Raw genomic sequence first — 128,042 nt, forward strand, 5'->3', positions numbered from 1 at the left:
TGCTGAACAATACAATATTTTGGTGAAATCAACTCACAAAATAAAATAAAAAATAGAAAATGAACGGTTGCAAAAATCTGTAATTCTTTGACCTGTTACACAGGCACTGCTGTTGCAGATGCAGCTATTTTCAAGGGTCTACTTGCAATAACGTTTATTTTCCTTTGAAACTTGGCGTTCAACTAAGTCGCTCTGGATAAGCACATCTAAATGACAATGTCATGTAAATGTATAATTACACAGGCTCACGCATCTAATATCAAGACAAGTATAGGACTTATAATGACAATTTGGGCAATTCAAACAGCTAAGAGACTTCATGCTTGTTTGAAAATGTGGTCGTAGGCGCCGTATGGATGGTGTGACGCAATTGCGGAGCCTCGGGATACGCAGAGGCCAAATTGAGCTCATTTGTAACGATGTGGAGGGCTCCGTATTGACATGATTGGTTTACGGGAGGTTCTGTATAAACGCACGCACTCCTTTACAACTTCCTTCACAACAGCGCTGCTCAGCGACGCGCAAGAAGTATGAATGCCCTGACTTCTGCAGAGGCCATATCACCCTTAATACTGCACAGCCAATGTAGACCTCAGATTGACCATGTAGAGCCTTTAAGACTTTTTAGTAACGCTTGGTCCCCAACCAAGTAAAAGGCGCTACATGGTCAATTCCACGTCTGAAGTGGGCGGACTGCATTTACTGCATGCAGCCTCTACATACATCAGAGCTTTCAAACTTGCGTTTAGCAGAGCTATTGTGACAGAAGACGTCAAGGAAGTGAGTTTGTGTTTATACAGGACTTACTGCCCCCAAATATCAACCAATCATGTCAATGCGGAGCTATAAGGCGCCCTCCACATTGTTACAAAATTTGAGGCGCACGGTGACGCTGGATTTGGCCTCAGCGTTCCTGCGGAGGCGCAGCAATTGCGTCACACCTTCCATAGGAAGCCTCCGACCACATTTTCAGATCAAACTTAAGTTGCCTTTAACTCTATGGAAAGATGTGGCAACATTGTTTCAGCTGCTGCACACTTTCACCACCTTTGTCAAAGAGTAGGAGGGTCTTAGTTATGTGTACAATGAAAGCAAGTATGGGCAGACATAATTTTTAGGTGATGGGAAACTCCTTTGGAATCTTATTAGCGCCCATTGTGCATGTTGCCAATGCTACGTAAATGGGCCTCGGGGTGCGTTCTGGGACTAGGAGAGCGCTCCTTCAACGAGTGAATGGGAGTCAATTGGGTGCTAGCTCAAAAACCCAACATTTGCATGAATTTCGTCAAGAAGTACAACATTACAAATATTTTCCAAGATGTGAGAGAATGAACTTGCTATTTGTAATATTGTATAGCTTTGGAATCGTGACATTACATACTTTCGAGAAAAATAGGCACAGTATGAAAAATGTATGCACTCACTAACTGTAAATCACTCTGGATAAGAGCGTCTGCTAAATTACTAAAATGTAAAAGTTAAAATCTGACTGAGAAGAGATTCCGTGACGATGAGTTAGGGACCAGATGACGCAGAGGACGTGAACGCGATTGGTCGACAGTCTGCTGGGTGGGGCGTTAAACGTTCCTCCATTCATTGCCCAATGGGATTCCTATCTCCCTTTTCTCTAATATCTCTGGTATGGGTAGCTGCAACCCAATATGGCGACCTGGGTCTGGGCGAGTGGGTGTGTCGAAAGGATACTGGGATGTTGCCACCCCCTTCTCAATGAAAGAGCGAGAGGGCCGGGGGGTTGGCTGTGGAGATTGGGACCCTCAAGGCTCAATAGTACATTGAAACTGGCTGGGAAACATCCGACTGGGAGGTGGGATCATGGAGACAGTGGAACACGTTCTATTTCAGTGCCAGAAAATGGGAGGGAAAGGGAGCGATTGTTATTGGATTTGAAGAGCAATGGGGTTGAAGAGCCAAGATTAAGTGAACAGCTGGGTAAATCTTCAGGGGATGTATTGGGTAGGATTTAGACCTTCCCTGTCTCTGGTCCACACTACAGTCCAGTTGGTAGCTGTAATGCACATGAAAATTGGTTGCCAACCGCCATAAAAAGAAATCCGCAGAAGTAGTGGTTGTGGGAGTGACGCACATTTGAGTGATAGCCAATTGGACCAATCTTTGTTCTCGGAAGGCTGGCTTTCCGGAAAATGTCAGCGGCAGCCGAGTGAGGTTCCTGTGCACGGTTTAGAGCGATAACCTAGCAAATTCATACTATCCAGTTGCACCAGTAGGTAAGTGATTGAGTGGCATTGAGTTACAGTCTGTTGGCATTGTTTTCGTGTAAAGTTTTAATCGTCGCATTGCACGAATCAGTTAATATTGAAGGGTGCACGCATCAAAATAAATTGGCTAGCTAATGCTAACTAGCTAACAAACCATATTCGTTCACGTTAGCTAGCAAGCTAACTATACCAGCAAGTTACACCTGTGTGGTTATTTTGCAGGTCTCTCTCTGCAGAGCTGCGGGTGTACCGGGACGCTGCCGTGAGCATGGCGGACAGGGAGGAGAGGCGCTACGCTGAAGTCCCCAGAGAGTCTGTCAAACTCATGGCCGAGAGTGCAGGAGTGGAACTCAGCGACGATGTGGCTGCTTTGTTGGCTGAAGATGTCTGCTACCGGCTTAGGGAAGCCACACAGGTAAACACTGTCGTGAGTGGGGCCAGGAGTTTTCCCTCACCATTTCATCTGACCAGGACAAACTCTGAGCCCCATTCATAGGTAAAGTATGTAAAGTTGGCTATTTGTAGAGATTTGTTTTTCTGATGTGACTTTGACCAACACAGAGCAGCTCTCAGTTCATGAGACATGCCAAGAGGAGGAAGCTGACAGTAGAGGACTTCAACAGAGCACTGCGCTGGAGCAATGTGGAGGTGCAAAAATACTCTGTTTTATTGAATGTATACATGCATTGAGTGTACAAAACATTAGGAACACCTTCCTACTATTGAGTTGCACCACCTTTTGCCCTCAGAACAGCCTCATTTCGTCGGGGCATGGACTCTACAAGGTGTCGAAAGCATTCCACAGGGATGCTGGCCCATGTTGACTCCAATGCTTCCCACAGTTGTGTCAAGTTGGCTGGATGTCCTTTGGGTGGTGGACCATTCTTGATACACACAGGAAACTGTTGATTGTGGAAAAGCCCAGCAGTGTTGCAGTTCTTGACACAAACCGGTGCTCCTGGCACCTACTACCATACCCAGTTCAAAGGCACTACAATCTTTTGTCTTGCCCACCCTCTGAATGGCACACATACACAGTCCATGTCTCAGTTGTCTCAAGGCTTAAAAATCCTTCTTTAACCTGTCTCCTCCCCTTCATCTACACAGATTGAAGTCAATTTAACAAGTGACATCAAGAAGGGATCATAGCGTTCAGCTAGTCAGTCTGTCATTGAAAGAGCAGGTGTTCCTAATGTTTTTTACACCGTGTATACATAATGTGAGCCTGTTTCAACTGAATCCTTCTTGCTGGGTGATGTCAATCTTTATTATTGTGTTACTGTAACTGAACTCCTATCTGTACTGTTCTCTTTTTGCCAGGCCATAGCTGGCTACGGTGCGCAAGATGCCCTACCTTTCCGACCGATCAAGGAGGGCGACCTATTCTTCGTGGAGGACCGTGATATCAACCTGGTTGAACTTGCCCTTGCCACCAACATACCCAAGGGCTGTGCAGAGACCATGGTGCGAGGTATGACCGCCGATGCCTGTTATAGAAATGCGTCTCACTGACTTACTAGTTACTAAGCCACCACCTGCAAATCAATAGTCGAATCAATACTAATTCTACTTTAAGAGATATAGTACAATATATGGTGACTATGATTTGTTCTCCTACTAGTGAATGTGTCTTATCTGGATGGGAAAGGCAACCTGGAGCCTCAAGGTACAGGTAAGGGCTCAGAGTAAATTTGAACATTGAGTGATATTTACACCCATGGCTTTTTGCAGAGTTGTCGAGCCCTCCTTTTACCCTCCTTCACAGTTCCCAGTGCTGTACAAACTCTCTCTGAGGATCTGCTCAAGTACTACCAACAGATCACCCGGGCCATACTAGGAGAGGACCCACACCTTATGAAGGTACAGTTTTCTCCTGGCATCAACATGTGATATAACTCTATTGATTGGAGAAACTGTTGAAATCGATCTAACTATTTCTTCATCAGGTGGCTTTGCTGGATCTCCAGTCCAACTCCAAGATTGCTGCCCTCCTGCCATATTTTGTATATGTCATCAGTGGGGTATGTTATACTTACTTGAAACATAACAAATCAAATGTTATGGATGTCACTTCATGCATTCAATTGTCCAGTCGTTTAGTGCCTATAGGGCACTGAGTTTTTCCTGACCAGGAGAAACTCTAGAAGACCCTAGTCATACAGTAGCCTATAACTAGGGCCTGGATTTGATCCTCGTCAGGAAAAAGACCTGACCCTGTCTTTACGAAATGTAGCTAGTACTGTACTTTATATGTACCCCTCTCTCCGCTCTGCCCACCAGGTGAAGTCTGTGAGCCACGACCTGGAGCAGCTGAACCGTCTGCTGCACATGGTGAAGAGTCTTGTGCAGAATCCCTACCTGTACCTTGGCTCCTATGTGCGCAGCCTGGTGTCCAGCGTCATGTACTGCATCCTGGAGCCGCTGGCCGCCTCCATCAACCCCCTCAATGACCACTGGACCTTAAGGGACTACGCAGCGCTGCTGCTCAGCCACATCTTCTGGTATGACTGACCACCCATAAAGATACACTATATATACAGTACATATATCTACAGTATAATGACTAGACTGTGGACAAAGCCCCTCAGACCATGGCAGTTTGACTGATACACTTATAGGTTCATGAAAAAACCAAAGGCCTGCACACTGTAATGCTCCTAATACCACCTTTGAATAATGTTTTGGTCCAAAGTGGACCATCTTAGTCTCTGTATGTGACACTGTCAACAACAGAATCATAGCCATCTTCGATCTATTGTCTGTTGACGTAATTCTCTCCTAAAACTGTGTCTTTGTCAGGACCCATGGAGACCTGGTCAGTGGTCTGTACCACCAGATTCTGCTGTCTCTGCAGAAGGTTCTGTCAGACCCGGTCCGCCCGCTGTGTTCTCACTATGGAGCTGTAGTGGGGCTACACGCACTCGGATGGAAGGTAACTACATTTCCTCTACCTTGATCATCTTTGAATGAGAGTATATTTTCTTTAATTTATCTGTTGGTTCATTTTAGGATCCTTGCCTTTGCTGATCACTGTCTGTGTGTGTCTGTCTTTGTAGGCTGTTGAGCGAGTGTTATATCCCCACCTGCCAGCTTACTGGGCTAACCTGCAAGCTGTCCTGGATGATTACTCAGTCTCCAATGCCCAGGTGAAAGCAGATGGACACAAGGTCTACGGAGCCATCCTGGTAAGTGCAGCAGACCAGTCACTGAGTGAAATGTTTTATGTTTTCTGTGATGCGAACTAGAGAACGACCGATAATCGGCCAGGCTGATATATCGGGCCGATATTGGCCTTTTCTAGTCTTTCGGCTATCGGCCCTTCTCTATTGGCTTTGTCGACAATCCCTCTACATAGTAAAGCTGCTGCTCTGCCAGCCGCCACTCACTGCCTGAGCCACGAGTACTGCACAATGCTGATGAATGTCTAGCTGGGTAAATCTGCAGCAAGCTAGCGCATTCTCCAACAGAAAGGTGCAGTATTGATGAATTGACACAATTGACACAGTGACTCCTCTTGCAAATATTAGTTGAGTTAATTAACTTCTAATAAGGCTCATGTCGAAGTGCCCGGACATGCATGCAATAAGCAAGCTATCTAAGCAGATAGCTATGTGATCAGTTAGCAAAAATTACTATAACAAACCTTTAATCTGTGGTGTTAGCTAGGTAGCTAGCTATATTAGCTACTATGACATTTGACTCATTTAGCAGACCCTCTTATCCTGAGCGACTTACATTAGTGAGCGCATACTTTTTCCTTACTAGTCCCCCATGGGAATCGAACCCATAACACTGGCATTGCAAGAACCATGCTCTACCAACTGTGCTACACAGGACTGTACTATGCTGGCTAGATAAACATGGTGCTAAGATATCAGATTGGAGCTAATAGCCAACATAACTAGCTAATGTTAGCTGGTTCTCATTTTTAACATGCACCATTTTCGGCATTGCGGTGTAACGTTAGCTATTTACTGGTGTGCTGATCTGACCAGCAGCTATCGTGTCTGTAAATTGACAGTTGATAGTCGGATTAGATTATTATCATAATGGGGAAAGAAGGAAGTGTATTTAAAATGCCTAAATAAAGGTTGTCAATAGGTTTAGCTACCTAAGAATCTTCCTACATGTTTATGGACCAAGAAAGCTGTAGATCTCTGCCCGTGTGTGCGTTCTCACTTCTCAAATGATGGTTTCTAGTTTCATAAGCCCCCGTGATCACAAATCATGACATTATGTTGGACCCATTTGCATTGAATAAATGTTATTTTATATTCTCAAACTAACAGCAGTGCCTATGTCCTTCCATACAGGCGTGACACACTTGAGTGATGCTTTTATGCAAATGTTGTTGATCAGTATGCTAATATAGTCCCAAATGGAAGGCAAACAGATTGTCATCTGTAGCACCATAGACTCCATCTATCAGTCAAAACAAGCTCAATAACTCAATGCTTGCACACACTCCTATTGAATATGCATTCACCTGTATTTTGAGTAGGCCTATGCCATCTTAATTAACCCAGTTTATCAAGAGATTTACCATTCAAATACAATTATTATTAACATTGTTGTTAATGTAATGTACAAAGTCAAATGTATTGTTTGATTAAAAAAAATATCGGCCTAAAATATCGGCCTCCTTGACCCAAATCGGTATCGGCCCTAAAAAATCCATATCGGCCGTTCTCTAATGAAAACAAAGCTTTCCAATGTAATACAAGATATTCCCAATAATGTATTGTTACGAATTGCATTTATGTTGCGCCTTTCACCCGATCTCAAAGCGCTTTAAATGTATATATTGGTAACGCTACCTATCAACCACCACTGCACCCACAAAGTACCAATCCCCTCTCTGTCCTGCAGGTGGCGGTGGAGCGCCTTCTGAAGATGAAAGCTCTGTCTCTGTCCCAGCCAAGGGAGGGGAGCGGCAGCACCCAGCCGGGCTCTGGGGGCGTGATGGGTTTCAGGGTGAGTTCCCCCGGGCTCAGCCCCCCTCCAGAGCCCCTCTCCGAGGCCGCCCTGGGCATCGCCAGCCACCTGCAGGGACCTGGGGGGGCCGGCACCCCCTGGGATGACTGGACCCCCGTCCCCTTGCCCGCCATGTACTGTGAGCTCTACTCCTTCTTCGGCGACAGCCTGGCGGTGCGCTTCAGCACGGGCCCCAGCTTGGGAGGTTTCCCCCCTTCAGCCCCCTCCCAGCCCCCTGATACGAGGAAGGAGCCCCCTGGTCCCGCTGCCAACCCAGACACCACGCGCAAGATGCCCCAGCTCACTGCTAACCTCAACATCAGCCCCCGGCAAGACGGGAGCCCTCGCACCGAGCCCGCCCCACCCAGTCTAGCTGCCACTGCTCCAGGAAGGTAATGTAGCATCTGTGTGACTAGTTAAAACTCTCACTCTTAAAGTAAAAAATTAACTTTATTTATTTAGATTGTGTACATAACTGTACAATTTACAATGCAAATAAATAATAATATCTATCTCATCTTACCCATTGTCCACATTGCTTAGTAGTCAAAAAATGCTAATGTTAAGTGATAATGAGTGATGTGATCAGAGCGGGTGTCTCGCAGACCATAGATATCCTGTTTAAACCACACCATAGAGAAACGGGAGAAAGAAAGACAACCAGACAGACACCAGCTTTCTGTCTGGACCAGCTAACACTCCACACACCTTTAGGATTTAAAAACAAATTAAATCAGGAACCACACCTGTGTGGAAGCACCTGTTTTCAATATACTTTTTATCCCTCATTTACTCAAGTGTTTCTTTTATTTTGGCAGTTACCTGTACCTCTTGAAGGCTGAAGTTATTTAGCTGCTATAACTAACATGTTCCTTTTACCTCCTCTCTATTTCCTTGTCTCAGGTCCCTGGCTCGCTCTTCCTCCTCATCCTCCATCCAGCGCAGAAACTCCTCCTCCCGGCCGGGACAGCGCTCAGCGGGTCCATCCCGCGACGTGTTCACCAAGGCCCGTTTCCCCCCTCCTCATCCCGGACCCCCCACCTTCTCCTTCCTCATCGGGGGGCGTCAGATGGGCCGGCGCTGCCAGGGGCGCCGCTTCCAGACCAGCTTCAGCCCTCCCCCACCCCTGTCCACCGTACCGCCCCGTGCCTACGCTCACAAGCTGCCCGTCATCGGGAGGGTGGGCAAGCCAGTGCGCCGCTGGACCTGCTCTCACTACTCCCTGCACCTGCCCCTCTGAGAGAAAAGAGAGACTATGGTTGAGGGTCAAGGGTCAAGGCCTTGGAACATGCTGAGGCTACCTCACTGCTCAGTAGTGCAGGTGGAGTTCCCTATATCCTCCCTCCCTATACAGCCTGTGACATAAGAGGTAGACTATGCCTAGAGGATAAGCACATTAGGCGGGAGGGACCCTACTAGAGCCACATAAGAGAGACTGACTCACATACCACTCCAAGCCCTAATGCTGCTTTCAAAACAACTGGGAACTTGGAAATCTCCCACTTCAGTGCGTCCAAGACAGCTGGGAACTCCATTTTTTTTGTCCAAGACAACTGGGAACTCCTTTTTTTTGTTGTTGATCCGACTGTGAAAACTCGTTTTTAATGGTCATCAACTCGGAATTCCAATTCAGAAACTCGGGCATCGTTCTAGAGCTCAGATTTTCCAACCTGAAAATCACTAAAGTCATGATTTGACCTTGTTTTTTCCTGAGTTCCCAGTTGTCTTGAAAGCACCATAAGGACACAGGATAGAATACTAGTTTGACAACTTCAGACTGTCTTGCCTGCAGGGGCTGGCCTGGGGTGTGTTGAATAGTGGAATCCATGGACATGGAAGGAGCATTCATACCGAGCTGAGATCTTGACACCATGTGAGATAACATCTTAAAACACGGACAATGTATTTTCTACTATGTACCTGAGAGTAATTTTGCCATCTTGTACATGTATATAGACGATAGCCAATATCCTAAAATAAATATTCTTACAATATTACATATTTTCCACTTCCATTCCTTATGTGTTTTCGACAGCTTTTTCCTATCTAATTAGAATTTCAATTCATTTCCAGAATTGACATAATTCCATTGAGTTTCTATTGAGTTGTCTCAATGTGTGGAGCGGTGTTTTGAATCGTGTTTTAAATATTTAAAACTAGTGGCTCACCTGCGTCTGAGTGTTTGGTTACCTACTCTAGTGACACGCAGCAAAGTCAGCCTGACAAACAACCATGGTCTGTTGGGTCGACTGCTTCCAGAGGTTCTGTCAGAGCCATGCCTTCTGGTTCCTGCTCCTCAGCTATGTCCTCTTCACACTCTTTGGGGGTCTGGTGCTCATGGCCATTGAGCAGCCCCAGGAAAACAAGCTCAGAGCACAGGTCCTTGAGCTCCGAGAGCACTTTCTGAGGGACAACCACTGCGTGCCGGAGAGCAGGCTGGATACAATTATCGGGAAAGTGTACTTTTCTGCTAATCGGAACATTGCTGTCTTACACACACACAGAAATGATAGGAGCTGGGATTTGATATCGTCCATGTTTTTTGTGATCAACTTTTTGACTGTCAGAGGTAAGAAGAAAAAATCCATAGAATAAATTTAAGCTTGTTGATTCAACAGTTAGATTGAAATGATGTAGGTTTTATTATTTATTGTAGGTCCAAATAATCACAGATTGAGCCACTTGAATAGTAGGATTTTGTTTGTAATGCTTCAAGTTCTCTCATGCGCAAGGTAGTTTGTTATTGAGGCTAGTATAGCTACATCCTGTTGCCGCGGGCCAAAGTCAGGTGCAAAAATTAAAAGCTGGCTTTAGGGCCTATGTAGATGTGTACACACGTCTCACAACTACCCTAGTAAAACATGCTTTAGGTTACTTGTTCCACATTGAAGTCAAAATCCCTCTTTTGCTGAAATCCCCTTTTTATGCCGACTGTTTCTTCCCAGGTTATGGCAACTCTAGTCCCCTATCGGATGACGCCAAGCTTTTCTGCATCTTCTACAGCCTGCTGGGCATCCCCCTCACCCTTTTCGTCCTCTCCTGCCTGTCTGACCTCTTGCTGCCCATCCTTACCCATGTTCCTGTGCGCCACCTCCAGACCTACTGGGGCCTGCCTTACAGCCAGGCAGTGCTGCTCCATGCCAGCCTCTTCTCCCTGGTCCTGGCGGTACTCCTGTTCCTGCTGCCCGCCACCAGCCTCTGCTACCTGGAGCCAGAGTGGAGCTTCCTGGACGCCCTGTTCTTCTGCGTGGTTACCCTCAGCACCATTGGCCAGGGGGACTACCTACTGGGGAAAAGGCGCACCGAGGCGACCAAGGAGTGCATGGAATTCCTCACCTCATGTGAGAGTAGCCATGGCAGAGTTGGGATCAATTCCATTTGGACTTTTTTGCAGTTGATTTCAGAATTGGCAGGGATCAAGATGGAAATGGAATTGACCCTAATCCTGACTAGTCCTCCACACAGGCTTCCGCTTCCCCTCTTGTCCTCACAGCTTTGTGATAATTGGATTTATCTGTCTCATATGTCTGCCGTTTTTCTCCACAGGTTATTTAATGGCTGGCATTGTGGCGATTCTGACTTTCCAGGAGACTGCCACGGAGGTGCCACAGGTCCAAGCAGTGCTCCAGCTGTTCTGTGGACCACAGGACAGAGAAGTGAAGGGAACAGACCTGGATGAGATGGTGCTCAGTGCAGAGGACTCTGGAACCCCTCTGGACGTCTCCCCCTGTCCTCTGGAGCAGCCTGCACCCCTGTCCCCTGACCAGCCGAATCCCCAAGAGCCTGACCCCCAACCTATTCTGAGGTAGCCAGAACACTGTTCCCAACTCCCACCATTAGCATTCAAAAACATTGAAATATATGGGTGAGTGATTTGAGACTGTGTGCTGCTATAATCAGGTTATGTTGCTAAAATACTTTGTCTTGTGGACTGATACATTTATTTATTTGTTTGTAAAAGAACAATTATTTGAATTTGACCACTAAATGCAATCTAGTCTACATGTTAACTGCTTAAAGGGATACTACGGGATTTTGGCAATGAGGCCCTTTATTTACTTCGCTAGTCTGATGAACTAGCACAATTGCTAACTAGCGCTAGCGCAATGACTGGAAGTCTATGGGTATCTGCTAGCATGCTAGCAGGAGGTCTATGGGTACCTAGCATGCTAGCAGATGCCCATAGACTTCCAGTCATTGCACTAATGCTAGTTAGCATTGGCTTGCGAAACTACCTCCAACTTCCTTCATACTGGACACGGAGACATAAAAATGGTATCTACGAGTTCATCTGACTCTGGGGAAGTAGATAAAGGGCCTCATTGCCAAAATCCCAAAGTATCCCTTTAAATTTGAGGTCATTGATTGTAAATAAAATACTATATCATATTGCATAGATAATATTGATTTAGACTTACTATAATGATGTCAATCAGGTGATGAGGTAACTTTCTCTATGATTGTAAACCCCTGAGAGAAGGGTTGAGTTTGTGTATTCTGGTTGTGTTTGAATTATACAAAACTGTTTAGTGACAAGACATCCTCTCCCAGTGTGTTTTGCGAAGATAAAAAGTGATCGAATATCTGAGAAGCCAGACAGTCTAATCAAGTACTAATAACAGACATCTGCATTTGCAGTGCCAGTTGTGCTATCTTTGTCATATAGGCCCATGAGTTAAGGTGTGTCTTGAGAAACAAAGCATTCCCATTTCTCCCACTCCATACTATGACTTAAAATGAACAGATTTGTATGACGTATTCCAAAAAAATTGTTAGTATCGAAGTCCTACACTTTCCTATTACAAGTGGTAGTCATCTAAATGATTTGCAACACGGTCAGTCCCTGATGAATGTAATGGCTTAGGACTGTCCTGATCATGAATGCACTAAACAGGTGTGGTATATATATTTTTTGTCTGTCGTTTTTACGCATTTTTATACTGAGCATGCTCTGTACATGTTTTGTTGTAATGTCATAATGCCCCTTTCTTTCACTGAATAAAATGGGAAATGTACCATATCTTGTGAGTGGAGCTCTCTGAAGCTTTGCCATTGACAGCAGCCCAGTTAGTCAGTTCTGCCCTGCTATGACTCTGTATGAAAGAGAGGGGGCCCATGGGACATGAATCAGAGCCCTGTGCCAGGTACTGGCAGCCCTGGCACCCTACCAGTCAGCCTCATAGTCAGCCTCATAGTCAGCCTCATAGTCAGCCTCTCAGGTAGCCTCTCAGGCAGCCTCTCAGGCAGCCTTTCAGGCAGCCTCTCAGGCAGCCTCTCTGCCTCTATAAACACATCATCCATGGTAGTGCTTATTGGGTCATTTTTTTAGGTCCTTGAACTGGATGTGGGTATGAATTGAGGTGGAGGGTGGTGTCTTCCTGGTTGTCAATCTCACTGTTGCTAAGATTTGTAGCAACTGGTCATGTTAGCTTAGTAGCTGATCACCGACTGAGCAGACTGACTGATCTACAAATCATAATTAGTAGTTATTTAAGGATGTGAGGTGATTTGTAGATCAGCCAGTCACAGACTGATCAGAATTGATGCCCTCAAACACAGCCACTCTTATTCCTGGTTCATGGATTAACCGTCCCGTCATGTGCTGCCCTTTGGCTGAGTCACAGGCTGAGGCTGGTATGCACTGGTCAGAGGAACAACGGCGGAGGGATCAGAGGTGATATGACAGTCGTGATACCCTGTCATAAGTGTTGTGTTGATGACCCCCCCCCCCCCCCCCCCCCCCCCACGCATGCCCCTGACTGGTCACTCTTATTTATGAGTACTGAGCAACTGTGGGTCACATAGGATCCCCAGGACCAGGTGGAGAATCTGTCACTCCCTTTGACACACACACACACATACAGACACACGTACGCACACAGAGAAGGGGGATTCCCAACCAGGTGGTCGCATGATCTAACTCATTGCCTCATGGGACACAGACTGGTGTCTTGTGATTGCTGTAGGCATATACCGTAACTATCGACATACAGCATATCTGTCATAGTGCAGTCTCAAAGACCATAGGTAGTTTTTAGTGCTAAATTTAGAGGGGAATACAGTGATCTGACTGTGCAAAATCTGATCTGGTACAAGGAATATATAGCTGCTCTTTTAATCCAAGAACACGTGATTGTATACATTACAAAAGCCCTATATGAACTCTTAAATCCTAAAGGCCTCAATTAGTGTTACGATGTTCAGTGACCTTGTTAACATTTTTCCAGTGTGTGTCTCTGGGTTCTTGCTGTCACCCTCCCCTTGATTTTGATGGACAGTCAGCAGGTGTTTGGCCCTGTGCATCTATATTTATCAAGGTCGGGACTATGGGACGTAACTGCATGCTGCAGTGGCTATGATCTCTCTCCATGACTCATATAACCACCATGTTATTTTCCACTCCTAGAAAGAGAGGAACATTATGGCCTCGTCCCTTTACTTAGTCAAATATTTAGTTGTCAATATTCCTCTAAATTCTAATGTGAACTGCAGTTTCAACTTTGTCACATAGAAAACATTTGTGACAGGTAATCAACTTGGCCACTAGCCTTAACGATTGCTCTGGCGACCTCTTGTGGCTGAGACTTCCCGCCTATCCATCCTCTACCAATTATGTCAACTAACCTGGACAACATCCTTATTTTAAAGGGAGCTCAGTCAATCTCGTTAGAGACATGACATGTTGTACCCCATTTTAGCTCTAAATCCTCAGTTTGAAGTCCGCTGTCTGCATACAGTTTCCCTGAAGTGCCATTTCTCCCAGCACATCCTGTGGACCCAGATGGCACTGAATGACACAAGTGGGGCCCTGCAGCTGGAAAACAGGAAGTGCAGCGACCAATAGAAAAATTAGGAAAATTATTGTTGTGGAAACATTACCTCTAAATAACGCCGTAAAACCTGTCTAGATTAGTTAATAATGGAGGGGGTGGGTGGTAACAGCACTGAGCCTTTTTCTAAAATGTTTTATGAGATTGGAGAACACTTTGGCAGGGAATTTAGACCGTTTCTCCGTACAGAATCTTTCCAGATTCTTGATATCCTTCGTATGTGCTTATGGACTGCCCAGGTTTTCAATGGGCTTCAGAGACTGAAATGGCCATTGTAAAATGTAGATTTTTGTGGTCAATTAACAATTTCTTTGTGGATTTTGATGTGCGCTTGGGGTTATTGTCTTGCTGGAAGATCCACTTCCGGCAAAGTTTCAGCCTCCTGGCAGAGGCAACCAGGTTTTTGGCTAGAATATTCTGGTACTGGGTAAACTTCATGATGCCATTGACAAGCGCCCCAGGACCAGAGGAAGCAAAATAGCCCCATAACATCAAATTTCCACCACCATATTTTACAGTAGGGTATGGGGTTATTTTCTGCTTATGCATCCTTATTTCGACACCAAACCCACCACTGGTGTGTGAGGCCAAAAATCTCAATTTTCATGTAATCTGACCATAGTGCCAGTTCCAATCCAAATGCCAATGCTGTTTAACAAACTCCAGGCGTTTACATTTGTTGGATGACATGAAAATAGAGCTCTTCCCTTCCACTTTTCTTCTCAGAGCCAGCAATAAACTCCACAGCTGCCTGTGTCTGTCAGCATTGCACCACTGCTTATAAATAAACCCCAGAGTAAACTGAAAAAGACCCTGCTATTAGATACAGTGTACTGTAGCCTATGGTTTGCTGTATGAAGGGACTAAGCAAGAGCATATTGCCCTGAGATGTTTCCTGGCCCTCCAAATATCCAGGTCTCACATGTCCCCCAGTTATTTTTTGTAGGCTACTGGTACCTGTTGAATACCTCTTACCACACCTCAGCAAAACCAGGAACATAGTGGGTTTATTACCATGAGATTACATTGGCATGTCTCCTTCCCCAACCCCCAAACACAGTGCACCTTTTGACTCAAAAAAAGATAAATTGCTTCCCATACTCATCTCAAACAATGGACTAGTTACAGTTGCAAAAACAAGGAGATGCTTTCCTATTTTTCAGACTTGTATTATTTTTTATACCAGTAGAATATTATTTAAATAACATACTTGTTAAATGTACATTTCGTTTTTTTTAAGTCATAGGGTACAAGTGAAAATGCGATCACTATTGATGTTTACTAAAGTGTTATTGAATGAGAAATTGTTTAATGTTCATATCAAGTTTTTGCTTGGGGTGTCGTCTCACTGCTCGGATCTGTCGCGGCGTGCGTTTGTTTTGCCTCAATTCTGTGTGACATTCGGGACATGTGAACACCAGTCAGACTGTTGAACAGTGAGTGAACATCGACGGTCTTTCTTTCGCAGCAAACGCAAGTGCTGCGGCAACAGACTGGTGTCTCCCCAAGCAGTGCGCAAGGAGGACAGAGGGGGACTGTGGCGAGGATTTTTACCAATGTCTCTAGAGAAAACAACATTATAGTCTCTAAACATGACTTCAGTTTGGAAGAGACTTCAGCGTGTCGGCAAGAAAGCCTCGAAATTCCAGTTTGCGGCGACTTTTCAAGAACTGACGGTAGAATGCACGAAGAAATGGTAAGTGAACATAATTTACATTTGAGTCATTTAGCAGACGCTCTTAGTCTTATCCACAGCAAATTAAAGGAGCAAATAGGGTTAAGTACCTTGCTCAAGGGCACATCGACAGATTTTTCACCTAGTCAGCTCGAGGATTCGAACCAGCGACCTTTCGGTTACTGTCCCAACGCTCTTAACAGCTAGGCTACCTGCCACCCTTTACTGGATTTAGCCTTGATAAAGTTGTCACGTCTGAACCGATAAAATACAACCTGGTGGGGTTTGAAACTTTTGACACCTTGTCCTTCATTTCCTTGTCCCCTGCTTGAGATGGCATTTAATAAGGTCATACTTTCATATTTAGTTCGTGTGCAATGCGCATTGATGTTTGTTGTCAGTTGCTTACTCTATCACATTGACTCCCCCATTTTTATTGATTGTACAAGTTTATTGCACAGTGCACCATGCTTGATTCTACTGTAAACTACAGCTTTCTTTAACAGTCAAGGCACTTCCGCATTTGTCCTCATGCTGTTTCCCTATTCTAATCGTCATGCGACAAGCATCCAAATTAACATTAAGTTACTCATAGGGAAATCATTAAAACCGGTTGTTTTGAGCGTAAGCAAACCATTTTTTGTCCAAATTCAAATATTAAAATGTGTAGCCGTAGGTTTGAAGTGTCACAGGTGTATAACAGGTGTAAATAGATGATGATGTCATACATATAACAGGTGTAAATAGATTATTATGATGTCATTATAATTATCATATTCTATTTACACCTGTATGTATATCATCGTCGTCGTCATCCTACAGCACCTGTAGTGAATTGTTTTCCCTGTTCCAAGCAAAGCTGTCATCAAGGCGAAGGGTGGCTATTTGAAGAATCTCAAATATAAAATATTTTGATTTGTTTAGCACTTTTGGTTACTAAATGATTCCATATGTGTTGTTTCATAGTTTGGATGTCTTCACTATTATTATACAATGTAAAACATAGTACAAATTAAGAAAAACCCTTGAATGAGTAGGTGTGTCCAAACTTTTGACTGGTAGTGTATGTAATACAGTTGAAGTCGGAAGTTTACATACACCTTAGCCAAATACATTTAAACTCAGTTTTTCACAATTAGTATTTGGTAGCATTGCCTTTAAATTGTTTAACTTGGGTCAAAGTTTTTGGGTAACCTTCCACAACCTTCCCACAATAAGTTGGGTGAATTTTGCCCCATTCCTCCTGACAGAGCTGGTGTAACTGAGTCAGGTTTGTAGGCCTCCTTGCTCGCACACACATTTTCAGTTCTTCCCACACATTTTCTATTGGATTGAGGTCAGGGCTTTGTGATGGCCACTCCAATACCTTGACTTTGTTGTCCTTAAGCCATTTTGCCATAACTTTGGAAGTATGCTTGGGGTCATTGTCCATTTGGAAGACCCATTTGCAACCAAGCTTTAACTTCATGCTTCAATATATCCACATCATTTTCCTTCCTCATGATGCCAGATATTTTGTGAAGTGCACCAGTCCCTCCTGCAGCAAAGCACCCCCACAGCATGATGCTTCCACCCCCGTGCTTCACGGTTGGGATGGTGTTTTTCGGCTTGCAAGCATCCCCCTTTTTCCTCCAAACATAACGATGGTCATTATGGCCAAACGGTTCTATTTTTGTTTCATCAGACCAGAGGACATTTCTCCAAAAAGTACAATCTTTGCCCCCATGTGCAGTTGCAAACCGTAGTCTGGCTTTTTTATGGCGGTTTTGGAGCAGTGGCTTCTTCCTTGCTGAGCGGCCTTTCAGTTTATATCGATATAGGACTCGTTTTACTGTGGATATAGATACTTTTGTACCTGTTTCCTCCAGCATCTTCACAAGGTCCTTTGCTGTTGTTCTGGGATTGATTTTCACTTTTCGCACCAAAGTACGTTCATCTCTAGGAGACAGAACGCGTCTCCTTCCTGAGCGGTACGATGGCTGCGTGGTCCCATGGTGTTTATACTTGCATACTATTATTTGTACAGATGAACGTGGTACCTTCAAGCATTTGGAAATTGCTCCCAAGGATCAACCAGACTTGTGGTCTATAATTTATTTTCTGAGGTCTTGGCTGATTTCTTTTCAGTTTCCCATGATGTCAAGCAAAGAGGCACTGAGTTTGAAGGTAGGCCTTGAAATACATCCACAGGTGCATCTCCAATTGACTCAAATTATGTCAATTAGCCTATCAGAAACTTCTAAAGCCATGACATAATTTTCTGGAATTTTCAAAGCTGTTTAAAGGCACAGTCAATTTAGTGTACGTAAACTTCTGACCCACTGGAATTGTGATACAGTGAATTATAAGTGAAATAATCTGTCTGTAAACAATTGTTGGAAAAATTACTTGTCATGCACAAAGTAGATGTCCTAAAACTATAGTTTAACAAGAAATGTGTGGAGTGGTTGAAAAATGAGTTTTAATGATTCCAACCCAAGTGTATGTAAACTTCCGACTTCAACTGTATGTAGGCTGCAGTGCTGAAAGACCTTGCGCCTCTCAATGGTCAGGTGTGTGTGTGTGTGAGTGTGCACATTCTTGTTCCATGCAGTATAGAGTTAATATGGGTGTCCATTTCCCCAAAGGTCACATTATACAACAGCAGCTGGGCTGTGTTTCTTTTACACTATTTGACTTCATCCCACTTTGGCTATCTGTGTGTATTCTCTGTTTTAACTGGGCCAGTTGTCCAAATTCGGAGGAGTTTTATTATTGAACAGTTACCTTCATCTCCATTTCTTATTTAAGTCATTTTACCTTTATATAGGCCTATTCATTTTACATTACATTTACATTTTAGTCATTTAGCAGACGCTCTTATCCAGAGCGACTTACAGGAGCAATTAGGGTTAAGTGCCTTGCTCAAGGGCACATTTACGTCATTTAGCAGACGCTCTTATCCAGAGCGACTCACAAATTGGTGCATTCACCCTATAGCCAGTGGGATAACCACTTTACAATTCTATTGACACAAGACCAGTATCTTGCCTTGGCTCCAGGAGTTCTCATCATCAGAGATGTTATAGTCTGTGTGTACAACTGTACGGTACAGTATTTCAGGGGCGCAACTTTCACTGGGGACAGGGGGGACGTTTTTTGGCAGCGCAATGTGAGTTTTTATTAGAGTCAATATAGCAATTTAACGTTATTGATCTGTCAGTTTCCCTAGGTAATTCCCTACTTTTCACACTGACATGGTATACACAGCTCTACAGGCTTCACTGTCATGGTGCACATCACTATGCTCATCATGTCTTAGCAGGATCAGATGTTAACAGGGTCAGACAGCAAGTGAAGACCAGTCTATGGCGCTCAAGTGAATTTTGCAGTATATTATAACAATCAGTGAATGGATACAAAGTTCCATCTTGAGTTGATGGGTAGGCTACAGTCTGGGATCTGGGAATAATGGGCATTTCAATTATTGAACCATTGATTCTGTTCTTGGATAATATAATGTATAACTGTACACCAAGGTAATTCTTTGTCATGCCTCATCTGAGCAGCATCAGAGGGTGACAGCAGGGTCAGGCAACCAGGATGACCAGTCTACGACGACACTGAGGTGAACTTTTGCAGATTCAACTCTTTATTCTCTCTGTGCAGCAAAAACTGGACAAGCCAGAAGCTTCAAAGATTGAAACTATTTTAAGGCAGTCTGACAAATCTCTAAAGTTGATTTCCAAACTGTATCAAGGGTTGATAGCGGCTTTTCCCAATGACACAAAACATGCCAAACAAAAATGTGAGGAAGACCTGGGAGGCACTGTTGATGATGATGATGATGATGAATGGATACAGATATGTTTAAATACCCAGTCATGTTCATATTTTTATTTGTTTATCCAGAGCGACTTACAATTAGTGAGTGCATACATTTTCATACTGGTCCCATATAATCTCAGACAAAAATTACTGCAGTTTAAGACCATCCATAGAACTTCCTATTATGCCAGTGAAACTGAATATCATGAACTCAGAAATTTAATTCATCTGCTGGAGGTGTAAAACACAAAAGGGGACATATTTGCAGATGTTATGCTCTTGTGAAGGCTGGCTGAATTCTGGCAAAGAGTATGTTCTTACTGGAGACTGTCATCAGAAGAAACTCTGTAACCTAGCATTTATAGCAGCTAGGAAATGCATTGCCGTTAATTGGAAGGTTGGTTATCCTCCCAAAATGTCACAATGGATGGCAGAAATGTCAAGTTATGTATCACTAGATTTGATTTATTACAAGATTAAGGGTATACTGTGCAACTTTCATAAGGTCTGGATGCCTTATATGGAATACTGTACAACAAAAGGAGTCTGTATTGAAAACATGCCCACGTCAGGGGAGATACCTATTTAGGGAATCCCTAGCTGCTGGGCTGCTCAGTCCTGGCCCTGGGATTCTGCCGTACTGTTGGTTGTTACTCCGGCCTTGGCCTAACACACCTGAAATCAATAATGAATGTTTCACTAAGATCCTAAAGCTGAGTGGGGTGTGTTGGGTTGGGGTGCTGCAGGGCGGTGGACCCCTAGGGGTAGGACGATCCAGCTATGTTGTGTGCAAGTAAAAAGAGCTCTACAGCCCTATTAGGCCTATAACATGAATTACTGTGCCCTCTGTAATTATTGGGACAGTGAAGCATTTTTTCTTCTTTTGGCTCTATACTCCAAAAGTTTGGTTTGGAAATCAAACAAGGACTTTGAAGTTTAAGTACAGACAGTCTGCTTTAATTTGAGGGTATTTTCGTCCATGTCAGTTGAACCATTTAGAAATACCTGCGCTTTTTGTACATAGTGCCCCCATTTTAGGGGAGCAAAAGTATTGGGACAAATTCACTTTTATGTATATAAAAGTAGTAAAAAGTTAAGTATTTGGTCCCACATTCATAGCACGCAATGTCTACACATTTGTTGGATGCATTTGCTGTTTGTTTTCGTTGTGTTTCAGATTATTTTGTGCCCAATAGAAATTAATGGTAAATAATGTATTGTGGCATTTTGGAGTCACTTTTATTGTAAATAAGAATAGAATATGTTTCTAAGCACTTCTACATTAGTGAGGATGCTACCATGATTACGGATAATCCTGAATGAATTGTGAATAATGATGAGTGAGAGAGTTACAGATGCACAAATATCATACCACAAAGACATGCTAACCTCTCACCATTACAATAACAGGGGAGGTTAGCATTTCTTTGGGGTATGATATTTGTGAATCTGTAACTTTCTCACTCATTTTTATTCACGATTCATTCAAGATGATATGTAATCATGGGAGCATCCATATGAATGTAGAAGTGTTTAGAAACATATTCCATTCTTATTTACAATAAAAGTGACTCCAAAATGAACCCAAAAGGGTCATATTAGATTGTGTAGAAATGCAGCAAATGAGCTTTAGATGCCCCCCAAAATTCTGAGGTAGGACCCCCAGACCCCCCGCCAGGTTAAGTCCCCCCCTCTTCTAAAACCAAAGTTGCGCTCCTGCAGTATTTCAGAATTTTAAGCAGTTACTTACTGTATCTCTTAGTGTAACCTAATCGTAATCTACTCATGTAATCGTTTTCTCATGTAGAATAAAGACTGTCAGGCTGGCGAGGCTGCGTTCTTTACAGCCCCACTGATGGCATGATGCACTCTGCTGATTCAATCAGTGAATCGGATGAAATGCTGCATATGACTGCTCTGCTGACTCACAGTAGGTGCATTCATGAGGATGCACGTACGTACGCACGCACACTCATTCGCAGACAACCCGACGGCAGGGCTTTAACTTAAGTCAGCTCCTATGCATGCATGGTATGTGCATACAGCCAGTGGTGCTGTGGTTCTTGTCTGTCACTGTAAGAGTTCCGTTCGCATTACTCACACCTAGCAAGTAGCCTACTTCCTCTAACTCTAAGACTAGACTACTTCTGTCTGTCTGTCTCATTGTTGTAGTATACAACTACTTCGCTAGTATCAGCATGTTAGGCCTATGTTCTTGGGATGGCAGTCTATCGAACCATCCTACACCTATTCAGTTTGATGATAACGTCATTCATTACAGTCTAATTCTAATGTGATAATAATCAAGCCTGGCGAGTTTAATATCCTCTTATTCATAGAAGATGACATTACATTTATATAAATACATTGATATATGGAATGAACACAAGAAGTGTTATGTCTACCAGTGATGTAGTCCGTATGTTTTGTTGATCTGACTCAGCATACTGTGGTTCTGCATGGGCCTGCTTGTTTCGCAGTTCAGCAATACTACCGTGATGCTATGAAACCACAGACCACACATCACATTAGTCTCTCACAACGAGCCTCAGCAGCCCAAGTGTGTTAGAAGGGTAGGTCATGTGCAGAGACTATGTTTAGGCCTACTGTGTTCATCAAAGTTCTATAAAAGTTTAGAGTGTTTTTGTGATGTTGTAATCAGACATGTTAAACCTGTTACATTATGGTTTTGGTGTCTGTCCACATACAGAGAATAGCAATAACCACATACAGTGTTTGGGTGTTCTGGTTTAGGTTACCATGTTTCCAGTTGGCAAGAAGAATGTGTAAAATGTGGATCAGCTAGACAGGCCGCCCTGCTTAACTGATTAGCAAAATGGCTGATCACTAATGTTCAGTTTGCAGAAATATAGTTTGTTTGTGTGTTCTCTGTTCTGGTTCATTCTACATGCGCTCTCCAAATACAGCACATCAGTCTGTCAAATGTTTTTCGTCAAGAATGCATGCTGGGAGTGGGAACAAAAACATACACTTGTGACATGATGGAATATGGGAGTACAGTATAGTACATCCCTTCTATAACACTGTAACCTATAAGAAGACATCCCGTCGCTTCGAGGCAAGCAACACTGAAGCATGCATGAGAGCACCAGCTGTTCCGGATGACTATGTGATCACGCTCTCCGCAGCCGATGTGAGTAAGACTTTTAAGCAGGTCAACATTCACAAGGCCAGACGGATTACCAGGACGTGTACACCGAGCATGTGCTGACCAACTGGCAAGTGTCTTCACTGACATTTTCAACATGTCCCTGACTGAGTCTGTAATACCAACATGTTTCAAGCAGACCACCATAGTCCCCGTGCCCAAGGACACTAAGATAACCTGCCTAAATGACTACCGACCCGTAGCACTAACGTCTGTAGCCATGAAGTGCTTTAAAAGGCTGGTCATGGCTCACATAAACACCATGATCCCAGAAACCCTAGACCCACTCCAATTTGCATACCGCCCCAACATATCCACAGATGACGCAATCTCTATTGCACTCCACACTGCCCTTTCCCACCTGGACAAGAGGAACACCTACGTGAGAATGCTATTCATTGACTACAGCTCAGCATTCAACACCATAGTGCCCTCAAAGCTCATCACTAAGCTAAGGATCCTGGGACTAAACACCTCCCTCTGCAACTGGATCCTGGACTTCCTGACGGGCCGCCCCCAGGTGGTAAGGGTAGGTAACAACACAGGGGCCCCTCAGGGGTGCGTGCTCAGTCCCCTCCTGTACTCCCTGTTCACCCATGACTGCATGGCCAGGCACGACTCCAACACCATCATTAAGTTTGCTGACGACACAACAGTGGTAGGCCTGATCACCGACAACGATGAGACAGCCTATAGGGAGGAGGTCAGAGACCTGGCCGTGTGGTGCCAGGATAACAACCTCTCCCTCAACGTGACCAAGACAAAGGAGATGATTGTGGACTACAGGAAAAAAAAAGAGGACTGAGCACGCCCCCATTCTCATCGACGGGGCTGTAGTGGAACAGGTTGAGAGCTTCAAGTTCCTTGGTGTCCACATCACCAACGAACTATCATGGTCCAAACACACCAAGACAGTCGTGAAGAGGGCACGACAAAGCCTATTCCCCCTCAGGAGACTGAAAAGATTTGGCATGGGTCCTCAGATCCTCAAAAAATTATACAGCTGCACCATTGAGAGCATCCTGACTGGTTGCATCACCGCCTGGTATGGCAACTGCTTGGCCTCCGACCGCAAGGCACTACAGAGGGTAGTGCGTACGGCCCAGTACATCACTGGGGCCAAGCTTCCTGCCATCCAGAACCTCTATACCAGGCGGTGTCAGAGGAAGGCCCTCAAAATTGTCAGACTCCAGCCACCCTAGTCACAGACTGTTCTCTCTGCTACCGCACGGCAAGCGGTACCGGAGTGCCAAGTCTAGGTCCAAAAGACTTCTCAACAGCTTCTACCTCCAAGCCATAAGACTCCTGAACAGCTAATCATGGCTACCTGGACTATTTGCACTGCCCCCCACCCCCACACCCCACCCCATCTTTTTACACTGCTGCTACTCTGTTAATTAATTATGCATAGTCACTTTAACTCTACCCACATGTACATATTACTTAAACTACCTCAACTAGCCGGTGCCCCCGCACATTGACTCTGCACCGGTACTCCCCTGTATATATAGCCTTCATACTGTTATTTTATTTTACTTCTGCTCTTTTTTTCTCAACACTTTTTTGTTGTTGTTTTATTTTACTTTTTTTATTAAAAATAAATGCACTTTTGGTTAAGGGCTGTAAGTAAGCATTTCACTGTAATGTCTGCACCTGTTGTATTCGGCGCATGTGGCCAATAAGATTTGATTTGATTTGATGATGTTGTCCCATTCACACAACTAAGGTTATTTCCCTTTGGCTACTTATTGGTATAGCTACCCTTGTAAACACAGTTTCAGTTTCATCAGCATGTTGAGTGACCCAATTAGGTGACAGGTCAGTGGCAAGCTCTGGTTACTTTTCGACCGTTACGTCTCATGTTTTTCACAAATAGGTACCTTTGCTGTGCAACACATCTGTGCTTGAGTTGGGCCGGGTGCTCAGCGGCACCTCAAATGTTCCACTGCGTGAGTACTGGCACCTCTTATAGAATATTCTACAGATCTATTTCTGTGGCTCCCCACCTTTCCCCCAGCCCTTTCCCTTCCACTGTGCCCTTCAATCAACCCATCTTCTATAACTGGCCTGCAACATGAGACAGAGGCCCTGTCAGACAGTTCATACTCTGCCCTTACTCCATCTCTCACCCTCTCTATACGTCTTCTCTTCTCTTTCCCTCTGCCAACAGAAGTACAGTACTGTGAAAAAGTATATGTTCCCTTTCAGGTTTTCTAAATGTTTTCATTTTTCTTTACGCTGAATGTTGTCAGATCTTCAACCAAACCCTAATATTAGATAAAGGCAACCTGAGTGAACAAATTACACTAAATGCTGATACTCATTTCTTTTATTTAATAAAGTCAATTATGCAACACCCAATGCACCTGTGTGAAAAAGTAATTTCCCCCTTACACTCAATGACTGGTTGCAACCAAATGCTTCCTGTAGTTGTTGATCATTCTCTCACATCGCTGTGGAGGAATTTTGGCCCACTCTTCCATGCAGAACTGCTTTAACTCGGTGACATTTGTGGGTTTTCGAGCATGTACTGCTCGTTTCACATCCTGCCACAACTTCTCAATCGGGTTTAGGTCTAGACTTTTACTATGCCATTCCAAAACTTTTAACAGTGTTTGCCTTTCAGCCATTCTGATGTAGACTTGCTTGTGTGTTTTTGGATCATTGTCTTGGTGCATGACCCAGCTGCGCTTCCGCTTCAGCTCAGATGGATGGCCTGACATTTTCCTTTAGAATTCTCTGATACAGAGCTGAATTCATTGTTCCTTCAATGAGGGCAAGTCATCCAGGTCCTGAGACAGCAAAGCATCCCCAACCCATCACACTACATTTACATTACATTTACATTTTAGTCATTTAGCAGATGCTCTTATCCAGAACGACTTACAGTTAGTGCATACATAATTTTTTTTCATACCCTCTGTGGGAATCGAACCCACAACCCTGGCGTTGCAAACGCCATGCTCTATCAACTGAGCTACATCCCTGCCGGCCATTCCCTTCCCTACCCTGGACGACGCTGGGCCAATTGCGCGCCGCCCCATGGGTCTCCCAGTCGCGGCCGGCTACGACAGAGCCATGCTTGACCATTGATATGAGGTTATTACTGTGGAATGCAGTGTTTTGTTTTTGGAAGACATAACGGGACCCATGTTGTCCAAAAAGTTCCACTTTTGACTCGTCTGTCCATAGAACATTCTTCCAGGATTCTTGATAATCATCCAGGTGCTTCCAGGTGCTTTTTGACAAACTTGAGTCAACTTTTTGGACGACATAGGTCCCGTTATGTCTGGTGAAAACCAAACGCTGCATTCCACAGTAAGGACCTCACACAATGGTCAAGCGTGGTGGTAGTTTGATGGTCAGAAAGGGGGCAAATACTTTTTCATGGCACTGTATAGTTTACTCATGGGCAGCTAGAGTACCTGCACTACCAGTCAAAAGTTTGGACACACCTACTCATTCAAGGGTTTTTTAAATTTTTTAAATTGTAGAATAATAGCTTTGCCAACAGTGTGCAAAGCTGTCATCAAGGCAAAGGGTAGCTATTTGAAGAATCTCAAATATAAAAAATATTTTGATTTTGTTTAACACTTTTTTGGTTACTACATGATTCCATATGTGTTATTTCATAGTTTTGAAGTCTTCACTATTATTCTACAATGTAGAAAATAGTAAAAATAATGAAAAACCATTGAATGAGTAGGTGTGTCCAAACTTTTGACTGGTAGTGTATGTTCATTCTAGCATACTTCAAGACGTAACAGTGCATTCTGTTACATGTCAACTTGCAATTAGCCTGTTGCATGTTTACCTTTCGGAGTTGCCGAACTGACTGTATACAAACAGCAATATCTTGCTGACTCACTATTGGTTCTTGTTGTTGGGAGTTGACAAAGGTAAACAATATAACGCTATTTCTCGTCCCTGCAAACGATATCTTCTTGGATTACATAGTTACTGCTCTAGTCTAGACCAGATCTGTTGAGTGACAACCCTCTTTGTGTGACGTACATGTATGAGGTAGCTGGCTGGGGCTGGAGACAAACTGAAGTATTGTGCTCTGGTTGTTGCTAGGGCCACTCCCTCCATTGATAGGGCCCTGAGGACTGTAAACACAGAAGAATAAAGAAAATGCCCCAGCTGGGTCATGTTCAGTAGGAGTAAACATTTTGAAATGGGGATGTACAACCTGAACTTGTCCAATAAGAAATGTTGTAAAACGTTTTGCTACGATATGCCCTACAGAACATGCCCCAGCTGATGTCTCCCATACCAGATGAACCAAAGGATGCTGCCACTCAGGCCGTAGCAGGGAAGTTAGTTTGTTGATGTTGATCCGATTAGGGAGCTCATTCTCTTCCTCTGGGATGTCTGTTAGTCAGAGCACTGAACAGAGTCAGAAGATGTAGGTTTTTGTCCAGGCTGAAGCCTTTTCCCCCTTCTCTGTTTTTTTCACAGCTGACATATGTTTGTGTGTGTGTGTGTGCTTTTTTGTATTTGAGAGAAGGCCAACTCCTCATGTCTTGAGCTTTTATCTTAGTGCCTCTTAAATTCCAAACACTATGGTGGGGGGTATGTATTTTCGATGGCTTTGAAATATAGGTATGTTCCAGACAGCCTAGCCTATGGACTAAAAGCATTTATCAGTATTAGTATGTGCATTGATACTGTTCATAGTATGTGCTTACATTCAACATGACTGTGCCATGTTATAGCCTGAAGGAACAGGATACAATGAGAGCTCAGTCCTGTAAATTATCTTATGTACAGAATACCTCAGACTCCAGTTGCGGCCTATTTAGGTCCTATTATATGGGTTATGTAACCAAATACTGCATTATCAATGGAAACACTGATCTACACTGAAATCCCTACTTATGTAAGTGTATAGTGTTTATATATAGTATGTATATACAGTATTAAGGTATGCTTACAGTATACAGTGTTTTGTGCTTTCTCTACTCACAGGCAGCCAGACAAACTGAGAGTAGTATGGACCAGGAGAAACAGACGAAACTGCACCAAGGTAATATGGGGAACGCTACTTCATTCAACAAGTAGAGGAGTGGCATGTGTAGGCCTATTTGTCTAACACTTGTCATCATGATAAAGTGTGAGAAGGCACCTACGGTATGTAGCCTACCTGAGGGTGTGTAGCCTATAAGGTGAAAGGTCAGATTTGCTTGTGTTTGAGGAAGTGGAACCATCTATATACAGACGTGTATAGGTATGAGATTTGAGTTAAGCCATAAATACATCTGCCTTTATTCATCACAGTAATTGCTTTATTAATCACATCCCATTAACTTTTAGTCACATTCGACACTCTTTAAGCTGCACGTGGCTTATTCAATATAAAATGCATATGGTCAGCACATGCTCTGGTCCTTTCCCTGACCTGGCCTTTCCAATTCTCAGCTGCATGGATGGCAGCCGGGCATCAAGAACCCCTACAGGGGCACGGTAGTGTGGCAGGTGCCTGAAAACCTGGACATCAATGTCACACTTTTCAAGGTATGGCATCTCAACCCTAGGAAGATGTGTGTGAATGATTGGGAAATCATTTAGATGAATCTGCATTTGAATTGTCAAAACATGTTTCCTTATTCTCAAAATCTCTCTTCTTTAGGACCCAACTGCAGACGAATTTGAAGACAAGGACTGGACGTTCATCATTGAGAATGTGAGTGAATTAATATTTCCATCAATTCTGAATTCCATTTTTAGTCAAGGCGGATTCACAGAGCTGTCAAGGATGACATAGTACATGCTACCCAAAAATGTCCATAGTTAAAGCCTCTTAGATTCTGTGAAGTGAAATACATTGGATTCAAAACAGCATTACTTTGAAAACATACGATTTGCTAATGACCCCTGTCTTTTGTCCTTCTAGGAGACTAACAAGGGCCACAGGAAGGTGCTGGCATCGGTGGACATCAACATGAAGAAGTTTGCCAGCCCCACGCCTGCCCAGTATGACCTGACGCTGAAGCTCAAGCCTCTGTCGGTGAAGGTGGTAGAGGCCACGCTCAAACTGACCTTGACCTGCGTCTTCCTCAAAGAGGGCAAGGCCACGTGAGTCATAATTTATGTAATTAGTGAAGTTTATCATAGGTTTACCATATTATGTTGAGTAGATAATGCTATTTAAAGGTTTACCGTATTACAGTGGGGGAAAAAAGTATTTAATCAGCCACCAATTGTGCAAGTTCTCCCACTTAAAAAGATGAGAGAGGCCTGTAATTTTCATCGTAGGTACACGTCAACTATGACAGACAAATTGAGAATTTTTTTTCCAGAAAATCACATTGTAGGATTTTTTATAAATGTATTTGCAAATTATGGTGGAAAATAAGTATTTGGTCACCTACAAACAAGCAAGATTTCTGGCTCTCACAGACCTGTAACAACTTCTTTAAGAGGCTCCTCTGTCCTCCACTCGTTACCTGTATTAATGGCACCTGTTTGAACTTGTTATCAGTATAAAAGACACCTGTCCACAACCTCAAACAGTCACACTCCAAACTCCACTATGGCCAAGACCAAAGAGCTGTCAAAGGACACCAGAAACAACATTGTAGACCTGCACCAGGCTGGGAAGACTGAATCTGCAATAGGTAAGCAGCTTGGTTTGAAGAAATCAACTGTGGGAGCAATTATTAGGAAATGGAAGACATACAAGACCACTGATAATCTCCCTCACCCCGTGGGGTCAAAATGATCACAAGAACGGTGAGCAAAAATCCCAGAACCACACGGGGGGACCTAGTGAATGACCTGCAGAGAGCTGGGACCAAAGTAACAAAGCCTACCATCAGTAACACACTACGCCACCAGGGACTCAAATCCTGCAGTGCCAGACGTGTCCCCCTGCTTAAGCCAGTACATGTCCAGGCCCATCTGAAGTTTGCTAGAGTGCATTTGGATGATCCAGAAGAGGATTGGGAGAATGTCATATGGTCAGATGAAACCAAAATAGAACTTTTTGGTAAAAACTCAACTCGTCGTGTTTGGAGGACAAAGAATGCTGAGTTGCATCCAAAGAACACCATACCTACTGTGAAGCATGGGGGTGGAAACATCATGCTTTGGGGCTGTTTTTCTGCAAAGGGACCAGGACGACTGATCCGTGTAAAGGAAAGAATGAATGGGGCCATGTATCGTGAGATTTTGAGTGAAAACCTCCTTCCATCAGCAAGGGCATTGAAGATGAAACGTGGCTGGGTCTTTCAGCATGACAATGATCCCAAACACACCGCCCGGGCAACGAAGGAGTGGCTTCGTAAGAAGCATTTCAAGGTCCTGGAGTGGCCTAGCCAGTCTCCAGATCTCAACCCCATAGAAAATCTTTGGAGGGAGTTGAAAGTCCGTGTTGCCCAGCGACAGCCCCAAAACATCACTGCTCTAGAGGAGATCTGCATGGAGGAATGGGCCAAAATACCAGCAACAGTGTGTGAAAACCTTGTGAAGACTTACAGAAAACGTTTGACCTGTGTCATTGCCAACAAAGGGTATATAACAAAGTATTGAGAAACTTTTGTTATTGACCAAATACTTATTTTCCACCATAATTTGCAAATAAATTCATTAAAAATCCTACAATGTGATTTTCTGGATTTTTTTCTTCTAATTTTGTCTGTCATAGTTGACGTGTACCTATGATGAAAATTACAGGCCTCTCTCATCTTTTTAAGTGGGAGAACTTGCACAATTGGTGGCTGACTAAATACTTTTTTCCCCCACTGTATGTCAAGAAGAGAGAGGTTGAGGTACTAAACCAGGGGTGTCGAACTCATTTTGCCCCAGGGGGCGCATTTGGTCTTCAACGACGAGGTCCAGAGCGCCTCACTGATTATTTTTTTTTATTTCCTTTCCGTCAAAATTTGCTAACAATAGACCTCTATCCATCGTTTTTGGAATTTTCAATGCTCCCTTAATGTCTAGTGATTATTAGTGAGCTGGACAGTCAAGAAACTATGAATATAGGTCCATTATAATTTCTACACAGTTTCGATTTGGTTTTAGTCATTTTCTAATTTTGTAATGTTTTAATTTCACCTTTATTTAACCAGGTAAGCCAGTTGAGAACAAGTTCTCATTTACAACTGCGACCTGGCCAAGATAAAGCAAAGCAGTGCGATAAAAACAACAACACAGAGTTACATATGGGGTAAAACAAAACATAAAGTCAAAAATACAACAGAAAATATATATACAGTGTGTGCAAATGTAGCAAGTTATGGAGGTAAGGAAATACATTTTAAAGTATATTGAGTATTTTTTTGATCTCCAAAATATATACTGTAAATACAGTGGGGGAAAAAAGTATTTAGTCAGCCACCAATTGTGCAAGTTCTCCCACTTAAAAAGATGAGAGAGGCCTGTAATTTTCATCATAGGTACACGTCAACTATGACAGACAAATTGAGAAAAAAAATCCTGAAAATCACATTGTAGGATTTTTTATGAATTTATTTGCAAATTATGGTGGAAAATAAGTATTTGGTCACCTACAAACAAGCAAGATTTCTGGCTCTCACAGACCTGTAACTTCTTCTTTAAGAGGCTCCTCTGTCCTCCACTCGTTACCTGTATTAATGGCACCTGTTTGAACTTGTTATCAGTATAAAAGACACCTGTCCACAACCTCAAACAGTCACACTCCAAACTCCACTATGGCCAAGACCAAAGAGCTGTCTAAGGACACCAGAAACAAAATTGTAGACCTGCACCAGGCTGGGAAGACTGAATCTGCAATAGGTAAGCAGCTTGGTTTGAATAAATCAACTGTGGGAGCAATTATTAGGAAATGGAAGACATACAAGATCACTGATAATCTCCCTCGATCTGGGGCTCCACGCAAGATCTCACCCCGTGGGGTCAAAATGATCACAAGAACAGTGAGCAAAAATCCCAGAACCACACGGGGGGACCTAGTGAATGACCTGCAGAGAGCTGGGATCAAAGTAACAAAGCCTACCATCAGTTACACACTACGCCGCCAGGGACTCAAATCCTGCAGTGCCAGACGTGTCCCCCTGCTTAAGCCAGTACATGTCCAGGCCCGTCTGAAGTTTGCTAGAGTGCATTTGGATGATCCAGAAGAGGATTGGGAGAATGTCATATGGTCAGATGAAACCAAAATATAACTTTTTGGTAAAAACTCAACTCGTCGTGTTTGGAGGACAAAGAATGCTGAGTTGCATCCAAAGAACACCATACCTACTGTGAAGCATGGGGGTGGAAACATTATGCTTTGGGGCTGTTTTTCTGCAAAGGGACCAGGACGACTGATCCGTGTAAAGGAAAGAATGAAAGGGGCCATGTATCGTGAGATTTTGAGTGAAAACCTCCTTCCATCAGCAAGGGCATTGAATATGAAACGTGGGTGGGTCTTTCAGCATGACAATGATCCCAAACACACCGCCCGGGCAACGAAGGAGTGGCTTCGTAAGAAGCATTTCAAGGTCCTGGAGTGATCTAGCCAGTCTCCAGATCTCAACCCCATAGAAAATCTTTGGAGGGAGTTGAAAGTCCGTGTTGCCCAGCGACAGCCCCAAAACATCACTGCTCTAGAGGAGATCTGCATGGAGGAATGGGCCAAAATACCAGCAACAGTGTGTGAAAACCTTGTGAAGACTTACAGAAAACGTTTGACCTGTGTCATTGCCAACAAAGGGTATATAACAAAGTATTGAGAAACTTTTGTTATTGACCAAATACTTATTTTCCACCATAATTTGCAAATAAATTCATTAAAAATCCTACAATGTGATTTTCTGGATTTTTTTTCTTCTAATTTTGTCTGTCATAGTTGACGTGTACCTATGATGAAAATTACAGGCCTCTCTCATCTTTTTAAGTGGGAGAACTTGCACAATTGGTGGCTGACTAAATACTTTCTTGCCCCACTGTATATATATTCACTACCGTTCAAAAGTTTGGGGTCACTTAGAAATGTCCTTGTTTTTGAAAGAAAAGTAATTGTTTTGTCCATTAAAATAACATCAAATTAATCAGAAATACAGTGTAGACATTGTTAATGTTGTAAATGGCTATTGTAGCTGGAAACGGCTGATTTTTTATGGAATATCTACATAGGCGTACAGAGGCCCATTATCAGCAACCATCAGTCCTGTGTTCCAATGGCACGTTGTGTTTGCTAATCCAAGTTTATCATTTTAAAAGGCTAATTGATCATTAGAAAACCCTTTTGCAATTATGTTAGCACAGATGAAAACTGTTGTGCGGATTTAAAGAAGCAATAAAACTGGCCTTCTCGAGACTAGTTGAGTATCTGGAGCATCAGCAATTGTGGGTTCAATTGCAGGCTCAAAATGGCCAGAAACAAATAACTTTCTTCTGAAACTCGTCAGTCTATTCTTGTTCTGAGAAATGAAGGCTATTCCATGCGAGAAATTGCCAAGAAACTGAAGATCTCGTACAACGCTGTGTACTACTCCCTTCACAGAACAGCGCAAACTGGCTCTAACCAGAATAGAAAGAGGGGTGGGAGGCCCCGGTGCACTACTGAGCAAGAGGAGAAATAGTTTGAGAAACAGACACCTCACACGTCCTCAACTGGCAGTTTCATTAAATAGTACCCGCAAAACACCAGTCTCAACATCAACAGTGAAGAGGCGACTCCGGGATGCTGACCAAGGCAGCAAAGCTGTCATCAAGGCAAAGGGTGGCTATTTGAAGAATCTCAAATATAAAATATATTTTGATTTGTTTAACACTTGTTTGGTTACTACATGATTCCATATGTGTTATTTCATAGTTTTGATGTTTTCACTATTATTCTACAATGTAGAAAAAATAAAAAATAATAAAGAAAAACCCTTGAATGAGTAGGTGTGTCCAAACTCTTGACTTGTATTGTATATATATACTACCGGTCAAAAGTTGTAGAACACCTACTCATTCAAAGGTTTGAAAAAGCTTTGAGCCAAGTGTCTCTCAACTAAGCTTACAGTTAAATAACAAACAGTGCAATACAAGTAGGTATGTAGTGGGTAGGTACAGTATATAACCTTTTGAGTTGGCCATTACTGACCTGTATAGTGAGTTGATGATGTTCAATGATTAGTCATAAACGGTCATTTAGACAATATTACTGTTTTGGGATGAGTCATAAGGCTTGTTGTTTTCATTCTCCTCTATAGAGATGAGGACATGCAGAGTCTGGCCAGTCTGATGAGTCTGAAACAGAGTGACATCGGCAACCTGGATGACTTCAACGATAGTGACGAGGAAGAGGGCGGAAGAAGAGCCAGCATCGGAGCCAGCATGGGAGCCGCAACTCCCGTCACAGGTAGTGGTGTCAGCAGACATTACATAAGTCATCAGTGTTTTCCTGTTCCGAGATCTAGTCAAGGCTTAGAGAAAATGTGTCAGAGACACTCAAAATGCTCTGGTCTGGAATACTACCACGCTGATAAATACAGTAGCTATATACTAATCTGGCATACACAATGGAAAAACATAAGTCTACTTTTCTACTTCATCTGACAGTGATGCATATAGTAACAGGTAAACAAAACTGTCATAGGAGAGGTTTACTTTGCACATATGATTGCTAGCCATATGAGGTGTGACAAGTCTATTTTAAGGGTTTATGTTTGAAAACATTGCTCAATACACCGGCATAGCATATTGCTCCCCTCTCCAGCCTCACACCTGTCTCAACTACGGTGGCCCAGCAGGATTTCACATTTTCTCTTTCAAATGTATGAATGCCAAGAAACTCTCTTTCCACACCAAGCTTCCCTTTCCATAATATATCAATTTCCTTTACTTCCTTTTCCTTTAATTTAATATGTTCCTCTCCCCCTTCCTTCCTTCCTTCCTTCCTTCCTTCCTTCCTTCCTTCCTTCCTTCCTTCCTTCCTTCCTTCCTTCCTTCCTTCCTTCCTTCCTTCCTTCCTTCCTTCCTTCCTTCCTTCCTTCCTTCCTTCCTTCCTTCCTTCCTTCTACTTTGAAAGCTCCCACGAGAAGAATACGTGATCAGGCATGGAGACCTGTGATTGACCCAGAGGCCACAGGTAACTTCCTGTTTCCTCCCATGCTCCCGCCTCTGAATCCTGATTGGACTTTTTCCTCTATCCCCTCTCCTCCTATATAACATCCCATTCCTCATTTGAAATTATGATATTCATGTGTTATAAGCGTTTATCTAAATATTGATCATCAACCTATACACATAATTTGTATGGTTTGATTAATCATATTTATTAAACCAAATGGATATTAGCCAATGAGGTTTCAAATGAAGTTGTATACCTCATTACATTCTCATATTAAATCCGATACTCTCTGCAAGGCTAAATTAAGCAAACAAATTACCAGTCGTTTCAATCACTGTTTGAAGTGATGGAATCTGATACATGTTAAATGTATGATTACACAATATGGAGTCCTAAGGTATCCCCAACACCCATGGGAGCTGAGCTTTTTCTTTTCAATTCCTCTCTTAATTAATTAAACTGTGGGACTGAATGCTGGGGCCTGACCAAGAATTCAGGTCCCTGACTCGTAGAAATGGGACTAGGGTTTAGTAATTGATAATGAAGTGTTACAGTGAGAAAAAACTGTAATTTGAGCAACTGTACAGTTTGACTGTATGGGATGAGTATCCGAGTACTATCACTCTCCATTGCTTATATTCTTTCAATCTTCCCCCTTCCCTTTTCTCACTTCCTCTTCCCTTCTGTTCTCACTACTGTTTCCCCTCCTCTCTCTTCTCTGGAACTCTCTTCCTCAACTGCATTTCACTTATCTTTTCATCTCTTTGATACATTTTGTCTGTCTCTACACCACTTTCTTTCACTACTTTCCCTGCCATTCTCTTCTGTTCTCTCCTGCATCTGTCCTCCTCTTTATCCTTTGCTCCTACTCTCCTATCTTCCTCCTCTTTCTGCCCATCGCCTCGCCTCCCCTCCCACCCCGTCCTCATCTCTGTCACCCAGCTGCCAGTAAGATGGATTGGAGTAGCTCATCTGGCACTGTGTCTACCATCTCACTTCTGTCACGTCCCCCTCTGCCTGTACCCCTCGACCCCTCCGCCCCGCCTCCTGCCCCTGCCGCCCGCTCCCGACTCACCACCGGCCCTGCGGGCACCGCTCACCCGGCACGACCCTCCCCCTATGCCTACCAAGTGCCAGCCTTTCTCCGCGCCCACCCACCTGCACTACCCAAAATCTTCCAGCCCGCTGCTGGCTCAGGTACTGGCAGACTCATGGGGATATTTAAAGCTGAAATCCGCACAAGGTGAAACAGCGCCTGCAATGATGTCAGAGGGAAAAAAACTGTCTGTTGTTTTGAAGTTACTTCTTTGTTGTTGTAATATCACAAACGGACGTGGCAGTTTCACCAAGTACGGATTCCAGCTTTAATCATAGACTACACCTATTTTAATAAGTAAAAGGTGAAATAGCAGCTTTTATTCAAGGTAAGGATACCTCCGAGGGATACCCACATGTTTGATTCTGTGCATAACGTGTGACAGTTCATCAGTTAGTCTATTTGTTTGGTATTTGAGAAGTTATTGACGTCAATTGCTTTAAAGAGAAGAGAGAGGCTAATTCCGAGAAATTGAGAGAGGCTTTTGTTGTTTGGGTATTCTGACTCATGTGAACACAGTAAAGGGGTCATTACCATGTTATGCAATGTACAGTCAGGTCCAAAATTATTGGCACCCTTGATAAAGATGGGCAAAAAAGACTATAAAATAAATAATACAAATACTGAGCTATATTGTATTCTCAATTTTTTGGAAATGATATTATTTTATACTAATACAATTGCTCAGAGAAAGAGATTTTGTTGAACAAGTAATCTTATTTTTCTAAAAAAGATAGGGGTCAAAATTATTTGCACCCCTGTTTTCAATACCTTTCAATACCTCACCTTGCGAGGATAACGGCACTGAGTCTTTTTCTAAAATGTTTTATGAGATGGGAGAACACATTGGGAGGGATCTTAGACCATTCCTCCATACAAAATCTTTCCAGAACCTTGATATCCTTCATCTGTGTTTATGGACTGCCCTCTTCAATTCAAACCACAGGTTTTCAATGGTTTTCAAGTCCGGAGACCTAGATGGGCCATTGCAAAATGCCATTTCTTTGTTTATTTTGATGTGTGCTTGGGGTTATTGTCTTGCTGGAACTTCCACTTGCAGCCAAGTTTCAGCTTCCTTGTAGAGGCAACTAAGTTTTTGGCTAAAATGGCCTGGTACTGGGTAAAGTTCATGATGCCGTTGACCTTAACAAGGGCCTCAGGACCAGTGGAAGCAAAATAGCCCCATAACATCGAAGAGCCACCACCGTATGGGTTTCTTTTCTGCATATGCAGAACTCCGCAAACTCTAGACGTTTACATTTGTTGGATGACTTGAAAATAGAGCTCTTTGAATTGAAGATGGCAGTCCATAAGCACAGACAAAGGGTATCAAGGATCTGGAAAGATTCTGCATGGAGGAATGGTCTAAGATCCCTCCCAATGTATTCTTCAATCTCATAATTTTTTGGGGGGGATGATAACGTCACGGAAATGTTGCCTTGCATTGATGTGGCCGGAAGGCGTGCGTTGTTATGATTCTGAACGGTCAGATAGCTAGCAACAATGATAAGAAGCTGCCATATGGGGAATCGTAGGTGACTCGTTTCAGGTCGTTGTATCTTGTTAGTGATACCCATACACAAAAATGTATGCACGCATGACTGTAAGTCGCTTTGGATAAAAGCGTCTGCTAAATGGCATATTATTATTATTATACCTTGTTTTGAGGTGTTTTGACTGATGTCATGTCTAAACTAATATGGCAAAAAAATTAGCTAGCTAGCTAACCAACAACTGTAACAATGTATTTGATAGACAACAAGTGCTCGTTGTGCAGATGTATTTGTTTTCAATAAACATTTGAAGATGAAATATAGTTTGTATATTGTCAAGAGTCTAAACCAACCCCATCTGTTTTGCCCCAGAGTTGCGCACGCGTCGCTTTTGACCAACAATTCTATAGAAATGTATTGAAAACAGGGCTGCCAATAATATTGATCCTTATCTTTTTTATAAAAAAAATAGTAAATTACTTGTTAAACTAAATCTCTTTCTCTGAGCAATTGTATTAGTATAAAATAACATAATTGTCCCATTGTTTTGAGCATATATGTAGCTCAGTATTTGTATTATTTATTATTTACAATCTTCTTTGCTCATCTTTATCAAGGGTGCCAATAATGTTGGACCTGACTGTATCTTTCTATGGTCTGAGGCACCCCCTGCTGTTTAAATCAGTATAGCTATAGCAAGATTGAGAAAAACATGTCGACACATTCCTGGAGGAATGAATTGAATGTCCTGAATTACCTTGAGTCTCTAGAGACACACAGGGGTCTAGAATCATTATTTTCTCCACTGACTGAAATGTCAGGCGTTGAATGTTTATTGCCGAGATTGCCAGAGGCAATTGCTTCATTTCCATAGCAACTGCCTTAGCTCACAGTGAATTTATTCATCAAAGCGGTGACATACTGTATTTATGGTTTCTGACATTGGTCCATAACTGTTGCTAGGGAAGTGAGGTCACAGTTAATGGGGCTGTTTAGTTGTGGAGTAGTTTAGATTATTCAGGCAAGTTTCAAGAGAAAGCATGTCCTTTTTTAAATTTATTTTTTACATTAAGCCATGCTGAATGACAAAATGTTTCTACTGCTCTCTGTACTGGTCAGGCTTGATTCTAATTTCTCAACCCTTCTTTACTATCCATTCTCTTTCTCACTCTGCCCCCTTCCTTTTCCTTCACTCCTCTCTTTCTTCCTCCTCTACTCTCTCCTCTACCATTTTCTCTCAGTACCCATATCTGTAGCCCGGAGGCCCTGTGGCTTCCAGAGTGATCCGGCCCTTGACCCTGCCAGTCTTGCTGAGGGCCATGTGGCCCCTGGTCTCCCCACCTTCTCTCCATCAAGACCCCTCTCAGCATCCTTCACTGGGCCTTCCACCTCTCCTCTTTCCTCTTCACCCTCTGCCCAATCCATCCTTCCACCTCCCTCTTTCTCTGATATTCCACAGACAGGTACTGCATGTACAGAAATTGATGGGATAGTTTCAAGGCATTTGTCCTTAATTTCAATTTACTGCATGGATGCGATTTGTCTTTGATTCTGTAAGTTATCTCTTTTGTCTGTAGTAGCTGTTCATCACCATCCTCTTTCCTTTCCTTTCCTTTCCTTTCCTTTCCTTTCCTTTCCTTTCCTTTCCTTTCCTTTCCTTTCCTTTCCTTTCCTTTCCTTTCCTTTCCTTTCCTTTCCTTTCCTTTCCTTTCCTTTCCTTTCCTTTCCTTTCCTTTCCTTTCCTCTTCTCTACCCCCCACATTCTTCTTTTCATCCTCCTCTTTTCTCTCAGCCACCTACGCTGCGGCTCGCACCAGTGCTTGGAGACCCCAGAGCGTCCCTTCCTCCTCTTTCTCCTCCTCCTTCTCCTCCACCACTTTCGGCACCTCCCCTCCTGCGTCCCAGCCCCTCCCTGTCCCCCGTCGGCCCAAAGCATACATCACCTCCCTGGCAGAGCCGGGCTCCGCCCTCACTAGGCCTACCAGCCTGCCCTCGGCCCCCGAGACAGGTACGACACAGGCACAAGGCAAAGCATATGGAGCAATTTCAGTGCCAACAGAAATTTTATTTGAATTCCAACATTTTGAATTTGTATTAGGATATTGAATTTCAATTTAAGATTTTTGAATTTGTAATGCACAAATTGAATCATTGAATTAATAAATGGAACTTTGAAACTGAATTGAATTAATATTTCATTCAGTTTTAATATGGAAGATATTGCCTTCGTTGTCTGTGTATAAAGTTTAAAAACTATAATTTCAAGTTTATCAAAGTTTCATATATTCAACTTCTCCAGATGCATTCAGATTCAGTTTTCAAATTCAGTTCAGATTCAAAACCAGAGACAACATCCTTGTACTTTGACAGCCAGGAACGGTGTAGGAGCACACATAGAATCAAACGCTCTCTGTGGTAAACAGAAGCTTTTGGCAGTTTCTGAAGCCAATGCGGAATGTTGAATTTGTTTTCTTCCTATGAATTTGGCTCTAGCTATAAGCTATTATGACCTAATTCCTGAAAGCTTATACTCTCTGGAACATGGACCTGCCTTCTGTTCCCATCTATGATGATCACAGGCCATACAGGACACGTCAGAAGGGAGTGTCACAAAAACTGCAATTTGGCTGAATAGTTGAATTGCCTTTTCATAGCCATTCTAAGGATAGCCTTTCCACTCCCTATTTAATCTTGCTTTTGTGACAGACTGGGTTCGAACCAGGGGCTAACACAGTCTTATGACAGGTAGGAGACCTGGTTCGAATCCAGTCAGTCACAAGAGCAAGATTAAATAGGGACTGGAAAGGCTATCCTTAGAAGGGCTATGTCAGGGCTATTCAACTATTCTTAAAGGGGCCAAATTGCGTCTTTAAGGCATAAAAAAAGCTCTTTACCTAACTCACTTTTCAAAGATGGCTAGAAATGCACACAATTTGTGCTCTTGTAGGAAGCAACCACTCGCCCATTGTTGACTAGAAATTTGCTATAACTGGGCTAACAACTCACTAACTAACAAAGAATATAAACAAAATGTGCACAGGTGGCTACATGCAGCTCTTGCTTTGATCTCAAATCAATCTCATCTACTCGCGACCGCTCATACTGTAAACACAGTCCTGTTCAACGTGAATGGCACAGATCTATATATGGCATTAGTTATTTGCATATAGGCCTACTGCAGCTCTGATTGGTTATGGTGCACCGGTCTGTGTAGAGTACGGGCCTGAGTCGTGCCTGTCAATGCGATAGAATCCTACTCCAATGCGCTCTGCCTACAACAAAATCTCTTGCACAGTTAGTTTTGCATACTAAGTCTTGCATCGTTTTTGTTTGTTTGTTACATTGAAAGTGGCTAATATTGCGTTGATTCAATTCCCACAGTAGAGCGAAATGTTGATATTGTTAACTAAAGGGGAAAACTCTAGAAAGTTGAGTGAAGTTCAATCTCGTCCTTCTCTGCGCAGGCTGATTTTTCTTCTGGGCTGCAGTCCGAGGGGAGCTGCGCGCCAGCGCACAACTTAGAGGGAACATTGCATGTAGCCTATATCATGTGCAGTAGGGTTTCCACATCAATACTTATGTTACTACTGTATATCAGACAACGTAGGGACTGTTCTGTTGACTGTTTTCTCTCCCTTTCTCTCTCCCTTTCTTTATTCCAATCTGAATACCCTTTCTACTCCAATATCTTTTCTAACCACCCATCCCTCTATTTCTCCCTCATGCCTTATTTTAATCTCTCATTCTACCCCTTCTCATCCCTCCCTCACAGTACCCTGGCAGAGTGAATGGAGACCGCCCAAATCCCAGGCCCCTCTGGCCCAGCCGGACCTCTCCCCCAAATTTCTGCACCCCTCTCCCCCTGACCCAGTGGAGCCTGTGCCCCTGGAGAAGACAAAGCAGAGCATGGAGACACCATGTAATCCTGCTTGCTCTCAGCCTGATCCCTCCATGTCATTCTCCCTTGATGTGTCCCATTCTTCCATGTTGCAGTCTCCTCTCCCCTTCCCTCCCCCTGTGCTAGCCTCATCTCCTGCATCCTCCTCTCTCCCCACCCCTGATTACGCATCTGACCCAATGGAAGCACCTTGCTGCACTCTTGTGTCCTCATCACCCCCTCTCGTAACCACCTCTGGCTCTGATGCTCCTGTCCTCACCCCTGCTGATGCGCCTGCCATCGTCTCTGATTCTTCCTCATCCACTCCCATTGATGTTAACCCTACTCCTGCATCATCCATGCCTCCCATTACCTCTGATGACCCAGCCCTTTCCCCAACCTCCACCCCTGACCCTTCCCTATCCTCTACCCCTGGTCTTTCCCCTGATCCCACTGTTCCCACCCCTGGTCTTCCTACTGCTTCTGACCCTACTGCTGCCCAATGTTGTGACCCCGCTCCTGGTTCCTCCCCTCATGCTATCGGCGCTTCTCCTGCCGCTGTCTCCCAGTCAGGTACAGATCTCAAAGAGAGATTCAGCCCAAAGCATTGACATTGGACAAATGCTTGTCTAACCAGTCTACAAAATTGTACTTTGATCCCAACTGGTTGAAACGTTTATGAATCAAATTCTTCCCTCATCCACTCCCTCTTTCTTCCTTTCTCCTTTTCCCCCCTTTCTTTCCTTCCTTGTCTTCCCTGTGTCCTATCTTTTCTCTTTATTTCTCTCCGTCTACCTCAGTCCCCCCTGCTGTGCCCCAGACTGCAGAATGGATGCACCAGGGGGTTCCCACATTGGTCCACCCCAATTTGAAGAGGCTGGTCTCCCCTCCTCTGGAGCTCCCACATTCATCCTCTCCTCTCTCACTCACCCCCTATCCTGTACCTACTCCTGTGTTCTTTGCTGGCTCTCAGACTCAAGTCCCCACTGCCCCCCTCCCAGCACCAGTCACTGCTCCCCAAGAGACAGGTATACAACCTGAGGCGACAAACAGAAAGGTGTTCACTGAAAAGTCCTCATGTTAAATAATGGGGAAATTCATGATAGAATGCTATGATGATAATGTATTCCCTTCTCAATCTTCACATGAGAACACTTGGCACCTAGCTAGTTGTTTTGGTTGTAACGGTCTCTTGCTAATTGTTGTTGGTTGTACAAATTTTATGTTAGCATTAAATGTGTTTCCTTCATTAATTGTTGGTTATTGGCTAACTCTCCCGCTAAGATAATCAGGTCTAACCAGGTCCTGTCTTTTCCCTTCTAGAGTTTCAGAGGCAGTTGAGCACTCTGACAGAGGAGGAATACACCACTGCCACAACTCCCAGTGAGTAGGACCTAATGCAACCACAATGCCTTTTAGGAACATCCCTAAATCTATACACAGGGCCAAATCCTAACTTGAGATCTGTGTTCTTAACTTTTCTCAAAACTTAAACTTATAGGGCACAGATCTTCAAGTCAGGTTTTGGCCCACAGTCAAGACAGTATATACTGATGGCTTCAGATTCATCTTCATGATGTTCTCATCTGTCATCCCCTCTAGCCCGCACTGCTGGAATGATCAGTATTGCCAATCAGAGGCCAGACCCATCAACATCCTCACTTGACCCATTGGCTAAGCCCTTTGAGACAAGAGCCTATGAGAGAAGATTGGGGGCAGACTCAATGTTTGGAATGGAGGTTGTCCAGGCAACGGCAGGGTGAGTGAATTCAAAGGTTATACAGCTATTGGTGGTGGTGCTCATTATTTATGCTTGGAATGGCTGGTTTGGTTTTAACCTGAACATCTCCATTCAATGTCGATGGCGAGCATGGTCAGTTTTTCTTTTTTTGTTCTTTTTTTTTGCATGATGGAGTTTGTAAGACAAAGATGTAAGATGACACAGTAAAGGCCACTTTGAAAGACAAAAGTGTGGTAATTTGACCTTATTAATAACTATGACGAGTGAATGTCACATTCATACTAACTAAACAATTTAGTGGTATGTCAGGAATAAAGTAACCATCCGACTTCAAGGAAATGTCTTGTGTAACAATTCTTCTTGTCAATGCTGTGGTTTTCCTAGTGTTGCTGTAGTCTGTGTACTCTTCTTATTAGTTATAATGGTGACATAGATATACTGTCATGGATAACTTTCTGAAGGAGTTGTGTTTGAGTCTGTAAGGCAGATGTCGTGTTATTGCACAAAAATCTTGTGCTGTCTGGGATCAACATTGCATTGCTATTTTATTTGTCATAAATTGTTGGAAGCATGGCAGAGTTCTTAAAAGTTGTAATTATAATAATTTGTTCGCTTTGGCCCTGCAAACATAGAACTACATATTTTGTCACACTCAGGATGCATGGCCACTGTAGCAATGTATCCATTTGAAATCTTGTGAATCATTGGAAACTACCAGATTGTCAATAGTGAAACCAAAACGATTGTATCAGTTTCTGGTAGGCAGATTTATAGTGTATCAAGTTTCCTCAAGCTGCAATGTTGTTTCAATACATAGAGAGATCTCTGCTCGTCTTGGCCCAGTGATTGTCGTACATTATATGCTTTTTTTGACTGAGCGCTTGCTGGTAGTCTACTTTGTGTGCAATCTAGTAGTATGCTAACTCTAGAGGTATGCCAAAGAATTCATGTAAGATCCTTAGCAAAGCTTGTGCTTGTGCCCTTACAGTAGCACCTCTTTAAATTACCTCTGACCGTGCTTGAGATGGGGAACCTTGCCTGTTTTTCACTGCATTGTTGCTATGGAGATACAATCCCCCCCTCCCTTGACCTCTGAACTCTGACCTTGATTTGTTTGTCCCTCAGACCTGAGATCATGACCCCTCTCCTGCCTTTTAGCCCCCGAGCACCCTCTGTTCCGGGGCTCCAATATTTTGAGATGCCAAAACCGATTGCAAAGAGTCAGGTAGAGGAGAGGTCAATCAGGGCACTCCCAGTTCCAACACCCCAGCAACCTCTCCCTTTTGCACCCATGCAAAGGCCTGGCTTACCTGAGCCCACAGTCACATCCATGAAGTCACTTGACAGAACGAGGAGTCACTTGAACAAGATGTCCATGCAGATAGGGACACCGTTAGCCAAACCAGAGCCTGAACAGATTGTGACAGTAGCCAGTGGGCAGCAGAGGATGATGGCCCCGCCGCCCCCCCATCTCACTGAGTTGCAGACCACACGGCCGTACAGAGTGTCGCAGAGCGGTCTGCCAAAGGAGAAAGACCCAAAGAAAGAGCAGGGGCGGACACTGGTCCCTAAGAAAGATGCTCCTAAATATTCAAGAGGTTCAAAAGAACGAGTGGTACCCATGGATTGGGGGTAAGTGTGGCATGGTGCACAATCACTACACACCCCTGTTCCTCAATGTGTCACTCATTCAACTAGTTCTAAAACATGTTAGCATGTCCTGAAGACTAATGTACCTCACAGGTTTACATTTCAATAAATATTACGGGCTGGTCCCACTAGTTTTTAAACACAAGAACATGTTTTGTTGTTCCCCCTTTGGCACCTTTCCTCTGACATATATACTTGGTGTCCCCTGTCCATTTAGAACTAAAAGTATGGCTGCCTCGCTGCCATCTTGTCCAAAAGTGTCCAGTTACCCTGGTTTCCCATCCACATTGATTAGGAACAGATTTAAGGCCCGACCCGAAGAATGGCCCATTGATAAAAGCCCATTATGGGAGAAGCCACTGAAAGGAACACCAATTATCACCCCTGCACCTGAAACGTTGGATGAGGACCAGAAAGTAATGGAAAGAATGGCTGCCCTGTTGCCAAGTTGTCCAAGGGTAGCCAGTGTTCCTGGGTTTCCCTCAGCACCACCACCCAAAACAGAAAGACCAGCACCACCACCCAAAACACAAATGGAACCAAGTATGGTGAATCTAGCGCCAACTTGCACAAGCATATCCAGTGCATCTGGTTTGGCCTCCAGGAAACCAAAGGAGACTGAAGGGGCTGAGGCTGTAGGTTTGACTGTGGATAAGCAGCTGAAATGGGAGAGACCACATGATGAGAAGACGGTTATTGGGCTTTCTTCGTCAGTTGCTTTAGACCAAGTGTATGGAGACAAAGAAATGTTGAAACGTAAGGTAGTACTTGTCCCATCTTGTCCAAGTGAGAGTACTATTCCTGGTTTTCAATCAGTTCCAAGGCCCAAAGCCCAGGTTGTGCCAAACATGATTAACATAATGCCATCTTGCCCAAGGGTATCTAGAGTTCCTGGATTGCCAACCATAGACCCGACAAAGGCAGTACACTGGCCAGTAGATGCAAAGGCTCTGTTTAAGAAGTTACCTAAAGAGGTAGAATTATTGATGGTCCATTTAGAGGATGTTGACACAGTTTATAATGATAGTGAAAAGGTCAAGACAATGGTTGCTCTTAAACCATCCTGCCCCAAAACAGCCAGTATTCCTGGCTTCCCATCTGAACCAATGCAAGAGCCAACCAAATTGCCCAACGTTGGGACAATAAAGCTTTCTGAATCTGAACTGAATATGGTTAACCTTCTGCTTACATGCCCTTTAATGGCCAGAGTTTCTGGTTTACCCTCTAAACTGCCAATTAAGTTAGATAATGTTGATTGGCATGCTAACAGTAGGCCAATTCTAGAGAGACCATTGAAGAAAAGAGCACTTTCTGTAGTGCAGGAAATGCGACAAAAGGACAAAGAACTTACCAAAAATATGGCAGATATGTTACCATCTTGCCCGAATAAGGCCAGGATTCCAGGTTTCCCCTCTGCATCTAGGCAGAAGCTAGTAGAAACACCAGGTATGATCAGTCAGAAGCTAGTAGACACACCAAGTATGACCAGTCTTCTGCCTACATGCCCTAGACTTTCTACGGTTTCTGGTTTACCCTCCAGACAGCCAATCAGTTCTAGAGATGAAGATTGGCTTGTGGACAGAGTTCCACTGTGGGCGAAGCCATTGAAGGAAAGAGAGGGGCTTATTTTACATATTTCCCAAGATCATGAAAAAACATTCAAAGATACTAAAATGATGGAAAACATGACAGCCATGTTACCATCTTGCCCAAAAAAGGCTAGTGTGCCTGGCTTCCCTTCTGCACCAAGGCAAGTGCCGAATATGGTGAGTCTTCTTCCAACTTGTCTAAGGGTATCTATAGTTCCTGGATGGCCAGCTTTAAATCAGAAACCAAAACAGGCAGTAGTTTGGCCAGTAGATAAAGAGACATTGTTTACAAATTTACCAAGAGAGAGGCCAGGATTATTATTGGATGTTAACACAGTCTATCATGATAGTGAAATTACCAGGAATATGTTTGCTATGACACCATCCTGCCCTCGATTCACTAGCATTCCTGGCATCACCTCTGCCCAAAGGAAAGAACCCCCATCCTGCCTCAAAGCAGCCAGTATTGCTGGCCTCCCTTCTGAACCAAGGCAAGAGCCAAATGTGGTTAGCATTCTGTCTACTTGCCCTAGACTTTCTAGGGTTTCTGGTTTACCCTCGACACAGACAATCAGTTCTAGAGATGAAGATTGGCTTGTGGACAGAAAGCCACTGTGGGAAAAGCCATTGAGGAAAATGGATGTGATGATTCAACCAATTTCTCCAGCTCTTGGCATAGCATATAAAGACAAAATGATGTTGAAATATATGGTAGCCATGTTACCATCATGCCCTAGGAAGGCCAGTATTCCTGGCTTTCCTTCAAAACTGAAGCAGAGGTTAGGATCCCCAAGAATGATCATGAAGTATGATCTTCTTCCTACTTGCCCTAAACTTTCCATAGTTTCTGGTTTACCCTCTAGACATCCAACTGAGTCAGAGCCTGACTACTGGCATGCTATCAGGGGGCCAATAATAGAAAAGCCATTGAGGAAAACAGTTGAGCTGATCCCATCACTTTCTGTAGCACATGCAATGTCAAATGAGCACAAAGAACTTATGAAAAATATGGTTGCTATGTTACCATCTTGCCTGGAAAAGGTTGGTGTAGCTGTTGTAGCATCTGCGCCATGGCAAGAGTCAAATAGGCATCCTACTTGCCCTAAACTTCCCAGAGTACCTGGTTTACCCTCTAGACTTCCAAACAATTCTGATGATATTGACTGGAATGTGGACTGCAGTCCACTGTGGGAGAAGCCATTGAAGAAAAGAGAGGGACTTATTTTACAAGATCAGGAAATGGCATTCAAAGACACTGAAATGATGAAAGACATAGTAGCCATGTTGACAACTTGCCCAAGGAAGGCAACTATCCCTGGCTTTCCATCTGCACCCATGCAAGAGCCCAGTATGGTAAACCTTATGCCTACATGTCCTAGACTGGCTAGAGTTTCTGGCTTGCCTTCCAAACAGCCAACCACGTCTAGAGATGAAGATTGGTTTGTGGACAGAATACCACCGTGGGAGAAGCCATTGAGGAAAAGGGATGTGCTTATCCTACCAATTTCTTTAGCTCATTATAAAAATAAAGACATTGTGGAAAATATGGCAGGTATGGTACCATCTTGCCCAAGGAAGGCCAGTGTACCTGGTTTCCCCTCTGCACCAAGGCAAGAGCCAGATATGGTTAACCTTCTGCCTACTTGCCCTAGACTCTCTAGGCTTTCTGGTTTACCCTCTAGAGAGACAATCAGGTCTAGAGATAAAGATTTGCTTGTGGACAGAGTTCCACTGTGGGAGAGGCCATTGAAGAAAAGAGAGGGAGTTATTTCACAAGATCAGGAAAAGCCATTCAAAGACACTGAAATTATGAAAAATATGGTAGCCATGTTGCCATCTTGCACCAGGAAGGCCAGTATTCCTGGCTTCCCTTCTGCACCAACGCAAGAGCTGAATATGGTTAACCTTCTGCCTACTTGCCCTAGACTGGCTAGAGTTTCTGGTTTACCCTCCAAACAGCCAATTATGTCTGAAAATGTTGAGTGGCATGCTAACAGCAGGCCACTCTTGGAGAGACCATTGAGGAAAAGAACAGCATGTCTAATGCAGGAAATACCACACAAGGACAATGAGCTTATGAAAAATATGGTGGTCATGTTACCATCTTGCCCAAGGAAGGCTAGTGTCCCTGGCTTTCCATCTGCACCAAGGCAAGAGCCAAGTATGGTTGACATAATGCCAAATTGTCCAAGGGAATCTAGAGTTCCTGGATTGGCAGCTATCGAACAGACACAAACAGTAGAGTGGCCAGTTGATAAAGAGTCACTGTTGACACCTAGAGAAAGGCCAGAAGAATCAATGTTCCATTTGGAGGATGTTGGCAGAGTCTATCATGATACTGAACTTGTGAAGAATATGGTAGCTTTGTCACCATCCTGCCCCTGGAAGGCCAGTACACCTGCTCCAAGGCAAGAGCCAAGTATGGTTAATCATCTGCCTACTTATCCTAGACTTTCCAGAGTTTTTGGTTTACCTTCTAGACATCTGCATAAGTCTGAGGGGGGTAAAACAGAGTGGTTTGTTGACCCCAGGCCACTTTTGGAGAGGCCATTGAAGAAAAGTACAGTTTACTTGCAGGAAATGCCACACAAGGATAAAGAACTTACAAAAAATATGGTAGAGATGTTACCATCTTGTCCGAATAAGGCCAGGATTCCAGGCTTCCCCTCTGCACTGCAGTCGAAGCTAGAAGACCCACCAAGTATGAGCAGTCTTCTGCCTACTTGCCCTAAACTTTCTAAGGTTTCTGGTTTACCCTCTAGAGAGCGAATCAAGTCTAGAGATGAAGATTGGCTTGTGGACAGAGTGCCACTCTGGGAGAAGCCATTGAGGGAAAGGGGTGAGCCAATTCTAGACATTTCTCCAGCTCATGATAAAGACAAAGATCTGAAACATATGGTAGCTATGGTACCGTCTTGCCCCAGGAAAGCCAGTGTACCTGGCTTCCCTTCTGCACCAAGGCAGAGATCAGTAGAAACCCTAAGTATGGTGAATCTTGTGCCTACTTGCCCAAAGGTATCGACCGTTTCTGGATTGCCAGCTTTGGATCAGAATCAGGCACCAGATTGGCCAGTAGATAAAGATTCTTTGAAGATGTCACCAAGAGAAAGGTCAGGATTATTAGATAATTTTGGCCCAGTCTGTAATGATAGTGAAATGGTCAGCACCATGGTTGCTCTTACACCATCCTGCCCAAGAGCAGCCAGTATTCCTGGCTTCCCCTCTGCACCAAGGCAAGAGCCAATTATGATTAACCTTCTGCCTACTTGTCCTAGACTTTCCAGAGTTTTTGGTTTACCTTCTAGACATCTGCATAAGTCTGAAAATGTTGTCTGGCATGCTAACAGGAGGCCTCTTTTGGAGAGGCCATTTATGAAAATAACAGTTTCTTTGGTACAAGCAATGCCACACGAGAACAAAGAATTTACAAATAACATGGTAGATATGTTACCATCTTGCCCGAAGAAGGCCAGGATTCCTGGTTTTCCCTCTGCACCACATCCCAAAGCTGAGATAGATCTTAGTATGTTGAGTTTTGTTCCTGCTTGCCCTAAAGTTTCCAGTCTCCCGGGTTTCGCATCCATTGAAGGGCCTACAACATTAGAGTGGCTTGTTGACCCGAAGCCTATGTTTGAACACTTGCAAAAGAAGGAGGAGGAAGAATATGTTTTTCCAAAAGACCAATCAAAAGAAGACAGTGACAAAATGAAAGCAATGGTTGCTTTGGTGCCATGTTGCCCAGTAGCATCCATGATTCCTGGTTTCCCTTCTGCACCATATAAAAAGGCTGAGGAGGCACCAAGTATGATGCGTCTTGTTCCCTCCTGCCCTAAAATGTCTAGTCTCCCTGGTTTTCCATCCATTGTGGGGAATAGGGAAACAGGGCGGGTAGTTTACGAGAGGCCATTGTTCAAGAGACTTCCAAAGGAGAGGAAAGTCATTATTGACAGCTTAAAGGTAGACAAAGAGGAAATGAAAACCAACGTTCCTTTGAGGCCATCATGCCCTCATGCTGCACGGATCCCTGGCTTCCCATCTGCACCACAACCCAATATGTTGAGTCTTGTTCCCACTTTCCCTAAAGTTTCCAGCCTCCCGGGTCTCGCATCCACTGAGGGGGGTAAAACAGAGTGGTTTGTTGACCCCAATCCTATGTTTGACCACTTGCAGAAGAAGAAGAAGGAAGACGTTTTTCCAAAAGACGGCTCAAAGGAAGACATTGACAAAATTAAAGCAATGTTTGCTTTGATGCCATCTTGTCCTGAATCATCTGTGATTCCAGGCTTCCCCTCTGTACCTGGGAATAAATTTGCAGACACACCAAGCATGATCAGTCTTCTGCAGACTTGCCCTGAACTTTCTAAAGTTTCTGGCTTACCTTCTAGACTTCCTAACAATTCAGATAAAGATGGCTGGTGTGTGGACAAGAGGCCTCTGTGGGAGAGGCCATTAAATAACAGAGACACACTAGCCCTTTGTCCAGTGCAAAGACTATCATTCAAAGAGAGAGCAATGATTAGAATTATGGTGTCTATGTTACCACCTTGCCCAATAAAAGCCACCATTCCAGGCTTTCCCTCATCGTCACGGCACAAGTTGGATAGGGCTCATGTTAGGGTGATCCCAAGCATGGTACATCTATGGCCTACCTGCCCGAAACATGCAAGGGCTTCAGGTTTTGTCTCAAGACGTCCATCCAAGGCAGGACATGATGTCTGGCATGTTGACAGGGAGCCATTTTGGGTTAAATCATTGAGGAAAGGAGAGGGGCTTAATCTCCAGCTTTCTCCAGTTGAGGATATGTCATTCAGAGACAGAGAAATAATGACAAGTATGGTCCATTCATGCCCAGCAAAAGCCACCCTTCCTGGCTTCCCATCGGCTCCACGAGCCCAAACTGCTCATGTTGAAGTAGAAAAAGAGCCATGCATGATTTCCCTTTTCCCATCTTGCCCGGAAGTGTCTAGTATCATTGGTTTTCCTTCAAGACAATTGATCATGTCGGATGATGGTTATGTAGAGGGCTGGCCGATGGTCAAAAGTGTAGTCTGGGAGAAATCACCAACGAGGGTTGCTAATACTCTGGAGACTCTGGATTGCTCTCCATTTGAGGGAGACTGTTGTTACAGAGACAAAGTCATGATAAAGGCAATGTTATCTCTTATACCATCCTGTCCAAGTGTTGCTTTGAGTCCAGGTTTCCCATCTCTTCAGCTTTGTCCATCTGAGGAAATGTCATTTAAAGACAGAGAAATATTGACAAGTATGGTGCTGTCATGCCCAGCAAAAGCCACCCTTACTAACTTCCCATCGGTTCCACAAGCAAAAGATGCTCATGTTGAAGTAGAGAAAAAGCCATGCATGACTTATCTTTCCCGATCTTGCCCGGAAGTTTCTAGTATAATTGGTTTTCCTTCAAGACAGTCAGTCATGTCTGATTATGCTTATGTAGAGGGCTGGCCGACAGTCAAGAGTGTACTATGGGAGACACCACCAACGAGGGTTGCTAATACTCTGGAGACTCTGGAATGCTCTCCATTTGAGGGAGACTGTTGTTACAGAGACACACTCATGATAAAGGCAATGTTATCTCTTATACCATCCTGTCCAAGTGTTGCTCTATGTCCGGGCTTTCCATCTGTGCCACAGCTCAAAATAGAGAAGCTTCCGAGTATGGTGAATATTGTGCTATCTTGCCCCAACATTTCTAATGTTATTGGGCTCCCATCCATAAAAATAGAACTAGCAGAGCAGGATCCAGTTAAGGGTTGGCCAGCTGACCAAAAGCCATTGTTAGAGAAGCCAGTGAAGGCGAGGCTCTCTGTGACTGTACTTTCATCCCCAGTTATGAGTAGATCAAAAGACGACAAAGAGTTTGATAGACATATGATGGCCCTGGAGCCAACGTGCCCAGAAGAAGCCAAAATACCTGGTTTTCCCTCTGCCCCAAGACCCAAGGCAGAGCAATATATTACTTCCACAGTTAAATCGTCATGCTCCAATGTTGCCAAAGTGTCTGGCTTTCCCTCTTTACAACTAGAGAAAGTAGATAAGGTTTTAGTACAGTACTGGGCTGTGGAGCATGGACCATTATGGCAGAAAACACAGAAAGAGATTCCAGCTATTGGAGTCAGTGGATCAGATGATGCCAACGGAATGGCAGCTATGTTATTATCTTGCCCAAAAGAAGCTAGTATACCTGGCTTTCCATCAGCACCATGGCCTAAAGAAGAACAAGAGCCAAACATGCCCAGTCTTTTGCCAACTTGCCAAATGGTTACACATGTCCAAGGGATTTCATCCACAAAGACGCAAAATCAAGAGGATGCTCCAATTCATCAGTGGCCCGTGGAGGAGAGGCCATTTTGGGAAAAGTCACTGAAAGAGAAAACAGTGCAGTCTCTGGCTCCCACTCATGATGAATTAGAGAAGGGAATGGTGTCTATGTTGCCATCTTGCCCAAGTGAGGCCATTGCACCTGGCTTTCCATCGACACATTGTCAAACGCCTCTCCACAGTGATTCGTCTCTCAATCAACAGTCAAGTCGAGGTAAAAGGCCTGAGTGGGCGGAGGAGATATATGACTGCAAGGAGGGCCAAACAGAGCTTAGCCACAAACCCAAACTAATCAAAGCAGTGGTGAATGAGAACAAACAAGAATTTAAACATGGCTCAGTTTTGGAGAGGCTCAAGGAAGAGGGGGTCATTCAGACCAGATATGAGGCGCAAGAAGTGGGCGTTCTAGAAAGAGGGTGAGTGAATAGGAGTAGGAGAGGAGACGATTCTAAATCTGCATTATGGCACTTTTATGAGACTTTAAAGCACATTTCTCTGCCTGTCAGTTGCCTGTCAGATAGAGTATGAAACACTTGCATTTCAACTCTGTTTTCAGACACTTGCACTGCCGAATGTGGCACTCCATTCCTACAGACATGCCATTATTCTTGACTGTCAGAGAGAGGTGGGTTGTGTTGGTTTGCTGCAGGAGTGCAGCTGTTCTTGTTTGACTGCTTACAATAATGCTTTTGCACCATCTGCTCCACATCTGTCTGACACTACTGTGTTTTTTGCACTATTCTTGCAAGGTGCATGCCCTGTGCTTTTCACTGTGTAATTCTTCCCATTTATTTGGTCTCTCACTTCCTGTCACGCTCTTTCAGCCGTTCGCGTCAGCCTCCCATCCAAGGGGGACAGCCATTGCCGTATGGGATGGGAGCAACTGTTGACAATGAGATTGTGGCACTAGCAGAGTATCAAGTTGTAGAGGACTTGGACATGATATGTGAGGAAGAAGCGGTAAAGGAAGACTTAGAGTCAGTCTCTGGAATGGAGCATTCTGGGAAGGAAGAGGTTACTGTGGCTAGGCAGGTGAAAGTGTATGAGATGCGGTAAGTGTGAAAGGGCCACAGCGCTCAACCTCACTACCTGCCAGCATGGTGCTGGTTTAGTAGTGTTGATCTGCATGGTGTTGCATTCCTATTGCTGTTTTTGGAGTTTGGATTTAACATTACTTAAACAGAGCATTAGCCAAATGCAGGAATGGTATGAAATCGAATTGTAGGATTTGTGCTTCTAGACTTAATTTAATTTCCCAATATGTTGCATTATTAGTTACAATTTTAATGAATATATACACTGAACAATAATATAAACGCAACATGTAAAGTGTTGGTTCCATGTTTCATGAGCTGAAATAAAAGATCCCAGAAATGTTCCATATGCACAAAAAGCTTATTTTTCTAAAATGTTGTGCACAAATTTGTTTACATCCATTAGTGTGCATGTATCCTTTGCCAAGATAATCCATCCACCTGACAGGTGTGGCATATCAAGAAGCTGATTAAACAGCATGATCATTACACAGGTGCACCTTGTGCTGGGGGAAATAAAAGGCCACTCTAAAATGTGCAGTTTTGTCACACAACACAATGCCACAGATGTCTCAAGTTTGGAGGGAGCGTACAATTGGCATGCTGACTGCAGGAATGTCCACCAGAGCTGTTGCCAGATAATGTCATGTTAATTTCTCTACCATATGCCGTCTCCAACTTAATTATTGAGAATTTGTCAGTACGTCCAACCGGCTTCACAACCGCAGACCACGTGTAACCACGCCAGCCCAGGACCTCCACATCCGGCTTCTTCACTTGCGGGATCTTCTGAGACCAGCCACCCGGACAGCTGATGAAACTGTGGGTTTGCACAACTAAATAATTTCTGCACAAACTGTCAGAAACCGTCTCAAGGAAGCTCATCTGCGTGCTCGTTGTCCTCACCAGGGTCTTGACCTGACTGCAGTTCGGCATCGTAACCGATTTCAGTGGGCAAATGCTCACCTTTGATGACCACTGGCACGCTGGAGAAGTGTACTCTTCACGGATGAATCCCGGTTTCAACTGTACCGGGTAGAATTCCTGGAAGCTGAACATTTCCCAGTTTTTCCATGGCCTTAATACTCATCAGAGATGTCACCCATTGAGCGTGTTTGTGATACTGTGGATTGACGTGTACGACAGCGTTTTCCAGTTCGCACAGCCATTGAAGAGGAGTGGGACAACATTCCACAGATCACAATCAACAGCCTGATCAACTCTATGTGAAGTAGATGTGTCGAGCTGCATGAGGCAAATGGTGGTCACACTAGATACTGACTGGTTTTCTGATCCGCGCCCCTACCTTTTTTTAAGGTATCTGTGACCAACAGATGCATATCTGTATTCCCAGTCATGTGAAATCCATAGATTAGGGCCTAATGCATTTATTTAAATTGACTGATTTCCTAATATGAACTGTAACTCAGTAAAATCTTTGAAATTGTTGCATGTTATATTTTTGTTCAGTATACATTTTTGCAAGCATGGTTTTGAAAAAACCCTTACATTTGATTGTGTGGTATTTATGCACATAGATTGGCTCTTATCTTGATTTAAATGTTTGCATTATTAATTGTAATTTTTGTGAATAGTCAGATCATGTTTGAGCATGAGTTTTGGTTTGTGTGTGATCGTTTTAGATGGTCATTTCCAATTGATTGCTTTGTTCTTAGTTGAAAACTCTGCTTTCATGGTTGTTATAGTCACCTCTGACCGTGGTTTACCCTCTCCTCAGACCGCAAAACATGGTTTCATCATGCCCAAGAGTTGCCAGTGCACCAGGGTTTCCATCCACCCAAACATCCTGTTCAGAGGCTCAATTAGAAGACTGCCCAGTGGACACGAGCGTATTATTGGAGAAGCCAACAAAGGACGCTCCACAGCTGGCCATGGATAGATCAAAAGAGGAGAGAGACATGGTGAGAGTTATGGCAGATATGGTCCCATCTTGCCCAAGAACTGCCAGCATTCCAGGCTTTCCGTCTACACATCTGTCCAAGGAAGTCAAGGTAGAGAGGGAATCTAACATGGCAGATCTAATGCCATCCTGTCCAAGAGTGGCTGGCACACTCAGATTCCCTTCTCTTGAAAGTCAGGTAGAGGAGTGTACAATCAACACTGAGGCAATTTGGGAGAAGACAGTGAAGGGGAAAGAAGGGGTGACCATTAGGTCCAGTCCACATTTGGACAGATTACAAGAAGAGCTAATGAAACACACGGTGACTATGGAGCCATCGTGCCCTACTGCAGCAAGTATTCCCGGCTTCCCCTCTGCACCACATCCCAAAGCTGAGGTAGATCTAAGTATGTTGAGTCTTGTGCCCGCTTGCCCTAAAGTTTCCAGTCTCCCGGGTTTCGCATCCACTGAGGGAGCTACAACATTAGAGTGGCTTGTTGACCCTAAGCCTATGTTTGAGCACTTGCAGAAAAAGAAGAAGAAAGAAGAAGAAAATGTGTTTCCAAAAGACAGATCAAAAGAAGACAGTGAAAAAATGAAAGCAATGGTTGCTTTGATGCCATGTTTCCCAAAAGCATCCCTGATTCCTGGCTTCCCCTCTGCACCACATCCAGAAGCTGAAGTGGGGATAAGTAGTGTGAATCTTGTTCCCTCCTGCCTTAAAGTTTCTAGTCTCCCTGGTTTTCCATCCATTGAGAGGAATAGGGAAGCAGGGTGGGTTTTTGATCAGAGCTCATTGTTCAAGAGACCGTTAAAGGATAGGAAAGTCATTATTGACAGCTTAAAGGTAGACAAAGAGGAAATGAAAACCAACGTTCCTTTGAGACCTTCATGTCCTGATGCTGCAAGGATCCCTGGCTTCCCATCTGCACCACAACCCAATATGTTGAGTCTTGTTCCCACTTTCCCTGAAGTTTCCTGTCTCCCTGGCTTCACATCCACTGAGGGGTTTACAACATTAGAGTGGCTTGTTGAGCCCAAGCCTATGTTTGAGCACTTGCAGAAGAAGAAGAAAGAAGAAGACATTTTTCCAAAAGACACATTTAGGAAGGAAGACATTGAAAAAATGAAAGCAATGATTGCTTTGGTGCCATGTTGCCCAGAAGCACCCATGATTTCTGGCTTCCACTCTGTACCGCAACCCCAAGATGTCTATTTTGAGCCAACTATACTCAACCTTCTTCCATTGTGTCCAAAAGTCTCCAGTATTGCAGGTTTCCCATCCCGTCAGCAAACTGACAGAAAAGATTGCCACACAGATCTGCCCGAGGATCATCAGCCATTATGGGAGAAGAAAATTAAGGTGAACCCAGTTTTGATAATGGAAAGATCAGAAAAAGACAAAGCCAAGATGAAAGGAATGGTGGCTTTGGTTCCATCTTGTCCCAAAGTGGCTCATATCCCTGGTTTCCCATCTGTATCACATCCCAAAGTAGTATTTTATGGGCCAAGTATGATCAGTCTATCATGCCCAAAAGTATCCAGTATTGCAGGTTTCCCATCCCATCAGCAAACTGACAGAAAAGATTGGCACACAGATCTGCCCGAGGATCATCAACCATTATGGGAGAAGAAAATGAAGGTGAAGCCTGTTGTTATAATGGAAAGATCAGAAAAAGACAAAGAAAGTATGAAAGGGATGGTGGCTCTGGTTCCATCCTGTCCAAAAATGTCTCTGGTGTCTGGTTTCCCATCTGTACCACAACCCAAAGAGGTCTATTATGGGCCAAGGATGATCAGTCTATCATGTCCAAAAGTCTCCAGTATTGCAGGTTTCCCATCCCGTCAGCAAACTGACAGAAAAGATTGGCACACAGATCAGCCTGAGGATCATCAGCCAATATGGGAGAAGCAATTGAAGAAGAAGCTCATGTTATTGATGGAAATATCACAAAAACACAAACAAGAAATTAAAGGAATGTTGGCTCTGGTACCATCTTGTCCGAAAGTGGCTCGTACCCCTGGTTTCCCATCTGTACCACAACCCAAAGTAGTATATTATGGGCCAAGTATTGTCAACCTTCTTCCATTGTGTCCAAAAGTCTCCAGTATTGCAGGTTTCCCATCCCGTCAGGAAACTGAAAGAAAAGATTGGCACACAGATCAGCCCGAGGATCATCAACCATTATGGGAGAAGAAAATGAAGGTGAAGCCTGTTGTTATAATGGAAAGATCAGAAAAAGACAAAGAAAGTATGAAAGGAATGGTGGCTCTGGTTCCATCCTGTCCAAAAATGTCTCTGGTGTCTGGTTTCCCATCTGTACCACAACCCAAAGAGGTCTATTATGGGCCAAGGATGATCAGTCTATCATGTCCAAAAGTCTCCAGTATTGCAGGGTTCCCATCCCGTCAGCAAACTGACAGAAAAGATTGGCACACAGATCAGGCCGAGGATTATCAGCCATTATGGGAGAAGAAAATGAAGAAAAATCCAGTTGTGATATTGGAAAGATCAGAAAAAGACAAAGCCAATATGAAAGGAATAGTGGCTCTGGTACCATCTTGTCCTAAAGTGGCTCATACCCCTGGTTTCCCATCTGTACCACAACCCAAAGAGGTATATTATGGACCAAGTATTATTTGTCTTTCATGTTCAAAAGTCTCCAGTATTGCAGGTTTCCCATCCTGTCAGCAAACTGAAAGAAAAGATTGGCACACAGATCAGCCCGAGGATCATCAGCCATTATGGGAGAAGAAAATGAAGGTGAAGCCTGTTGTTATAATGGAAAGATCAGAAAAAGACAAAGAAAGTATGAAAGGAATGGTGGCTCTGGTTCCATCCTGTCCAAAAATGTCTCTGGTGTCTGGTTTCCCATCTGTACCACAACCCAAAGAGGTCTATTTTGGGCCAAGGATGATCAGTCTATCATGTCCAAAAGTCTCCAGTATTGCAGGTTTCCCATCCCGTCAGCAAACTGAAAGAAAAGATTGGCACACAGATCAGCCCGAGGAACATCAGCCATTATGGGAGAAGAAAATGAAGGTGAAGCCTGTTGTTATAATGGAAAGATCAGAAAAAGACAAAGAAAGTATGAAAGGAATGGTGGCTCTGGTTCCATCCTGTCCAAAAATGTCTCTGGTGTCTGGTTTCCCATCTGTACCACAACCCAAAGAGGTCTATTATGGGCCAAGGATGATCAGTCTATCATGTCCAAAAGTCTCCAGTATTGCAGGTTTCCCATCCCGTCAGCAAACTGACAGAAAAGATTGGCACACAGATCAGCCCGAGGATCATCAGCCATTATGGGAGAAGGAAATGAAGAAAAAGCCAGTTGTGATATTGGAAAGATCAGAAGAAGACGAAGACCATATGAAAGGGATGTTGGCTCTGGTTCCATCCTGTCCAAATATGTCTTTGGTGCCTGGTTTCCCTTCTGTACCACAACCCAAAGTAGTATATTATGGGCCAAATATGATCAACCTTCTTACATTGTGTCCAAAAGTCTCCAGTATTGCAGGTTTCCCATCCAATCAGCAAACTGAAAGAAAAGATTGTCACACAGACCCACCCAAGGAGCATCAACCATTATGGGAGAAGCAAATGAAGAAGAATCTGATTTTATTGATGGAAATATCAGAAAAAGACAAACAAGAAATGAAAGGAATGGTGGATCTGGTACCATCATGCCCTATTGCAGCAAGTATTCTTGGCTTCCCCTCTGCACCACATTCCAAAGCTGAGGTAGATCTAAGTATGTTGAGTCTTGTGCCCGCTTGCTCTAAAGTTTCCAGTCTCCCTGGTTTTGCATCCACTGAGGGGGCTACACATTTAGAATGGCTAGTTGACCCCAAGCCTATGTTTGAGCACTTGCAGAAGAAGAAGAAAGAAGAAAACATTCTCCCAAAAGGAGGATCAAAAGAAGACATTGACAAAACAAGAGCAATGGTTGCTTTGGTGCCATGTTGCCCAGAAGCAGCCGGGATTCCTAGCTTCCCCTCTGCACCACAACCTAAGAAGAAAGTAGATAGTGTGGATTTCACACAATCTTGCCTCAAAATCTCCAGTCTACCAGGTTTGCCATCTACGGCCAAAGTCCAGACAGGAAATTGGCACGTTGAACAGAAGCCTCTGTTTGAGAAGACACTGAAAGATAAGACCATAATAATCAAAGATAGGTCAGCAGACAAAGAAAATATGAAAAATATAGTGGCATGTGAAAGTCTCACTCCTGGATTCCTGTCCTTACTACAACCTAAAGCAATGGAAGAACAAACCATGTCTGCTTTACTCCTATCTTGTCCAAATGAATCTACAGTACCTGGATTACCTTCTAGACAGCCAATTGAATTGGCTCTGGCCCAGGGAGAAGAATCTGTGAGTTCTATGCAGCCATTGTATGAAAAACCATTGAAGGATAGGTCAGAAGATACCGTGCTTTCCAAGCCTGACCTAGGCAGTGCAGTTGGAGATGAAGGCCTTAAAACTATGGTTGCACTGGCACCATCTTGCCCCGAGGCAGCAAGCATTCCTGGTTTTCCGTCTGCGCCCCCTCACGGTGCAGAGTCTGTAGAGGCACATGGTAAGATATGTGTGGTTAAGCATGTAATATCCTATTTCCAGTGACTCGCATAGCAAGTGGAATGCAACATTATATTTGCTTTTGGTTTTTAAGAGACAAGTATGCAGACAGAGGAGAAAGAGGTTGCTGGGGAACCAGCAGAGTATGTTCTAGATAAGGGGTAAGTGTTTGAGCATATGGCTCTCTGCATGGATTGCAGTGGTACTGATATGTTGTTGTTTGTCTTATTTGGCCTGCCATTGCTACTGGAAAGCCAGATATTTGAGCTCTGGCAAACCTCTGAAGTAACTGTCCAGTGAAAATCTCACTTTTAAAAGTTAATATCCTGTTAACTCATATTTGTGGCCGAAGCATACATTGGAGAAAAAACACTTAAAAACCCGCCAACAGACTGTTTCAAAAGTGCTTGCTATTTCCTGATAGAGGATGATGTCATTATGAGCTGGCCAATCAGCGGTCTACTTGCATGAATATTTTGACCAGTATACGCCCACACCATTCTGTTGTTGGAGTACGCCCACACCATTCCAAAAGAGAAAAGCTGCTTTTTAACATACTTAATTAAAATGTTTGGAAGGAAAACTATTTCACTCATATTGCAATTAATTATAGGTCTCTGGAAACACTAAACAGTTAGTTTTAAAGACTGCATGGCATTTGGTCGTTTTCAAGATGTTCTGCATCTGAGATGTGTTTTAGGTCTGTGAGCCTCTTAAATGACGATCATATATTATGGATTGATATTCTTACTGAATTTGTGACGGATGAGTCGTTGTGGTGCATACCAACAACTTAGTGTGTTTTTCTGTGCGTGGCATGGATTCTGTGGGGATGTTCTTTTCAATGTTCACCTCTCATGTTAGTGTCCTCAGCAGCCCACAAATAGAGAAGGTCACATCTGAGGAGATCCAAAAGCCCTCAGCAGTGTCAGAACCAGAGCAAGTCTTGGGGTGGGAGGTGCTGGAGGCTGAGGGTTCTGTGGCAGAGAAGCTGGAGGAGGCCTCTGGCCTTCTACAGACTATTGTTGGTGTCTTCTCCAGAGGGTAAGTGGGAGATTGGTGTGAGGCAAAATGTGTAGTGTGCTTACTTTTTAGAAAGTAGTAGCATTCTGACTCACGAGTCCACTTAAGGTCATTATATTCACCAGTGTCACCCTCATGTTCACTAGTTGTTTAGATTTCTGTTTGCATGTGATGGCATTTTCTATTTTCATCATGGATTGACAATTTGATCAAATGTAGAACTTTGAGCATCTTTCGTATGCGATTAATAAAATACATTTCTTGATGATTGAAGTTTGAACGATCTGTGTTTATTCACCTTGATTTCTGAGAAGACTTGAGACTTTGTATATGGTTGGCATGCTCCCAATGTGTATCACTCTTGTTTTAGGGCTCAATCCCTCACTTACAGTTAGTATCCTTCTCTCACAGTTATGAAACAGTAGCAGCCATTTTGGGTCCGTCTGGTTCCCCTCCAACAGAAGATGCAGACAGTAGCATTGTGGACCCAGAGGACAGTGCAGTCCCATCTGAGAGCTCCTCTGAACCTGTCCCAGATATATCTACCCTCATTCAGGAAGCAGTGTCTGGAGAGGCACTGCATGTTGAGGGTGAAACCAAACCAACTATAGAGCTCCCAACCACTACTGAGTCATCCTTGTTTACTCTGGAAGACAAGCAATCCAACTCTCCATCGGCAGTGAGACAAGACAGTGAGGATGGGTTTGTTGGAGTCGAAGGCCGAAGCAGTATGAGAAAATGGCCGCCGTTGACGGAGGCTGACCTTACTGAGATCTCCAGAGGAGAGTTTGTGGTAACTGGGGAAGAAGAGGTTACCCTTGACTCATGGGCGCAAGTAGGGGAGAAGTCAACATTCAAAGTGCAGGATTCTGGACAGATAACAGGTTATGTTGAAGTTTTTTCAGCAGGGTCACCTATCAAGACAGAATTATCACCTTCATTACACCTGGACAAGGGGTGAGTGTCCTGGCAGCAAACCCGTCTCGGAACTATTTGCCTGCACGGCTTGAGAATACAAATATGTTTAGTTGCAGTTATAACATTGTCTCTTGTTTGCATAATGTTTTGCTCAGCAATGCTTGCTACTCAGTGAACTGTGATGGACAAGTCTACAGTACAGAATGTTGGATGTGTTTAAGCGGCTTCTTGATGTTTAAAGCACTTGTTTGTGGATCCATGTCATCAGTGTCTTTGTACTGTTTATGCTGCTATGTCAGACGTGTGACAAATATGTGTGTGTGCGCATGCTTGTAATTTAAGGAAAAAAACATGGACGATTTGTATGAGTTATAACTGTTCACTGTGTTGCGTTGTTCCCTTGTAACACTTCTTCAGTATCTCCTCAGTGGACTTGGGTATGCAACTGTCTCTATTTAGTCATTTGCTAGCTTATGGAATGTGGCTTTTGTGAAAAATCATTGTTGTAAGGTTGCTTTTTTGATAATATAATTAAACAAAAAAACGTTGTTTAAAGTGAGAAGTTAGGCCTTTAATGGAATCTAATTCTATAGCAAGACCTGAGACATAACTTTTTTTTTCTTTAAGCCCCCAACACGCAAGCACAGAGGAAGCCTCTGTGTCTACCTCACAACCTACTGCAGACAAGTTGCTGGTAGAGGACAAGTCTGAAGAACATATAGTACCCATCCCAGATAAACCCTCTGAAGATCAGACTGTCACCCCAGTCACCTCAGTTGAAACACAATCAGAAGTTGTCCCCCCTCAGAGAGGCAGAAAGAAAAAGCGATCCCTTCCACAAGAGTCTCAACAAAAAGCAGATGACCAAGGAAGTGTGGCTACCCAGGCTGTCCCTGCACAGGTAACGACTAAACTGGTCGCTCCTCATCGTGTGAAGAAAAGAGAGGGAAGTCTTCCACCAGAAACTCAACAGCAAGCTGATGCTCAAGGGATTGTATTTAATGTAGTTGCTTCACAGCCTCTAAGGAGAAATGACAGCCTCACTCCAGAGCGCAAACAGAAATCTGAGAATGTATCTGTACAGAAGCCCATTGAAGTAGTCGCTTCCTGCTGTCCGAAGAGAAAAGACAATAGTCTTTCAACAGAACCTCTAAAGAAAGCTGATGGTCAGAAGGGTTTCACTTCCCAGGCAGCTGCTGAGGTGGTCCCATCACGGCCTGGTAGTAAAAGAGACTGTAGTCTTTCAACAGAGCCCCAACAGAAAGCTGATGCCCCTGTCCAGGCGCACATAGACGTGGTCCCTCCTCGCCGTACTAAGAAAAGAGACAGTAGTCTTCCTGCAGAGTCTCCACACCGACCTTTGAGGAGAAAGGAAAGCTTCACTAAAGACACATCAACACAGGCAACTGGCCTGGTCCCACCTCCGCGGCCAAGTAGAACCTCTAGAGCCTCCAGTGCAGAACCTTCAGAGAAACTTGGCCAGGTAGCCACTGAACTGATTCTACCACAGCCAACTCCGAAAGCTGATGAGCCAGAGAATCTGATTGCCCAGGCGGTTACTAAGCTGATTCCACCTCAGCGCACAAGGAAAGCATCTCCCTCTCCCGAACCTCGTCAGAAAGCTGATAATTTAGAGAGTGCTACTGGTCAGGTCACAACTGTTCCCCTAACACCAGATCATGTACCGACAGAGTCGTACCCGGACTTTGGTGTGAGAGAGACTGCCCCCCTCTTGATCATCAGAAAAATAGCCCCGCCAAGGCGCAGCAAGAAAACAAATTCTCCCCCAGTGGAATCAGGCAAAGCAGAAGATGAGGCTGTGGTTGTAGAGGCCCTGAATGCTGCCAACCAGGGGTCTACAGCACCAGGCCATATAGAGGATCTGATGATAGACTCGTTTGAAAAGGTTGAGGCTGAGATGCAGTCTCAGGAAGTCACAGAAATGTCCACTGAGCCAGTTGAAGATAAGCCAGTAATTTATAGGCCGCTCATTGGCAAGTAAGTTCCTGTATTTCATATTGCAGTACGCCTACTGTAATCTTAAAACGGTATCATAGCAAGTACTGTACAATGACATACCGTAGAATTGACTGTATTATACTGTAAAAAAGTCAATGCTACTGTAATCTAATGAATGAATGGATGAATTAAATTCATTGAGGGGATTGGGGTTTGTATTTCACATTATTTTACTGTAATTACATGGGATTGGTGCAAGCAGGTTGGCTGCTAGGTAATGTGTTTACATATCACAGCATATCAATTGATATTTGGTGTTTTATATCACTTCCACTTCTAGAGGCCTTAACAAAGGCTTCTTAACAGGCTGCGACTACAGGGCAAAACAGACCAAAAGGACATGGCAAAATGCTCAACCATTGAAGGTTTAAGACTTGTTGCAACTCCAATCCTGTCCCCTATATATTTTAGTTTGATGGGTCACTACTACCACAGACCAGTTAAATTGGTACAGCTTTCTCTAACAGGTGCAACAAATATAGCCTCTTACAAGACATGCCTCAAAATATGTTAATGAGCCAGAAACAACAATACCATGCACCCACTAGTGGTCAAAAGGTTTTTGGCGCTCCAAATATACGGTACGGTACTGTATTCAGTGGGATGGAATTACAGTACCATTCAAAATATCCAAATTATTTCCCCACCCACAACAATTTCCCACAATGCACCATAATTTACAGTATGCTGCAGTAAAATGCTTTCACAGTATTTTACTGTTGATAATACCCCAAATTAGCGCATAAATTACAGTTTTCCTTTACAGTGCAGCTCAGAAGGCATTGACAGAGGACACTGCGCCAGAAGTAAAGACTGAGGACAAGCAGGAGTACTTACCAGTCCCAAAGCCTCGTGGGAAACGAGACCCGACCCCTCCTGTCCATTTAGATGCTACCAGACCAAAGACCCGGCATGCCTCTAGTGGGGATGACAACGATTCTACCAGAGAGAGAGGACGTTCACATGAGGCCTCAGCCTCTGTGCTTGAACCACCTCGACGCAGCAAGAGGAGCAGTAGTCTTCCTCCCGTACCCCCTGGGTGCCAGCCTGCAGCATCTAGTGAAGTGGTGGTTGCTCCTCTGCGTAGGAGGAGGAGTAGACTAAACATAGAACAATCAAGCATGCCTGTTCCAGTTCCCCGCTCGAAAAAACGCCTCAGTTCCACTTTCTCAGATGGAACTCCTTCAATGGACTCCTCATTCACCAGGCAGACAGACTCCCTTGAGGGCTTGCTGTCTCTCTCTCAGGAAGACAATCAAGCCACCAGTCAGGAAGCCACAGAGGGTTCAATATCATTAACCTCAAGCATGGTCTCCGAAGGGAGCTTTGTCACAATTCTTCACTCAAAGGAGATATCACCAGAAGTTATAGTCTGTGAGAAGGGACTGGAGGAGAGTGGGGAGAGCTGGACCTTCACAGATACCACTATGGTCACTGAGGCCTTCACAGATACTGTAAGCGAGGACATTGAGAGGGGTTCAGAGGCAGAGACTGTCTTTGAGAAGGGACTGGAGGAGAGCATGGAGAGCATGACCTTTACAGAAACTGCCATTGTCATGGAGTCCTTCACAGAAACCCCTAAGTTCTTCGCAGACACTGTTAGCGAGGACATTGAGAGGGGTTCAGAGGCAGAAGTGCTTGACAAGACCTCTCCAACCACTGCTACACCAGCTGAGGACGACTGGTTACATGTTAAGGGAGCCAACAAGACAGAGAAGATGGAGGTAGAGAGAAAAGACATGGGGGTTGAAGAGGTGGACTTTGGCTTTGAGTCAGTAGACGTAGCTGCCGGAGGCTTAGACGAGGAGAGGTACTGTATGTTATGTTGGACACGCATGTGCAAAAGAGTGGTTGTGTGACGTGTTTACATTTTTGAGTGCATTTACATGTAGGGGATTGTGGGGTAAGTTGAGAACTTTTTTACATTCAGCATCTCTCCATCAAGGGAAATATAGTATTATCTCTAACAAAGATATTTACATTTACATTTACATTTTAGTCATTTAGCAGACGCTCTTATCCAGAGCGACTTACAGTTAGTAATACACTACCAGTCAAAAGTTTGGACAGACCTACTCATTCAAGGGTTTTTCTTTATTTTTTACAGTTTTCTACATTGTAGAATAATAGTGAAGACATCAAAACTATGAAATAACACATATGGAACAAATCAAAATATATTTTATATTTGAGATTCTTCAAATAGCCACCCTTTGCCTTGATGACAGCTTTGCACACTCTTGGAATACTTTCAACCAGCTTCATGAGGTAGTCACCTGGAATGCATTTCAATTAACAGGTGTGCCTTCTTAAAAGTTAATTTGTGGAATTTCTTTCCTTCTTAAAGCGTTTGTTAAAAGACCAAGTCCATATTATGGCAAGAACAGCTCAAATAAGCAAAGAAGAAATGACAGTCCATCATTACTTTAAGTCAGTCAATACGGAAACTTTCAAGAACTTTGAAAGTTTCTTCAAGTGCAGTCGCAAAAACGATCAAGTGCTATGATGAAACTGGCGCTCATGAGGACCGCCACAGGAATGGAAGACCCAGTTACCCCTGCTGCAGAGGATAATTTCATTAGAGTTACCAGCCTCAGAAATTGCAGCCCAAATAAATGCTTCACAGAGTTCAAGTCACAGACACATCTCAACATCAACTGTTCAGAGGGATCTGTGTGAATCAGGCCTTCATGGTCGAATTGCTGCAAAGAAACCACTACTAAAGGACACCAATAACAAGAAGAGACCTGCTTGGGCTAAGAAACATGAGCAATGGACGTTTGTCCTTTGGTCTGGAGTCCAAATTTGAGATTTTTGGGTCCAACCGCTGTGTCTTTGTGAGATGCGGTGTGGGTGAACGGATGATCTCCGCAGGTGTAGTTCCCTCCGTAAAGCATGGAGGAGGAGGTGTTATGGTGTGGGGGTGCTTTGCTGGTGACACTGTCTGTGATTTATTTAGAATTCAAGGCAGACTTAACCAACATGGCTACCACAGCATTCTGCAGCAATATGCCATCCCATCTGGTTTGGGTTTAGTGGGACTATAATTTGTTTTTCAACAGGACAATGACCCAACACACCTCCAGGCTGTGTAAGGGCTATTTTACCAAGAAGGAGAGTGATGGAGTGCTGCATCAGATGACCTGGCCTCCAGAATTGAGATGGTTTGGAATGAGTTGGACCGTAGAGTGAAGGAAAAACAGCCAACAAGTTCTCAGAATATGTGGGAACTGCTTCAAGACTGTTGGAAAACCATTCCAGGTGAAGCTGGTTGAGAGAATGCCAAGAGTGTGCAAAGCTGTCATCAAGTCAAAGGGTGATTTTCTGGATTTTTGTTTTAGATTACGTCTCTCACAGTTGAAGTGTACCTATGATAAAAATTACAGACCTCTACATGCTTTGTAAGTAGGAAAACCTGCAAAATCGGCAGTGTATCAAATACTTGTTCTCCCCACTGTATGGGGTAAATTGAGCCGTGGGACATGCTAAGCTAAACCGCCTACAAATGTACATTCTGAATTAAATATTACCGCTGCCTTTTTAAAATCATGTCTATCTTTATTTCCCAAACACAATTCAACACAATCACAATCACTTTTTGTCTTTTATTCATTTTATGCATCTTTTAACACAGGCTTAACACCTAACAAACACTTTGTACTTAAACACGTTTAACATTAAGCCAGGCCCTGTTGCCTCATATCCCAGCGATAATGCCTTGCAGGAAAACACTTCAATTTGCTCCACTTGCCAATGCCTCAACCATTGGCTCAACATACCCCAAGGCAAACATTTTGCCTATATTTGAGCACAAAACTTAAAGGATGCACTTTAATGATAGGTTAAGGACCGCATGTTGAAGCTTATAGAGACCTCAACTGATGTATAGAACAATCTTAAAATTAAAATTATCTACTTTGGTTTAGATACAAGCAACATGAAACCTCGAACGCAATAAATTAATTTGTCTTAGTGAGAATCCGTTTTTTGGACTTAACTTGCTTAGCCCTTTCCCATGTGGTTTCTTCCTTCACATACAGTTGAAGTCGGAAGTTTACATGCACTTAGGTTGGGGTCATTAAAACTCGTTTTTCAACCACTCCACAAATTTCTTGTTAACAAACTATCGTTTTGGCAAGTTGGCTAGGACATCTACTATGTGCATGACACAAGTTTTCCAACAATTGTTTACAGACAATTTATTTCACTTATAATTCACTGTATCACAATTCCAGTGTGTCAGAAGTTTACATACACTAAGTTGACTGTGCCTTTAAACAGCATGGACAATTCCAGAAAATGATGTCATGGCTTTAGAAGCTTCTGATAGGCTAACTGACATCATTTGAGTCAATTGGAGGTGTACCTGTGGATGTATTTCAAGGCCTGCCTTCAAACTCAGTGCCTCTTTGCTTGACAACATGGGAAAATCTAAAAAATCAGCCAAGACCTCAGAAAAAACAGTCTGGTTCATCCTTGGGAGCAATTTCCAAACGCCTGAAGGTTCCATGTTAATCTGTACAAACAATAGTACGCAAGTATAAACACCATGGGACCACGCAGCCGTCATACTGCTCAGGAAGGAGACGCGTTCTGTCTCCTAGAGATGAACGTACTTTGGTGCGAAAAGTGCAAATCAATCCCAGAACAACAGCAAAGGACCTTTTGAAGATGCTGGAGGAAACAGGTACAAAAGTATCTATATCCACAGTAAAACGAGTCCTATATCAACATAACCTGAAAGGCCGCTCAGCAAGGAAGAAGCCACTGCTCCAAAACCGCCATAAAAAAGCCAGACTACGGTTTGCAACTGCACATGGGGACAAAGATCATACTTTTTGGAGAAATGTCCTCTGGTCTGATGAAACAAAAGTAGAACTGTTTGGCCATAATGACCATTGTTATGTTTGGAGGAAAAAGGGGGTTACTTGCAAGCCGAAGAACACCATTCCAACCGTGAAGCACGGGGGTGGCAGCATCATGCTGTGGGGGTGCTTTGCTGCAGGAGGGACTGGTGCACTTCACAAAATAGATGGCATCATGAGGAAGGAAAATTGTGGATATATTGAAGCAACATCTCAAGACATCAGTCAGGAAGTTAAATCTTGGTCGCAAATGGGTCTTCCAAATGGACAATGACCCCAAGCATACTTTCAAAGTTGTGGCAAAATGGCTTAAGGACAACAAAGTCAAGGTATTGGAGGCCATCACAAAGCCCTGACCTCAAACCTATAGAAGATCTGTGGGCAGAACTGAGAAGGCGTGTGCAAGCAAGGAGGCCTACAAACCTGACTCAGTTACACCAGCTCTGTCAGGAGGAATGGGTCAAAATTCACCCAACTTATTGTGGGAAGCTTGTGGAAGGCTACCCGAAACGTTTGACCAAAGTTAAACAATTTAAAGGCAATGCTACCAAATACTAATATAGTGTATGTAAACTTCTGACCCACTGGGAATGTGATGAAATAAATAAAAGCTTAAATAAATCATTCTCTCTACTATTATTCTGACATTTCACATTCTTAAAATAAAGTGGTGATCCTAACTGACCTAAAACAGGGAATTTTTACTAGGATTAAATGTCAGGAATTGTGAAAAACTGAGTTTAAATGTATTTGGCAAAGGTGTATGTAAACTTCCGACTTCAACTGTACATGACCTCTTCCTAAATATTTGGTCAAATGATTAGAAACCAGGGTGAGTCAACTTACCCCTTTAGCTCAACTTACCACACCCTCCCCTGGTTGTTGATAATTCTACTACTACTACTACACTTGTATGAAAATTAACTGATTGAGAAAATGCCATATATTTAATCCATTACCATTGTTTTAAATGTGTTGCTAATAAACTGTTTGAACAAAAAATCCAGAGTATAACATTCAGTTGCTGTGTAGTCAGGTCATATTAAATCCCTGTCTTTATCTTTTTAGTCAGCAGGAGGCAGCAGAGGAGCCAACAACGCCTAAACGCAGACCTGCAAACTCTCAGGAAATGGGTCAAGACAGTGCTGCTTCTCCAGAAGTACGCTATTTATAGTCTTATCAGTTGACCAATCCTTCAACATCCATTTTGTGTCATCATTGACTTATGAAATGTTGACTCCTAACCACCATCATAACTGTCAATTTTGTAACGACAAAACAACACTTGTTTTTAGGTTATCACTGTGTGAAACCTGGTCATTTCTATACCATAAAATGAAGTGCCACTTCGATTTAACTCTGAATTGACCAATTATATCTGATGCCATTTGTTGTTTTAGGGCCTCATGGCCAGTCCTGGCCTGGTCACTTCCAGCCAGTCACTACTGGAGTGGTGTCAGGAGGCCACCAAAGAACACAAGGGGGTCAAGATCACTAACTTCAGCACATCCTGGAGGAACGGCCTGGCCTTCTGTGCCCTTCTACACCACTTCCACCCGGACAGGATGTAGGTACCCTCTGTGGAGCACTTAGACAAAAACATGAGCAGGCATTATGTTATGGTTTCTTTAACCTTTGAAAATGACATCATCATAATTTTTGTGTTAACTTGTTTCCTGTTCTTGTGTATCGATTTTCTCTCTCTTCGCTGCTTAGAAACTTTGAGATGCTGGACCCTTATGACATCAAGCGCAACAACAAGAAGGTGATTTCCCTCATGTTTTTTCGTCATGTGATAATCAGTCAGAGTATAATGTGCTAACCCATCATTTGCTACCCCTTTAATTTTATCATGAAGTGTTTAGCACCTGAACATTTTACCAGTGGTGGAAAAAGTACCCAATTGTCATACTTGAGTAAAAATAAAGATACTTTAATAGAAAATGACTCAAGTAAAAGGGAAAGTCACCCAGTAAAATAGTACTTGAGTAAAAGTATTTGGTTTTAAATATACAGTACTTACATTTTTGAGTGCATTTACTGTAGGGGCGAGTCGGATAAGTTGAGCCATTTTTTACATTCAGCATCACTCCGTCAAGGGAAATATAGTATTATTTCTAACAAAGATATTTACATGTATTTCAGGATATTGTGTATTCCTGGAAATAATCAGAATTCACGTATACATGACAGTTTAAGTCTCAAAAGTAAAAGTATAAATAATTTCTTATATTAAGCAAACCAGACGGCATGATTTTTTTGTTTTATTATTTTATATAGCCAGGGGCACACTCCAACACTCAGACATAATTTACAAACGAAGCATATGTGTTTAGTGAGTCCGCCAGATCAGAGGCAGTAGGGATGACCAGGGATGTTCTCTTGATAAGTGTGTGAATTGGTAAATGTTTCTGTCCTGCTAAGCTAAATGTAACGAGTACTTTTGGGTGTCAGAGAAAATGTATGGAGTAAAATGTACATTATTTTCTTTAGGAATGTAGTGGAGAAAAAGTTAAAGTTGTCAAAAATATAAATAGTAAAGTACAGATACCCCCCAAAAAGTACTTAAGTAGTACCTTAAAGTATTTTTACTTAAGTACTACTGCAATTTACCCATCCACCCCATCTCCTCTTTAACCCCCAGGCTTTCGACGGCTTTGCTGCGCTGGGCATCTCTCGGCTGATGGAGCCCTCAGACATGGTCCTCCTGGCCGTGCCTGACCGCCTCATCGTCATGACCTACCTCAACCAGATCCGCACCTACTTCTTGGGCCAGGAGCTGAGTGTGCTGCACATCGAGGCGGACAGCAGCGAGTCCAGCTACGGTGTGGCCGGGGAGAGCAGGGAGGGCCCCGACCCGGAGGCCGCTGCACGCTACTGTCAACGGATCCAAGATGAGGCCCTCACAATGGAGACCAATGGGGGCGCTGCGGAGAAGGAGGCCTATAGTGACACTAAGGGGGGCACCAATGGGGATGTGGTCCCGCCCCCTAGAACCAAGCGGCCGCAGGCTGCAGGGGCAGCAGGAGGGGCCCAGGCCCCCGTCGCACCCCCCAGGACACACTTCTTATCTGCCAAGTCTGGGTTCTCCCACCTAAAAGATGCAGATCTGGTTAAGAAGCGGCGGTCGCAACGCAGGTCAATAGACGAGGCCGACTCAACCGAGGTAAGCGGCCTATGATCTTTCTCTCTCTCTCTCTCTCTCTCCACTTTCTGCTATCTCTCGTTCTCCATCTCTGTGAGTGATTCCTTTGTTGTATTTACAGGTTGCTACAGGTCAGGAAGAGGATGGAGCTGCCCGAAGGAAATCAGAAACCGGTACATACAGTCGTGGTCAAAAGTTTTGAGAATGACACAAATACTAATTTTCACAAAGTCTGCTGCCTCAGTTTTGATGATGGCAATTTGCATATACTCCAGAATGTCATGAAGAGTGATCAGATTAATTGCAATTAATTGCAAAGTCCCTCTTTGCCATGAAAATGAACTTAATCCCCCAAAAAACATTTCCACTGCATTTCAGCCCTGCCACAAAAGGACCAGCTGCCATTATGTCAGTGATTCTCTCATTAACACAGGTGAGAGTGTTGACGAGGACAAAGCTGGAGATCACTCTCTCATGCTGATTGAGTTAGAATAACAGACTGGAAGCTTTAAAAGGAGGGTGGTGCTTGAAATCATTGTTCTTCCACTGTTAACCATGGTTACCTGCAAGGAAACACGTGCCGTCATCATTGCTTTGCACAAAAAGGGATTCACAGGCAAGGATATTGCTGCTAGTAAGATTGCACCTAAATCAACCATTTATCGGATCATCAAGAACTTCAAGGAGAGAGGTTCAATTGTTGTGAAGAATGCATCAGGGCGCCCAAGAAAGTCCAGCAAGCGCCAGGACCGTCTCCTAAAGTTGATTCAGCTGCGGGATCAGGGCACCACCAGTGCAGAGCTTGCTCAGGAATGGCAGCAGGCAGGTGTGAGTGAATCTGCACGCACAGTGAGGCGAAGATTTTTGGAGGATGGCCTGGTGTCAAGAAGGGCAGCAAAGAAGCCACTTCTCTCCAGGAAAAACAGACTGATATTCTGCAAAAGGTACAGGGATTGGACTGCTGAGGACTGGGGTAAAGTCATTTTCTCTGATGAATCGCCTTTCCGATTGTTTGGGGCATCCGGAAAACACCTTGTCCGGAGAAGACAAGGTGAGCGCTACCATCAGTCCTGTATCATGCCAACAGTAAAGCATCCTGAGACCATTCATGTGTGGGGTTGCTTCTCAGCCAAGGGAGTGGGCTTAGTCACAATTTTGCCTAAGAACACAGCCATGAATAAAGAATGGTACCAACACATCCTCCGAGAGCAACTTCTCCCAACCATCCAAGAACAGTTTGGTGACGACCAATGGCCTTTTCCAGCATGATGGAGCACCTTGCCATAAGGCAAAAGTGATAACTAAGTGGCTTGGGGAACAAAACATCGAAATTTTGGGTCCATGGCCAGGAAACTCCCCAGACCTTAATCCCATTGAGAACTTGTGGTCGATCCTCAAGAGGCAGGTGGACAAACAAAAACCCACAAATTCTGACAAACTCCAAGCATTGATTATGCAAGAATGGGCTGCCATCAGTCAGGATGTGGCCCAGAAGTTAATTGACAGCATGCCAGGGCGGATTGCAGAGGTCTTGAAAAAGAAGGGTCAACACTGAAAATATTGACTCTTTGCATAAACTTAATGTAATTGTCAATAAAAGCCTTTGACACTTATGGAATGCTTGTAATTATACTTCAGTATACCATAGTAACATCTGACAAAAATATCTCATAACACTGAAACAGCAAACTTTGTGAAGACCAATACTTGTGTCATTCTCAAAACTTTTGACCACGATGTACAGTATATTGATTTTGTATGATGTGATCGGAGTTTACCCCCACACTGACTTACTGAGTCTCCAGTTTCCCAGGAACTTTGATTGCACAACACCCATCAGAGGTGCAGTGGATAGGAGAGCAAGAGAGTACAGACACAAGTCATCACAGTTTTCTTTGCTGTACTTGACTCATCCATCCCCTGAGCATTGGCTTCACTCACTCTAATTACTTTGATGGTTTCCTGTCGTTAGGATCAGTCCTTGGCCTATCAAATTATGCTAATTGCCTCTTGTCATCGCAGTTTAGTTTGCCACTTTAATGCTCGTCCAGCAATTGCTCAGTGGAGCTACTGCATTATGTTCCTATGCATTTCTTTACGTAGTGTTTGTGTGTATTTTTCATATAGAAGGGGAAGCTGGTGAAGAAGGACGATCGGCTGAGGAGGAGTGCCAGGTCTGTCACGTTCACAAATCCCTGCCTGCCGCTGTCATAAACACTTTCGTGCATCAAGGAAATACCAATGTTCTGTATATGAAAGAAGTATCATTCTGTGTGTGTGTGTGCGTGTGCGTGTGTGTGTGTGTGTGTGTGTGCGTCCAGGACGCCAGCCAGTATGCACTGAGCGAAATGAAGGCCCTAGAGGCAGAACAGAAGCACATTGACAGCAGGGCAGACATCGTGGAAAGGAGACTACGGCGACTGATGGAGTCAGGTGTGGTCCTCTGTAGCTCAGCTGGTAGAGCACGGTGCTTGTAACGCCAAGATAGTGGGTTTGATCCCCGGGATCACCCATACACAAAAAGAAACAAAAAAAAGAAATGTATGCACGCATGACTGTTAGTCGCTTTGGATAAAAGCGTCTGCTAAATGGCATATTATCATTATAGGTGAGGGGGGGATGGAGGGAGGAGGGGGATGAAGAAAGAGAAAGAAATATACCCTTGAAGTATATATAAGGCTTTCAGTATTTTCAAAGCTTCTCTTTATAATGATGCCCTCTCTGTCTCCATACATGTAGGTAGTGACAAGATGCAGGAGGAGAAGCTGATTCAGGAGTGGTTCACTCTTGTCAACAAGAAGAACGCCCTCATCAGGAGACAAGACCAACTACAGCTACTGTAAGATCCACCATCCCCACTGTGTTCTCTACCGTTACCTAGTGCTTTAAACAATGCTGACATATTATATATACATTACATTGATCTAACCAAAAGTAATTCTGCTCCACAGACAAGAAGAGCAGAACCTGGAAACAAGGTTTGAGATGCTGAACCGAGAACTGAGAGACATGATGGCTACTGAAGGTAAAACTACAGTACCAATATACGGAACTACAAGATCCATGATTCAACTCTTTTCTGCAGTACAGCTCACTACTGTGGTCAGTTATGGTCATAGTGACATCCAAAACATACAATAGCAAAAATCTGTCTTAAAGCTAGAATCCTTAATTGAAACAATAACAACGTTTATTTTCCCCGCCCGTTTCGCTAAAAAGCTAAGGGATGGGGCTGGATAAACGTAACCACTCTCAAATTCATAGACAGAGCTATTTATGCAATGACTGACCATCCATGATATCAAATGTATAGTTTTAACCATGTTTTAGGTTTTACAGCGTTTGTTTACATTTATGTTGTTTACAAACATTGGAGTAAAACAAGCTTATGGGGTACGACCGTTGAGCTAAGCTCACGAGGCATTTATAAGTTATATTCTTCAAGAATCAATGGGTATATATCATTAATTTATAAGTCCAAAAATGGATGTAGCAACTAAGAATTCTAGCTTTAAGTCTGCAAAGGAAATCTAAAGTGTGTTGTTGCATATGGCACTAAGCTTTGGGTGTGATTGACTCACGCTAGTTCTGCCAACTGTGCCAAGTGGTATCTGCCCACTAGTTGGTTTGAGGAAGTGATCCTTTCTTTAATGTCATTATTTATCTGAATCCTTTATTAACTTCCAGTTTCATCATTAGGTTATAGATCTTTAAAGAGAAGGGGATTTTTGTTTCACACGAAATTAGAATATTATTAGAACAAGGGGAAAAAAATTAAAAAGACCATTGCAAGAAAAAGGTGGTCATGGAACTCAAGTGCACATTGGCAAAGCAACAACTGTCTTCTCTACTCTGTATCACCCTCAATCCCGTATCACTCTTTCCCTATCTTCCGCTCCCTCTCTCCCTCCCACTCCCTTTTTTCTGTCCTCCAGAGTGGCAGAAGACAGCTGCTCATAAGCACAGGGAGCAGCTGCTACTGCAGGAGCTGGTGTCTCTGGTCAACCTGAGGGACGAGCTGGTCCACGACATGGACGCCAAGGAGAGAGGGTGAGACAGCCATGTCTGCATATCAGGGTTCCGCAACTGGTGACCAGTTGACCGAATTTAGCCTGCGGGTTGTTTTATTTGGCCCCTCAAGTTTTCTGAGCAAAAAAACCCAAAAACATTTATTTATTTATTTTCATTGTTGGACATAAAAGATTGTAAAAACACCAGGAAATCAGCTGCAAGTTATTTTAATTTTGGAAATCTGTTCCCAAGTATTTCCACTCATAATAGAGAGACACGTGATCATATACAAATGTAAGCAAGGTTTGAAATTATTATGTTTTAGTCAAATATTATATCTGTTTGGGCTTCTTGCGGGTTAATTTGCAGTCTACAAATTATTTGTAATCATGTTCTGGCCCAACCATCTGCTCAAGACAAAAATCGTCCCGCAGCTGAATCTAATTGATGATCCCTGCCCAAATAATGCACTACTTTTGACTAGAGCCCAAATGGCCCCTGGTCAAAAGTAGTGTACTATATAGGGAATAGGGTGCCATTTGGGACGCATCCCATGGCCCAGCTGAGTCATACATGCTGAACAGACACAGCAAACACTTTACACGCTCTGTTACACATAAACCATGGGTGTAATCATCTGTTAATATATGGTTTGACAGGATGCTAAGGGGTGAATGAGATATCAGGTGTCTTTGTGAGTTTTGTCTTCCACTGCCACACAGTTGAACCTAAGTCTGAGAGAGGGACTATTTGCTATGAGGCTACTGTTCTAGCAGGTCTCTCTCCCTGTTCTCTGCGCCTAGGGCTCTGGAGGAGGACGAGAGGCTGGAGAGAGGCCTGGAGCAGAGGCGCAAGAAGTACAGCAAGAAGAGCAAGCAGGAGAAGTGTGTGCTGCAGTGAGGCCTGGCGTCGGACACACCTGAACCAGGCAGCCCAGTGGAAGGTCACCTGGGTGCACTTTGGGATTGATGATGTATGTGTGTGGTTCATGACATCCACACTGCATGGAAGAGACTGAGAACTGTGTTAAGTGACTGCACTAAGAGGACGTAAAACGATGTTCGCCCCACCCCTTTCTCCATGATATGATTGAGCCTCAATCCAACCTATGACTGGTTATCATCAGTCACTTTGCTCTTCAGATTGTGTTTTGATTGGATTGAAGTGTTTTTCTTGTCGCATATGTTTCTATATGGATGCATAGTGTTTGTGTACCTGTGTTTGTGCGTGTGAATGTGTGCGTTGATGCGTGTCATTGTGTGTGCAATCTATGACTGTATGGCTTTATTTTGTGTATTAACTTAAGGTCACAAAGACATATCCCTAACTAACTTATCACCAGATAGTTGCCTTACTGTAGAATCTGTTACAGTAGTGTATTGTATAATGGGTTACTTATAAAAGGTATTTTCCACTGAATGGCATATTATGGACGGGACAGGGCTCCAGTCACTATGTATACCAAAGACCTACTTTAGGCCCATGCAGCAGGTAGATTGATTCACCCGTCTTCACCTACAGTTACATGAAACTGACAGGAGCAGTCTGATTTATTGCCAATTACAATGGAGAGATGGGAAGTTTAGTACTCAACTTGTGCCAAACAAATAATGCCAAAAGGATCTTTCTTATTTCTTGCAGTATGTTGTCTGATTGTTTATCGCTGTGGATGTTGAGGAAAGAAGAAAACTGACATTGTTGACAAGGTCTTGGGATTGAAGATGTTAAATGTTTACTTGCAGTGCTCCAACACTCAACCAGAGTGGGAGATTTAGGAGGGAAGGGAGAAGGACGGGAGTCTACTATACGGTAGCTAGTACCGTATACTACAGCTCGGTGTCTGAAAGAACAAAACCGGAAGTATGAACTTTGTTCCCAGTTCGCATATGTTTATGCAGTGAGTTTGAGTTTAGTTACTGTTTGTGACATTAGTCTTGCAATGTCTTGTTTTCCATTGATTGGGTTTTGTTGTTTTATGAGTTAAATTAATTGATGTAGAAGCTGTGGAGTCTGAAAATGATACATTTCAAGATTATCTAAAATACTAGAGAACAGCAATATTCAAACAGAAAACATCAGGCAAATGCATGTTTTGTAGTATTTCCATCTTTACCTCACCACTATCAATTACTATAGTCTTATGCACATGGTTATTACAGAAGATGTAATGTGCAAAAGTGTATGCAGTTAACAAATAACCCTCATAAGCTAACAAGGTCTAAAAAATACACTTTACTTTTGCAAAAAGATATTCTAAGATTAAAACTCCAGCACTTCATTACTGCAGTATTACTATTATTGGCCAAGACTGGACCAGAGGTTGATATTCGCTTGACCTCTGCTGCGCTACACTCTGGGTTACGATAAGTTCTCATGAGTGCAGGCGTTTCTATTTCAGTGGAAGGAACTACATAACAGAGTAAAAACGAGATTCTGTCCTGAGTAATTTGGGGTGCCATTTGACTGAGTGAAGGTTTGTTTTAGACATTGAAGTGTTTGAACTTGTGTTTCAGTCTGTGCCCCCTCTGCCCTACTGTCATTAGTTACTGTGGTAATGATTACCATCCCCTGCCCTGTGTGAGTTTGAGAAATTTGCTTTTAGTTTTCTGAAATAGCTTTTTGGGGATGTTTTTTTTGTTTTCATGTTACGTACATTTGCACTATTTGTAAAGTTTGGAGAATAAAAGCTATTTTGGATCACTCTAAGAAACCACAATGCGTCTATTTAATGTTAGTTTTTATATGGAAATCATTAATGAATCCTTACACTTATCTACCTTACAGGTAGATACATGTACTACATAGCGAAAAGTATGTGAACATCTCATTCCAAAATGATGGGCATTAATATGGAGTTGGTTCCCCCTTTGCTCCTATAACAGCCTCCACTTTTCTGGGAAGGCTTTCCACTAGATGTTGGAACATTGCTGCGGGGACTTGCTTCCATTTAGTTGGGCGATTAGGCCTGACTCGCAGTTGGTGTTCCAATTCATCCCAAAGGTGTTCGATGGGGTTGTCAGGGCTCTGTGCAGGCCAGTCAAGTTCTTCCACACCGATCTCGACAAACCATTTCTGTACGGACCTCGCTTTGTGCATGGGGGCATTGTCATGCTGAAACAGGAAAGGGCCTTCCACAAACTGTTGCCACAAAGTCGGAAGCACAGAATAGTCTAGAATGCCATTGTATGCTGTAGCGTTAAGATTTCCCTGCACTGGAACTAAGGGGTCTAGCCCGAACCATGAAAAACAGCCCCAGACCGTTATTCCTCCTCCAAACATTCGGGCAGGTAGCGTTCTCCTGGCATCCGCCAAACCCAGATTTGTCAGTCACGCTGCCAGATGGTGAAGCGTGATTCATCACTCCAGAGAATGCGTTTCCACTGCTCCAGAGTCCAATGGCGGCGAGCTTTACACCACTCCAGCCAACGCTTGGCACTGCGCATGGTGATCTTAGGCTTGTGTGCGGCTATTCAGCCATGGAAACCCATTTCATGAAGCTCCCGACGAACATTTATTGTGCTGACGTTGCTTCCAGAGTCAGTTTGGAACTCGGTAGGGAGTGTTGCAACCGAGGACAGATTATTTTTACGTGCTGCGTGCTTCAGAACTCGGCGGTCCCGTTCTGTGAGCTTGTGTGGCCTACCACTTCGCGGCTGAGCCGTTGTTGCTCCTAGACGTTTCCACTTCACAATAACAGCACTTACAGTTGACCAGGGAGCTCAAGCAGGGACATTTGACGAACTGACTTGTTGGAAAGGTGGCATCCCATGACGGTGCCATGTTGAAAGTCACTGAGCTCTTCAGTAAGGCCATTCTACTGCCAATGTTTGTCTATGGAGATTGCATGGCTGTGTGTTCGATTTTATATACCTGTCAGCAACGGATGTGGCTGAAATAGCCAAATCCACTAATTTGAAGGGGTGTCCACATACTTTTGGTCATGTAGTGTAGCTTTAGCCGTTAGTGAGTATAGGCATACACCGTCTACTTAGTATTATCACAGCCAATGCCAGTGTCAGTGAACCAATGTGTGGATGCTATTTCCATTCAGGTTGTTTTTACTAATTAATTTCCATTCCACTGAGTTGGTCTTCATTGGTAGTCTCACTAACAGACCTAGCATTGCCTATGGGCATCATGAGGATTTAGTTAGTCCAGTGCACAGAGCTGTAGGCCTAGAACTCTAGGGGAACAACAATACAAAACTGTGTTAATCTGAAGTATCCCATTAAAGGAATGTTGATTAAGTTGGGTGTTGGATCATGTTGTAATGTGTTTTCCTGTTAGATAAAGGAAAAGAGATTGAATCTCGGGAACAAAGCAGGACTGCCCACTCCTGATGCAAGAACTTGTAACCCCGGGTAACCCCTTATTGTCTTGGGTCAAAGATTTATGTAAGTTACTGACCAAGGTGTACCTTTCTGTCTACCACTCTGACCTCACAAGCAAACAAAGACTCAACAAGCTCTAGAGAACCTTTTGTATTTCATTTGTTTATTAAGATTTTGGTGTGATGGAGGCCACTGGTACGGCATTTGAAACTAAAAAAGAGTGAGGGAGTATAAGTGAGAAAAGTTATCTTGTTCCTATAAACAATTAATCGTTTGTTCATTTTGATTACTCATTCAGGAAGCAGGCTCCAACCGCACAAATGGAGTGTGTCTAGCTACACAGTGTTCCTCACAAACGTTCCCCATAGCCACAAAGCTTTGTCAACATAAGAAACATTAGTTATATTACCCCATGTACCAGAAACCGGGACCCTATCCTCCCTGCTTCTGTGTATATGGGATTTGAGGAATAACGCAACTAGCCCACAAAGTTCTGAGAACCATATGTTTCTTAGAGCTTGGTGAGAGCGTGGTTGTCCTATGGTTATTTTGCATACAACCGTCCCACAACTTTCTGGGAATGGTGCAGGATAGTTGCTTGGCTTTGGAACATTCTCAGCACATTTAAGGAACTTGACAAACATTTTTTATTTTCTTGGTATTTTGTTACTTTAAAGCTACAATATGTAACTTTTTGGGTAACCCAACCAAATTCACATAGAATTGTGAGTTATAGATCTGTAATTTTAATTGAAAGCAAGTCCAAGAAGCGGTAGATCTGTTCTATGTGCACTATTTCTATGCTTCCCGTTCTTAATTTTCTAATTTGCGTCTTTTACTTTCGGTTTTGTACACCAGTTTCAAACAGATGAAAACACAACATTTTTGGTTATGGATAATTTATTTCACAAGGGTTTGGATGGTACAATGATTCTCTACACAATGACTGCTTGTTTTGTCACATAAACTGAAATAAGGCAAACTATTAGAATTTTAGCAACCAGGAAATGGCGGAGCGATTTTTGCATATTGCACCTTTAACAGAAAGTTTCCTAAAAGTTCAAACATGGTTACATTTCATTTCAGTTTTGGTAATGTTCTAGAAATGTTCTCCAACTGGTTTGACATTGGGAATCAAATCCAATTTTATTGGCCACATGCGCCGAATACAACAGGTGCAGACATTACAGTGAAATGCTTACTTACAGCCCTTAACCAACAGTGCATTTATTTTTTAATAGAAAAGTAAAATAAAACAACAACAAAAAAGTGTTGAGAAAAAAAGAGCAGAAGTAAAATAAAATAACAGTAGGGAGGCTATACAGTATATACAGGGGGGTACCGGTGCAGAGTCAATGTGCAGGGTCACCGGCTAGTTGAGGTAGTTGATGTAATATGTACATGTGGGTAGAGTTAAAGTGACTATGCATAAATAATTAACAGAGTAGCAGCAGCGTAAAAAGATGGGGTGGGGGGGCAGTGCAAATAGTCCGGGTAGCCATGATTAGCTGTTCAGGAGTCTTATGGCTTGGGGGTAGAAGCTGTTGAGAAGTCTTTTGGAGCTAGACTTGGCACTCCGGTATCGCTTGCCGTGCGGTAGCAGAGAGAACAGTCTATGACTAGGGTGGCTGGAGTCTTTGACAATTTTGAGGGCCTTCCTCTGACAACGCCTGGTATAGAGGTCCTGGATGGCAGGAAGCTTGGCCCCAGTGATGTACTGGGCAGTACGCACTACCCTCTGTAGTGCCTTGCGGTCGGAGGCCAAGCAGTTGCCATACCAGGCGGTGATGCAACCAGTCAGGATGCTCTCGATGGTGCAGCTGTATAATATTTTGAGGATCTGAGGACCCATGCCGAATCTTTTCAGTCTCCTGAGGGGGAATAGGCTTTGTCGTGCCCTCTTCACGACTGTCTTGGTGTGTTTGGACCATGATAGTTCGTTGGTGATGTGGACACCAAGGAACTTGAAGCTCTCAACCTGTTCCACTACAGCCCCGTCAATGAGAATGGGGGCGTGCTCAGTCCTCTTTTTTTTTTCCTGTAGTCCACAATCATCTCCTTTGTCTTGGTCACGTTGAGGGAGAGGTTGTTATCCTGGCACCACACGGCCAGGTCTCTGACCTCCTCCCTATAGGCTGTCTCATTGTTGTCGGTGATCAGGCCTACCACTGTTGTGTCGTCGGCAAACTTAATGATGGTGTTGGAGTCGTGCCTGGCCATGCAGTCATGGGTGAACAGGGAGTACAGGAGGGGACTGAGCACGCACCCCTGAGGGGCCCCCGTGTTGAGGATCAGTGTGGCAGATGTGTTGTTACCTACCCTTACCACCTGGGGGGCGGCCCGTCAGGAAGTCCAGGATCCAGTTGCAGAGGGAGGTGTTTAGTCCCAGGATCCTTAGCTTAGTGATGAGCTTTGAGGGCACTATGGTGTTGAATGCTGAGCTGTAGTCAATGAATAGCATTCTCACGTAGGTGTTCCTCTTGTCCAGGTGGGAAAGGGCAGTGTGGAGTGCAATAGAGATTGCATCATCTGTGGATATGTTGGGGTGGTATGCAAATTGGAGTGGGTCTAGGGTTTCTGGGATAATGGTGTTGATGTGAGCCATGACCAGCCTTTCAAGGCACTTCATGGCTACAGACGTCAGTGCTACGGGTCGGTAGTCATTTAGGCAGGTTATCTTAGTGTCCTTGGGCACGGGGACTATGGTGGTCTGCTTGAAACATGTTGGTATTACAGACTCAGTCAGGGACATGTTGAAAATGTCAGTGAAGACACTTGCCAGTTGGTCAGCACATGCTCGGAGTACACGTCCTGGCAATCTGTCTGGCCCTGCGGCCTTGTGAATGTTGACCTGCTTAAAAGTCTTACTCACATCGGCTACGGAGAGCGTGATCACATAGTCATCCAGAACAGCTGGTGCTCTCATGCATGCTTCAGTGTTGCTTGCCTCGAAGCGAGCATAGATGTGGTTTAGCTCGTCTGGTAGGCTTGTGTCACTGGGAAGCTCGCGGCTGTGCTTCCCTTTGTAGTCTGTAATAGTTTTCAAGCCCTGCCACATCCGACGAGCGTCAGAGCCGGTGTAGTACGATTCAATCTTAGTCCTGTATTGACTCTTTGCCTGTTTGATGGTTCGTCGGAGGGCATAGCGGGATTTCTTATAAGCGTCCGGGTTAGAGTCCCGCTCCTTGAAAGCGGCAGCTCTACCCTTTAGCTCAGTGCGGATGTTTCCTGTAATCCATTGCTTCTGGTTGGGGTATGTACGGTCATTGTGGGGAAGACATCATCGATGCACTTATTGATGAAGCCAGTGACTGATGTGGTGTACTCCTCAATGCTATCTGAAGAATCCCGGAACATGTTCCAGTCTGTGATAGCAAAACAGTCCTGTAGCTTAGCATTTGCGTCATCTGACCACTTTTTTATTAACCGAGTCACTGGTGCTTCCTGCTTTAGTTTTTGCTCATAAGCAGGAATCAGGAGGATAGAGTTATGGTCAGATTTGCCAAATGGAGGGCGAGGGAGAGCTTTATATGCATCTCTGTGTGTGGAGTAAAGGTGGTCTAGAGTTTTTTTTCCTCTGGTTGCACATTTAACATGCTGGTAGAAATTAGGTAGAACGGATTTAAGTTTCCCTGCATTAAAGTCCCCGGCCACTAGGAGCGCTGCCTCTGGATGAGCGATTTCATGTTGACTTATGGCCTTATACAGCTCATTCAGTGCAATCTTAATGCCAGCATTGGTTTGTGGTGGTAAATAGACAGCAATGAAAAATATAGATGAAAACTCTCTTGGTAAATAGTGTGGTCTACAGCTTATCATAAGATACTCTACCTCAGGCGAGCAAAACCTCGAGACTTCCTTAGTATTTGATTTTGTGCACCAGCTGTTGTTTACAAATATACACAGACCGCCATCCCTTGTCTTACCGGAGTCAGACGTTCTATCCTGCCGATGTAGCGTATAGCCCGCTAGCTGTATGTTATCCATGTCGTCGTTCAGCCACGACTCGGTGAAACATAAGATATTACAGTTTTTAATGTCCCGTTGGTAGGATAACCGTAATCTTAGGTCATCCAATTTATTTCCAATGATTGAAGATTGGCTAATAGGATTGATGGGAGCGGCAGTTTACTCGCTCGCCGTTGGATCCTTACAAGGCACCCCGACCTACGTCCACGATATCTCCGTCTCTTCCTCATGCGAATGATGGGGATTTGGGCCTTGTCGGGTGTCTGTAGGATATCCTTCGCGGCCGCCTCGTTGAAGAAAAATTATTTGTCCAATACGAGGTGAGTAATCGCTGTCCTGATATCCAGAAGCTCTTTTTGGTTATAAGAGACGATGGCAGAAACATTATGTACAAAATAAATTACAAATAACGCGGAAAAACACACATAATAGTACAATTGGTTAGAGGGCTGTAAAATTGCAGCCATCTTCTCCTGCGCCATTCTAGATGTTCTCAAATTGTTGCAAGAACGTTAAGAAACAACATTCTCCTGAGTGGCGCAGCGGTCTAAGCCACTGCATCGCAGTGCTAGAGGCGTCACTACAGACCTGGGTTCGATCCCTGGATGTATCACAACCGGCAGTGATCGGGAGTCCCATAGAGCGGCACACAATTGGCCCAGCATCGTCCGGGTTAGGGGAGGGTTTGGCCGGGGGGGCTTTACTTGGCTCGTCGCGCTCTAGCGACTCCTTGTGGCGGGCCAGGCGCCTGCAGGCTGACCTCAGTTGAACGGCGTTTCCTCCGACACATTGGTGCGGCTGGCTTCCGGGTTAAACGGGCAGGTGTTAAGAAGCGCAGTTTGGTTGGTCATTTTCGGAGGACGCATGACTCGACCTTCGACTCCAGAGCCTGTTGGGGAGTTGCAGCGATGAGACAAGATCGAAAAAGTAAAATACAAAAAAGAAACAACGTTCTTCTGTGAGATTTTCAGTACTTCAGCATAATATTTCCTACAGGTTTCTATTTAAAGTCATGTTCTCAAATTGTTTCAAGAATGTTAAGAAAACTTTCCATAAAAACCACAAGAACACTTTAGTAACGTTCAGCGAACGTACTAAGAATGTTATTTAAAATCATATACAGTGCCTTCGGAAAGTATTCATACCCCTTGACTTTTTACAAATCTTGTTACGTTACAGCCTTATTCTAAAATTGATGTTTTTCTCATCAATCTACACACAATACCCGATAATGACAAAGCGAAAACAGGTTTTTAGAATTATTTGCAAATGTATTAAATATAAAAAACAGAAATACCTTATTTACATAAGTATTCAGACCCTTTGCTATGAGACTCGAAATTGACCTCAGATGCATCCTGTTTCCATTGATCATTCTTGAGATGTTTCTACAACTTGACTGGAATCCACCTGTGGTAAATTCAATTGATTGGACATGATTTGGAAATGCACAAATATGTCTATATAAGGTCCCACAGTTGACAGTTCATGTCGGAGCAAAAACCCAGCCATGAGGTAGAAGGAATTGTCCGTAGAGCTCCGAGACAGGATTATGTAGAGGCACAGATCTTGTGAAGGGTACCAGAAAATGTCTGCACCATTGAATGTCCCCAAGAACACAGTGGTCTCAATCATTCTTAAATGGAAGAAGTTTGGAACCACCAAGACTCTTCCTAGTTTGGCCGCCCAGCCAATCGGGGGAGAAGGGCCTTGGTCAGGCAGGTGACCAAGAACCTGATGGTTACTTTGACAGAGCTCAAGAATTCCTCTGGGGAGATGGGAGAACCTTCCAGAAGGACAACCACCTCTGCAGCACTCCACCAATCAGGCCTTTATGGTAGAGTGGCCAGATGGAAGCCACTCCTCAGTAAAAGGCACATGATAGCCCGCTTGGAGTTTGCCAAAAGGCACCTAAAGGACTCTCAGACCATGAGAAACAAGATTCTCTGGTCTGATGAAACCAAGATTGAACTCTTCGGCCTGAATGCCAAGCATCACGTCTGGAGGAAACCTGGCACCATCCCTATGGTGAAGAATTGTGGTGGCAGCATCATGCTGTGGGGATGTTTTTCAGCGGCAGGGACTGGGAGACTAGTCAGTATCGAGGGAAAGATGAACGGAGCAAAGTACAGAGAGATCCTTGATGAAAACCTGCTCCAGAGCGCTCAGGACCTCAAACTAGGGTGAAGGTTCACCTTCCAACAGGACAACGACCCTAAGCACACAGCCAAGACAACGCAGGAGTGGCTTCGGGACAAGTCTATGAATGACCTTGAGTGGCCCAGCCAGAACCCGATAGGACATCTCTGGAGAGATCAAAAAATATTTGTGCAGCGATGCTCCCCATCCAATCTGACAGAGCTTAAGGCTGTATTCACTGCCAAAGGTGCTTCAGCAAAGTACTGAGTAAAGGATCTGAATACTTATGTAAATGTGTTATTTCCGTTTTTCATTTTCAATGCATTTGCAAACATTTCTAAAAACCTGTTTTCGCTTTGTCATTATGGGGTATTGCGTGTAGATTGATGAGAGAAAAAAACGATTTAGTCAATTTTAGAATAAGGCTGTAATGTAACAAAATGTGGAAAAAGTCAATATACTTTCCGGCAAAATTTTCACTTCTGTTCTCAGAATGTTTTTTTAAGTTTTACCGGTCAGTAAACATATGGCTTCATTCCTACAAACAATGTGAAACCAAAAACATACGTTCCCACAACTTTCAAGGAATCAAATGTGCTAGCTGGGCCATCTCTTAATTGCTGGAGGACAGTGTATTCTGATTTCTATTGACAGACGTTGAGAAGACTTTGAAGTGTGCAGACAATGTCGGCCATCAGGTGGAATGTACTTTGGTGATGGATATGCTGTGTCTGTACTTTTGCGCAAACAACCTCTGAGGAAGATCAGTCGCTCAGGTGTTCAAGATGAAGTCAGAATGATATACAGTCAGGTCCATAAATATTTGGACATAGACCAAGTTATTATTATTTTAGCTGTCTACCACAGCATATTGGAGTTGAAATTAAATAATGTATATGAACTGAAAGTGCAGACATTGGGTGAACGGTGTAGGAATTACAGCAATTTTTTATATGTGGTCCTCCCCCCTTTTAAGGGACCAAATGTAATTGGACAATTGGCTACTCAGCTGTTCCATGGCCAGGTGTGTGTTATTCCCTCATTAGTTCATTTACAAGTAAGCAGATAAAAGGTCTAGAGTTGATTTCAAGTGTGGCATTTGCATTTGGAATCTGTTGCTGTTAACCCTCAATATGAAGTCCAAAGAGCTGTCACTGCCAGTGAAGCAAGCCATCATTAGGCTGAAAAATCAAAACAAACCCATCAGAGAGATAGCAAAAACATTAGGTGTGGCCAAATCAACTATTTGGTACATTCTTAAAAAGAAAGAACGCACTGGTGAGCTCAGGAACACCAAAAGGCCCGGAAGACCACGGAAAACAACTGTGGTGGATGACAGAATAATTATTTCCCTGGTGAAGAAAAACCCCTTCACAACAGTTGGCGAGATCAAGAACACCCTCCAGGAGGCAGGCGTATCTGTGTCAAAGTCAACAATCAAGAGAAGACTTCACCAGAGCAAATACAGAGGGTTTACCACAAGATGTAAACCATTGGTAAGCCTCAAAAACAGGAAGACCAGATTAAAGTTTGCCAAAAAACATCTAAAAAAGCCTGTACAGTTCTGGAACAACATCCTATGGACAGATGAGACAAAGATCAACTTGTACCAGAATGATGGGAAGAGAAGAGTATGGAGAAGGGAAGGAACTGCTCAAGATCCGAAGCATACCACCTCATCTGTGAAGCATGGTGCAGGTAGTGTTATGCGTGGGCATGTATGGCTGCCAATGGAACTGGTTCCCTTGTATTTATTGATGATGAGACTGCTGACAAAAGCAGCAAGATGAATTCTGAAGTGTTTAGGGATATATTATCTGCTCAAATTCAGCCAAATGCTTCAAAACTCATTGAACGGTGCTTCACAGTGCAGATGGACAATGACCCGAAGAATACTGTGAAAGCAACCCAATACTTTTTTTAAGGCAAAGAAGTGGAATGTTCTGCAATGGCCAAGTCAACCACCTGACCTGAATCCAGTTGAGCATGCATTTCACTTGCTGAATGCAAAACTGAAGGCAAAACACCCCAAGAACAAGCAGCAACTGAAGACAGCTGCAGTAAAGGCCTGGCAGAGCATCACCAGGGAAGAAACCCAGCATCTGGAGATGTCTATGGGTTCCAGACTTCAGGCAGTCATTGACTGCAAAGGATTTGCAACCAAGTATTAAAACTCACAATTTAATTTATGATTATGTTAGTTTGTCCAATTACTTTTGAGCCCCTAAAATCCGGGGGCTATGTATACAAATGGTTTTAATTCCTACACGGTTCATACAATAATTTTGACAAAACCCTTAAATTAAAGATGAAAGTCTACACTTAAAGCACATCTTGATTGTTTCCTTTCAAATCCATTGTGGTGGCGTACAGAGCCAAAATGATGCAAATTGTGTCACTGTCCAAATACTTATGGACCTGACTGTACGTTGTAGGCTCCTCTCAATGCAATTCACTGTACTGTACGGTATAGTGTGTCACATTATTAGATTCATAATTGTTTCCTTTTAAATTGTTCTGGTAGTATCCTAATGCTAATGCATTGTAGCCTACTAGGCCTACATTACACTGCTAACATCAATACAATCATGCTTTTATTCAAAATACAAAATAGAAGAGAAAGTAGGGAAAGGAGTTTTGTTGCTGTTGTAAATAGACTGTCACTGTCTGTGCGCTTCACAGTATTTTTATTTCATGCCAGAGCACCACATTTTTTGACAGCTCTAGCCTAAAGATTGCTGATGTAAAAAGGGCTTTACAAAATACATGTGATTGATTGAAGTGTGCATTCTTGTATTTTGTGATACATAATCAGATAAGATTGATATATGGGATATGGGAACATAGACAATAAGCTGGACTGTGCACCATTTTGAAGGGGCCAACGTATACTGGTCTTGCTGATGGAATTGTGATATTGTGATGATGATGATGCTGATGATGGTGATATGATATAATATATTATATGAAAGGATTTATTTTAACAAATCTTGTAAGACAATGTTATCTGATTATGTATTGTATCACAGGCACTCTGGTAGCTCAGTTGGTAGAGCATGGCGCTTGCAACGCCAGGGTTGTGGGTTCGATTCCCACGGTGGGCCAGTATGAAAAATGTATGCACTCACTTAACTGTAAGTCGCTCTGGATAAGAGTGTCTGCTAAATGACTAAAATATACAAATATAAATATATCACAAAATAGAAGAAAGCACACTTCAATCAATCACATTTATTTTGTAAAGCCATTTTTACATCAGCAATTGTCACAAAGTGTTTTACAGATATCCAGCCTAAAACCTACACTTAATAGAGGGTGCAAACACTTCAATACTGTAAGATCAGATGGCTTTTCATGTTGTAGGAAGTCAAGGTTTGTGGGCGTGGTGGTAAGGGGGATGGTAGTCAGGGAACAGTCCAGGGCACCCCAGATAGTCAGCAGCACAACCAGGTGGATTGGGGACAGGCACAGCCAGGAATCATCAGGCCAGGGTGCCTTCAGGCATAGAGTGAGAGAAATAGGGTGATTAGTGGAAGCATTCAGATCCTATTTGTTTGATTGATATTCATAATTTATTGACTATTAATTACACTTTTGAAATTGCACAAGTTTATGAACATATCATTTAATAAACCTATAAACAAAACAATAATTACATTAATTGCATATTGCATCTGGGATGAAAAATACATGTATTCTACTCTAAATCTCAATTTAACTTTAGAATTTGACTTCATAAACGTTTAATCTTTCTTCTTACAACTGTGAATAATGTTCTGTAAAAGGAGTTCATGTCAACAAATCCAAAACATGCAGTGGTGTAGTGGTGCCTGGAGAAGTGTGTATACTCTAGTTTTGCCACAATTTTTCCAAACAGCCCAACCGGCGAAAAATTATATGAGAAACAGTGACATACACTTTGAATGACCTAAAATTATAAATCCCATATTGGTCTTTCACAGTCAGGCCAACCCAAACTGTAATGTGCAGTAGGCTAATAGTAGGCTTACTCTTGAAACAGATAAACTGAGTCAGAAATTCACAGGTTTCAGATTTTCTCAAAAAATGTCTGGTTTCGTTCTGAAAGCGACACTTTTTAAAACAGAAAAACAACAAAATTGTATAGTAAAATAGAAATTGTGGTTTTTGAGAGTAGTTACCCTTTAATTCAAGTGTGAAGACACCTAGCACTATTGTTTGATTATTGGTGTTTCTGTTGCACATGAGATGGAGTTTGCAAAAGAAGTGGCCACTGGATTGAGGCGAATAACCATGATATCATTCTGACAGGTAGGCATAGGCTACTTTGTAGCTAGTTAACATTTAATAGAGAAGGCTTTTGGGAAAGCCTTTCCATCTACCAGAAGACAGTTAGGCCTATCATTAACATCTCTATATTTTTCCGGTTCCTTCATTGTTTGAAACCTGGAAGTTTTACTTCATATTATGTGGCATGTCTTACCTTGTCTTGCTTCAAAGTAGCCTATAGCCAAAATTCCACCATAGAAACTTGGAGGCAATTATTTTTTTATAAAGACTGACTCAACTCTACTGGTTTTGTTTCAACATTTGTCACGCCCTGACATTGAGATCTCTAGTTGAGTTGGTCAGGGTGTGAAATCTAGGTTATATATTTCTATGTTGGCCGGTTGTGGTTCCCAATCAGAGGCAGCTGTCGGTCGTTGTCTCTGATTGGGGAGCAGACTTAGGCAGCCATGTTGCCTACCTTAGTTGTGGGATCTTGTTTCTGTTTGGCTTGTTTGATGTTTAGCCTCTTGAACGTCATGTTCTGTTGGATTTTTTTATTTTGTCGGTGTTTATTAAAATAAACGACTATGTACGCATACCACGCTGCACCTTGGTCCGATCCTTTACACAACGAACGTGACAACATTCTAAGCATAGGTGATTTGATAATGTTGAAGTTGAAATGGTGCTGGAATAGTGGAGGCAGCTCCTGTTTTCTTTGTGACTTGCAGTAACTCTCCGTGGTTCTAAATCTACAGAGAGGGGAAAAAGGTATTTGATCTCCTGCTGATTTTGTATGTTTGCCCACTGACAAAGACATGATCAGTCTATAATTTTAATGGTAGGTTTATTTGAACAGTGAGAGACAGAATAACAACAACAAAATCCAGAAAAACGCATGTCAAAAATGTTATAAATTGATTTGCATTTTAATGAGGGAAATAAGTATTTGACCCCTCTGCAAAAAATGACTTAGTACTTGGTGGCAAAACCCTTGTTGGCAATCACAGAGGTCAGACGTTTCTTGTAGTTGGCCACCAGGTTTGCACACATCTAAGGAGGGTTTTTGTCCCACTCCTCTTTGCAGATCTTCTCCAAGTCATTAAGGTTGAGGCTGACGTTTGGCAACTCAAACCTTCAGCTCCCTCCACAGATTTTCTATGGGATTAAGGTCTGGAGACTGGCTAGGCCACTCCAGGACCTTAATGTACTTCTTCTTGAGCCACTCCTTTGTTGCCTTGGCTGTGTGTTTTGGGTCATTGTCATGCTGGAATACCCATCCACGACCCATTTTCAATGCCCTGGCTGAGGGAAGGAGGTTCTCACCCATGATTTGACGGTACATGGCCCCGTCCATCGTCCCTTTGATGCGGTGAAGTTGTCCTGTCCCCTTAGCAGAAAAACACCCCCAAAGCATAATGTTTCCACCTCCATGTTTGATGGTGTTCTTGGGGTCATAGGCAGCATTCCTCCTCCTCCAAACACTGCGAGTTGAGTTGATGCCAAAGAGCTCGATTTTGGTCTCATCTGACCACAACACTTTCACCCAGTTCTCCTCTGAATCATTCAGATGTTCATTGGCAAACTTCAGACGGGCCTGTATATGTGCTTTCTTGAGCAGGGGGTCCTTGCGGGCGCTGCAGTATTTCAGTCCTTCACGGCGTAGTGTGTTACCAATTGTTTTATTGGTGACTATGGTCCCAGCTGCCTTGAGATCATTGACAAGATCCTCCCGTGTAGTTCTGGGCTGATTCCTCACCGTTCTCATGATCATTGCAACTCCACGAGGTGAGATCTTGCATGGAGCTCCAGGCCGAGGGAGATTGACAGTTATTTTGTGTTTCTTCCATTTGCGAGTAATCGCACCAACTGTTGTCACCTTCTCACCAAGCTGCTTGGCGATGGTCTTGTAGCCCATTCCAGCCTTGTGTAGGTCTACAATCTTGTCCCTGACATCCTTGGAGAGCTCTTTGGTCTTGGCCATGGTGGAGAGTTTGGAATCTGATTGATTGATTGCTTCTGTGGACAGGTGTCTTTTATACAGGTACCAAACTGAGATTAGGAGCACTCCCTTTAAGAGTGTGCTCCTAATCTCAGCTCGTTACCTGTATAAAAGACACCTGGGAGCCAGAAATCTTCCTGATTGAGAGGGGGTCAAATACTTCTTTCACTCATTAAAATGCAAGTCAATTTTTGACATGCATTTTCTGGATTTTTTTGTTGTTATTCTGTCTCTCACTGTTCAAATAAACCTACCATTAAAATGATAGACTGATCATTTCTTTGTCAGTGGGCAAACGTACAAAATCAGCAGGGGATCAAATACTTTTTTCCCTCACTGTAGTTGTTTAGTGGTCCGAAAATGTCAGAAACATTAACTTGCTTGACCATGCTGTAGGTCATGTAACTGTCTGTTACAGGCAATATGCTTATGTGGACTTCACCGGACAGGTTGCTCTCCGGTTTTGTGATGAAATAAAGGTGTGGTTGAATTTATTCTGCTACAGTGTATTCTTATTGTCTCAGACTTTAGGCCTATATATCATGGTCGCAAGGCATATGAACTAACAGGTTATCGAGCAAACAGCGCAATTATCACAACACATAGTTTGTAATATGGCTTTTTTTTCTGTCTTCCTTAGAACTGTGTTTTCCCGCAAATTGCATTTTGGAACATTCACGTGTAGGCCTACTGCCATGTATACATTGCTGCGCCGAAAATGTGAAGAAATAATAGTTTATCAACATTTTCAGCTAAACATTCCAATCTGTTCCATCAGCCCTATTAATTGGTATGGGGTATACCTCCACTACACTACTTTGATACAGTATCAGTTGGGAATTGAGTATATGCAATGCCCACTGAAAAATAAGTGGGTATATAGCCTATACCTGCATATACCCTCCACTCCACCACTGAATACAAATAATTTAAAATGGCTTATTTTCAATCTATCAGACCAGGGATGAAAAAACAGACTTCTGCAATATTCCAATGAAGTTATATCTATAATAGTTTTTTAAATATACAAGTAGGAAGGCCTTAAGATACATAATCCACTTATTTAGAGAGAAAAATGTAGATACTTTTTGAGTAAAGTAGTAATATGTTGGATGAGTGTGTTGCATTATTCAAATAATATTTAATGCAATTGTACATAATGGATTGTATAGAAAAGGAACAACAAAGAAAGAACTAAGAAAAGTTACCCAGGTACTTTAAAAAAAACACCCCTTTTCTAAAAACAACATTTCATGAAATAACAAAAAGAAGTGTGAACTGTAGCCATTTATTTCCCTTTATAGTTTATTCGCCTAAGCATGACCTTCATCCACATACGCATTTTTTTCACCAAACGTTGCTTTTTTGTGTCAGCAATTAGACATTGTGCTTAGGGAGGGATAGTTACCACCTAGTACTCTACTCATATTTTCCCCGTTCGATTTAAGGAGGAAATCGGTTCCTTTGCAGCCTGAATGGAGATGTATTTATGTACGAACCGGTATACATTCCTTTAACCGGTAAGATTATGTAATATGAGTGCATTGGAGCTATCGTCAGATGGCGATATTGGGTCGTTATGGTTCAGTTCGTAGCTATCTCCTGGTCAAATGACCTAGTGGCCTCATGGGTGGAATGAAATAAACATTTTTAATTTTTTTAACACCGAAAATCCAGTGTTTCTATGTCAAACGGTTTTGTTATATTTCAGTCTTCTGTGATGAATATAAAGTGTATTATTGGGACCCCACTACACCCCAAATGTATAGACTCAACCTTAAAATCGTTACATTTTTGCATCAACAAATAACCTTCAATTTATTACATTTTAATCTGTCACGGTTTACTAAGCCAGAACCCAGAAGCAGACCAGGACAAGGTAAGTTGAAACAAAGGTGAGTGTTTATTTAATAGATCCACGAGTGAGGCTGAATAATCCAGGGAACAGAGCGGGTGGCGTGGATGAGTTGTTGAGGGTGCAGTGGTAGGTCCAGTAATGGCTCGGCAGCCGCCGACCATCAGGCAGAGGTTGGGTGAAGGTTCCGGATGAGTGACTGCAGATGAAACAAAACGGAGGTAAGTACAAAACAAGCAAACAAGGTGCAAAACAACAAAACTAACGCTACATGCTCTAAGGCTGATCCACTGATAAACATACTGTTCATGGCTAACGATCCGGCAGGGAATGGATGTTAGGACAGAGCCTAAGAAGGGTGATGATCAGGACCAGGTGTGCAGATTGCTGATGGGATGCAGGTGCGGAAATCAAGAGAGCTCCCGCCTAGCAACGTTGCCCGGCAACCAGGCAGGGAGCGTTCCAGAACCCTCGGGAAACTGGAGATCCCGAGCAGAAAAACTAGTACACAGACAGGAACCGACTCAGACTGCAGGGATCGTTACAGTACCCCCCCTCCGACGAACGCCACCGGGCGGACTCCCCGGAGCGCCAGGATGGAGGCGGTAGAAGTCACGAATGAGGTCCGCATCTAGGATCTGTCGCCGCGGAATCCAACTCCTCTCTTCAGGACCATACCCCTCCCAGTCCACGAGATACTGGAAACCCCGGCCCCGCCGTCTGGAATCCATGCTGCGTCGCACCGTGTAGGCAGGACCACCTCCGATCATCCGAGGAGGAGGAGGAGGAGGCGGAGGAGGCAACAGAGGACTGAGGAGAACTGCAACCGGATTGATCACCTTCTCCACCACAAACGGACCAATGAACTTCGGTGACAACTTCCTAGACTCAGTCCGTAAAGGAAGATCCCGTGTGGCCAACCAGACCCTATCTCCGATGGTATAGGTGGGAGCGGGAATCCGGCGACGATTCGCCTGGAGCTGATACCGGTCCGAAACTCTAAGGAGTGCCTTTCTGGCCCGATGCCAGGTCCGGTGGCAACGACGAATATGGGCCTGAACAGAGGGCACTGAGAGCTCCTTCTCCTGAGATGGGAACAAGGGAGGTTGGTAGCCATACAGGCACTGGAAGGGAGACATCCCAGTGGCAGATGTAGGGAGAGTATTGTGGGCATACTCAACCCAAGGCAACTGAGAGACCCGGGAGGTGGGGTTGGAGGAGACAAGGCAGCGTAGCGTGGATTCCATCTTCTGGTTGGCTCTCTCCGCCTGACCATTAGATTGGGGGTGAAAACCAGATGTGAGACTGACTGTAGCTCCAATGGCCAAACAGAAGGACTTCCAGACAGCAGAGGTAAACTGAGGACCACGGTCGGAAACGATATCACTGGGCAAACCGTGGACCCTGAAAACCTCCCTAACCAGGATCTCGGACGTCTCCGAGGCAGAGGGAAGCTTGGCAATTGGCACAAAGTGGGCGAACTTGCTGAATCTGTCCACGATAGTCAGAACGACCGTGTTCCCCTCAGAAGAGGGCAACCCAGTGACAAAGTCCAGGGCCAGATGCGACCATGGTCGCCGGGGAATAGGAAGGGGGTGAAGTAGTCCAGAGCTGGGCCGATTGGTACTCTTATTCTGCGCACACACTGGACAGGCAGCAACAAAACCCCGAGTATCCTCGGCCATGGCCGGCCACCAAAAACGTCTGCGAAGAAACGCCATCGTCCGAGCCACGCCAGGGTGACAAGCCATCTTGCTGGCGTGGGACCATTTGAGGACAGCAGGACGAACCGACTCAGGCACAAACAACCGACCGGGTGGACCGTTACCGGGACCGGGCTGCGTCCGAAGGGCCGCCATCACCTCCTCCTCAATCTTCCACATAACTGCTCCCACGACGCAGTTCCGGGGGAGAATCGTCTCGGTCTTGGACCCACTCTCTTCCGTCTTGGAGAACATCCGGGACAAGGCGTCCGCCTTGCCGTTCTTAGATCCAGGTCGGAACGTCAGGGAAAAATTGAATCGTCCGAAAAACAACGCCCACCTGGCCTGACGGGAGTTGAGACGTCTAGCCGATTGCACGTAAGCAAGATTCTTGTGGTCAGTCCAGACAATAAACGGTTGCTCCTACCCCCTCCAACCAGTGGCGCCACTCCTCCAAGGCAAGTTTCACCACGAGAAGCTCCCGGTTACCCACATCGTAGTTCCTCTCCGCAGGCGAAAGGCGACGAGAGTAGTAGGCGCAGGGATGGAGTTTACTGTCCGTGGAGCATCGCTGCGACAGGATGGCGCCAACTCCCACATCAGACGCGTCCACTTCAACGACGAACTGACGGGCCGTGTCCGGTTGAGAGAGAATCGGTGCGTTGGTGAATCGCCTCTTCAAATCCAGAAACGCTCGATCCGCCTCCGGATTCCACTTGAAGGTCCTGATACTGGAAGTCAAGGCAGTTAACGGAGCGGCCACACGGCTGTAATCCCGGATGAATCTGCGGTAGAAATTCGCAAACCCCAAAAATCTCTGGAGCTGCAATCTCGTACCGGGCTGGGCCCATTCCAGAACCGCTCTAACATTCTCCTGGTCCATCCTAATCTCTCCCCTGGAGATGATGTACCCGAGGAAGGATGTCGTGTGGGCGTGAAACTCGCACTTCTCGGCCTTCACGAACAGGCGATTCTCCAACAATCGCTGCAGAACCTGCCGGACATGCTGGACGTGGTCGGAAGGTTCCTTCGAGAAGATCAGAATGTCATCCAGGTAAACAAACACAAAGAGACCGATCATATCTCTCAGGACGTCGTTCACCATACTCTGGAATACCGCTGGAGCGTTGGTCAGTCCAAATGGCATCACCTGATACTCGAAGTGACCCATCGGTGTATTGAAACCCGTCAACCACTCGTCCCCCTCTCTGATCCGGACCATGTGATACGCATTGCGTAGGTCTAGCTTGGTGAACACCGTAGCACCCTGTAAGGAGTCGAAGGCAGAGCTCATCAAGGGCAGGGGATACTTGTTCTTGACCGTGATGTCATTCAACCCCCGATAATCAATACACGGTCGAAGAGAGCCATCCTTCTTACCCACAAAGAAGAATCCTGCCCCCAGGGGTGATGACGAGGGACGAACGAGACCAGCAGCTAGGGACTCCTTGATGTAGGTCTCCAAAGCCTCACGTTCAGGTCGGGAGATACTGTATAACCTTCCCTTGGGGTAGACGGCTCCAGGGAACAGGTTGATGGCACAATCATATGGTCGGTGGGGAGGGAGTGACAGAGCCTTCTGCTTACTGAACACTTCCCCCAAATCGTGATATGTCTCGGGAACCAGGGACAAATCTGGGGGTTTAGCCTCAATCACCTGACTGGGAACCGAATGGGGACAGGCAGTCTTGAGACAGTTAGCATGACAATCAAGGCTCCAACTCGTTACCTTGCCCGTCACCCAATCGAACGTGGGATTGTGTTCCTTCAGCCAGGGGTATCCAAGGACCAGAGGAACATGGGAAGACGGCAGAATGAAGAATGAAATCATCTCCGAATGATTCCCCGACAACAGCATCTTAACCGGTTCAGTCCTCATCGTGATACGTGCCAGACTACTGCCGTTCAGAGTGGTCGCTTCAATGGCTTCCGGCAATTGCTCCTTGGAAAGCCCCAGCTGTTCCACCAACTCGGCATCAAGAAAGCTTCCATCGGCACCTGAATCGATAAAAGCGTTAATCGCTAAGCTCTGATTCCTGTTCATAAGGGTAGCCGGGAAACGGGGTCTGACAGAGGTATTGAGAGGTCGAAACTGGCTCGCTAAAAGTCCTCCCAACTTTAGCGAGCCGCGCAGTTTGACGACCGCCGGGAACAGGTGGCGAGGTAATGTCCCGAACCACCACAGTAGAGGCAACAGTTAGTCCTACGTCTGAGTTGGCGTTCCTCCTTGGTTAACCCGTGCCGTCCTACTTGCATGGGTTCAGAATCGGGAGACAGGACCTCTCCTCTAATCCTGTGTGGTGGACGATGATCGACGTATTCTGGTCCAATCCCCGACCCGACTGGAACCTGAGAAGCTGATCGATTGGACGGAACCCATTGCTTCTCCCTCCTTCGCTCTCGGACTCGATTATCCACCCGAATAGACCAGGCTACCAAGCTGTCCAGGTCACTAGGCTCCGGATAGGAGATCAACTCATCCTTGAGCTGCTCCGACAGACCCTGGTAAAAGGCCGCTTGCAGAGACTCCTCATTCCACCCACTCTCCACAGCCAACGTCTTGAACTCGATCACGAAGTCGGCCACGCTGCGAGTTCCTTGGCGAAGCGAAAACAGGCGCCTAGCTGCGTCCCTCCCTCGGACGGAATGGTCGAAGAGCTTCCTCATCTCGGCCGTGAACCCCTGGTATGAATCCATGCAGGGGTCCTGTCGTTCCCACACGGCTGAAGCCCACTCCAGCGCTCGACCACGCAGCAACTCAATCACAAAGGCTATCCTAGCCTTGTCTGTGGCATAAGAGTAGGGCTGTAGATCGAACACTAACCCACACTGCATAAGGAAAGAACGGCATCTTCCCAGCTCCCCCTCATATTTATCCGGCGTCGGAACCTTGGGCTCACGGAAGGACACAGCTCCAGAAGCGGCAGGCGAGATGGGTGAAACCGGTAGTGGATCCTCCACCGGAAACTTGCGCTGGTTCTGGACCTCCGTCAGACCGGTAGAAAGGTTCCGAACTGCCAACGCGATCTCCTGTAGCTCCGTGCTATGATGGCCCAACATCTTCTCCTGATGGGTAATGGCATGGCGAACAGAGTCCAGGTCCGCTGGGTTCATTACTGGCCGGATCGTTCTGTCACGGTTTACTAAGCCAGAACCCAGAAGCAGACCAGGACAAGGTAAGTTGAAACAAAGGTGAGTGTTTATTTAATAGATCCACGAGTGAGGCTGAATAATCCAGGGAACAGAGCGGGTGGCGTGGATGAGTTGTTGAGGGTGCAGTGGTAGGTCCAGTAATGGCTCGGCAGCCGCCGACCATCAGGCAGAGGTTGGGTGAAGGTTCCGGATGAGTGACTGCAGATGAAACAAAACAGAGGTAAGTACAAAACAAGCAAACAAGGTGCAAAACAACAAAACTAACGCTACATGCTCTAAGGCTGATCCACTGATAAACATACTGTTCATGGCTAACGATCCGGCAGGGAATGGATGTTAGGACAGAGCCTAAGAAGGGTGATGATCAGGACCAGGTGTGCAGATTGCTGATGGGATGCAGGTGCGGAAATCAAGAGAGCTCCCGCCTAGCAACGTTGCCCGGCAACCAGGCAGGGAGCGTTCCAGAACCCTCGGGAAACTGGAGATCCCGAGCAGAAAAACTAGTACACAGACAGGAACCGACTCAGACTGCAGGGATCGTTACATAATCTCTCTTATCAAAATTAAGAACCATATATTTACTCAATTGCGTTTTCTTTTTCGTTATCGAAAACCTTCATAGAAGGCATTGGATAGAAGTAAATTAATCCACAAATACAAATATAATTTTACATATATCTTAATTGACCATGTTTTCACGAATTTCATATTATAATCTTGAAGGCCAGTCAAAAAGTGTGGAACATGATCCAGGAAGTAGGCGGGATTTACATACTTTATTGCTACTACCATATTTTAACACAGCTGTAACTGCTGCTGCTGATAACACTGCTAAGGCTGAATATGTGACTCATGATCATGATAAGGATAGTACCATCATACTGTGATCATACCTTTATCATATCATAACATTTCATAGTGAGTTTGGATGATGTCATCGCATGCATTTACAGTATATTACCTCATTCTAACACAACTGAAACCACTGTTTCTGATAATGCTTCTTAAATATAATCATGACTCAGAGCATCATACTGTGATCTTACCTTTGTCAGAGTGGCTTGCATGAAAATATGTGCTTGGCTGTAAAAAAAATAGATTTACTCACTAAGCTAGTAAGTCATGCATGGTGCACACATATGCAAGGTTTTGGATAATAGATATCATTTCCTTTTTAGAAGGACATCGATTGTCAGGATGGATGAATCCAAGCCGCTTGAAATTATATATACTTTGTGTGTGTGTGTGTGTGTGTGTGTGTGCATGTGTGTGCATGCGTGCATATACTGTACCCGTCTGTCTACAGGGAAATCTTCAGTGATGAACACCCCTGGCCCCATACCCATGGCCCCCCACCCATCCCCTCTGGAGGGTCCCTCTCCCTGGGTGACTATAGGAGCGCTGCTGGGAGTCCTTCTGCTGTTGGCTCTGGTCCCTGCTGCTGTTTGCTCTCTGCAACGCAAATACACCAAGCTCAGGTAAACCTAAATAACCACCTGGGGACCGAGCCTTTGGGGCCTTTGTGATCTTTGGTCATGTAGGTAGTGTTCTCCTGACATCCGCCAAACCCAGATTAGTCCGTCGGACTACCAGATGGTGAAGCGTGATTCATCACTCTAGAGAACGCATTTCCACTGCTCCAGAGTCCAACCACTTCAGTCGACGCTTGGCATTGTGCATGGTGATCTTAGGCTTGTGTGCGGCTGCTCGGCCATGGAAACCTATTTCATGAAGGTCCCGACGAACAGTTATTGTGCTGATGTTGCTTCCAGAGGCAGTTTAGAACTCGGTAGTGAGTGTTGCAACCGAGGACATACGATTTTTACGGGCTTTAGCACTCGGCGGTCCCATTCTGTGAGCTTGTGTGGCTTCGTGGCTGAGCCGTTGTTGCTCCTAGACGTTTCCACAATTACAGCACTTACAGTTGACCGTGGCAGCTCTAGCAGGGCATACATTTGATGAACTGACTTGTTGGAAAGGTGGTATCGTATGATGGTGCCACGTTGAAAGTCACTGAGCTCTTCAGTAAGGCCATTCTACTGCAATGTTTGTCTATGGAGATCGCATGGCTGTGTGCTCGATTTTATACACCTGTCAGCAACGGGTGTGGCTGAAATAGCCAAATCCACTAATTTGAAGGGATGTCCACATACTTTTGTATATATAGTGTATCTCTGGTTGGTATATCCTGATAATTATGCATGTTTTAGTTCATTATAATGTGTTTTGACTCTGTGCCTCCAGGAGAGTTTGGCTCTGTCTTTACTCCAGAGGACGGGATGGATATCAAAGTAGCGGTCAAGACCATGAGAGGTACGCATCATTCAGGGATATCTTGAATTATCCCCATGTAACGTTAATGTAGCCTATTCCTTAGGACTTTATGTATGATCCCTATGTGGCTTCAGTTGGAATCCATGGTCAGGAGGATTTACAGTGGTTTCTGAAGGAAGCGGAGATCATGCAGCATTTTGACCATAAAGTCGAGTGGTAAAGTGGTAAGAGTCCCCTACTAGCTCACCTTACTTGGAAATGTATTTTAACGCTGACTTTAATGCTAATATTCTAATCAACATTCCATTCACCATCCAAATTCTTGCTGCAATATTGGCGTCCTTTGAAAATTGGTTGTAATATCTGTGTTTGTCCAGCAGGGTTCCTTTGGAGTAGGAGCAGGATTCTCCTCTCCCAGTGGCTCTGGTGATCCTACCCTTCATGAAGCATGGAGACCTGCGCCGGTTCCTCATCACTACCCGCCAAGCGGATATTCCCATGGTGAGTCACACACACACAAACACACACACACACACACACACACAGAGGCAAGGATGCACATAACACATACACAGTCTCTGACTAATATGTGTATTATAAATTATTACTTCTCACCACCTCACAGTTTGTGTCCCACCAGTCTCCTGCGCTTCATGGTTGACATTACAGTAGGGATGGAGTATCTGAGTTCAAAGGGGTTTCTGCACAGGGACCTGGCTGCACACAACTGCATATAAATCCACCAGGGGATGCCATTTAGTCAGAGTGTACATACATGGGAGCCTCATATAAGGCCTCCTTGTTCAAAGGAAGACTGCATCTGCCCACACCATTTGTATTCAGCTAGGACTTACTATGAGATAGACTCTACCAACAATTTCATTGAGGATGGATAAGGGTGTTCAAGGACATAGTATACATAGACTGATATTAGGATAGTGGGATGGATGGATACAGTTGTTGGTAACTTAATTGAAACAAAGCCAAGCAATCATGCAATATTGAACATGTTTTCTTTGTTGCTGTAAGTATACAGTGGGGGAAAAAAGTATTTAGTCAGCCACCAATTGTGCAAGTTCTCCCACTTAAAAAGATGAGAGAGGCCTGTAATTTTCATCATAGGTACACGTCAACTATGACAGACAAATTGAGGAAAAAAATCCAGAAAATCACATTGTAGGATTTTTAATGAATTTATTTGCAAATTATGGTGGAAAATAAGTATTTGGTCACCTACAAACAAGCAAGATTTCTGGCTCTCACAGACCTGTAACTTCTTCTTTAAGAGGCTCCTCTGTCCTCCACTCGTTACCTGTATTAATGGCACCTGTTTGAACTTGTTATCAGTATAAAAGACACCTGTCCACAACCTCAAACAGTCACACTCCAAACTCCACTGTGGCCAAGACCAAAGAGCTGTCAAAGGACACCAGAAACAAAATTGTAGACCTGCACCAGGCTGGGAAGACTGAATCTGCAATAGGTAAGCAGCTTTGTTTGAAGAAATCAACTGTGGGAGCAATTATTAGGAAATGGAAGACATAGAAGACCACTGATAATCTCCCTCGATCTGGACGCAAGATCTCACCCCGTGGGGTCAAAATGATCACAAGAACGGTGAGCAAAAATCCCAGAACCACACGGGGGGACCTAGTGAATGACCTGCAGAGAGCTGGGACCAAAGTAACAAAGCCTACCATCAGTAACACACTACGCCGCCAGGGACTCAAATCCTGCAGTGCCAGACGTGTCCCCCTGCTTAAGCCAGTACATGTCCAGTCCCGTCTGAAGTTTGCTAGAGTGCATTTGGATGATCCAGAAGAGGATTGGGAGAATGTCATATGGTCAGATGAAACCAAAATAGAACTTTTTGGTAAAAACTCAACTCGTCGTGTTTGGAGGACAAAGAATGCTTAGTTGCATCCAAAGAACACCATACCTACTGTGAAGCATGGGGGTGGAAGAATCATGCTTTGGGGCAGTTTTCTGCAAAGGGACCAGGACGACTGATCCGTGTAAAGGAAAGAATGAATGGGGCCATGTATCGTGAGATTTTGAGTGAAAACCTCCTTCCATCAGCAAGGGCATTGAAGATGAAACGTGGCTGGGTCTTTCAGCATGACAATGATCCCAAACACACCGCCCGGGCAACGAAGGAGTGGCTTCGTAAGAAGCATTTCAAGGTCCTGGAGTGGCCTAGCCAGTCTCCAGATCTCAACCCCATAGAAAATCTTTGGAGGGAGTTGAAAGTCCGTGTTGCCCAGCGACAGCCCCAAAACATCACTGCTCTAGAGGAGATCTGCATGGAGGAATGGGCCAAAATACCAGCAACAGTTTGTGAAAACCTTGTGAAGACTTACAGAAAACGTTTGACCTGTGTCATTGCCAACAAAGGGTATATAACAAAGTATTGAGAAACTTTTGTTATTGACCAAATACTTATTTTCCACCATAATTTGCAAATAAATTCCTTAAAAATCCTACAATGTGATTTTCTGGATTTTTTTTTCTCATTTTGTCTGTCAAAATGAGAAATGAGTTTGGAGTGTGACTGTTTGAGGTTGTGGACAGGTGTCTTTTATACTGATAACAAGTTCAAACAGGTGCCATTAATACAGGTGAGGAGCCTCTTAAAGAAGAAGTTACAGGTCTGTGAGAGCCAGAAATCTTGCTTGTTTGTAGGTGACCAAATACTTATTTTCCACCATAATTTGCAAATAAATTCATTAAAAATCCTACAATGTGATTTTCTGGATTTTTTTCCTCAATTTGTCTGTCATAGTTGACGTGTACCTATGATGAAAATTACAGGCCTCTCTCATCTTTTTAAGTGGGAGAACTTGCACAATTGGTGGTACTTTTTTCCCCCACTGTACGTATGAAAAGTGTATAACGTAGTTTACTACCTATCATAATTGCTGTGTGTCTGTGTGTGTGTGTGTGTGTGTGCCTGCCTGCATGTGTGTGTGACTTTCACAGGTTGGGGGATGACTTGCGTGTGTGTGTGGCTGACTTCGGCCTCTCCAAGAAGATCTACAGCAACAACTACTACAGGTAGACGTTGGCCTTCCGCATGCCGGTCAAGTGGATGGCCATAGAGAGTCCATCTTTACCAGCAAGAGTGTCATGGTAAGTCACACCTGACTCGGATGACTAAGAGATCACTGGCATGACATCTGACTAACTCATAAGTAGTGCCAGAAGTTTTCCCTGACCATGTGACCTGACCAGGAAAAACTATTGGTCCTACTAATTAGCTAGCAGAGGCTGATCATAAAGAATGCATGTTTATAATAGCTGTAATAATGTAAATTCATGTTTGAATTGAAGAAAGCGTGTATGTGTGCGTGCGTGTGTCTGTGTCCCTCTACTACAGTACTATTTGGGGTCACAATGTGGGAGATAGTGTCCAGGGGAAGGTCACCGTATCCTGGGGTCCACAACTATGAGCTCCTGGAGCTGCTGAATACTAGACACAGACTCAAACCACCTTAGTGTGATAACAAACTGTGAGTCCTCACTTTATTCTAGTCTAGTTTAGTTGTGTGACCTCACATGTTATGGAATCACATGTTATGTTATGTAGCTCAGTGCATGTTCACAACAGCTGATGCTAGTTTTGTGACCATAGATACTGTAGCCATTAGCCACTGTTTACAATGTAATGTGTGAGTGCAATAATTCATTGAGAACTATGATTTATATTATATTTAAATGAATATACGTTAACATCTTTTTGCACCAACGTTCACACACATCATTTGCTGTATTTAGTGATTCACACAGTTTTCAGCTTGGGCCCCGTTTGTAAGTAACGTGCTGCTGGTTTCTCCCCTTAATATTTTTTGGCTACCTTCTGGACCGCCTCTGTATTCTGCAGCCCTTACTAATTGAATCAATGAGAGCCTTATTGGCACAACAGGCTGTAACTGAGTGTTGAGCATGGACACAGAGGTGACATTGTCTGTGTAATGAATCATATGTTCCCCCTGCCTCTCTCTCTCCCCCTCTCTATCTCAATCCATCTTCCTTTCCATCTTTCTGCTACTGTTTTGTCTCACTTTTCTTTTGTTCTTTCTTTCTTTCTTTCTTTCTTTCTTTCTTTCTTTCTTTCTTTCTTTCTTTCTTTCTTTCTTTCTTTCTCTCCCCTTTTCACTTCCTTTCTGCACTCTCTGACTTATTCCTCTCCCTAACTTTCTATCTCATCTCTCTCAAACTCCCTACATTTCTATTCTTCTCCCCCCCCCACAGGTATGAGGTGATGCTGAGTTGTTGGCACAGGCAACTGGGACAGAGGCCTGGTTTCAGGGAGCTTGGGGAGAGGCTGAAAGCCCTTCTGTGTGAGCTGCCACCGATGGAGGCCAGCCAGGAGGCCCACTACATCAACCAGGGCCTGGAGGCTGCCAACGGGGTGCCAACGGACACGACGGACACGGTGGCCTCGATTTCGAGGGGGGCGCGGTAGGGAATGTGTGCCTGCCCACCCCTGTGGGGGTTGGGGCTACTGCTAAACCTCCACCCAAGAAAGAGGAGGAGGACTCACCCAAGGAAGAGAAGGAAGAGGGAAGGATATCTGTTGGGTTTTAAAAGTGGATCTGCTGTGAAGACAGTGGATAAGAAAAGAGCTGTGGGTGTTTTATAGATGCTTGGGGGAAAGATAAGCTACTCTTTAAAGCCTGCTCTGGTGTTTTTGTGTTTCAGTCAGTTTGGTGTTTTATGTTCTGTCAGCTACAGTTATGACCTACAGTAATCCAAGCGTGCTTGAATGTATTTATTATGTGGTTAGATATCAGTGCACAAATCAACATATCAAACATCGATCAATTCAAATCACTTTAACACTTTTATATGTACAGTATCTCTCTCTGTGTGTGTGTGTATGTGTATTGCAGACAGATTACAACAGCTGGGCATTACTAGCCTAACGACCCACACTAAATTATTCCGCTGCTCTGTCGTTCACTACATACTTTAGTCTGAGACTGCCATCATTGAAGTCATTTGTGGTGGCGAAGTGCATGAGAGGCGTTGTACAGAACAAAGTCATCAGCGATTGGATCTTCTCTAACCAATCAGACTATCAAAGCCAATGACACATTTTCAAACTGCCACTTTACCCATGTGTGTTCTGGCTCTGGCCCATCCATTGGTTTCTGGACCAATCAGAAGGCCTGCATGTGTTCACATTCGGTGAAGGGTCGGGGAGGTACTGGGCGGATTTGATTATGCTGAACCTCAGGGCACCGGTCTATGGCCCTTGACATGAACAGGCAAAAGCGGTGAGGGAGGAGCACCCTTCTAAATTCTAACAGTAATCTGCGCTGCTAGGTCATGTTGTGAAAATACCAGCATGGTGCATCATCTAGAAACATACATCTCTTTTCCATAAAATATATGTTTGAATTTTCAAACTAGTTTTCATTGGGAAGGCAGATAAAGCGTTTTTATCAAAAGCAATCACTTTTGCATGTGAAAACACAGAATCCTACTCATTACTCCACGTGCTTAATTACATCACTTTTGTTTTGAGCTGACTTTGCCACAGGCTTTGAATTGGGCACCTGGCTCCAAAACGAATGTAACCAACTTTCACCAGGTGTAAAACACGCCTAGCTGGGCGCAAGGGATTAATCGAATCCCCTCACTCAGATGCAGACTCATTGCGTTGAAGGAGAAGAAACTAACTCCTTGGGCGTGGAGTAGCGTTTGGCCAGAGCAAGGAGTCTGGGTAGCCAGGCAAGGGCATTACCTTCTCTACCACAATGTTTGTCCAACTTGAATGTTTAATAAAGTTGTTTACTTTTTTATAATGAACATTGTTTTGGGGATTTCTTTGAAACCCATAATTACATAAAAGTATTACTTTTACCTTTTTCCATTGAATTCAAATGTCCATGAAGAAAGCGTGATATTTTGCACCAATACAGTGTATCAATAGATTTATGCGTATAAAAGAGGTGTGTCCCCCATGTCTAGGTAGACTTTGAACTACAACTCCCAGCATTCAGACCCATTCTAGATTTGTCCGTAGTGCCACGTCATTTGATGTCACTGCCGCACCTGCGCAGCCATCTTGTACTTCGAGCGAGGAGCGGACACAGAAAGATAGAAAAAGGAGAAGGTAAACCTGTCAAATCAGACGAAAATAGGAATGTCTGTAAACGTTATATAGTCTCATAACGATTAGACAGCCAAGAAGGACAAGGGGAGTTAGAAAATACGGTGAAAGACATCCAAGTCCCTCGGATATTCAGACCTACAAGTCATCTTTTGCCTGTGAAAGCGGAGTGAGAGAGAGAGAGGAAGGAACAGTGAAATCGCCGACAGAAACATATCCCGAACGTCAGTCAAATCATGAATCCAGAATAGTGAGTAGACTCATCGCCAACACAACCACTAGTATATTTTACACTCACTTGCCTTTTGTAATGTCACATGCATAGATCGAACACGTTGTTTTATTGTAGTAGGGCGCGGGCAATTCCATAAATGTGAGTCTCGAGCGTTATTTAACTAGATATTCAGCCAACGTCAGCTGATCTCTTGTTCGTGCCACATAGTCAGCTAACGATATCTAGCTTGGTAGCATACGTTTTACATAAAACTAGCTAGCTATCATGTCATTGTTATCAGTATTGTCAATGCACATAACTAATTAATCCCTCAAACATCTGTCACTTAAATGTGGCCCTGAAATGAGAGGACACGCGCGTGAATCCCCTGCTCTGTGGCGTGTCGACCGGAGAAATAGGACGTGGTGCTGAAACGTCACACCGGCGCACTAATTTACAGTAACATAGCTGTCTTGCTGCCTATGGAGATCTAGCTAACAAACAGCAATGCTTACTTTGAGATCACTTTGTCAGAAACAAACACACACCCTCCGTTATGTGATGGAACTCTCTTCTTTGTCTCTAACGTTAGTTAGCTAGCTAACTAACGTTATGTTAGGGCCAAAACATAGGTTGCTACTAGCTAACTATACGAATAGATTGGACATGTGCCGGGTGATAGTAATTAAGCCAGCACATGACGTCTCGGTACATAGCAAGCCTATGGACGCCGACCCAGAAACCATAGGTGATGAATTATTGTTGTAAAAGCCTCTGTGAATACTTATCTTCGTGAATGTAGTTGTGTGCGTAGAAGACATCGCCACATCACAACAAAGTCTGCGTTTGGGGAAGAGATTGCCACATACATACACCCAGTGTTAGTTTCCATAGCATGGAGGTGCTTTGGCAGAAAAACGTGACACATCTCGATTTCAGTAGACACAAGAATAGCTCTGTCATTGCGCCACTTCTGTGCAGTGGAAGTGTGTCAAATGCATGTGACCTTGTTTTGCTGAGAGAGTTGATGTGAAAGTACTACACCATAATATGTACTTACTCACAAACATTTCTGAGAGTTCCATATCAGTGAATGAGTTCACCATGTACTGGCTGTGACCCTGTCCTATGTAGAAGTAGTTGCTTGAACACAACTTGATATTGGTCAATCAGTTGGTTGCCTCAGGAGTGTCTTTCCCCACACTTTCTCTCTGTTGGGCCTTAGATAGCCTACAATTCTAGGATATCTATCCTAAGAAGAAATTGACGCAACATAACATCAGTAGGGCTTATTACTGGAGTTAAGTAGCAACACTGTTTAGAATGTCTAGTCTTTGGTCTAATGCTGGATGCTTTCATTTCAGTGACTACCTGTTCAAGCTCCTCCTTATTGGTGACTCCGGTGTGGGAAAGTCCTGTCTTCTGCTCCGGTTTGCTGTAAGTATAGTTACCGTATACTATGACTGTACACAGTTATTTAGTAAGTGTCGTTCAGGTGCCTTTTTTCAAAATGCAGCTTCCAGAATCTGTCTGACTGTTCTCTCTCTTTCTCGCTCTCTCTTCTGCCCTCTGTCACTCCCTCCCTTTCTTCAGGATGACACCTACACAGAGAGCTACATCAGCACCATCGGCGTAGACTTCAAGATCCGCACCATCGAGCTGGACGGCAAGACCATCAAACTGCAGATTGTGAGTCTGACACAATGAACACTGCAGCATGCCTCCACCCACACCACAAATAAGAAGTGGCTGTTAGGAATGCTTAATTTTAATTGGAAAGCTTAGCCCCAGCTATTGCTATGATGACTAACACTTGAGGTTTTGCACCGCTCCCAGCTGTGTGCGTGTGTGTGATCTATTATAGTGTAATAGGATACTGTTTTGGTAGGAGAAAAGGCTGTACCATTACAAACGGATACATCTGGTAAAACAGGAGGAGCGGCTCCCCCCGCCTTCACTCCAATAGTGGCGCGGCCCAACTCCTGATTTTATAAAGGCTTGATTTGATAAACGGTTCAGTAACCTAGTTATGTTGCTTAGTTTTACGTCCTGTGTTTGCTCTGTAGTTTAACACCTCGCCCTAAGGCTAATCAACAGGCCTGGGATCCAGTTCTGTTCCCACCATGCCTCTTTAGATGCAAGGAGAGGAACTATAGATGTTAGTGTGGTATTCTAATGACCATAGATACCTAACTAGTGCTATTCCAAATGCTTTAAGGACAGGAATTAATGGAACTTGGGTGATGACAGGTGTGTGTTTAGTTATTAAAATTAGCCTGTTTTGTTTGATTGTGATTAAACAACTCTCTCCCCTCCCTCTCTCTTTTGTCGTTCTCCACTCCCTCTCTTCCAGTGGGACACTGCTGGTCAGGAGAGGTTCCGCACCATCACCTCCAGTTACTACAGGGGGGCCCACGGCATCATCGTGGTCTATGATGTCACAGATCAGGTGGGTTATTAGTTCAAGGGGGGGATCTATGCTTAGACCTAGGCTTAATACTCTATTGTGTATTTTTTTAAAAATCTAATATTGTACTTCCCAAGTTCTTTTGACTTTCAAAAATGATGTTTAGCCCCCTAGAGTCGATGTCTGCGTCCTCGCGGAAATCTAATTGGCATAATAAAAACACCCCATAATAATCTGTCAGTTTAAGCTAGAGATATGTTTTTTTTTGCATTGGATGCATCTCAATCCACCGCATCTGCCAATGTTGCACTTCCGCATCTGCAGTGAAAGTTGACACAAAGCTTGTCAGACCATGAGACGTCCCGAAAATCAGTCTTCTCACAAAATCAACTGTAGCGTCCGAACGGTTTCGCCCACAGGCCTCACAAGACTCATCTGAAGGTCCCCGTTGTACCAGTTGAAAAAATGAATGGAAGTATATATGGAGACTGTTTAGTGCCAGAAATAAGGGGTTAAATACATGTCAAAAAAATTTAATGTTTCCTGATCTTTATATCGCAGATATAGAACAGACACCTCAGAACAAACTTCCTTTAGATTTCTTTTGGGGCTATCTGTTGTTCCATGTAGTGACTGTGTTATTCAATGCATTTGTATGGGCTAATAGCAGTAAGGACAAATAAAATGTTTAAACAAATATTTGTTAAATATTTTTTGGGATACTTCAAGGGGTCTTACATTTCAAAATCAAATATCAAAATGATCCTTCGTATGACCTTCTTAAAACAATTTCATATAGCTTAGTAGAAAAGCCTTAGACAGGGCTTAGACTCTTATGGGTAAAAATCCCTAAAAATGGCCACTGTTTCTCACATGCCTGTAGGATAGGCAGCCATACACTGTGACTAAACTAATTCTGTCCTGTGTGCTGTAGGAGTCATACAACAACGTGAAGCAGTGGTTACAGGAGATCGACCGCTACGCCAGCGAGAATGTCAACAAGCTGCTGGTGGGGAACAAGTGTGACCTCACCACCAAGAAAGTGGTGGACTACACAACAGCCAAGGTATGGCTACAGGGGCATTTCTATGATTTGAGGACATTGGGGGCTTACCCCAAAGCCAGAGGGGGAACCCTAGTAGAGTGTTGCAACCGAGGACAGGTGATTTTTACATCCTACGTGCTTCAGCACTCGGCGTTCCCGTTCTGTGAGCTTGTGTGGCTTACCACTTCGCGGCTGAGCCGTTGCTGCTCAACTTACAGTTGACCGGGGCGGCTCTAGCAGGGCAGAAATTTGACGAACTGACTTGTTGGAAAGGTGGCATCCTATGACGGTGCCACGTTGAAAGTCACTGAGCTCTTCAGGAAGGCCATTCTACTGCCAATGTTTGTCTATGGCGATTGCATGGCTGTGTGCTCGATTTTTATACACCTGTCAGCAACGGGTGTGGCTGAAATAGCCGAATCCGCTAATTTGAAGGGGTGTCCACATACTTTTGTGTATATATAGTGGCTTGCGAAAGTATTCACCCCCCTTGGCATTTTTCCTATTTTGTTGCCTTACAACCTGGAATTAAAATTGATTTTTGGGGGGTTTGTATCATTTCATTTACACAACATGCCTACCACTTTGAAGATGCAAAATAATTTTTTTTGTGAAACAAACAAGAAATAAGACACAAAAACAGAACTTGAGTGTGCATAACTATTCACCCCCCTAAAGTCAATACTTTGTAGAGCCACCTTTTGCAGCAATTACAGCTGCAAGTCTCTTGGGGTATGTCTCTATAAGCTTGGCACATCTAGCCACTGGGATTTTTGCCCATTCTTCAAGGCAAAACTACTCCAGCTCCTTCAAGTTGGATGGGTTCCGCTGGTGTACAGCAATGTTTAAGTCATACCACAGATTCTCAATTGGATTGAGGTCTGGGCTTTGACTAGGCCATTCCAAGACATTTAAATGTTTCCCCTTAAACCACTCAAGTGTTGCTTTAGCAGTATGCTTAAGGTCATTGTCCTGCTGGAAGGTGAACCTCCGTCCCAGTCTCAGGTTTCCTTCAAGAATTTCCCTGTATTTAGCGCCATCCATCATTCCTTCAATTCTGACAAGTTTCCCAGTCCCTGCTGATGAAAAACATCCCCACAGCATGATGCTGCCACCACCATGCTTCACTGTGGGGTTGGTGTTCTCGGGGTGATTAGAGGTGTTGTGTTTGCGCCAGACATAGCGTTTTCCTTGATGGCCAAAAAGCTCAATTTTAGTCTCATCTGACCAGAGTACCTTCTCCCACATGCCTTTTGGCGAACACCAAACGTGTTTGCTTATTTTTTTCTTTAAGCAATGGCTTTTCTTCTGGCCACTCTTCCGTAAAGCCCAGCTCTGTGGAGTGTACGGCTTAAAGTGGTCCAATGGACAGATACTCCAATCTTCGCTGTGGAGCTTTGCAGCTCCTTCAGGGTTATCTTTGGTATCTTTCTTGCCTCTGATTAATGCCCTCCTTGCATGGTCTGTGAGTTTTGGTGGGCGGCCCTCTCTTGGCAGGTTTGTTGTGGTGCCATATTCTTTCCATTTTTTAAATAATGGATTTAATGGTGCTCCGTGGGATGTTCAAAGTTTCTGATATTGTTTTATAACCCAACCCTGATCTGTACTTCTCTACAACTTTGTCCCTGACCTGTTTGGAGAGCTCCTTGGTCTTCATGGTGCTGCTTGCTTGGTGGTGCCCCTTGCTTAGTGGTGTTGCAGACTCTGGGGCCTTTCAGAACAGGTGCATATATACTGAGATCATGTGACACTTAGATTGCACACAGGTGGACTTTATTTAACTAATTATGTGACTTCTGAAGGTAATTGGTTGCACCAGATCTTATTTAGGGGCTTCAAAGCAAAGGGGGTGAATACGTATGCACGCACCACTTTTCCGTTATTTATTTTGTAGATTTTTTTTTAAACAAGTTATTTTTTTTCATTTAACTTCACCAATTTGGACTATTTTGTGTATGTCCATTACATGAAATCCAAATAAAATTCAATTTAAATTACAGGTTGTAATGCAACAAAATAGGAAAAAAGCCAAGGGGGATGAATACTTTTGTATCAAACAAATAAGCTGATAGCGGTCTGCGAGAAGCATATTTTATTATAATTTTTTCACCCCAATTTCGTGATATCCAATTACGATCTTCTCTCATCGCTGCAACTCCACAACGGGTTCGGGAGATGCGAAGGTCGAGTCATGCGTCCTCTGAAACATGACCCGCCAAACCGCGCTTCTTAACAACCGCCCGCTTAACCCGGAAGCCAGCCACGCTAATGTGTTGGAGGAAACACAGTTCAACTGACGACCGAAGTCAGCCTGCAGGCGCCCGGCCCACCACAAGGAGTCGCTAGAGTGCGATGTGCCAAGTAAAGCCGCCCTGGCCAAACCCTCCCCTAACCCGGACGATGCTGGGCCAATTGTGCGCCGCCCTATGGGACTCCCGGTCACAGCCGGTTTTTACACAGCCTGGAATTGAACCCGGGTCTGTGGTGACGCCTCAAGCAAAGAAGATAATATCTCAGGTAAAATGTATCATATCTTTTGAATGGTTTAGGCGCACACGGTTTTCAGTAAAGTAATAGCGAAACCATGACCGTCACAGTGCTGTGCTCAGTTTTTCCCCATGGCATACTGCCAGGCTTGTAAATTATGCACCGTTATGGAAACTCATATCAGGCGTACAGCCTGCAATTTCGAAATTATTCATCCATCAAAAGGTTTGAGGCACTACACAAAACAATTAAGTAGCTAATGTCGTTGTTTTGAGCACTCGATATCTCTAGAATCTATTTCCTAATCAATGTGGGAATACAACATCGAATTGGCTCTTGAGGGGATCAATAGCATAATATTGGATCTTTAACTTATTTAACATTTTTATTAGTGCATTTTCAACTCAGACAAAATTACAGACCATACTTTTCACAATGAGACACTTCGTACAATACCCACATTTTTTACCTTTTGTCGCTCTGTGCAGCATCAAATTGTTTTATATTTAATGAACATACTACCTTTTTTTTTAAACCATGGACAATACATTACCTTTTATGTTTTATATCTATGTTTAACCCTATTTATTCTGTCCCTGTCTGCTGCCTGCAGGAGTTTGCCGACTCCCTGGCCATCCCCTTCCTGGAGACGAGTGCCAAGAACGCCACCAACGTGGAGCAGGCCTTCATGACCATGGCTGCTGAGATCAAGAAGAGGATGGGACCCGGGGCCACGGCCGGAGGGGACAAGCCCAACCTGAAGATAGACAGCACCCCAGTCAGACAGTCTGGCGGGGGATGCTGTTAAACCGGACTCTGTTCTGGATGCTCACCTCCTCCCTTCCCTCTCTGCCCGGGGCTTCACCTCCTCCACCTCTCCATCCTCCACTCTTCATCCCTCAGCCTCCCTCCCATCTCCATCCCCCTTTCTTTCACCCTACAGAGAACCACTGGGAACAGGGTTAAGCGAGGGATGGGTGGTCAGGTAGAGGGAGAGGTTGAGAGAAAGGGATAGAGGGGAGGAGTTGAAGGGCTACAACTGGGGACTGACTTGAAGACTATCTCCCCTAAAAAGGTGAATGGGGAAATTTGTTTTATTTTTTCTTTCATTTTTGCTGAGCGATGAGGTAGGAAGGTAAACATATATGAGAAAAGATTGGTATTGATTTAGAGGGGGACTGGGTGATAGAAGATTAGGTTTTAGATTCTGCCGAGCGCTTATCTCTCACTCTCACACACATACACACATACACACACACACATTGAAAGTGGGTCGTGGGTCAGAGTGATTCTCCCATTCGCGATAGTCACAGGTATGGGTCTCTCTTTCCTTCAGTCTGTCTTTCATTGCAACCCAGTGAAAGTCATATAGCAAAATTAAGTTTAGTGTGCTACGATAGTCTGTCGTCTGTCTATTGGGCCTATTTTATCTCAGACTGTTGGGGTGCCTTGTCATCTTAAGTCTGTCTACAGCATAGAGTGAGTCACGTGCACCATCTGGTCCACGTTTTATGCTTCAAATGCAATAGTAACACTCATGTATTCATGAGTGTCTGTCCATCCGTTGTACAAACTGAATTGGCATTGGGGCAGAAAGCAGACAGTTGTGTGCCACTGCCAGCTTACTAACATTCTAGTGAGGTGGTGGTGAATCATCAACGTTATTAATGTATGAGGATGCGGGATGCCCATTCGTTGTGCTTTCCCCCAACCACCTCTAATCGTTCGCCTTTTCTGACTGAATGAATGCATCAGCAGATCTGGGCGAGAGGAGAGACTCATACACTGCAGTCAGTGTGAAGAGGGTATTCTGGGGGTGGTGGGACTTCTCGTAGACCGTGAGATTTCAGTTGATTCGACACTCCTTGCAGATAATGAGAGCTTTTGGTCGAACTTGGAATCACTCCAATCCTCCTCCCTCCATCCCTCTACATGCAGAAGGGAGGATGTAGTGAGAGAGAAAGGGAGAGAGTGAGATACTATTTTTTTGTTTTGTTCTGTAATATATGGTGTTAGTTAGCCCACATCACTTAGGATTTCACATATTAAAGAATAAGAATAAGAAAAAAAAAAAAATATATGTGAGATCTGCTTAGGTCATGTTTGTATGTCTTTAAGTTGTCATGACACTATATATGACATTATAAACTTGGTGGTTCGAGCCCTGAATGCTGATTGGCTGACAGCCGTGGTATATCAGACCATATACCACGGGTTTGACAACATTTATTTTTACTGCTCTAATTACGTTGGTAACCAGTTTATAATAGCAATAAGGCACCTCCGGGGTTGTGGTATATGGCCAATATACCACAGCTAAGGGCTGTGTCCAGGCACTCCGCGTTGCGTCGTGCATAAAACAGCCCTAGCCGTGGTATATTGGCCATTTACCACACCCCCTCGGGCCTTATTGCTTAAATATACCTATTGCTTAAATAAGGTGGTTCTTCAACATACACAGATAGTACACACACACACACACACACACACACATAACGGGGCATGACATAGTACTAGATTAGGGGCGGGCGTAGATAGGGGCTTGGGCAATGCAACCGATATTCAGCAACGAATTAATAGGACATTGCTCTGACACCACAAATTGGCAATATCCTACATTTTGTGTTCATCTTAATAGATTATTATTAATATTGTTTCATTGGTATTATTGCAATGAATTTATTTGATATTGTTATTTTCTGTATAATTTTTTTCCAATCGAAAAAGCTTGTACAAATTGCTTGAAATGCTGTCAAACTTACATTATTGGGTGGGTGGGTTGGGATGTTGTTTTGTGGTTGTTGCTAGGGTTGACCGGGTCGGGGGAGTTTGTCTATGAAAGCTACCGTTCCCTCCTGTGCCTTACTGGACTCTTTAAGATACTGACCACATGCATAACTTGTGTTGCATGTCACAGTCACACCACAGGTTCTTTGTCTTAGCCATGACCGACTTCTCAGACCGTGTTTCCTTTGTCGTCACGTGTCCCACAGTGCATTTCCTTAATGGTTGTCATGGTTTCATGTCAGTTAGTGTGGTTAAGCAGCGTAGACAGTCCGTCACGGTTTAAACAGCCCAAGAGGTCCTGACCTAGCTAATTATGTTCAAGAGCACATGACCACATGTCAACTCATTACCTCAGATGCTCTCTCTTTAGATCAGTGCGTGAATGGTGTTCTTCAATCTTCATCATTGTCAACTGCTGGTTCCTGTAGCCTCTATATAGACTTAAGACATGAAGTGTTTGGCGGGTCAGAATGTGTGTTAATGGTTCCGGCTGTCCTGATTTCCCCCTCCTACCGTAGCCTGCCTGCGGCGTTCCCTTCCCAGTCTGCCCGCATGGTTCTCATGGCAGTGTGTTATTTTTCAGCTGCATTCCTATGGAACTATGGAGCCTCGCAGGAATGTGGAGAAAACCGTCCAACCCCTGACCTTAACCAATCCTGGTTTTTAATTGAATGCACTGCAGTACAGGGAACAAGGCCTCTAAGCTTTGATGTTTTCGACAAACAAAGACTATTGGCCTTCGTTGATTATTACAACCTCAGTTTTCAACCCTTTTTTTCAAGACAGTTTACAACTGTAGAATTAGGCATGGTTACAATGGCACTTTGGGAAGATCTATTCTCTGGCTTTGTTGGGAACCAGGACTAGACCTAAAGATGTGACAGCACTATAGTGCGCCTGTATGTGTGTGGAATCGATACGCAGAAAGTGATATTCCTTTTGTTCTCATGGTTTCCCCTTGTCTTGGTCTTCACAGTCTGAAATCGTCCAGTAGTGAGTGTGTAACAGTTCTAATCTTGTACCTGTATAGCTTTATAACTATGTAAAGTGCAGGCAGAGAGGTTCTTACTCTAAAGACAACTATACAAGCATGTTATGGTCATGCTATATGGTCATCGAGCCTGGTTCAGGATGTTCAGTTTGGCTTCTTTGGGTTTGAGCATGTTACGGTCATAGAGCATGGTCGCGGTCCTAGATTCTGGTTCATTGGGTTGAAGTGTTCGACTGTGCTTGAGCGTTCGGGGTTAAGAGGGACTGACTGGTCTTGGCATGCAGACCGGATATGAACTCCCATCAACCTCCCCTTAAAGCCAATCCATTTATTAAAACTCACAGAATCCAACAATGTTCTCTGACCGGTTCCAACGACTCATCATTGATAACGGAATCTCGCTTGGACTTCGGGAGCATTCCTGGTGTTCCTGGTTGGTCTTTGAGAGATAGTTGAAATTCCTCAGCACTTAAGGTGGCACGGCCTTGTCCTCCGGGCTCAGAGCTCCAGGTAGTGAGGTATGCTATGCATTCCCCATGCAATTGCAAAGTGCAATTTCAGCCTCTACAAACTGATGTCCAATTAATACTGATGAGTTAGTGAGCTCTTGCTGTCTGCAGCATATGGCTACCAACCAGTCTATGGCATTCATGTCTAGAAGAGTGATGTGAGGGCAGAATGCAGTATCTGATGATTTAAGTGTGAACAGCAGGTTTAGAGAAGGCGTGACTCTTTATATGTGGGGTAGTAGATACAGTAGCCATCTTAGCACTCGTCTTTTTAGTAGAGGCCTTACAGATGGGGTTTAGCCTACTGTTCCCACCCTGTGACACAATGCAAGACTCAACTGGGCTGGATTGTGCCGGCTCATTTTACACTTAGGCAGTTTGGTGTGATGAATTTGAGAATGTGGTAGTAATCAGCAGACTCACAGGTAGGAGGGGAGGGAACAGTAGTAAGGAGGTGAGGGGGGCGGGTGGAGATGGGGTTGGGGTTTGTGTGCGTAACATTCCTGCTTTCTGAACACAGGCTGGCTTTCTGGCTTTTCCCTCAAATCTTACATGAGTCCTTTTGCGAATTAAACGATTGTTTGAAACGCTCCACAAACAGACACATGCACACTTGGTCACACAGACACGCTAAAATGGACTTTTAACGCCATAACAGCGCAAGTCTCCTTTTGATTTGTTCTGAATATGCTTTTTCCTTCCAAGAAGTCTTCATAGTCTACTGATTTTTAATATATGAATTGAAAATATACTGTGGTAATGTTGTGTCCGGTCCATCGAAGGATAAAAGGGAGGGGCAACACATGGGTGGAGTTAGGGGTGAGCTTTGGTTGGGTGCTTACTCTGAATGGGATTATGATGGAACTACAATCTTGCTAGAATCCCTAGAATGGTTTTCCATGTCATTATCACACTTGTTTGTTGCTCTCCCATGGCTTAATAAAGGAACACACGTTGTTCTTTAATACCGAGCACAATGCAGGTACTCTCCTGACCGTCGGCACTTTTTCTTTTCTGTTTTCTTTTCTGTCACACTGCTGATTTTGATCATGTTTTTTTTCTGTACATATTATAAATATATATATATATATATATAATAAAAAAGATCAATGTCAACATGGGTGAACTATCTCTTATTTCCCCCATGTACTGTGTATGAATATCAGTGCACTGGTGTGTGAATGTGTACATGTTGTAAGTGTGGTTATCTCCCGAGTGGCGCAGTGGTCTAAGGCAGTGCTAGCTGTGCCACTAGAGATCCTGGTTCGAATCCAGGCTCTGTCGTTGCCGGCCGTGACCGGGAGACCCATGGGGCGGCGCACAATTGGCCCAGCGTCGTCCAGGGTAGGGGAGGGAATGGCCGGCAGGGATGTAGCTCAGTTGGTAGAGCATGGCGTTTGCAACGGCAGGGTTGTGGGTTCGATTCCCACGGGGGGCCAGTATGAAAAAAATAAAATGATAATAATGTATGCACTCACTAACTGTAAGTCGCTCTGGATAAGAGCGTCTGCTAAATGACTAAAATGTAAATGTAAGGACAAGTCCATGTCAGCTAGTGTCTCCTCTGCACTAGCCTGAATCACCGCCGGGGGGGCCAGAACACATCCAGAATCTGCTATCTGCTCTAACATTGAGACGATGGGGCCTGTCATCTCTACTTTGTCTTTGATTTGTATCCTCCACACACACAAATAAATAAACATTCAGACTGAAGAAGACCCAGACAGCTTCTCATCTAAAGGTGTACTCTACTCTAACACTGCATGAGAATGATGGAATTAGTTCAATATGGAGATGCTTCAAATGGAATACTTCACATTGAATATTGCTGGGGAGTGTTTGCGCTGTGGGCAGGGAAATGCTGGCTCTTTTTTTATTCAGTCTAATATAAAGTACTGCAGACATCCCTCTTAGGACTACTGCTGCAGTCGGCACAGTGTCTGCAGTTAGAAGACCCTCTCAGCAAAAACATACCAGCTAATCCCATTCTAACGCTATCTGCATCACATAATGATAAAGCTACTTTTAGTAGGGCAATCTAGAAGTCATTACAATGGAGAATTGCAGTGATGTGTGTACAAAAATTCATATTGTATGTTGTATTCAATGAGGCTACCGTATGGTTTTGTGATATATGTCAATTACATCATTATTTTCACTCTTCTGAGATATTGGTCTAAACGTATAGCATTTCAGGCTTAGAATTATGTCATTATTTTAAATCATTCCAATGCAATTTGTACTGATTTTGAGAGTGTGATGTGGTCATTGACCTGACCTACAGTATGTGGACTCATGACTAAACTGACACATTGTCCTTCCTCCTCTCTCTCTCCCTCCATCCTCCCTCTCTTCTTCTCCTGTCGTGGCCCCGTGGTGGGGCGCTGGTGACCTTGAGTGAGTTATTTATAGCGTTGGTGGCGGCGGTGCAGACTGGGAGCAGGGTACCAGACGCTCCTCAGGGGAGACCGTACAGAAAGAGAGAGAGACAAAGAGAGAGATGGACCCTGACGAAGGTTCAAATCAAACCTCACTGAATAGGTTTCCTCAAGTGGATGGCAATCACGTCATCAATTAGCTGTTTTTGGTTAGACCTGGTGTAGGAAATAAGATGAATCCGATCTAATGAGTCAATCACCAGAATAGAAACAGCAGATCTAGCTCTAACATTGAGACAATGGGGAATCAAGTGCTCAAAACCCATCACTTGTTTTAGATCTGTAAACACAATCATACGATGGATGGTTTTATCATTAGATCTGATTCATCTGGATTAACTGAAACAATAGCCAGTTCACCATGAATTTCACATTTTCAAATATTGAAATCACATCTAATGATGAAACTATCCATTGGATGACTTCACGCTTTTTACCTACGATCAGTATTCCAAAGATCACCAAACACCAGTCACGTATTCATTTCAACACCTTTTATTTACATCTTCCCCAAATACAACTCAAATGCCATTTATGCTTCATCTGCTTCCATCACGTTTGCCTCTTGTCTTTAGTTCAGTCCATCATCATTTCCCCAGTCCACCTTCCCTCCACCCTGCCCCCTATCTCTGCCCCTCAGCTCCAGCCTCAGTCTACGGGCCCCTGAAAGATGAGTTTGATGTGGCCCTGCTCACCTGTCAGCCAGGTGCCGCAGAAGGGGCATGCGGCGTGGAAGGCGTGCGTTCCGTGCGGCAGCGGGATCTGGCTCCAGCCCGCCACTGTTTTTTCCGAGCACACGTGGCCGCAGGGGCAGAAGGCGTGCGTCGGTGGCCCTGCGTCCAGGTACAGCCCGCCCTCGCAGCCAAGCCACAGGGGCACGTAGGGACCCACGCACCGGCACATGGGGCACTCCCTCTCCCCGGTACTCGCCGGAGCCGTCCCCCCGGGGCCCACGTTGTGGCCCTTGTCTTTCCGGTAGCCCCAGTTGTGGTAGCCGTGCACGTGACCACAGTTGACATAGACCCAGGGCTGCTTCTTGTCCACAATCTCTCGCTGGGCCAGGCTGGGGAAGGCCAGGGTGTTGAAACCCACAGGGCACTGGGGCCGGGCGGCATTCAGCTCCTGGCGGAGGGACTCCAGCTGCTTTAGGGTGGGGGTGCGGCGCAGGCCCGACGGGGTACGCCACAGGAGGGTGGCACCGCACAGGTCAATCAGAGAGCCATCCTGCAGGGTATTGGACTCGTTCTCTACCTGGAGGGTACAGACAATACTGTAACTGTCAAACTATAACTATTTGCATACATTGTTTCCTTTTTCTGTGCCTTTTAAACTTTTTCTTTCTGTTTCCCTTCCCTACGAACACTTGATGGCACTGTGATCATCCTACCCTGTCGCATACCATCATGAATTGAATCAAATGCTAACGATCGATTCACAAAATATCATTAATTAATTCACACCCAGTTGGGAAACTCTAAAGCTCATCAGACGTTTAGCCTGACTGTGGAGTCCTTGATATAACCCCTTAGACACACACACACACACACACATACATATATATATACAGTGAGGGAAAAAAGTATTTGATCCCCTGCTGATTTTGTACGTTTGCCCGCTGACAAAGAAATGATCAGTCTATAATTTTAATGGTAGGTTTATTTGAACAGTGAGAGACAGAATAACAACAACAAAATCCAGAAAAACGCATGTCAAAAATATTATGAATTGATTTGCATTTTAATGAGGGAAATAAGTATTTGACCCCCTCTCAATCAGAAAGATTTCTGGCTCCCAGGTGTCTTTTATACAGGTATCAAGCTGAGATTAGGAGCACACTCTTAAAGGGAGTGCTCCTAATCTCAGTTTGTTACCTGTATAAAAGACACCTGTCCACAGAAGCAATCAATCAATCAGATTCCAAACTCTCCACCATGGCCAAGACCAAAGAGCTCTCCAAGGATGTCAGGGACAAGATTGTAGACCTACGCAAGGCTGGAATGGGCTACAAGACCATCGCCAAGCAGCTTGGTGAGAAGGTGACAACAGTTGGTGCGATTATTCGCAAATGGAAGAAACACAAAAGAACTGTCAATCTCCCTCGGCCTGGGGCTCCATGCAAGATCTCACCTCGTGGAGTTGCAATGATCATGAGAACAGTGAGGAATCAGCCCAGAACTACACGGGAGGATCTTGTCAATGATCTCAAGGCAGCTGGGACCATAGTCACCAAGAAAACAATTGGTAACACACTACGCCGTGAAGGACTGAAATCCTGCAGCGCCCGCAAGGTCCCCCTGCTCAAGAAAGCACATATACATGGCCGTTTGAAGTTTGCCAAAGAACATCTGAATGATTCAGAGGAGAACTGGGTGAAAGTGTTGTGGTCAGATGAGACCAAAATCGAGCTCTTTGCCATCAACTCAACTCGCCGTGTTTGGAGGAGGAGGAATGCTGCCTATGACCTCAAGAACACCATCCCCACCGTCAAACATGGAGGTGGAAACATTATGCTTTGGGGGTGTTTTTCTGCTAAGGGGACAGGACAACTTCACCGCATCGAAGGGACGATGGAACGGCGCCATGTACCGTCAAATCTTGGGTGAGAACCTCCTTCCCTCAGACAGGGCATTGAAAATGGATCGTGGATGGGTATTCCAGCATGACAATGACCCAAAACACACGGCCAAGGCAACAAAGGAGTGGCTCAAGAAGCAGCACATTAAGGTCCTGGAGTGGCCTAGCCACTTCACAAAATAGATAGCATTATGGAAGGAAAGAAAATTATGTGGATATATTGACGCAACATCTCAAGACATCAGTCAGGAAGTTAAAGCTTGGTCGCAAATGGATCTTCCAAATGGACAATGACCCCAAGCATACTTCCAAAGTTTTGGAAAAATGGCTTAAGGACAACAAAGTCAAGGTATTGGAGTGGCCATCACAAAGGCCTGACCTCAATCCTATAGAAAATGTGTGGGCAGAACTGAAAAAGCGTGTGCGAGCAAGGAGGCCTACAAACCTGACTCAGTTACACCAGCTCTGTCAGGAAGAATGGGCCAAAATTCCCCCAACTTATTGTGGGAAGCTTGTGGAAGGCTACCCGAAAGGTTTGACCCAAGTTAAACAATTTAAAGGCAATGCTACCAAATACTAATTGAGTGTATGTAAACGTCTGACCCACTGGGAATGTGATGAAATAAATAAAAGCTGAAATAAATCATTCTCTCTACTATTATTCTGACATTTCACATTCTTAAAATAAAGTGCTGATCCTAACTGACCGAAGACAGGGAATTTTTACTAGGATTAAATGTCAGGAATTGTGAACAACTGAGTTTAAATGTATTTGGCTAAGATGTAAACTTCCGACTTCAACTGCATATATACACGTGGTCCTCTGTAGCTCAGCTGGTAGAGCATGGCGCTTGTAACGCCAAGGTAGTGGGTTCGATCCCCGGGACCACCCATACACAAAAATTTATGCACGCATGACTGTAAGTCGCTTTGGATAAAAGCGTCTGCTAAATGGCATATTATTATTATTATTATTATTATTATATACACACATGTGATAGCCTTGATAATGAGACAGGTTTGAGGCTTGAGGTTTCCTTTATCAATTATTTTACTCATAAAATATCATCAATTATCTCATCATTCATAGTTGGATAGTCTAATCTCAGTGTCCTTCAGATACCTCCAGACATAACAGTAGTCCTGATAACCAGACAGGTATCAGGCTTTATTTCCCATGTCTCCCCCATCCTCCTCCCCCCTGTGGCTTGCCACTGATGACCCCCCCCCTCACCAATTTTCCCCTCTGCTGGGCAGAGCGCGTCTCCCGCAGGGCGAAGACGTTCCCGCACACCGAGATCTCCCGCCACACTCCCGGCGCTGGCTCCGACACAAACTCCCCCGCCGGGTGCATCACCAGCACACCATTGGTGGTCAGGCCGTCCATCAAGCCGTCTGACGTTCGCCATTTGGCAGCCCGCTCCTGAGAGACCCGCACACAAACAGACAGACAGAGAGCCAAGGTGAGGGATAGTGATGGATAAAAGCAGAGAAAGATAAAAAGAGAGAAGGGGGTAGAAGGAGAGGAAGAGGAGTTAGAAAGAGAGAGAAAGAGATGGGTGGGGGAGAGAGAGAGAGAGGGAGGGAGGGAGGGTGGGGGAGAGAGAGAGAGAGGGTGGGGGAAAGAGAGAGAGTGAGAGAGAGAAAAAATAAACAGCTAACATTGCTTTTCTGCACTGCTATATTTAGACCAGAGTAGGACTACTATACTGACTAACACACAGAGATGCACACACACACACATAAACATTGCAGGGCATTCAGTCCCTGCAGTGGCAGTGTTATGATATTTTCTTTCAGTGGGCATATAATTAAAAGCAGGCATGACTACAAGCTATTCAACCAGTGTTATTGTATAAGCCTTTCAGAACATTTATGTCCTAATATTTTGAACAAACTATCTTTCTCCATCCCTCTCTCTCTCTCTCTCTCTCTCTCTCTCTCTCTCTCTCTCTCTCTCTCTCTCTCTCCCCCTCTCTCTCTCTCTCTCTCTCTCTCTCTCTCTCTCTCTCTCTCTCTCTCTCTCTCTCTCACTCTCTCCATCCATCCCCCTCTCTCTCTCTCTCTCTCTCTCTCTCTCTCTCTCTCTCCCTCTCCCCATCCCTCTCTCTCTCTCTCTCTCTCTCTCTATCTCCCTCTCTCCATCCCTCTCTCTCCCTCTCTCCATCCCTCTCTCTCTCTCTCTCCACCTCCACAGTAGCAGTGGGTCGAGCTGCCTGCCTGACTCCGCTATCTGCCAAGGACATTGTGTGTGTGCCAGTTATAGAGGAGGGAGCCGTGCTGAGGTTATTCAGCCTTCGCTTCATTGACAGCAGCTAGCAGCTCTTAAGCTATTGAGGGCTCTAAGGTTTCTCTCCTGTATTTTTTGCATAGCCGCTCACCGACCACATGCTACGATGCTAAGATGAATTATACAAGTCTCTGTGGTGGGGTTAGGTTAGTCATCCGGATGTTATGTCATGATGATGTCACGACGTGGTCACATTGTCCTATTCGTTTGTCTTTTAGTGTCACAAGGTTGCATGTGATGTCATGCTATAATTGACATCAATGCCATCATTTTGTTGTATATCTGTAGTCAACAAAACCATTTTCAGAATAAACGCTTCTTTCTTGTGTGATATTCACTAAAGCATATGTAAGTATATCATACCGGCGTATGGTATATGAACTATCCTGTCATTGCCATTGATCACTGTTGGCACACGACACACATTGACCGGTCAATCGTTTCAAAAACATTACAACCTTCTTTAATCCAATCCAATATGGCCGCCCTTCCTGCCCCTCATAATCAAATGCTAGTGGAGGTCAGTGGCAGACTGGCGGTGTGGCAGTACAGTGTGTCTGACTCGGACCCTGGGGCCGACTCCCATCGATGGAGATGAGTACAGCTGGACTCCTGCCTCCAATATCTTCCACAATGACACTCCCTCCCTCACGCTCTCCCTTCATCCCCACCCACGGCCTCCCCATCGCTCCCCTGCCAACTCTCTCTCTCTCTCCATTTACACTCCAAGTTCATCTCGCAGAACCCCTTCGATAACTCATTCCCTGTATGGGCGAGGGGGATGGGGGAAGGAAGGGAGAAGGTGGAACTGAGTGCCTCTGCCAGAATGGATAAAACGCAAGCAACCCCCCTCTCCTTCACTGCACTGGACCACTGCACTGTGATTTTATGGCAGTCTATTGTTGTGTTTGCTGATTGGAGTGGTTTTCAGCAAACAAACACTCACACTCCCATGCACAAGCGCGGGCAAGCACACACACACACACACAGATACAGACAGAAGTGTTTGCTGGCTGAAAAAAATCGATACAGTTACGTATCGGGATATTATTTTTAACGATATAGTGTATCGTATCGTTTTGACAATATCGCAATATTATTTTTGCACTAATTGGCTGTACCGGCAACAAAACTCCAGTATTTTTCCTTCATATCATTCAGATGTTCATTGGCAAACTTCAGACGGCCCTGTATATGTGCTTTCTTGAGCAGGGGGACCTTGCAGGCGCTGCAGGATTTCAGTCTTTCACGGCGTAGTGTGTTACCAATTGTTTTCTTGGTGACTATGGTCCCAGCTGCCTTGAGATCATTGACAAGATCCTCCCGTGTAGTTCTGGGCTGATTCCTCACTGTTCTCATGATCATTGCAACTCCACGAGGTGAGATCTTGCATGGAGCCCCAGGCCGAGGGAGATTGACAAGTCTTTTGTGTTTCTTCCATTTGTGAGTAATCGCACCAACTGTTGTCACCTTCTCACCAAGCTGCTTGGCGATGGTCTTGTAGCCCATTCCAGCCTTGTGTAGGTCTACAATCTTGTCCCTGACATCCTTGGAGAGCTCTTTGGTCTTGGCCATGGTGGAGAGTTTGGAATCTGATTGATTGATTGCTTCTGTGGACAGGTGTCTTTTATACAGGTAACAAGCTGAGATTAGGAGCACTCCCTTTAAGAGTGTGCTACTAATCTCAGCTCGTTACCTGTATAAAAGACACCTGGGAGCCAGAAATCTTTCTGATTGAGAGGGGGTCAAATACTTATTTCCCTCATTAAAATGCAAATCAATTTATAACATTTTTGACATGCGTTTTTCTGGATTTTGTTGTTGTTATTCTGTCTCTCACTGTTCAAATAAACCTACCATTAACATTATAGACTGATCATTTCTTTGTCAGTGGGCAAACATACAAAATCAGCAGGGGATCAAATACTTTTTTCCCTCACTGTATATAGAATCGTGAAAATCGTGAGCATCACAATACATATCGTATCGGCACTAAGTATTGTGATACTATTGTATAGTGAGGTCCCTGGCAATTCCCAACCCTAACACACACATCACCCACATACAGTAAGTAGTTTATTGGGGTATCTGTATTTTACTATTTATATTTTTTACTACTTTTTACTCCACTATATTCCTAAAGAAGATATGTACCTTTTTACTCCCAAACATTTTCCCTGACACTCAAAAGTACTTGTTACATTTCGAATGCTCAGGAAGGACAGCAATATTGACCAATTCACACACCTATCAATATAACGGGTTGTCATCCCTACTGCCTCTGATCTGGCAGACTCACTAAACACAAATACTGCGTTTGTAATGATGTCTGAGTGTTGGTGTGTGCCCCTGGCTGTCCTTAAAATTAAGAAAATTGTGCCGTCTGGTTTTCTCAATATAAGGAATTTTATGTATAGCATTTACTTTTACTTTTTACTTTTATTCATGTATGACAATTTAGTACTTTTTACACCACTGTACTTAAGTACATTTAAAACCAGATACTTTT

At 44.0% G+C, this 128,042-nt stretch overlaps 5 protein-coding genes across 5 annotated transcripts in view; 4 read left to right on the forward strand and 1 right to left on the reverse strand.

Annotated features, from left to right (window-relative positions):
• The first annotated feature begins 2,081 nt into the window (after window positions 1-2,081).
• On the forward strand, window positions 2,082-9,168 carry taf6l (TAF6-like RNA polymerase II, p300/CBP-associated factor (PCAF)-associated factor). The gene is made up of 12 exons (XM_084155953.1): window positions 2,082-2,246; window positions 2,460-2,652; window positions 2,799-2,885; window positions 3,558-3,708; window positions 3,859-3,909; window positions 4,003-4,097; window positions 4,184-4,258; window positions 4,518-4,738; window positions 5,037-5,169; window positions 5,294-5,422; window positions 7,107-7,603; window positions 8,115-9,168. Exons 2-12 carry the CDS (start codon window positions 2,506-2,508, stop codon window positions 8,449-8,451), a joined length of 1,923 nt encoding a protein of 640 aa, XP_084012079.1. The 5' UTR covers window positions 2,082-2,246; window positions 2,460-2,505; the 3' UTR covers window positions 8,452-9,168.
• Window positions 9,169-9,443: 275 nt separating this feature from the next.
• Window positions 9,444-11,020, forward strand: kcnk7 (potassium channel, subfamily K, member 7; the record flags this gene model as incomplete). The annotated part of the gene is made up of 3 exons (XM_084156126.1): window positions 9,444-9,780; window positions 10,157-10,663; window positions 10,758-11,020. The coding sequence occupies 3 exons, from the start codon at window positions 9,444-9,446 to the stop codon at window positions 11,018-11,020; spliced, it is 1,107 nt and encodes a 368-aa protein (XP_084012252.1).
• A 4,467-nt stretch (window positions 11,021-15,487) lies between these two features.
• Window positions 15,488-78,703, forward strand: LOC311112951 (EH domain-binding protein 1-like). Its single transcript, XM_084156088.1, has 19 exons — window positions 15,488-15,737; window positions 27,664-27,721; window positions 28,114-28,209; window positions 28,325-28,378; window positions 28,589-28,770; window positions 33,864-34,012; window positions 42,513-42,572; window positions 42,792-42,948; window positions 69,912-70,002; window positions 70,244-70,410; window positions 70,560-70,608; window positions 71,488-72,009; window positions 72,110-72,161; window positions 74,116-74,162; window positions 74,310-74,421; window positions 74,728-74,827; window positions 74,940-75,013; window positions 75,924-76,038; window positions 76,803-78,703. Exons 1-19 carry the CDS (start codon window positions 15,634-15,636, stop codon window positions 76,897-76,899), a joined length of 2,286 nt encoding a protein of 761 aa, XP_084012214.1. The 5' UTR covers window positions 15,488-15,633; the 3' UTR covers window positions 76,900-78,703.
• A 29,036-nt stretch (window positions 78,704-107,739) lies between these two features.
• On the forward strand, window positions 107,740-116,104 carry rab1ba (zRAB1B, member RAS oncogene family a). Its single transcript, XM_084156057.1, has 6 exons — window positions 107,740-108,041; window positions 109,370-109,442; window positions 109,599-109,694; window positions 110,359-110,454; window positions 111,347-111,478; window positions 114,558-116,104. The coding sequence occupies exons 1-6, from the start codon at window positions 108,028-108,030 to the stop codon at window positions 114,750-114,752; spliced, it is 606 nt and encodes a 201-aa protein (XP_084012183.1). The 5' UTR covers window positions 107,740-108,027; the 3' UTR covers window positions 114,753-116,104.
• Window positions 116,105-121,150: 5,046 nt separating this feature from the next.
• Window positions 121,151-128,042, reverse strand: part of peli3 (pellino E3 ubiquitin protein ligase family member 3) — a 19,536-nt gene continuing 12,644 nt past the window's right edge. The window contains exons 6-7 of the mRNA XM_084156037.1: window positions 124,478-124,666; window positions 121,151-121,920 (exon numbers count right to left, since the gene is read on the reverse strand). Coding sequence (XP_084012163.1) covers window positions 121,318-121,920; window positions 124,478-124,666 — 792 coding nt within the window. The 3' untranslated portion in view covers window positions 121,151-121,317. The remainder of the gene's footprint in view (window positions 121,921-124,477; window positions 124,667-128,042) is intronic.

Source organism: Coregonus lavaretus, assembly GCF_964263955.1.
Source record: "Coregonus lavaretus genome assembly, chromosome: 39".
In the NCBI taxonomy this organism is placed as follows: domain Eukaryota; kingdom Metazoa; phylum Chordata; class Actinopteri; order Salmoniformes; family Salmonidae; genus Coregonus; species Coregonus lavaretus.

Excerpts from the sequence above, each read along its gene's own strand:
- taf6l (XM_084155953.1), top strand. The coding sequence starts at position 2,506 with ATGGCGGACAGGGAGGAGAGGCGCTACGCTGAAGTCCCCAGAGAGTCT. Across the intron at positions 3,910-4,002 it reads CCTGGAGCCTCAAGGTACAG|TTCCCAGTGCTGTACAAACT; the intron begins GTAAGGGCTCAG and ends CCTCCTTCACAG. Across the intron at positions 4,739-5,036 it reads CTGCTCAGCCACATCTTCTG|GACCCATGGAGACCTGGTCA; the intron begins GTATGACTGACC and ends TGTCTTTGTCAG.
- rab1ba (XM_084156057.1), top strand. Across the intron at positions 110,455-111,346 it reads TCTATGATGTCACAGATCAG|GAGTCATACAACAACGTGAA; the intron begins GTGGGTTATTAG and ends TGTGTGCTGTAG. Across the intron at positions 111,479-114,557 it reads TGGACTACACAACAGCCAAG|GAGTTTGCCGACTCCCTGGC; the intron begins GTATGGCTACAG and ends TGCTGCCTGCAG.
- LOC311112951 (XM_084156088.1), top strand. The coding sequence starts at position 15,634 with ATGACTTCAGTTTGGAAGAGACTTCAGCGTGTCGGCAAGAAAGCCTCG. Across the intron at positions 27,722-28,113 it reads ACAGACGAAACTGCACCAAG|CTGCATGGATGGCAGCCGGG; the intron begins GTAATATGGGGA and ends TCCAATTCTCAG. Across the intron at positions 72,010-72,109 it reads ACGAGGCCGACTCAACCGAG|GTTGCTACAGGTCAGGAAGA; the intron begins GTAAGCGGCCTA and ends TTGTATTTACAG.